General features: G+C 46.1%; 3 protein-coding genes and 4 long non-coding RNA genes across 15 annotated transcripts; 2 read left to right on the top strand and 5 right to left on the bottom strand.

The window, feature by feature from the left end:
- Window positions 1–12,534: 12,534 nt before the first annotated feature.
- LOC309362570 (gametocyte-specific factor 1-like) lies at window positions 12,535–30,537 on the bottom strand. 2 transcript variants are annotated; one of them, XM_081898210.1, is made up of 9 exons: window positions 30,410–30,536; window positions 29,392–29,462; window positions 27,106–27,181; window positions 25,994–26,094; window positions 23,420–23,546; window positions 22,582–22,665; window positions 22,208–22,271; window positions 18,522–18,616; window positions 12,535–12,930 (listed from the first exon to the last, which is right to left on the bottom strand). In XM_081898210.1, the coding sequence occupies exons 2-9, from the start codon at window positions 29,401–29,403 to the stop codon at window positions 12,917–12,919; spliced, it is 573 nt and encodes a 190-aa protein (XP_081754336.1). In that variant the 5' UTR covers window positions 29,404–29,462; window positions 30,410–30,536; the 3' UTR covers window positions 12,535–12,916. The 2 variants fall into 2 exon arrangements, with proteins under 2 accessions (XP_081754336.1, XP_081754337.1); XM_081898211.1 differs by lacking the exon at window positions 12,535–12,930 and adding an exon at window positions 16,076–16,098 and having other exon boundaries at window positions 30,410–30,537.
- A 9,444-nt stretch (window positions 30,538–39,981) lies between these two features.
- On the top strand, window positions 39,982–44,623 carry LOC309362599. Its single transcript, XR_014165026.1, has 4 exons — window positions 39,982–40,111; window positions 41,521–41,570; window positions 43,139–43,659; window positions 44,032–44,623. It is a non-coding gene; the product is annotated as an uncharacterized lncRNA (long non-coding RNA).
- A 744-nt stretch (window positions 44,624–45,367) lies between these two features.
- On the bottom strand, window positions 45,368–78,326 carry LOC309362567 (gametocyte-specific factor 1-like). Of its 5 annotated transcripts, none has more exons than XM_081898198.1 (8): window positions 78,196–78,326; window positions 74,290–74,413; window positions 55,461–55,587; window positions 53,165–53,291; window positions 51,767–51,853; window positions 50,438–50,480; window positions 46,078–46,132; window positions 45,368–45,583 (listed from the first exon to the last, which is right to left on the bottom strand). In XM_081898198.1, the coding sequence occupies exons 1-7, from the start codon at window positions 78,275–78,277 to the stop codon at window positions 46,111–46,113; spliced, it is 612 nt and encodes a 203-aa protein (XP_081754324.1). In that variant the 5' UTR covers window positions 78,278–78,326; the 3' UTR covers window positions 45,368–45,583; window positions 46,078–46,110. The 5 variants fall into 5 exon arrangements, with proteins under 5 accessions (XP_081754324.1, XP_081754325.1, XP_081754328.1 ...); XM_081898199.1 differs by having other exon boundaries at window positions 78,095–78,312; XM_081898202.1 differs by lacking the exon at window positions 46,078–46,132.
- Window positions 58,130–58,902, bottom strand: LOC309362593. Its single transcript, XR_014165018.1, has 2 exons — window positions 58,578–58,902; window positions 58,130–58,516 (listed from the first exon to the last, which is right to left on the bottom strand). It is a non-coding gene; the product is annotated as an uncharacterized lncRNA (long non-coding RNA).
- Window positions 60,271–126,701, top strand: NCKAP1L (NCK associated protein 1 like). 4 transcript variants are annotated; one of them, XM_081898100.1, is made up of 31 exons: window positions 60,271–60,368; window positions 66,925–67,035; window positions 68,394–68,486; window positions 70,913–70,969; window positions 75,142–75,284; window positions 76,259–76,349; window positions 78,308–78,445; window positions 79,482–79,530; window positions 79,936–80,092; window positions 80,859–80,915; window positions 82,065–82,161; window positions 83,560–83,669; window positions 84,746–84,878; window positions 86,292–86,373; window positions 87,412–87,470; window positions 90,555–90,700; window positions 92,628–92,760; window positions 93,576–93,695; window positions 95,857–95,996; window positions 97,662–97,793; window positions 100,252–100,470; window positions 101,289–101,419; window positions 102,294–102,391; window positions 103,317–103,410; window positions 103,827–103,909; window positions 104,127–104,207; window positions 111,990–112,083; window positions 115,365–115,481; window positions 116,168–116,277; window positions 120,912–121,001; window positions 125,358–126,701. In XM_081898100.1, the coding sequence occupies exons 2-31, from the start codon at window positions 66,931–66,933 to the stop codon at window positions 125,481–125,483; spliced, it is 3,285 nt and encodes a 1,094-aa protein (XP_081754226.1). In that variant the 5' UTR covers window positions 60,271–60,368; window positions 66,925–66,930; the 3' UTR covers window positions 125,484–126,701. The 4 variants fall into 4 exon arrangements, with proteins under 4 accessions (XP_081754226.1, XP_081754228.1, XP_081754227.1 ...); XM_081898102.1 differs by lacking the exon at window positions 60,271–60,368 and adding an exon at window positions 61,253–61,273; XM_081898101.1 differs by lacking the exon at window positions 60,271–60,368 and adding an exon at window positions 61,350–61,468.
- Window positions 79,971–82,086, bottom strand: LOC309362596. Its single transcript, XR_014165022.1, has 3 exons — window positions 81,957–82,086; window positions 80,472–80,646; window positions 79,971–80,101 (listed from the first exon to the last, which is right to left on the bottom strand). It is a non-coding gene; the product is annotated as an uncharacterized lncRNA (long non-coding RNA).
- On the bottom strand, window positions 82,823–84,889 carry LOC309362586. The gene is made up of 2 exons (XR_014165008.1): window positions 84,750–84,889; window positions 82,823–83,262 (listed from the first exon to the last, which is right to left on the bottom strand). It is a non-coding gene; the product is annotated as an uncharacterized lncRNA (long non-coding RNA).
- Window positions 126,702–141,827: the final 15,126 nt, after the last annotated feature.

Here is a 141,827-nt window from a genome sequence, read left to right as displayed (position 1 = left end):
TCTACTGCTCCTGAGGGTTTGCAGCTCTCACAGCTTTGATCTCTAGCAGTGGGGATCAGCAGGCTCAAGAATATGCCGGGGGGAGGGGGGGCTACCACTGCTGCCTTCCAGCATCTGCCACCAAGCGGCATTGCCTCACTCTGCCTAATGCTAGAGCCGGCCTTGGCCAAAGCCATTCATCTCCAGAACGTACCTTTCCACTGGCAGGATGCTGCTTTCAAATTTGTACAGTAATTAAGAGTACCTCTGAGCATGCACAAAGTGCCAGTTACACAGCAACCATAGCCCACCCACCTCTCCCTGACATATAGGAGCCAGTCCCTCCCACCCCCTCAACAAAGAGGGTTTTGCTTTTAAAAGCTGCCCTTGTGCTGTGGCAGCTCTCCCTTGAGCTATTGTGCACTGGCCTTATTTAACTTGGATTGGCTTGGAGACTTGGGGAAGGACCCTGTGAGAAAGCTTCAAAGACCCTGGCCTGCTGCAATGGATAGGCCAGCTCTAGGCAGGCACTCCCCATGAATTCTTTCTCCTATGCAGGCCTGCAGAGCCTTCCAACAATAGCGCTCTGGCCGCCTGCTCAAGAGTCCAGCACACAGGGTTACACTGCCACCTCTGGGCAGCCTTGGGTACTTGAACCTTGAGTATCGGACTTTTGGCTTAGGCACAGCCTGCTGCAGCCTGGAACACTTTGTCCCTCCTCCCCAACAAAGCTTCCATGTAGCAGCACAGAAAGCATCTTGGCTGTGAGTCTTGGAAGACCTCCTCCCTCCTTGCAGGCTTTCCCCCACCTGGCCTGGGAGAGCCAGGCCCCAACTGACTTCAGCTACAGCAGCTGAGGCTGCTGAATACACTCTTGGGCTGGGGGATTGCTGGGGGGGGGGGACGTTGTTGGCAGGGGCACCATAATTTTCTTTGTATCTTTTAGATCTTATTCTCATTTATGCGGAAATTACTCAGTTTGGTTGTGTACTTGTTGATGGGTTTTTTTACAACTACTTTCGTTATGTTGAAATTAAGTCTTTTTCATGTTGCAAGCCCCCTTAAGCATGGTTTTAACTATGGAAAGGTGGCATACAAATAAAATTATGTATATACCTGCAGGGGAAGGAGAGGGCTGAAAGGAATGCCCTTGCCCCACAGTAGAAAGGGAGTTGCTAGATGCAAGTCAGCTGCTGTTACGGTAGCTATTTGCTACAAGCCAGAGGGAGCAATGGCCATTTAAATAAGAAACGTTCTAGGAATATTCACACAGAGCAGTTGAGCATCGGGTAAACGAATGCGGCCAAAACAGGCACTAGAAAAGCAGTAGCCAGACATCATTGTGGATGCAGGGGCACAGACCCCGTATGTGTGCAGGTTTCTATACAAATCTCCTTCATGGGGAACCAATGGCTGGCATAATGCACCCCAAACTCTGGAAGAGCCAGTGTGGTGCAGTGGTTAGAGTGTGATCCAAGCGATCCAGAATCAAATCCCCTCCCAGCAACAAAATCCACAGACCTTGTGCCTGCCATCCTTTTCCATCCTAAACTGCTGCGCTGGATTGTTGTGGGAAGAAAATGGGGAAAGGACCACACAGGCTGCCTTGAGCCTTACGGAGGAAACGTGGGAGAAGCACATAATGAATAAAGCATGTGGAAATGTTAGCTCCAAAAATATAAATACCCACCCCATTCCCATGTACTAATAGTGAAATCAGCTCCTAAGTGTGGATCTCTGTATGTAGCCAAAACAGCAACACCCATGCACAAAAGAAAGGTACCACAATAATAATAATAATAATAATAATAATAATAATAATAATAATAATAATAATAATAATAATAATTTATACCCCGCCCTCTCCAGCCAAGGCCGGGCTCAGAGCGGCTTACAAGCAATAATAAAAACAAGATGAATGATTACAACTTAAAAACAAAAATAAAATACAACATTAAAATAATGGAACATTAAAATATTAAAATGTAGCCTCATCGCAGGAGGAGAAGGAAAAGAAAAAAGAGAGGGAGGGAGGGAATCAAATTGGCTCCAAGCCAAAGGCCAGGCGGAACAACTCTGTCTTACAGGCCCTGCGGAAAGAAATCAGATCCTGCAGGGCCCTGGTCTCATGAGGCAGAGTGTTCCACCAGGCCGGAGCCAGAGTTGAAAAGGCCCTGGCTCTGGTTGAAGCCAATCTAACTTCCTTAGGGCCCGGGACCACTAGGGTGTTGCTATTTATGGACCTTGAGGCTCTCCGTGGGGCATACCAGGAAAGGTGGTCCCGTAGGTACGAGGGTCCTTGGCCGTGAAGGGCTTTAAAGGTCAAAAGCAGCACCTTAAATCTGACCCTGTACTCCACCGGGAGCCAGTGCAGCTTGAAAAGCACTGGGTGAATATGCTCCCATGGCAGAGACCCCGCGAGGAGCCTCGCTGCAGCATTCTGTAGCATTCTGTACCCGCTGGAGTTTCTGGGACAGCTTCGAGGGAAGCCCCGTGTAGAGCGAATTACAGTAGTCAAGCCTGGAGATGACCATCACATGGATCACTGTGGCCAGGTCAGGGCGGGAAAGGTAAGGGACCAACTGCTTGATGCGGCGAAGGTGGAAAAATGTCGCCTTGGCTGTTGCTGTAACTTGCGCCTCCATGGAAAGGGAGGCGTCAAGGATTACACCCAAACTCTTAACGGAAGGCAATGGCACTAATTGGGCCCCCGCAAGAGAAGGGAGTTGGTCCCTCATCCCCATGCCATCCCGACCTAGCCATAGGACCTCTGTCTTCGAAGGATTTAGTTTCAATTGGCTCCCACGAAACCATCCAGCCACAGCTTCCAAGAATCTGTTCAGTGTGTTCAGGGCCGAGTCAGTGTGGCCATCCATCAGCAGATAGAGCTGAGTGTCATCAGCATATTGGTGACAGCCCAGCCCAAAGCTCCGGATAATCTGGGCAAGGGGGCGCATAAAGATGTTAAAAAGCATCGGGGAGAGAATTGCACCCTGCGGCACTCCACACACCAAGGAGTGGCGCGACGACATTTCCCTCCCTAGTGCCACCCTCTGTCCCCGACCAGAGATAAAAGAGCACAACCAGTTACGGGCTATGCCCTGTATCCCCAAGTCTGCGAGGCGGTGGTCCAGAAGATCATGATCGACCATGTCAAAGGCTGCTGACAAATCTAAAAGGATCAGCAGTCCTGACCCGCCTCGATCCAGTTGTCTACGGAGATCATCTGTTAGGGCAACCAGAGCCGTCTCCGTCCCAAAACCAGGACGGAAACCGGACTGAAATGGATCTAATGCCGATGTTTCCTCCAGAAACCTACCAAGCTGTTCAGCAACCGCTCTCTCAATTACCTTACCCAGGTATGGAAGATTTGAAACTGGGTGGTAATTGGATAGGTCTAAGGGATCTAATGAAGTTTTATTTAAGAATGGACACACCACTGCTTCCTTCAGTTCCCCTGGGAATGTCCCCGTGTCAAGGGACAAATTGATAATTTCAACCAGGGGGGTCCGCGCAACATCTGGACACTCCCTAATCAGCCAAGACGGGCACGGATCAAGGAGGCAGGTGGTGGGCCTACCAACTTGGAGGAATCTATCCACATCAGTAGGGAGTATGATCCCGTGACATCACTAGGATTGGAGGAACCCCCAGGTTTGCAGACTGTGGTTAAAAAACACCGGGGGGGGGGGAGAACCCTACCGAGGGAAGGATCCCCACCATAACAGTCCAGTGAGGAATGAGAATGTTCAGTGGTCACTGAATGCCAACTGACTGAGGAGGTAGACAGAAAATGGAATGGAATATCCTTGGAAGGGTCTGGCTGGCCTCAAATAGATATAGCAATGTTGCTCCTTCTTCTTTGTTGATCACTGTGAATATTCACATGTCCTTCTACAATGGGGAGATAGGTTTCTAGGTGGGAGTTGATCACAGTGCAGATCTGCCAAAGATGCCTTCCTCTCAACTCCTTTTCCCTTTCGTACCAGGTATTTAATATTATGTATGCATAGTGCAGCTCTTAAGGGAAAACGGAGTGGAGGTGGCTGGGGAAAGATTTATCCCACCGTACCTCCCTAATGCCAACTGACCTCTCTGACTCACTGATGGCAGGAGCAGCAGAAATGCTCCCAGAAGGTAGCTCAATTTCGCGGCCAAACACAAGATGTATCCGTCTGCCAAAGGGAGCAACACATGAAAATGCTCCTTGCAATAGCACCAATTGTTCAAGGGGACTCCAGATGCAGCTCCCAGCACCCACAGTGACAGAAGAGTAGCATCAGCAGAGCAGAGTCACCCCCCCCCACAATGCCAACTGATTATTCTTTGCTGAAATCAAAGCACAATTCTTAAATACTTTGGAGGAGGGGGGCAGTGCCACTACCAAGGAAAAGGCTCTTTGCAAAAACAGGGTGGAATTATTCTACTGCTGAAGCCCTGCTCACCCACCCCAGCCAGTCTTCCTTAGATGCCTGGGTGAAGGAAACAGGGAAGCAGGAAAGGGAATCAAAGACCAGGGGTTATAAACAGATCCAGAAAGCTAGGGTTGCCATATTTTGAAGAGCAAAAAAGAGGGTGCTATGATGACTCTCATAGTGCAATTCAAAGTGTTGGTGCTGACCTTTAAAGCCCTAAATGGCCTCAGCCCAGTAGACCTGAAGGAGCGTCTCCACCACCATCATTCAACCTGGACACTCAGGTGCTCCTCCAAGGGTCTTCTGCTGTTTCCCTCACTGTGAGAAGGGAAGTTACAGGGAACCAGGCAGAGGGCCTTCTTGGTAGTGGTGCTCTCCCTGTGGAATGGCCTCAGAATGGCCTCAGAAGTCAAGGAAATGAACAACTGTCTGACTTTTAGAAGACATCTGAAGGCAGCCCTGTTTAGGGAAGTTTTTAATGTTTGATGTTTTATTGTGTTTTTAATGTTCTGTTGGGAGCTGCCCAGAGTGGCTGGGGAATCCCAGCCAGACGGGTGGGGTATAAATAATATATTATTATTATTATTGTTGTTGTTGTTATTCTTCCCCTACTATACGTAGGCTAAAGAAGCTGTGATATATTACTGAGTGGGGCAGGAGAAGAGAAGAGGAAAGCAAGTCTTCAGCCACCTGTTATGGCTAGGTCTCATCCAGAAAGTATAGCCAAAGACATTTAGGTAAATTTAAATAATTCACCCAGACAGAGATTTTACCCCTGAAAAAGAGAATGTGTCCTGGGAAAAAAGGACACATGACAACCCCACATAGGACTCTGTGGCTGTTCCCATCTTATCATTTATCACACCTCCCTGCAACAACTGAGAGAAAGAGAAGCGCCCAGTGCCGCTGCTGTGCCTCAGGTCTGTTGCAGAATGTTAGCAGTTGGATGTACCACCTCAGAAAGCTACAAGTTAAGTTCCAACCTCTCTCCATGTGCTACATTACTGAAGACTTCAAAGTGAGATTGTGACAAACAGCTGTTTCAGAAACATCCGTATCATTCAGGTATATGGCTGAAAGTCAGAAATGGCTGCCAGCATGATTTGCTATGCAATCCTATTTATGTACACTCAAAAGCAGAAGTCAGTCCCAGGAAGTTCAATGCAATTTACTGATGGGGGACACGGGTGGCACCGTGGTCTAAACCACAGAGCCTAGGGCTTGCCCATCAGAAGGTCGGCTGTTCGAATCCCCGAGATGGGGTGAGCTCCCGTTGTTCGGTCCCTGCTCCTGCCAACCTAGTAGTTTGAAAACACGTCAAAGTGCAAGTAGATGAATAGGTACCAGTCCGGTAGGAAGGTAAACAGCGTTTCCATGCACTGCTCTGGTTCACCAGAAGCAGCTTAGTCATGCTGGCCACATGACCCAGAAGCTGTCTGTGGACAAATGCCAGCTTTCTCAGCCTATAGAGCGAGATGAGCGCGCAACCCCAGAGTTGTCCACGACTGGACTTAATGATCAGGGGTATGTTGTAAACAAAATTGCTCTTTTCCCTTATGGGGTATCCAAGAGCCCATATAGAGTCCTTACATAGGTTCCCTATTGGTAGGAGAAAATAACAGAGGCCAACCAGAGAATATTGAGAAGCAAAGCAGCTAGTAAGCCTGATCTTTATTGATCTTTTGCAACAGGGACTTCACTCACCACAACACAGGAGGGAGGAGGAACCCAGAACAATGGTGCTGAAGGCCTTATATAGACTTTTGAAATTCCCTGCCCTAGAGCTCAAGACCACCCCTCCATACATCATACATACATCACAGAAGGGGTGTAACCTAGGACCACCCCCCAGATACATCATACCTACATCACAGAAAAGGCGATCTAAAGCAGAAATCTGAGTGACTTGTTTATCTCTTCTGACAGGTTACCTGTTTAATGGTCACTAGATTGGATTGCCTGCTTACTTGATTGGATACCCTGGGGAGCCTGGCCAGTCTTTTGTAATGATAAATACTTAGTTCCTGGGCCATGTCACAGGATCACCCTATTCAAACACAGACATACCCTTAAGACGGGATTTGTGAAGGAGAAGACAATGGGGAGGCTTTTCCATTTTCCTTTGACCTTGCAGAGAAAACATTTGGTCAGTTTGGGAATCAAAAATGTTCCAGGTCTGTCTTCCTGTGCTGATCTATGTATGTGCTTGGTTGGTACACTTATGAACATTTAACATATATCTAAGACATCAAATTTCCTACCACAGGTATCTTTACCTTTAAGCAATGCATAGGATTGCAGTCGTGATGCATTATTGTTTGGGGGGGGAATGTTAATTTGTTTTAATATTTTTTCAGTAACACTGATCCATGAGATTGTAAAAATGGGAAAGAAAATCTTGCTAAAGGAGGCAATCAAACAATTTATTATCATCACCACTATTTCCCACTGGATTTAACATTTCCTGAATATCTGATTGGACATTAGTTGTAAGAGGGATTCCAATAGTTAATGTAATTCATCCAACATTTGCTTTTATTTCTCCTTATGCGCCAGACTAAAAATGTCACTGAAGTCTGCAAGCCAATATTCCATAACCTTCTCAGCCAGCTGTCCAAAAATACAGTCCCTTCTTTCTCCATTTAGAAGAGCTTCCCTTCTGGCTATTAATCCAGTTCTAAACTTTGTTTCCAGAAAAACTCAACGCAACTATTGGGAGTTCAAATGGAAGTTGAACTTTCCCCCAATATTTGTTCATTGTGGGATGTGCCTACGATATGTAAGACAATTATCAGCCCTGTTTCTGTGTGATCATGGTTCTCACCTTGACAGGCAACCAGTATTATTGAAGGTTATTTTATAAACCGGGAGAAATTGAGGTGAAGTCATAGCCATACACGCAGGACCACACACGAGGCCAGTAACTCTGCAGACCTGAGATGGAGTCTGGAAGTCTGCCAGGCGACAAGGACAGACATTTCAAGAAAGGAGGTGATGGTTCTTCCTTTGTGTTATTGCTGAACTTTTCTTCATTTAACTGTACACTGGGCTGGGCTCTCATTATTTATCTAGAGGATTTATATCCCATCTTTCAGTCAAATGACTTTCCAATGTTGATTAGAATGGATTATAATAATTCTGGAAACCAAGTCTTATGAAGAATGGGTATGTTTAGCCTGGATAAGAGGTGACCGAGAGGAGACAGGAGAGCCATCTTCAAAGGGCTGCCACATGGGGGCGGGAAGCAAGCTTGTTTTCTGCTGCTCGGAAGGCTAGGAACCAATGGATTTCAGTTACAAGAAAGGAGATTCTGCCTAAACATCAGGAAGAACTTTCTGACAGTAAGAGCTGTTTGACAGTGGAATGCTCTGTCGGGAGGTGGTGGACTCTCCTTCCTTGGAGGTTTTAAAGCAGAGCCTGGATGGCCACCTCAGATTCCTGCATCCCAAGGGGGTGGACTAGATGACCCTTGGGGTCCCTTCCAATTCCACAGTTCTATGAGTCTGTCATAGTGTCTCTGCACTCATTGGCAAGAAAAAACAGCTCCTTTTCCCTTATGGGATATCCAGGAGCCCGTATGTTGTTTTCCTATAGGTAGGAGAAAATAACAGAGGCCCACCAGAGAATATTGAGAAGCAAAGCAGCTAGTAAGCCTGATCTTTATTGATCTTTTGCAACAGGGTTCCCTGCTTACCCCCACACAGGGAGGGAGGGAGAGGAACCCCGAACAACAGTGCACAAGCCCTTATATAGACTTTTGAAACTGCCTACCCTGTAGCTCAAGACCACCCCCCAAAACATCATACATACATCACAGAAGGAGGCGGGCTACAGCAGAAATACATCAAAGGGGGTGGTCTACAACAGAAATCCTGTTTTGTCAGGATACCTGACAATGGTCACTGACTGCTCCACCTGGGTTGCCTGGCCATTCCTTTTGAGATGCTAAATACTTACCGTATTTTCCCCTCTATAACACGCAGATTTCCCCCCCTAAAAAGTAAGGGGAAATGTCTGTGCGTGTTACTGAGCGAATGTGTGGTCCCTGGAGCCGACTGGTGCGAGTGAAGGCAGAAATCAGGCAAATATCAAATCCTCCGGAGAAGGGAAGCCTTGAAAAGAGGAAGCTGCTGCTTTCCTGCATTCTGCCTCAGGGTCTTACTGCCCACCCTTTTCTGTTTCGTTACTGTGTTTGCTCAAACGGAACAAAGAGCAGAGAAAACCCCTCCCCTCCAGGCAAGAAGAAGGGAAAGCAGAGTCCTTCCTTCTAATTCCTAGGGATTCGCAGGCAACATGCAGGTGGGGGGGGGGGGAGAGAGAGAGAGAGAGAGAGAGAGAGAGAGAGAGCGCGCTGGCTGGCTTGGGTGGGTGGGAACTTTTGCCTTCCTTTCCTCCCTCCAGTAAAACCCCTCTCCTGCATTCTTAGCCAGCTGCTTCTCCGCACACCCCCCTCGTGCTCCTTGTCCCTTCTATGTTTTTCCTTCCCTCCCCACTTAAAACGTGGTTACAAAGCACGAATCCACATGGATCCTCAGGATCTTTGCATTGGGTCACCCCAAATTCACCATCAGATCACATAGCAATGATCTGGTGCAAAAACAGGGCTGCAATGGTGCAAAAACGTGGTTACAAAGCACAGATCCACATGGATCCTCAGGATCTTTGCATTGGGTCACCCCAAATTCACCATCAGATCACATAGCATGTCCATGGCTACAGCCTGCACCAAAAAAATCACACACCCACTGTTGCCTGGGGCTGCAATGGTGCAAAAACGTGGTTACAAAGCACAGATCCACATGGATTCTCAGGATTTTTGCATTGGGCTACCCCAAACTCACCGTCAAATCACATGTCTGTGTCACTGGGAGAGTCAAAAGGGCTTCAGGATTGCTCTCTCGTACTATTTCAAACACATGGTTTATATACTTATGTATGCGTTGGCCTTGTACATTTATGAACATTTATTTTATATTTGGGACCTTAGAATTCTTATAACAAGTGGAAAATAAGAGCAAGTTTACCTCATTGCTCAGAAACAGAGCATGTTTTGCACCATTATCCTTCACTGCCAATAAGCAGGCTTTCTAAAAAAATAATAATAATGGAAAATTGGAAAAGGGGCAAAATATTTCAAAGGGTAATTCCCCCCCCCCCATACACACCATGGGTTGGCTGTGGCTGCTCTCTTGGCGCTGCTCCACTTCCAGCAGAATGGCCTTCATTGTATCATACAAACTAAACATCCAAAGACTTACACCCGATCCCACCAGGTGCTTGGGAAGAAGTGTGAATTCCTCCCATGCAATTACCTCATGCTGTTTGGCATGGCAAGGTGTGCGAGAGAGTGTAAGAAACTGTCAGTCACATCCCACAGGTGAGACCTGTAAACATGCAGAACCACCAGTATTAAAGCAGCGTCATCTGGTGAAGTCATGGCCAAAGCATCCGTGCCTGGGGATTCATGGGCCGGAGGGGGGGGGGGGGCACTGCAAATAGGAGGCTGGGACGTTCCAGAAACTGCCAGTAGTCAAGGCCTGGCTACAGTCTGTTTAATGCTTTTTATACCCAACTCCCCTTGGAGGAAAGGCTACAACATTTGGGGGCTTAAATCTAGAGAAAAGGTGATGAGAGGACAACATGATTTAGGTGTATAAAACTATGCAAAATGTGGAGAAAATGGACAGGAATTTTTCTCCCCGTCTCATAACTCAAGGACATCCAACAAAGGTGAACCTGGGAAGGTTCAGGGCAGAGAGAGGCCCTTTTTCATGCACCAAAGTGGTGATGGCTATCATCATAATAATAATACCTTTATTGTCAATGTACAACCTGTGTACAATGAAATTAACCGAGCCTCCCCACCCCCATTGCACTCTGTGTGCTTGTTGCACAACACACCAACCCTGAAAGTCAGTTGCACTATATTATTTTCTGTTCAGCAGCCTAACAGCCCAACTGTTGATGGCTCCAAAAGAGAGTGGGACCAATTGATGGGAGATAAGGCCATCGCTAGCTATGAGCCACAATGGTTGTGTTCTGCCTCCGCTGTCAGAGTGCTGCTGGGCTCAGGTTCCCCTTTTGGCCTTCCCACAGGCAGCTGACTGGCCACGCTGAGAGCAAATGTTAAACATGACCTCCTTTTATGGGCTGCTCATTTCTGGAAGCCGTCAATGAGTTTTGGAGCACGTTATGTTAATCAAACATCCTGTATGTAATATACAAATATGGAAGCCTCATTAAGTGCAATAAACTTTTAGTTAAACCAGAATAACATGTTCCAGTACCACATACCCAAGTCTCCCAATTTTCCAGGGACAGACCCAGAATTACGGAAGACATCCCAGCTTCTGATTTGATCCTGGATTCCGCCCCCCCCCCCCAGTGCAGCCCAGTGCAGCCGAGCTCAGGAAGGAACCTGAGCCAGGGACTGTGCTGAGCAAAGGCGGCTGTGAAGGAGCACCCCGCTGCCTCTCCCTGGTCTCTCAGTGGCTGCCACCAACGGCCTCCTCCCTTGGGCAACTCGCAGCAGCTGCTGGAGAGCAGGCAAGGGGTAGGAAATGCTCTGCAGGGGGATGGCAAAAAATGTGGGGGGATCAAGGAGGGTCAGTGGGGGGGGGAGTGAGAAATTTTCATCTGAGGAATGTTGGAGGAAATGGCAACCAAAACATGTGGACTGTAGGTGACTCTATATTCAAAAATAATAACCAGCAACATTGTATCTGGGGGGCTTATCTTTCTCTGTCTGAAATCATGCATGGTCAGAATCTATAATACTTTGAACAAAAGCAGCCAGACTTACATGGTTCCCCCCCCCCCCTGAACTCCTTAACCAACCAACCAACCAACCACTTCTGCTGCCTGAAGTGACTTTTATCTAGTACAAGGTAAATGCAACAGAAAGTCAATCACATTGTAGGGGCCATGAAAGGGGAGCTAAAGAAAACAAAAAGATTAGCACATCCTACTTTATGCAAACAGGAGAGGGTTTTGCATTGAAAAAGCAGGCCAACTCCCTCAGAAATTGTCACAACATTCCTCTTGAATGCTGCCTGGCAAATTACAAGCATTTCTAAGTGGAATTTCTTAGAGAGGCTTTGAAGGAGGCTCTTGCAATCTGATGTGTCTCACAGCTCAGAAATCACAACCAAACTCCGGACTGGCAGTTACAAAACTGTGGCAAAGAGCAGTGCGGTAAACTGAGGTCACATCTACACCATGCATTTAAAGCACAGTATTTATTTATGAATCTATAAGCCACACTTTCATAAAAATATACCAAGGCAGAGTGCAACATGCAATGATAAGATTAACCAAGAATTCATAAAAGCTGCATTAATACCATCAATGAATACTAACTGGCTCTACTGCTTTAACGGTCAACCCCCCCCCCCCCGAGAATCCTGGAAACTGTAGTTGTAGCTGAACAATAATTGGGGGCTGCTGAACTGTCCCTGTCCACATGCTGCTCTTTTTGTCCCTCCCCCACCTCACAATTTCCCTTTCCCAAACAAACAGCTAAACCTACTACAGTACAGGCTGTCAAGATACAATGGGCTGGAAGCTTGAATGACGACCTATTTAGGTACCAAGCAAACAGAGGGTGCCTGGGCAAGATGCCCTCGGTGGGCTTACCACCTTCACACCTCTGTTGCTCGCTGGTTGGCCCATTTTCTCTGGTCGTTAGTGCTGCTTGCTTCTGTGACTCCCTGCCTGCTCACTCAGGGGAGGGAAGAAGCACTTAAAACAAGGAAGAACATGAGGGTCGGGAGGCACCGTGGGTTGGCAGCCCTCCTCTCTCTGCTAAGGCTCCACAACACCAATTCCCCAAAGTGCCAGTCCTGAAAACATTTGAAAGAGGGCTATAGGATACCCCCCTGTGGGGCAGTCAGAGCAGGACCTTGGGGCAAAGGTCTGTCCAGGGCCCAACTCAGAAGAATAACAAGAGGGTCTTCCCAATGCAGCAGGGCCTGCTTGCCACGTTTTGAATTTAAACGAAGCAATACATGTTAACACTTTAAAATAAAAGTGGGGGCAGTCCAAACTCGTCCTAATAGCAACACTGATCCCACTAGCGCCTTTACCAGTTTTCAGAGTAAGCGGTCGTTCTTGAATTGGAGATCAATGAGGCAACAACATATTATTAACTAGAATTCTTTTAATAATTGCTTTTAAATTATTTACAGCCAATTTCTTTTTGCAGAAACACAGTCAGAAAAAAGGGATAAATTTAACTATTCAACAGAAATCAAAATAACCATTTCCTCAGGATCTAGAATTACCACGCCAACAGAAAAAAATCTACAAAGGTAGCTGGGAAGTATTTGGGGGCTTAAACTTGACAACGCAACTGTTTGGGTTGAATGTTTAAATTCTCCAAATAAACCTCTAATTTTTATTCAGCAACTAAACATGCCCCTTCTATTGAAGTAACCCTGACTGAAGGAACTATCAGTGGCCAAATTGTGTATTTGCCAAAATTCTTGATAAGTCATTGGAAGGGACAGCTTCTGCCACAGTCCTCAATTTGCAGCATCTGCAATTAAATAAAAAGCAAGCAATTTTAGGCCCTAAAATAGAAGCTATGATAATCCACGCACAATGTGTCAGGCAAAATGGCTTTGTGATCCCACTAACATAAAGGCCATTATCTCAAAACAGCACCACCGATCCTTCTCATAGTTTACTTGCTCCCAGAGATATGAAGGGAGGGCAAAAATATCACAACAGGTTAAACACTCAAACTGCAAGCAAACAGAATCTGTACCACTCTTTGTTGATATGCATTACAAGATAACAGAGTTTATACCTTCTTACAGCCATATGAGGAGCTGGGGAAGGGTTTTGCTGTTTACTTGAACAAAATGAGCTGTCACACTATTCCTGTATGTAACTTCAGGCAAAGAATGCATTCTCTGAGTTCTTGCTAAATTGAAATTGCTATAGCAGTTCTGGAGTAATTCAAGAAAAGAGCCATATGATGGTAGCAAGGCTATCAAACTGAGACAGGTACTAAACAACATGTGAGGAGTGAAATCCAGAGGCAAATTCATCTTCTTGGGTCAAAAACAAGCACATCACAATATATTTACCGTATTTTTCGCACCATGGGACGCACCGGACAATAGGACGCACCTTGTTTTAGAGGGGGGAGAACAAGGAAAAAAAATTCTTCTGCTCTCTGCCCAGCGCCCCTTCAGCGAAGCGGCAGGAAGCACTGCGCAGAGAGTGGGAGAATTTTCCCCCTTTTGTTATCCCGCTCTAAAACAAGGTGCCATTTAAGGTGCATTCAGGCGACTACCTTGGAAGCCTGGAGAGCGAGAGGGGTCGGTGCGCACCGACCCTTCTCACTCTCCAGGCTTCAGGTTCCTTTCGACCTGCTCTTTGGGGCTGGCGGGGGAAGCCCACCACCAGCCCCAAAGAGCAGGTCAGGGAGCAGCGGCCATAGGCGCGCGTCACCTCTCCAGCCGGGAGAGGGTCGCGGGGGGCTGCTTTAGCCCCGTACGTGCTCTCCCGGCTGGAGAGGTGACGCGCGCCTATGGAGGCTCCTGCCATAGGCGCGCGTCACCTCTCCAGCCGGGAGAGGGTCGCGGGGGGCTGCTTTGGCCCCGTGCGTGCTCTCCCGGCTGGAGAGGTGACGCGCGCCTATGGAGGCTCCTGCCATAGGCGTGCGTCACTTCTCCAGCCGGGACGGCGCGTGGGGGGCTAAAGCAGCCCCCTGCGACCCTCTCCCAGCTGGAGAGGTGACGCGCGCCTATGGCAGGAGCCTCCATAGGCGCGTGTCACCACTCCAGCTGGGAGAGCGCGCGCGGGGCTAAAGCAGCCCCCCGCGACCGTCTCCCGGCTGGAGACGCGGGGCTGGGGCGGGGGAAGCCCGAGCTTCCCCCTCCCCCAGAACGGGACCCAGAGCCATGCCGAAGCTGCGCGCAGCTTTGGCATCGCTCTGGGAGCTTGCGGGGCTGGGGCAGGAGGAAGCCCTTCGCCAGCCTCCAAACCATGTCGGGAGACAGCGGGAGGGCGCGCTGCGCCTCTCCCGCTGTCTCCCGAGTTTGCAGGGCTGGCGACGGGGAGGAGCAGGCTCCCCCCCCGCCAGCCTTCTAGCCAAGTCGGGGGACAGCGGGAAGGGCGCGCTACGCCTCTCCCGCTGTCTCCCGAGTTTGCGGGGCTGGCGATGGGGAGGAGCAGGCTTCTCCCCCCCGCCAGCCTTCTAGCCAAGTCGGGAGACAGCGGGAACGGCGCGCTGCGCCTCTCCCGCTGTCTCCCGAGTTTGCGGAGCTGGCGACGGGGAGGAGCAGGCTTCTCCCCCCCGCCAGCCTTCTAGCCAAGTCGGGAGACAGCGGGAACGGCGTGCTGCGCCGCTCCCGCTGTCTCCCGAGTTTGCGGAGCTGGCGACGGGGAGGAGCAGGCTTCTCCCCCCGCCAGCCTTCTAACCAAGTCGGGGGACAGCGGGATGGCGGCGTTCCGCCTCCCCGCTGTCCCCCGAGCTTGTGGGGCTAGCGGTGGGGCTCTCCTGAAGCCTGGAGAGCGAGAGGGGTCGGTGCGCACCGACCCCTCTCGCTCTCCAGCTTCAGCGAAAGCCTGCATTCGCACCATAGGACGCACACACATTTCCCCTTCATTTTTGGAGGGGAAAAAGTGCGTCCTATGGTGCGAAAAATACGGTAACTGCTTTATCTCTGAGCACCAATGATTTATCCTGAACAAGGTATTCAGACTACCTAAATGACCATATTTACAAAGTTGGGATTCTGAAAGTTTGATATTGAATTACTGAATTTTCCACTGTGTTTGAGGTATTTTCCTTTCAAAACCATCTATTTTAAGAGATTTAACTCTGCCAATCACTCATCAAGCTTAGATTATCAGCAGGCCAATGGGATTTATCAGTGCAGAGTGGAGGTTTTTGATATTTTCCATCCTCTGAATCTGGGACCAAGTTGACAATCCTCTGAACACATGGAAATCTTTATTATTTCCATCCTTCAAGAAAATGCAGAATTAGTGACAGCCAAAAGTTGACAATAGCTTAGAGGTTTAAAATTTTATATACTGTACTCTACAGTACTGAGTTTTGCTTTCCTAAAGAATGTGGACAAAATGTGTTACAAACACGAGTCCTGCTAGGCAATTCTTTTCTAGATGATTAAATTTTTTGAATTGAAAAAGGGAAAAAGGAGAAAAAGAAGGGATGTTTGAATTGCTGTTCTAAAAACACTGTGCCTAATGGGGCATTTTAAAATGCAGAACTACTCTAAGGTACTTTCAACTGCACCATGACTCAACCCAGCTGCTTATGTTATCTCATTGATTAACTTAAGACTACATTAATGCCTCTCACTTCCTTTCACTTAACTTGGCTCCACACAACCAGAGCAGAAGGTGATTTGTGTGCACACACCACAACACAAGCTAAAGGGCACTTTGCAGAATTTGAAACTAGTTATACAAATGTGGAGAGGTTTTAAGAAGTCTTATGAACCAACAAGTAGGTCAGGCCGGTTCTGATTTCACCTTTACCCAGCTTCAAATTAGAAGTGTCTCCCTCTAGTCTTTCTGTATGTTTTAAAAGCCACTTCTCACCCTCAGGAAGGTGGTCCAAGGAAAATTGTTTCCTGTTTATGCCAAGCTCCTGCTCCTTTCTTTGACCACGCCTGCATATACCTCAAATATTTGCTCATAGCATTTCCCAGTTCTTCCTATAAAGCTATTGTCAAGAAAGATGGGATAATTTCATATTAGAAAGCAGAACTCATGTTCTTCCACCTCTTCATTGCCATAATCCCCTCCAGGTGGACAAGGAAAGAATGTGTCCCTTGAAGTGTGTTCAGAATTAGTCACTGGCCTGGAGCAAATAAAAAATATTTCCAGGCTCCATTGTTGTCAGCTGCTCCAACAGAGTAGAAGGGCAAAGGCAGGGCAGCATTACAGAAGCTGCAACATGGAGTTCCATTTCTCAATAACCTAAAGAGTGACAAATTTAGAGAGGGCACACCTCTAAATTTCAAATTAAAACCTTTGGGCAGCTGCAGATCCTTCCTATCCCCTTAGCCTTAAGGAAAAGCTTAGGTTAAGTACAGCAGGAGTACTTAACTCCCACATTTTTTATTATAAAAAGTGAATGCACCCCCAGAGGTATTTTTAACATGAATGTTGCTGAGCAACTTAAAAAGTAGTAGCCTATTTGTATTTGCCAGCTGGCTGCATTTCCAGCCTGCAAATGTTTGTTTTTGCCAGCCTGTATTATTACTTATGTAAGCTGGATAGATGGGAGTGCTCCGTCCATCCTCTATCAGCCTCCCATGAGCAAACAGCAGGAAAGTAAAACTTCTTAGGGCCAATAACTTTTGACATTAGCAAGACTGGGTTTCAAGTGCAGTACTGCAGATTCTCTTGGGTAGTTCAACACTCCGGATCCTAATGGTAATTAGCACCAGGGGAGCTGCCAACACCTGGAGGGCCACACTTCCCCATCCCTGTCTTCATCAGGCAAAATGGGGCCAGGGAAGGGAGGAGGAACAAAGCATTTTTTCTTTATTTCAGCTGAAGGCAACCATGTTGGGGAAGGCTAGATTGCATGATAATTAAAGGGTGTAAAGGATAATGTATCCATATTAAGTGATAGCCGTTTTTTCAAAGCAGGAAGTCTTGCATAAGGAATTATTATAGATGTACACACACACGAGAATTAATTTCTCTGTTTTTTCTGTCATCTACTCTTAGCACAGAGAGGGCACAGCTGGGGAAAGCTCACTAGTCACTGCAGAAAGCTACAGCGTGTTGCCACCAATTTAGTTACTGCAGCTGTTAGCATAGGAGCTGCCACCATATTTATTAGTCTTGCATGAAAAATAGTAAATTCACACATACCGTATTTTTTGCTCTATAAGACACACTTTTCCCCTACTAAAAAGTAAAGGGGAAGTGTGTGCGTCTTATGGAGCGAATGCAGGCTGCGCGGCTATCCCAGAAGCCAGAACAGCATGAGGCTATCCCAGAAGCCAGATCCCTTTTGCTGTTCTGGCTTCTGGGATTCAGAATATTTTTTTTCTTGTTTTCCTCCTCCAAAAACTAGGTGCGTCTTATGGTCTGGTGGGTCTTATAGAGCGAAAAATACGGTATTCCATGGGAAGAAGCTGAAGTCTGGAAACAGAAGAATGGAAAGACCTTCACACTTCTCCTTGTATCCACAACTCTTAAGAGGGAAGGGGCATTTTGTCACCACAGGGATAGGACAAGGGGTGGGGGAGAGGAATGCTGAGCTGCTCAGCCACTTCACCCGGGAAGGGGACAAAAATAATTCCATGCAAACACATTCCTGGTTGTTACTGCACATGAGATCTGAAGAGGGGGAGACTTTGTAAACCTAATGCAGCTGTTCACCACAAAGCTGCCACTGAATTTAGCAGGAGGGGATACTGAAAACCCCCACAACTGTTTTGGGCTCACTTAAATACCAGATACTATTTATGCTCCCAGACAGGCTTCTTCCAAAGCACTCCTAAACTTGTATTTCAAGGCAGCTGCTCGTCAGGAGGCAGAGGCAAACAGTGCCCTCTCTTGTCCAGTTAGACTAGCAAAACTAAAACTCTTCATTCAACATTCCCATTCATATATACAATCAATGGGCAAAATGCAGCTGAACTAACAGGGGCCAAGCCATGGTGCTGTCTTAGTTATGTGTGAACCTGGCCTCATGGTTTGTCTTACCCAAAACTCACAAGCCTGTGTTCTGTTTCTTCTATGACTTATCACTTGCTGCTTGACTGGGGGAGATAAGCCTGATTTTAGATTTAACACTGAGCCAGGTTGGGAAACCTCAGACTAAAATGTAACCCTCCAGACCACTCTGGCCCTCAGAATTCTTCCCTTCATTGACCCTGCTTTGCACCTGGAGTGATTTTGCCAGGCTAGAATGTGATACTGAGCTGTGATGATGCCTCTTGCTTGTCTGCATGGAAGACAGAGAGGGGTTTGCAAGGGGGTATAGAAAGTAGCTTACTGTACTACGGTCAAATTTACATCTATTGCTCTGGCTCCACCCACCTAGCAAGTCAAGGGGCCACACTAAAGTGACAGGGGACCTCATGGTCCAATGTAGACTATGGATACAGTTCCAGCCTCACTTACTGTTCTTCCATGGTAGTACATGTGGCAGGGACCTTGGAGCTCGCAGTCCTGAAGCTAGCTGGTTCTTAAGTCCCACGGCTGGGCTTGATCCAGAACTGTGGGGCAGGGGAGGGGAAGGAATGCAAAATTAATGTGTTCCTTTTTATTTCACACATGTGAAGTAACTTAGAAACATAATCCATTAAGAAGCAAAGCAAAGCAAAGCAAACCACAACCACCATACAGGCCACTTCTACATTACCTGCTCTAAAATATGTATTTGAAAATAACAGATTTGCCAGTGCCATCTACTACACACATACAGTAATCCTTTGGGCAGTATCATTCCCATATTAGAGATGGAGAATTAAGGCTGAGAGAGTGGCTTGCTGAAGGACACTCAGTAAATACATAGCAGAGAAGTCCATTGGGAGCTTCCAGATCACACCTAATAATTACACTGCAATAGCTCTCTGATATCTCAATAGTGTTAAACAGAAGGGTAACAAATAACCCTGTAGAAAAAATTTCTTCCAGTAGCACCTTGGAGAACAACTAAGTTTGTTATTGGTATGAGCTTTCGTGTGCATGTACAGCTCATACCAATAACAAACTTAGTTGGTCTCCAAGGTGCTACTGGAAGGAATTTTTTTATTTTGTTTCGACTACGGCAGACCAACACGGCTACCTACCTGTAAATAAAACCCTGGTCTTTGACACCTGAAATATATACTTGTAATCTGTTTTTTAACTTTTTAATTTTTTATTCATTTAAGCTGTCCTGGTGAAGGGAAAGGAAGAAGTAAAAAATAATTATGATAAATATGATGGGCTGGGTGAAGGCTAAGAAACTCAGACTAAAAAATGGAAGGCACTGTGGACACGGAGTTCCTTGGTCCATGATTTGGAGAGATATCCTGCTCTAGACAGCATTGCACTTCCCTTGAAAGAACAGATTTGTAGCTTGGGACTTGTCCTGAAGCCACCTATGTCACTGGAAGCTTAGGCAGCTTGAGCTTTGGTTGGTTTGCCAGCTAAGGCCTTCCTTGAACAGCTATAGCTCAGCTAGTTATCCATGCCCTGAGAAATTCCAGGCTGGACTACCACAATTCACTCTACATGGCACTGGCCTTGAAAACAGTCTTGAGGTTCCAAGTGGTGCAAAATGCAGCAGACAGGGTGTTAATGGGTGTGGCTGATGGTCTGCATATGATACCTATTTGAAGCAACTTCTTTGGGTGCCAACTGTCCTCTGGGCCTGATTTAAGGTGCCTATGATGAGAATGAAGGCTCTGAAAGATTTAATTCCAGACATCTGAAAGAATGCCTCCTTTCACATTGACCTGCCTGTGCTTTACGAGTTTTAGGGGGGGGCATTTTTGGTGTCTCCATGCCCAATGAGGTTTGTGGTGTGGGGGCCCATGGGAGAGCTTTCTCTGTGGCAGCTCCACTTCTCTGGAATGACCTCCCCTCTGAGGTCCATCTCACCTCAACACATTTTACAGTCAGGTGAAGAAGCACAGATCACTTTGGACAGGCTTCTAGACAGGGATGAGGTGCACTGAGAGTGCTTTGATTTAACTGCTGCTTTGTAATTTTATTGTTCTGTGATTTTTTGTGTTAATTACCTATATTGTTGCTGCATTTTGTTTTAGCTTCATGTTAATTTAAAGTGTATGCATTTTTTGCCCTGGGGCCTTTGGGTGGTGAAGGGCAGATTATAAATGCTCTTTTCACTCTTCAGGCTAAGATAAAGTGCAGTAAACAAAGTAAAAGCTCTGGTCACTGAAATAACAAGGTTTAAAACAGTGAAAAGCAACTTGTTAACTAGTCTTGAAACACATTCATGCTGAGTGTTTGTTATGTGCTTAAAAGGGACAAAGATAAAAACCACTTGCTGCTTATCCACAGTTAATACAATGGAAGCAGCCAATTTATATGGCTGAGACAGACCAGACATTACTCCTGGTTTTCCACCTTTAAATTGTGATTAAACTTTGCAGGTGACAATATTATTTCCAACTCTGAGCACTAATAGTCTACAGATTCCCAGTTGCTAAAAGGATTATTTGTGATGGGTCATGACAAACTAAACATGTTGCCAGGTTGTTGTTGTTTTTTTTATACAGCTGCCTGGCAGTAGGTCTTTTAGCAGTGCAACTGAAACAATGCTAGGGAGGAGGAGATGCATGGAACCGCCTACCTGCCACAGTCCATTATGACTAGGGACTGTCAGACTCAGAAGATGGAGAGTAATGCCACTATAAGGTACTGGATCTACAACATAATGCAGTTCTCATGCCAAGGAGGAGCATCCCCCAAGGCTCATTGCTAGGAAACAGTAGAAAGTTTTCCCAGGGATCGAAAAATTGTCTGACAGTGGTTATCAACCAAGACTTCTGGTTGTTGTTAGGACTGCTCTCTCAGAAGGTGCAGTGTCTTGTCTCAGAGACTATACTCCCACGGGTCCAAATTGTGGGTGTTGTTCCAGCAATTGTGCTGTGCTTCATCCCTAGTGGGGCTTGTTAGCTGAATCCCACCCTGGATTCCAATCTGTCTCAAGTAGCTGCTTTAGCTAGGAGTGCTTATGTCCAAGCTTAGGTTAGTTCACTAGCTGTGGCTGTTCCTGGGTCAATATAGCATGGCCTCAGCAGTCCATGTTCCAATGCCCTCCCGCTTGGATTACTGCATTGCCCTCTGAGCACCAACTGTGTGATTGGAAGGCAGCTATTGTAACACTAATTGGATTGGAGGGTGAGGATTCCTGGGACTTTATAACTCAACCACTGGGAAGAACCTTGAGGCTAAGTCATGGCTCACTGCAAGTTCCTGGTTGGATTTGGTTCCTGCTATGCAATTGTGCTGCTTGTGAGTGTGCAGGACGTCCAGAAGCTTCCACAGTAATCCAGTTTGCTATACAGTGGTACTTCGGGTTACAAACGCTTCAGGTTACAGACTCCACTAACCCAGAAATAGTACCTCGGGTTAAGAACTTTGCTTCAGGATGAGAACAGAAATTGTGCAGTGGCGGTGCGAGGCCCCATTAGCTAAAGTGGTGCTTCAGGTTAAGAACAGTTTCAGGTTAAGAATGGACCTCTGGAACGAATTAAGTACGTAACCAGAGGTACCACTGTAATCCAGTATTCCCCAATCCAGTATTCCTGGCACCCCCCAGAAACTTTGGACTACAACTCCCATCTGATCCAGGTTGGGGAAGGTTGAACTGTGTGTGTGAGTGTTTGGGGGGCAGGGGCAGACAGCAAGAAAAGCTTACATGAAACAAGCCTCAGTATCATGAGAGCTGTCATCCTGCCAACCCACACAACACAATGGAGGAAAGACAAGCTTGTCCTTCCTGAGTAATGAAAGAAATCACTATCATTTGTGCCTCCAAAAAAGGAGAGAAGCCATCCTGCACAGAGCAAGAGGAGTGCAACTTACTGTTAGGTTGTAATGCACACTGCCATTCTCAATATAGAAAAAGAGACACAACACGCATCAAAACTCTCCCCCACGTGTTAGACCTATGCAAAGATCTGAAGGAGGCATATCCCCCACAAGTGTAAGCAAAAGCTTACATTGTTCATGATAACTCCCAAATAATTTTTTAAAAAAGAATTACTTCTCTGTCCACAACAAACAAGAGCAAAGGAAGGAAAAGATGAAGATAACCTTCATCTTCACAGTGCCGGATAACCCAACTTTACCTGCTTGCCTCACCATGGTGGCTTGTGCCCCAAATGAAGACAGAGTTTGATTGGCCTGCTACGTCTGTCAAGAATAACAAAAATATTACTGAAGCCACATAGGAGAAGCATGGAATAAACACCAGACTTTACTAAGGAGAATACAACTGATGCAGTTCTGCCTGAGCAAACACAGCCATTTAATAAAGTAATTTACCTCAAGTTGTACAACATATCATTTTCTTCCCAGCACAGGTGATGGAAAATAATGGCTCGGGCAGAACAGGTGTTTGAAAAAAGCATTCCTTCTTACTAAGATCATTACAGTTTCAGGAGGGGACAAGCCCTTGGTATTACAGATGTTCTAGCAAAGTATCAGAAACACAGAGTCTCACCTCTGTCCCAGTCTTCTTCGCATGGAGGAGATTGCCAGGAGCTTACCACACTAAACTCTCTTCTGCGGCTATCCCCATGGATTGCTAAATGAAAGAAGTTTATTTGTGAGAAAAAGCATTGTATGAAGTGCCTAACGCACTTTTCTAGAACAGCACAGCCCTTCCTTGGCTACCGGTGTGACAGAAAAATGGACCTAATTTCCCAACGCCCTCATCTTAATCTACCTATTCTTTAATGACCAAGCACAGGTAACATTTTTGTAAACTGAGCAGCAATGCTGTGGTGGGCGGCAGGAGTCTAACAAGAGGTCGGCCAGAATTATGCCTGTGCTGGCCCTGTAAGGACAAGTTTTCTTCATGGCTGTGATTAGGGGTTTGAACCCATCTTTGTGTTCAAAGCTGTCCAAGCTGTATTGGTTATTTTATATCCTGTCCATCTTTGCATAGCCAAACTTACCTGCTGGAGAAGAGACCTCAAACATCTAGTGAACAGGAGGCGTGAGTTACCCACAATTTTTATGACCCTGGCCCTTCTTGTCTTGTATTAACTCAAATGCCAAGTAGGTTTCATCTTAATGTGAGTAATTTTTGATACAATATTCAACAATAAAAGTCACTAGCCTGATGAAGCCAGGTGCTGGAAAAACTTGCAAGCTCAGCAAGAAAAAAAATATTATTCTACGCATACTACTTCAAATCACAATCAAACAGGCATCACAAACATGTGTTATAGATTCAAAAAGGAATTATAGAAGACTGAGAGAAATCCCTTTGAAATGTTAAAAGTCAAGGTAAGAGGCAGCTGCCAGCCATTAATTCATACTGAAAAATTTCTTACCAATGTCTTGCTCAATGCACCTTTTGTCATCACAGCTTGATATGTGTTGACTGATCTCTTCTCTGGGCACCTGATGACGGGCATTAAATGGGCATGTGACCAGTTGCTGCACTTTATCAGGATGGTTCTAGAAACCAAAGATATGGCTATCTTATTTTAAAGCTATGCAATACAGAACTATCAAACTATATACAGTACATATATTTCAGACAACCCTGATTATGTGCATGGCAAAAGTTATTAGCTGTAGAACAAGCTAATACAGCACACCAACAGGCTCACAAACATGGAACTAGGAAATCAGGAGCTCTGTCCTAGCACCTTGAAGTCTTGATTTGTGTATGCATGCTGTGAAAGGTCAGTGGTGTTTTTCTTTCCATGAAGTGTTAATTATTTTATTGTAAAGAGATTAAACAATCAGGCTAGCTGGGTATCAGTTCACCAATGCCTTAACTAACAGCATACAGCGGTACCTCAGGTTAAGTACTTAATTCGTTCCAGAGGTCTGTACTTAATCTGAAATTGTTCTTAACCTGAAGCACCACTTTAGCTAATGGGGCCTCCTGCTGCCGCCGTGCCCGATTTCTGTTCTTATCCTGAAGTGAAGTTCTTAACCTGAAGCACTATTTCTGGGTTAGTGGAGTCTGTAACCTGAAGCATATGTAACCTGGAGCGTATGTAACTCGAGGTACCACTGTATCTGTTACTTAAAGACAGCAGCATGGTCCATTGCAGGTTTTTCTCTTCACAAAGCAGGTGGCTTTGTCTAGCTTGTAAGCAAGGGCTTCCCCTGGAGGAATGGGGTGGGAAAAGAGCCTGCTTTCAGGCAAAGTTAGAAAAAAGGGCTTTTTCAGAAGAAGAGTCAGGAAGAGTTGCTTAGACATGCAAGCACTCTCGTGGTTAGTCTGCTGGGCTGGGTTTGGACATTCAAAGAAAACACTGCTTTGTATTATGCACAAACCAGGCCTTTATGCCTGAGAAACATCTACCTTTCCACTGGGCCTGACCAAAACGTCCTTCACAGAATCACAGAACTGTATAGTTGGAACAGACCCTGAAGATCATCTAATGCAAAACCCCTGCAATGCAGGAATCTTGATTTATGACAGTTGGCCATACAATCTCTGCTTAAAATCCTCCAAGGATGGAGAGTCCACCTTGCAATTGGAAGGTTTATATATCCTAGTACCAAGTATTGTAGGGCTAACATTTCTCTACCCATTATGTAGTTTTGGAGATATATTGAAAAAATGAGCATCAGGTCAGATGGCTGGTGTGCACTTAATTGGAGGGCGGTTTCAGTTTATCTCCACACTGTCTTTTTAAAAAATGTCCTTTAGTTGATAAAATTCATCTCACACAAACTGCAAAGAGTAACAGCATTGACACATCCCAAGCATCAAGAAGCGTATAGACAGAGGTGATCCAGCTGACACAGTATACTTGGACTTCCAAAAAGATTTCCAACAAAGCTTTCAAAGACTCATGAGTCCGCTTAGCTCAATCAGAAACTGGTTAGATAACAGGAAGCAGAGAGGAGGAATAAATGGACATTTCTTCTAAAAGAGGAATGTGGAAAGTAGAAGTGCCCCAAGTAGGGCTGGATGATATCTGGTTTTCCAATGTTGTAAAACCATATTTACTTGAGTCTAATGTGCCATTGAATCTAATGCACGCCTTAATTTTTGCAATGTAATTTGGCCAAAAAAGGTGAGAAGTAGATTTGAGTAAATATGGCGTATCACCAGCTAAGCATTGAAATACAGTGGTACCTCAGGTTACATACGCTTCAGGTTACATACACTTCAGGTTACAGACTCCGCTAACGCAGAAATAGTGCTTCAGGTTAAGAACTATGCTTCAGGATGAGAACAGAAATCGTGCTCCGGCGGCACGGCAGCAGCGGGAGGCCCCATTAGCTAAAGTGGTGCTTCAGGTTAAGAACAGTTTCAGGTCAAGTACGGACCTCCGGAACGAATTAAGTACTTAACCTCATGTACCACTCTACAGTGATGCATCATGATGTCTGAAATAACCCTGAAAAAGGTTGAAAAAGTGGCTGAGCTGTGGAGGGAGGGAGGGACCAGGAAGAAGGGAAGGTGGCTGCCCACTTGCTTGGGCGAAGGAGCTCCTGCCCACTCCCTCCACAGCCCAGCCCTGGCCCTGGCAGAGGGAGCCTGAGAAAGTGCTCTTTCTTCTGCTTGCCTGCTCGTCTGCCTTCATCTGAGCAAGTGGGGTGGGCTGCCTCTTTCCAGGGGTGTAGCAAGCCCTGCTGGCACCTGGGGTGTGTGTGCAGGTGCACGCTAGGGTGCGGGGCACACTGTGGGGCGGGGTGCACACCAGAGCAACTGTGTCCTGAGGGCGTCTGAGAGGAACGGGGCTGACATGCGCAGGCCCAGTACTGCCTGAAAAAGCAGTGTGGGGTTTGCTGCCGGAGCAGCTGTGTCCCTCCCGGACACCCTCCAGCTAGATTGGCTATTGGCCTGATTCAGCAAGCTCTTATGTTCTTAAGTCAACTATAAAGCCACAAGATACAGGCTCCACACAGTCAATAATAGAATCTACATTTCCTACCTTACGACACTTGACAAGGTGGTAGGGGAATCTACATGCCCTGATTTTATGATTCTTGTCATATGGACACTGCATTAGTTTATCAGGATCTGAAGGATCAACTAGAAAAAAACAAAGATGGAAGCATGTTTTGTGGTCTAAAAAATGTATCACAGTTAAAAAGTGGGAACACACTAATATAATGAAATTAATCAGATAACTAAGAAAAGCTATTGGTTCTCAGTATTCCATAACCGCAGAATTACTTCAGGTTTAGTGGCTAAATACACCCACTTGTAAGATTTAGGTGATTAGGGTACTAAACAAAGAAAATGTATTCAGTGGTGCAAGACTGCTGCAGACGTTAATGAGCACATTTATGAAATAAAGCGCAAGTTCCAAGGAACTGAATCCCTGAAGCTACTCAATTAGGCAGTCCAATTAAAAGAGTTCTTCAAGGAAATTGAAGAGGTATGGCTACATTTTCCCCAATGGTCTCATAAGACAAGTGGGTCTTGGTTCGAGTGCCTTTGTATTAAGACTTTGCTACAGAGCATCATATTACAGATTTTGCAGGTTCCTCTGTGCTTTTACTTTAGAAAACATGAAAATCCTATTTCTGGTCTTCACAGTTATGAAAGAAACCCACACGGAGTTTGGCAATAGTCTTACATTTGTCAAAACCAGAAGGGATTGGAGAAGCCTCTTAGTAGGTCTGGAGTTGGTCTTTTAGTCATCAGGTGTAAACTGCTTTCCTTTCCTTCTATATCATTATTACTAGCAATATCCTCTATGAACTAGATCTCACCGGTGGCCGAAGTGCCCCCCTCCAGCCCCCGTGGCACCCAGTGCTGAATCTCCCCAGCTGCACTGAGAAATAACTACCATAACTACCAAATCTAGTAATAAAACATGCTCATAACATATTGTATATTGCTAAGTAAATGTATGCTGTGCTTAAGTATAAATCATTTATCCAACGGCAGAGTTTTGTATGGATCACAATGTTTTATTGCCTCATTTTCTCCTCTAGTGAGCTTCGCAGCTGAATATTTGAAACAGTCTCCCACACAGAGTCAAAACTGTGGAACGGTTATCAGCACAAAAAGAAGAAAAAAAAAATTGATACTTGCCATAGTTGTCTTCCATCTCCAGATTAGAGAAGCTATGGTAACTATGCTGCTGAGTCTCTGAGATATAATATCTGCCCTAAAGACCAGAAACCAGAAGGTAACAAAAACCATTTTGGTTAAAAGCAAACTCAGTCATACAGAGATTAGATGTACATAAACTAGTCTCATATATATGGAGCAGTTATCTTTGCACAAAAGCCGATATTTTTGAGGCAATTATTTTAAACAGTTTTATACTTTTGCCAAAGCTGGCATTACAGGCCACCAGTCTTCCCTAAAATAACGGGATTTTTCAATTTCCTGTCTAATAATAATAATAATTTAAATGCTGCCCACCTGGCTGGGCTACTCCAGGCACTCTGAGCAGCTTCCAAAGAATGACAACACAGTAAGATATAAAAAATTAATTAAAACATTTAAAAATTTCCTTATTCAGGGCTGCCTTCAGATGTCTTCTAAAAGTCAGATAGTTGTTTATTTCCCTAACATCTGATGGGAGGGCATTGCAGAGGGCAGGTGCAACTACTGGGAAGGCTGTGTTAATTTGTGTATATGAGGGCTTGTGTACACACCAGATTTCACCTTGTTTCTCCCCATCACACCACCATCTGTTTTTCAATTCAGTGGGGTTTGCAATGGGGACATGGCAGTGTAGGGCTGTAGCAATGGGAGACACAGAAGACCCACTTCCTAGGAGCTAAACCCCAAAACGGCAGCTTTTGTAAAGCTTCCCTGCCTGGTAGCAAGTCTTACTTGTCATGCAATAATATGATCAACTATTACAAAAGATAGTTTAAATGGGGTGGGTGTTTACACTGAATGCACAGCCAATGTCTGCAGTACACTTACCAAGATTGGGTTGCAAATTCAGTTAGTGCGGAAAACCTCACTTTCATACCACTTTCATGAACAGACACTTCTCACCCACATGGTTTAACAATTAAGCCATATGAACAAGGAGTACAGAAAAGTGCAACTCTTCTGTGTTCTGCAATTTTTCGGGGTGGGGACAGCAAGTGGGAAGCTTATGTAAAGTATAGGTTTTCTAACAACCTCAAAGGTAAACCTTAGGCCTCAGCAAAGAAGGTACCGTAGATGCCGGCGTATTAGGCAACTGGGCGTATAAGACGACCCCCCAGCTTTTGCTGTTAAATTATAGAGTTTGACCGCCCACCAAGCGCTCAGTGACAGAACAACAGGGCTGGTGCTGCCCAGGGCGGGGAGGAGGGGGCGGCAGAGCTCTCTCATCCCCCGCCACCCTGGAGGCGAGCGGAGGGTAAGGACGAGCGGGAGGCGGACCGAGATAGAAGAGGAAGACTGTGGGCACAGCGCAGGGGTCAGGAGCTGGCAGCCACGATCATCCCAGCATGGGCGAGAGGGGGGGGAGAGAAGAGAGAAGGCACAAAGTTAGGGAATGCCCAGGAATGGGCAACAAACAACTCCTGCCTTTAGGCTGCGGGGGTTCAGCACCGTTGCATTTTGTTTCTCCAGGCAGATGGACACATGCACAAAATCGGGGTCCCATAAATAGGTGTGGAAAGAGAGGCAGGCAGACCTATTCCCGCCCCCAGGATCTATCCCATATTGAGATGGCCTCCTTGCACAGCTGTTTCCTGTCCCCAGTGTGCAAGGGTGCCAAGCGCCGCCAGGTGCAGAGCGTGCACCCCTCCGCTGCCTCTGCCGTCGCAGCAGCAGCACCCAAGGCGAGGTGTTTGGTGCGTGGAACTCCCTCCCTCCCCCCAGGAATCCGGCGGTCCCCATGGTGGCAGGGCAGGCGGGCGGGCCCCGGCCGAAGGGGAGGCTGCCCTGGTTGCTGCTGCTTCGGGAGGCGGCTCTTACCATCCTTCTGCCTGTCGCTGTTCCAAGCCAGCCGCCGCCGCCACCTGCCACAACCATACCCGGCGTAAAAGACGACCCCCGACTTTGGAGATTTTCCGGGGTTCAAAAGTCGTCTAATATGCCGGAATCTACGGTAACATCCTACTGGAGAATGTGTGAGTTGTCACACATTGTGCTCAAGTTCCTCAACTCATTAAGCCCAATACCACTAGCACTGTGGAAAGTCTGGACATCTAAATATAAGTGGCATTGGAATGTGCACAATTTTAATGATCATCAAAACCAAGATGCTAGTACCAAAGATTTTTAAGTTACCTCAGTTATGTAAACTCAACATACGCGTTAGAGAAAGCTCAAAATTTTATCAAAGAGGAACTAAGCTGCCAAAGTCCTGCTCTGCCCTGGCAGCATAATCACCAATATTCTTTAAAACTGTTTAAAATATACCTTGTGACTCATTGTTGGTCTCTGTTTTCTTCTCAGTCTGAATTCAGAGTATTATTCTATTCCTAGCACGGCTGGGACGATCAGGAACAGCAAGAAAAGAACAGACAAGAAAACCAAACATGTATGTTCATCTATTAACTTTTTAAAAACTGACAATGAACAGAGGGAGAACCCAGTTTGAGGCACACAATTTCTTTTTCTATTCAAGACTAATTATTACAGGTGTGTTGCTGAATTACAACTCCTAACAGCCTGATCAAGTATGGGCAATGGCCAGGGTAATAGGAAGGCCTAAGAGCCCATTTCTAGGGTAGGGGCTGAGATCCCTTTGCACCAATAAAATCTTTGAGGGGGCTGGGACCCACTAAGTTGAAGAAAATTCCTATTCAAATGGGGTGTGTATGTGTGTGCGCGCGCGCACACACGCCATGTCATGTGATTGTTTATGAAGAGTCCCAATATTTTATTCATCCCAGTCTGGAGGACCCAATGTTATGCAGGTTTTTTTTTTTTTTACTTTATCATGTCCTGACAAGAATCCTGTGTGATCTATATAGCAACGGGGGCAGCAACTTAAAACATTAAGATACTTGCTGGATTCGCCCCTGCCTGGAAAAGGCTTGCACATTACAGGACAGCAGTTCACTTCGATTTCTTTTGAAACGTTTGAGGTACCACCATAGCTTATTCTAGAGTTAGCAACTACAGTGGTACCTCAGGCTGAGTACTTAATTCGTTCTGGAGGTCCGTTCTTAACCTGAAACACTTCTTAGCCTGAGGTACCACTTTAGCTAATGGGGCCTCCCGCTGCCGGAGCACGATTTCTGTTCTCATCCTGAGGCAAAGTTCGTAACCTGAGGTAATATTTCTGAGTCCGTAACCTGAAGCGTCTGTAACCTGAGGTACCACTGGACAGAAATTCTACCCGGCCCTTTTAGCGCCCTCGCACCTCTTTACAGGGTCTCCCTGCCAAGGCCCCCCCCCCCCCGGCCTGCAGGCCTCGAAAGAGGCGCCTTACCCGCCGGCCTCGCCAGGGAAATGGCGCTCTCCGCCCAAGGCGCGCGCCTCCTCTCCCGCTCCTCGCCCGCCCCCGCCGCGCGTGCGCACTCGCTTCTCTGCCTTCCGCCGCTGCTTTCGAACGCGCGGCTCGCGGCGCCACTTGGGCTCCGCCCCCCCCCCCCGCCTCAGGCGCCTGCGCGCAGCCCCGGCGGGAGGGGGCGGCGGAGGCGAAGGGAGCCCTTGAGCCGCCTGCTCCCGCCGATGCCCAGAAGGGATATTAGTGAGAAGCGGCCCTTCGCGGGCATCCAAGTGCCGCTCCCTCGTGGGGGGTCTTCCTTGCCTAGCTCGCTGGAGGGACATCAAAGGCGTGGATGCTCTGAGGGGGGGGGGCGGGAAGCGGGGGGGGGGGTCCCATAGGCAGAGCGCAGCCTGCGCCGGAGGATACAAATCTCCCTCGGGATCTGCTGCTTGGGCGGATCCCACCATCGCCTGAGGGGAGCCCTGGGCGGGCGGGGGGGGGGGCTGTGCAGGGCCGGATTTAGATGGAGAGCGGCCCTCCGCCCATCCCCCACCCTCACGACTAGAAGAACGTGGAAGTGTTATAAAGAGAAGGATGAAGATGGGTATTTCAAATTCTGAAATTCTCAATTTCTCCTCTAAAGGACATAAGATCTTATTCTTAACTTAAATACCATGGTGATTTTCAAGAATGCATAGAATTAACACTGAAAAACTTTTGCAATTACTGAACTTTGTAAACCTGCTGTGGAATAAGCATACATTTTTAGGCAAACGAAGTTGTAATGTCATCCTTCAAAAAAAAACCTTGAGTTTACAAATTATATTGCCTGGGAAGTGTAAATAATATGATCACGATTACCTGACAGTGTGGCACTTTTAGAATCTACTTTATGCTGTCATTAAAAAGTCAGTTTTAAAATGGACGTAAACTACAACCATCAAACACAGTAAGGCTGAAATGTTTTTTTCAATGTACAGAATGCTCAGTGAGACATTGTGGCCCTTAATTCATTTTTAATTCTTTTGAGTCTTGAAAAACTCCTCTCTCCTGAGCAGTTAGTGACCATAAGGCTAAGAAATAGCCGCAAGATTGCTTCCACATTAGGAAAGGCCATCTGAGTTTTTTCTTTGTGTATAATTTGATAAAGGTCTGTATGAGACAGAGAGTGCTCTGCTGTAAGCCTATGGCTTTGTGTCACATAGAGGTGAAAGTGCAAAAGTTCATCAGTAAGTTTCAGGTCAATATCTTCTGGGTATGCTTCCATCAACAGTTCATAGAATCATAGAGTTGGAAGAGACCACCAGGGCCATCGAGTCCAACCCCCTGCCAAGCAGGAAACACCATCAGAGCACTCCTGACATATGGTTGTCAAGCCTCTGCTTAAAGACCTCCAAAGAAGGAGACTCCACCACACTCCTGGGCAGCAAATTCCACTGTCAAACAGCTCTTACTGTCAGGAAGTTCTTCCTAATGTTGAGGTGGAATCTTCTTTCTTGTAGTTTGGATCCATTGCTTCATGTCCGCTTCTCTGGAGCAGCAGAAAACAACCTTTCTCCCTCCTCTATGTGACATCCTTTTATATATTAGAACATGGCTATCATACCACCCCTTAACCTCCTCTTCTCCAGGCTAAACATGCCCAGCTCCCTTAGCCGTTCCTCATAAGGCATCGTTTCCAGGCCTTTGACCATTTTGGTTGCCCTCCTCTGGACACGTTCCAGTTTGTCAGTGTCCTTCTTGAACTGTGGTGCCCGGAACTGGACACAGTACTCCAGGTGAGGTCTGACCAGAGCAGAAGACAGTGGCACTATGACTTCCCTTGATCTAGATGCTATACTCCTATTGATGCAGCCCAGAATTGCATTGGCTTTTTTAGCTGCCGCATCACACTGTTGGCTCATGTCAAGTTTGTGGTCAACCAAGACACCTAGATCCTTTTCACATGTACTGCTCTCAAGCCAGGTGTCACCCATCTTGTATTTGTGCCTCTCATTTTTTTTGCCCAAGTGCAATACTTTACATTTCTCCCTGTTAAAATTCATCTTGTTTGTTTTGGCCCAGCCATGCTTTCTCCTGAGTCGTCTTTTAGCTCAAGGAAAGTTAAAAATCTCTCAGTTGGCAAACCTTCTTCAGGTGATACATATCTGATAATTAAAGTCAGCTGATCAGTATGTGAAATGTGGAATCTACTGAAAAGCTGAAATATCCAGCCTTTCTCACATCAGCCAGAATTGCATCCTTAACTTTTTTTGCCATGAGCTGAACAATTTCCTCACATACAGTTTTTGACAAATAAGAGGGAATGCCTGATCCAGAATGTCCATACCGATTGATATGAGCATGTAAAAATGGATCAAATTTTGCCACTGGTTCTAAAAGACCAAGATAATTGCCGTTCTTTGGCGATCCAAAGCGTTCATCATCTCCCCTGAATGGTAAGCCTCGTTCTACAAGAGTGCATTATTACAGTAAGAATTCTCTCCATGACATGCCGCCAGTACTGCTGTTCTGTTTTTATTTGTTCCTCTAGCTTGGAAGTAAACATTTGCCTTCCTTGTCATGTAGGCCAACATGGCATTCCTATGCTTCTCTGAGTTTTCATGACTTTGGATAAGATGGCGGTTGTGCCAGTCATCAAACCCTTCGTTAGCTAAAGCTGTGGAAGAAGATGCAAGGTCTGGAAAGTGTTTACAAACAAAGCAAAAAAAATCTGCCCTTTTGAGGGAGAATATGCAAGCCACTCTCGGCTATATGTTTCCCCATTTGCTTTTGTTGAATAAAAAAGAGCTTTTGTGCAAAACCTGGACTACTTTTTGTACACTTGTTTGGAATTTAAAAATGGTCCACAATGATGCAGAACTTGAGAGGAACCCCTCTCTACCCAGTAGGATACTTCCTCATGTGATAATTCTGACCACAAACCAACATCTGGTACAGTAGATATATGTTTGGCATCATCTTTATCTGCATCCGGAACACCTTGGACTTGGCCTGCTATCTTAGCAGGTGTGAACTGCAAAATCTGACTATCCACATTCTTGTGGCTCTTTAGCCTCTCCCTGCCCAGTAAGTGACTCTTGAATTAGTTCTATTTTTTCAGTTTGAGCTAGTGTCATGGGTGCTTCCCCATAATTAGCTTGCTCAGGGGGTCAGCAAACGTTTTCAGCAGGGGGCCAGTCCACTGTCCCTCAGACATTGTGGGGGGCCAGACTATATTTTTTGGGGGGGGGGAATGAACAAATTTCTATGCCCCACAAACAACCCAGAGATGCATTTTAAATAAAAGGACACATTCTACTCATGTAAAAACACGCTGATTCCCGGACCATCTGTGGGCTGGATTTAGAAGGCGATTGGGCTGGATGCGGCCCCCGGGCCTTAGTTTGCCTACCCATGAGCTTGCTGTTCCACATCCTGCTTCACTGTTTCTCTTTCAGGGAGGTTTTTGTCTGGTTGAATGCTTGTAGCTGGTTCAGACTGAATAGCTTCATTGCTGACTCTTGTTGCTTCAATGATTGGTTGATGCACAAAAGCAGTGATTGGTCTTAACTTCATTATCATAGCATTTCCGAGTCTCTGTCTCTTGCGCTTGCTAGCGCCACTTTTAAACCTTTAACTCATGCTTAGATTAGAATCTAAAAATAAGAATAAAAATTAATCTTCAACTGGGTAAACTCTGTCTTCTGTCACTCTTCAGTAGCTGCCACCACTCACTGACTTCCCTATGCCTTTCTTGAGGGGCAGTGAGACCCCTCTGGCTGACTCCTGGGGTTTGGAGATGAAAACCCCTAATTTTGTGTTTCTCCTGGAGGCTTGGCACTTGCACATTTTTGGGCTTTGCTCCTCCCAGAACCTTTCTTAAGGCACTGGTAGAGGGCAGAGCGGGTGAGACTGTAGGCACAGCACTAGACTGGGCTTTTAAACAAAGAACAAATATTTTCTTGACTGTCTACAAGTAACAGGATTTTAAACACAAAAGGCACTTTAAATTAAACACAGAAAAGGAAAACACCACTGGGCACAAATAAAATAAGACAAAGCGCAGTTCCTCTGACTCTGAACTGATCCCTATACTTCTGTCCGCCCTCAGGATGAGGTCCAGTTACCAACCTGCAGCCAGGCCTCCTGCCTTCTACAAGAGGACTGGAAGAAGTTCAAAGTTTATCTACAAAAACATTGTAAAATTTATGAATGTTAAGGGCATTGTAAATGAAATGAAGGGGTTCCAGTGATTAAGATAAATAAATAAAGGGAAGGATAAAGGATGAATTTGAATAATATGATAATTGCTGAACTAATTTTAAAATGGAATACATGAAAGGAAAGCGGGTGGAAGCAAGGAAAATAAGATTTGGAAGGTTATTAATTTGAAACAGAGTTTTTTAATCCTGAATTTTCTTTTTTATGTTTTTTATTTTTGTTTTTTGTCTTTTTGTTGGTATTCTTTGTTGTATGTGTTTGTTGTTTTTTTTGGTGATTTGAGTTAATTTTATTGTTAATTTTTGTGAAATTTAATAAAATATCATTTTTTAAAAAAAATACAGGTAGTTCTGGATCCCTTCCCACTGCTGCCTTCCCGGATCCCCAAGGCCTCTCTCTACCTGTGGGCAATCTGCAGTGCATGCTGCAGGTACCAACAGGGCTCTGTGAAGTGTGAAAGATAGACTTCTCTGCCTGGGAGGGGTGAGGCCAGTGCCAGTCACATGTGCTTGCCTTGCTCTGTTCAAGCCAAGAAGGAGGGAAGGAATGGAAGAGACTTGGGACAGCTTGCTTGCGTAGTCTTATCTGCTCCATGCGGCCTCCCACTCACACGCTCCCACTGATTAAAGTGTCGCACGTACCACTACTGACCTGACCCATGAGCTGAGGAAGGCTGTACAGCTGGTTGTTGACTCTCTGGGCCTGGTGGTTCTGGATTCTGAGATGGTGTGAGGATACTCGTCAGATTTCTGCGGTTAGCAGAAGAAGGAAGTTCCAACCAAATACGGGAGCAAAAAAACGGTCAGTAGACCACAGTCTTTATTGTTGCATAACAGGTCTCCACACAGAGTAAGAACATAGGCGGAAACATCATTGATACATCATCATTATGTCACAAGGAGGGAGAGGAGTCGTGAGGATACCCAAGTTTATCAACTTGCCCTGGGTATCAGATCAAGGTCCCAACACCTTAAGTACCCGCCATCAATGGATGTTGATTGTTTCCCTCAAGGGAGGGGTGCTGTGCACTTGACTGTATATTCCAAGGATCATGGGGGACGGTGGTAGCCAAGCTGAGTACGTGACCTCTCCCTTACAGGATTATGGAGGAAGACGATGTCCGAGTCCGCCTTTCCTTTTGAAGCAAAATGTCATTGAAATGGGGGAGAAATTTTGGGAGAGGGGAGACTGCAGTGCTGGGGAGCGGGCAGGCTGGCGAGGCCCCCTAGATTTAGAGGCTCGAGTTCCCCTGCCCTCGCATGAAGTCTTTGGTTTACAATTTTGGGAGAGGGAAGACTGTCTGCGGCGCTGGGGAGCGGGCAGGCTGGCAAGGCCCCCTTGATCTAGAGGCCCTAGGCTTCAGCCTACTTAGCCTATACATAAATCCGGCCCTGGGGCTGTGTCTCATTTTGGGCACCGTGAAAGGATAGCAGGCATAGGGCTAGTTGTTCAGTTAGCTGTTGGGCTTAAATCCTTTCTGCTGAGGCAATTTTACAAATTTAAAATACTTAAATGATACAAAGTTAGCCCAGGGGTGGGGAAGGAAAGGAGACCACCAGATTAGCATTTTTCAAATATTTTGGTTAGGGAGGCAACCTATGATTTGTCTCGGGTATAACTTGACCAGCCTTGGGTGCAAAATGTGCCTGGCTGGCCTTTATTTGCACTCGAGACTGCATAGCAGGGGTATGGCCAAAGGTGTGGGTGAAGAGGAGCATTTTAGGAACATGGTCAAGGGATCCAGAAAACAGAAGTAATGCAGTAAGTTGGCTCAGTCTGGGAATACAGGCAAAAGGTTTAAAAAATGGAGCATAATGGAGACTGAAAAGGAGGTAAGGTCACTCCTAGGAGTCCAAGTGGGGTGATCTGAATGTGTCATGTGAGGGATAAAGACATTTTTCTGAAGATACGGACAAGGGTGTCAAGGGTTTGTTGGAACAGCCTTACACATGTTTATCAGGAATAAATTGCATTGAAGACATAGAATTCTGGGGAAACGGGCATAGAATTGTTCTGTAAGTGGAGAAAAGCCTTGGCCATAAGTAAAATGTAAGACAGCCACACATATATAGAAGAGTTCTTTTGTACAGTTCTCTTCTTGGAACAGCTGCATCTATCTTCTCACCTGCACCTTTTTTTCTTTAAACTTCTGTGTGTGTGAAGCTGTCCTTTTAGTTTACTGCATGCCCATTCTCTGATTGCTTTGTATAAGAGTATCCCTGCCTCCCATTTGTTTCAGACACGTCAAAATGCCTGATCCATTTTAAAGCTGTAATAATCACAGTAAAATTGCTTGCAGTGTTACTCAATGGCCCGTAAATATCATTAACTCACATCTCAGATAGATAGAATTTTCAATCAAAGGCTCGATAGAGCTTTTCAAGAGAACAGCTCTAACTCAGCCTTCATTCATTACTTTCATTTATTGTGAGGAGGGGCTGTTGGTGTGTAAACTGTTCTGTTTGGTCCTTTGAAAACCTGCCAGTTGAAGGTGAAACTAGCTCAGACACAGTTCACAAGTCTTTGCCTCCATTAAAATAAGTGGCTTATTTCCTGCTCCTTTTTAGGCTAGTCTCCATCAGTAGAAACTAGCTACAATGATGTAACCACACATTCTATTCAGAATTCTAGCTGTCAGGTCCCACGATTATTATTATTGTAGTGGAGTATTGTGTGTTTGACAGCTTCATTGCACAACAGACATTCAATGGGTGAATGTTTTACAGGTCCCTTCATCTCAGTATTGGCAAAACAGCTGCTCTTGAATTTTTGCCTGCTTTGCTGCTGTTGAACAACCTTTCTAGAGGAAAGAGTAGTAACCATAGTGCCAACATTAGATGATTTGGTAAAATACTATTTTTAAAAATAATAATAATATTTTTATTCATTTTCCACAAAAGAAAAAAAAACACAATTTTTTATACAATCAATTCACATTTTATCACACATTCATCACTTTTTTTGACTTCCCTCAGCTCCTCTGCCGATCTTTCGTTTGCATCAATATTATTAACGCATTTCTTCACTTAGTATTTCCTTTAGATATCTCCTTCCCTCCTCTTATTTTCTTTTTAACAATATTCCTCTGTTTTTCACAGAGTCTCTTGAAAGCCAACAAACGTTATCTGTTCATCACATATGCCTTTCAGATAATCTGTAAATCTTCCCCAGTCCTCGATGAACTTTTGGTCTTGTTGAAAACGAATCTACCCTGTTAGTTTGTCCAATTCTGCATAATCAGTCAATTTCAGTCTCCATTCTTCCACCGTCGGTAATTCTTCCTGTTTCCATTTTTGGGCCAGAAGTATTCTCGCTGCTGTAACTGCATATTGAAAAAGTTTACAGTCTTTCTTACTTATCTCATTTCCTACCAATCCAAATAAGAAGGCCTCCGGTTTCTTAATAAACGTATATTTCAACATCTTTTTCAATTCATTATATATCATTTCCCAGAAGCCTCTCACCTTTTTACACTCCCACCACATATGATAGAATGTCCCTTCTTTTTCTTTACATTTCCAACACTTATTACATGTTTTGTACATTTTAGCTAGTTTTACTGGCGTTATATACCATCTACCGTATTTTTCGCCCTATAGGACACACCGGCCCATAGGACGCACTTATTTTTTTGGGGGGGGGGAAATAAAGAAAAAAAATTATTCCCCCCCCCCCCGAGCCCCAAAGAGCAAAGAAGCCATAACAGCGAGCAGGATGGATCCCGCTCGCTGTCCTGGCTTCGTTTTTAGCCTTGGGGCTGGGGGTCCAGGAGCGAAGGCAAGGTTGCGCAACCTCGCCATCGCTCCCGGAGCTTGCTTGTGGGGCGGGGGGTGGGGGAAGCCCGAGCTTCCCCCAGCCCCCAGAACGGGTCCGGGAGCGATGGCAAGGTTGTGCAACCTCGCCATCGCTCCCGGAGCTTGATTGCGGGGCTGGGGGCGGGAGAAGCCCGAGCTTCCTCCATCCCCAGCCCCCAGAATGGGTCCGGGAGCGATGGTGAGGTTTTGCAACCTCGCCATTGCTCCCGGAGCTTGCTTGCGTCGCTGGGAGCTGGGGGCGGGGGAAGCAGGCTGTTGCGCAAGGCGTCCTCTGGAGGGCGCCCCGTGCTTCTCCCTCCTCTATGTGACATCCTTTTATATATTTGAACATGGCTATCATATCACCCCTTAACCTCCTCTTCTCCAGGCTAAACATGCCCAGCTCCCTTAGCCGTTCCTCATAAGGCATCGTTTCCAGGCCTTTGACCATTTTGGTTGCCCTCCTCTGGACACGTTCCAGTTTGTCAGTGTCCTTCTTGAACTGTGGTGCCCAGAACTGGACACAGTACTCCAGGTGAGGTCTGACCAGAGCAGAATACAGTGGCACTATTATACAGTGGCTTTGCTGGAAGTTGAAGCTTGCCTTCTTTAGGCAAAAATGATTGGGGAAATAATTTTGCTGAAAAGGCAATAGACTACCCAGCTGCAAAAGAGGAAGACTCTTTCACCTTTTATAATTTGTATGACAGAAGTAGCACCTACTGAAATCCCCTTTGACACAACTATAGCAAAGGTGTAAGAGCCTCCTCTCTTACATCTGGCTACCCTTGCTGGTTGTTTACAACCACACAAGCGGTACAATTTGTTGTTTAGTCATGTCTGACTCTTCGTGACCCCATGGACCAGAGCACGCCAGGCACTTCTGTCTTCCACTGCCTTCCGCAGTTTGGTCAAACTCATGCTGGTAGCTTCGAGAACACTGTCCCACCATCTCATCCTCTGTCGTCCCCTTCTCCTTGTGCCCTCCATCTTTCCCAACATCAGGGTCTTTTCCAGGGAGTCTTCTCTTCTCATGAGGTGGCCAGTCTTGGAGCCTCAGCTTCAGGATCTGTCCTTCCTGTGAGCTCTCAGGGCTGATTTCCTTCAGAGTTGATAGGTTTGATCTTCTTGCAGTCCGTGGGACTTTCAAGAGTCTCCTCCAGCACCATAATTCAAAAGCATCAATTCTTCGGCGATCAGCCTTCTTTATGGTCCAGCTCTCACTTCCACACACCACTACTGGGAAAACCAGAACTTTTAGTATGCGGACCTTTGTTGGCAAGGTGATGTCTCTACTTTTTAAGATGCTGTCTAGGTTTGTCATTGCTTTTCTCCCAATACAATACAAGCGGTACAATAGCCACCCCTATAAACATTATGAGCGGAATTCAACTAATGAGTGTCCTGTTAGTAGAAGCCCTGTGCAAGGGCTTTTGCTGGCACATTGAGGCTTCCCTCCACGCCTCCCGAAAGTGGCTCTGAGGGGGTCAGGAGAGTCCCCAGAGCAGCAGGCAAGGGAAGGATGTTTCCATCTGGTAAGCTGAAATGGTTGTCCGGAGAGAGAAATTGCCTTAGGGTGGTGTTGAGTTCCTTTCTATGTTTCAGGTTTCTTAAGGTGCTGTTACCAATGAAGGAGCATGTGAGAGATGTTTAATCTGAGCAGAAGTACAGCCATGAGATTTGGTCATTGGGCAAAGGAGGGTAGGTAAGAAAATGAGATAGTTCAGCAGCCCTACAAAAAGTGAAAATGCTTTTGCTGTTCTTGAGCTGTTGTTTTGACCTTCTCAAGGTTACAGATAAATCCCCTGAGCAAATGAAAAGATCGGCCGTGGAGAGTGAATTGCTCTCTTGCTGTGGTGCACTTTCTCTCAGGCTTGTGTTGCAATTCAATAAAATCTGAAATGGGGAAAGAACCTTGACAGGCGTATGTCAAAGTAAAATTACAGGGGGGTTGCTGTCTGCGTTCAGTAATTTTCCTCTTTTCCACTTCACTGGTTTTAAGAATGCTCACTCTCTCTTGCAGAGAGCCTGCTGGTGGTGCAATTTAAAAATGCAAATGCCTCATAGACAGGAGGACTTTGTAAGAAGAATTACATTTAAACAAAAGTCTTTTAGTTTAGAGAGTTGTTGAATTAGATTGACCACTCACATTTGATTAATCAATGACAAACAGTTTCCTCTGGCCACATGGTGGGAGTGTTGTCTAGAGGTTTGGCAGATTCTCACCCAGTTTCTAAATTCTCAGATAGCCAAGAACTGGATGCAAGACCTAACACAATTTTGGATGGGAAGTACTTGGGACTTGCAGCTAAAAAGGCAACATGGAACAAGCTGCTGGGATTTTTGTTGTGCTTTTGAGTCTAAAAAAGAGTATGTTCATGTTAGCGGCTTAGATGCATCAAAGTCACATAGTGCATTTCATGCTGTCTTTGCATGGTGGGGAATGTCTTCATCTAACACAAATGACCTTTTTGATCCTTCCCCCTGCAACCACCCCAACTTCTATTGTTACCTGCACATGTGAGTTCACCTGGGCATGTGCTGCAACTGTCTCAAACATTTGTGAAGTGAATGCAGTTTAATGTTAAATTGAGGCTGGTTTGAGAAATGGCAGTATTGGTCAAACTATAGGATCAATATTGATAACGGCTAAAGTTGTTTGAATGCAGCTTCCAAAACTAGCACTGGGCGCAGAGTAGGTGGTACAGTAATGTGAACATATCTGAAGTCTGAAGTCCTACTGAATACAGTCCATACAATCTCTCCTAAACATCTTCATTTCAACACGAATACTTCGAATGAGTTAAAAGCTAAATAATTCTAAGCACTCGTCCTCAATACAGTTTAATGTGGATTTGAAGCTGCTAGTCTTTTTGCAGCACCCATATGACACCCTCATCCGATTGACAGTCTGCACTTCCCTCATTAAATTCAGGTTTTTCTGATCCACAAATAATCATGTAAGGGAAGAAAACCCAATATAAAATTGCATGTTGCATGACTGTGGATGCACTGAAGCAAATTGTGTGGGTGACTCCCCCCCCCCCATGTGGTGACATTTTACTGGGTGCCTTCTGAGTGTCATATCCCCTACTTCTGTTTTGTTTGCATCAGCCCAAAAGAAAGGCTGCAGCCTGCCCTTTTCTCACCTGCTGTTGCTGAGGGTACATTCTTACTATTTTTATTCGTAAAGCAGCTGTTTTGTGCAGAACTTCTTTTTCACAAAACAGTTGTATTGAAAATTAAAATTTGCCCTTGCAAGTGCAGCAGGCAGGAATGGAAGCAGCAGGTTTTTAACTGCCTTAAGGCCCAAATACACGCCCACAATGGACCTCAGGTTTCCTGGTTTGGAGGTATAAAGGTAAAAGGTAAAGGTACCCCTGCCCGTACGGGCCAGTCTTGACAGACTCTGGGGTTGTGCGCCCATCTCACTCAAGAGGCCAGGGGCCAGCGCTGTCCGAAGACACTTCCGGGTCACGTGGCCAGCGTGACATCGCTGCTCTGGCGAGCCAGAGCTGCACACGGAAACGCTGTTTACCTTCCCGCTAGAAAGCGGTCCCTATTTATCTACTTGCACCCGGAGGTGCTTTCGAACTGCTAGGTTGGCAGGCGCTGGGACCGAGCAGCGGGAGCGCACCCCGCAGCAGGGATTCGAACCGCCGACCTTTCGATCAGCAAGTCCTAGGCGCTGAGGCTTTAACCCACAGCGCCACCTGTGTCCCTGGTTTGGAGGTATACATAGCTTTAAAGGTTTTTTACTGTGCAAATCTGGTATATGAACAGGTAAAGAAATGCCTATGCACATAATGGACTTTGGGTTTCTGGAACGTATGTTGAGCAGGAAAGTACTCTTACAAAAGCCTGCCCCTTTCTCCCCCAAGCAGTGGCCAGATTTCATGAGGCCACAGGTACACACACAGAGTTTGTGTCCTTTGGAGAACAGAAGACATGTCTGAGACTGGCGTGCTTTAAGAAATAGGGTTTAGTCACCTATTTACAGTCTGCATGGATCATGGATGGAGTCCAGATCTTACAGCATGGCTCACAGAAGCGCAGGGAACTTTCCTCCAAAATGGATCTCCCCCTTACTTACTTACTTCCTCCTTCTTCTGTCCAGAAACCCTTGTTGCAAATCTCCCTTTTCCTGTCCCTCAAACATAGTTACCCCAGCAACCTTTGTGACATCTGACTCCCCAGGCCAAAGAATCCTTCTATGGCCCATCAACACCTTTTTGTAATGCTAACAGGTCTGCTCTTCCCCTAACCAGCCAGGCTGGTTTGCATACAGCAGCCCAGGAATATCCTGAATTCCCTGTCTGACACAGTTTTGTACCTTAATCCATATAACAATCAACAAAATCCTAGTATTTTTTCGGTCTTAGTGTTTAGGTGGATCCCCCCTATTTCTATAACACCATTCATTGAGGGGTGAAGAACAAATGGATCCCATAATGCACTGCGGTGGGATATTGGGAAACATATTTTGGTGGCGCACAGTTGAAGGCACTCGTGTGTGAAGGTGCACAAGCATGCACACTGAAACAGTGACCCATGCACACATTGTCTCAGTGTGGACACAGCTTCAGTTGCAAAGCACTTCATCACTACCAGGATCCAGTGGTCCTTTCTCTTACATTATCTTGGGATGGAGATTGGGGATGAGCATTGTGTGTGCTATTTAGGTTTTCAGGGTGAAGAAATTTCATACACTTGTTTCCTCTGTTTTTCTAAGGGACAGCACAAATTGGTGCCCTTACAAGTTCCACTTGTCTCAATCAGATACCACCTCCCAACTTCATTACACCTTCATCATCAGCTAAATTATCCAGACAGATGTCTTCCTTATCCTCTTGTGGTTAGCACCTCAGTGTTTCTGTGTTATGAAAAAGGTTAGTTATACAGACCCAAGCTTTTCCTCTGCAATCACCCATCATGGCTGGATTAACAGAAACATATTGGGAGGAATTCAGTGTTGCACTAACACAAATTTTCCATTAGCACAAGCATTTTTGCTTGCCTGACAAAATGATCCCCCCCTTTCCCCTTATCCGCACCCCCAGAAGTGATTTGGAAAGCAAGTCTCATTAAGCTAGCAGGTTCGGTGCTGGTTCCAGCTAGTGCAACTACTTAGCTGAATCTGATCCATTGAATATTCCAGGGCTGCTTGCCCCATGTATGTCTTTCCTTTGGTCCATACCCAGCTTGTCATGACAGTCTGACTCTTTCTAGATACCAAGTACTTAAAGGTACTAGGTTACTGTGGGTCACTAAGGGACGCGGGTGGCGCTGTGGGTAAAACCTCAGTGCCTAGGACTTGCCGATCACATGGTCGGCAGTTCGAATCCCCGCGGCGGGGTGAGCTCCCGTCTTTCGGTCCCAGCTCTTGCCCACCTAGCAGTTCGAAAGCACCCCTAAGTGCAAGTAGATAAATAGGTACCGCTTTTTAGCGGGAAGGTAAACGGCGTTTCCGTGTGCTGCACTGGTGCTGGCTTGCCAGAGCAGCTTCGTCACGCTGGCCACGTGACCCGGAAGTGTCTCCGGACAGCGCTGGCTCCCGGCCTCTTAAGCGAGATGGGCACGCAACCTCAGAGTCGGACATGACTGGCAGGGGTACCTTTACCTTAGGTCACTGCAAACTATCACAGATCTCTAAAATGTGTCTTGGCTTACTCTTGATGGCACTTAATGAAAGAGGCAGGAGTTCTCTAGCCTGCCTCAAGCAATTCTTGCAAATCTTTTAGGTAAGACATGTCCAACCCGTGGATCCTGATTGATCAGTCGATCAGGGAGTTGATCTTGGTCGATGGCGGGCCCAAGGCACCCCGAGCACAGCACGCTCCTCAATAAGCAGAAAGACAGCAGCTCCAAAGCACGAAGAGAGCTCTGCAGCCCAGCTGGTTTGAGGAGAGAGGCAGGATCGGCATCACCCTGCCCACCCATCCCTGCCCCTTCGGGGGAAGCAGCCAGCACCCACCTGCCCACCCTGTACCCATCCCTGCACCCATTGGGAGCAGCTGGTGGTGTGCACCCGCCCACCCTACACCCATCCCTGGGTGATAGATCACTGCCAGTTTTTATATTGGATCGTAGATCACACCCTACTTGTTGGACATGCCTGTTTTAGGTCATTCTCATACTGCTTCCTGCTGTTGGGGATTACCACTTTGAGAATTCATTCCACTTTGTGAAATACATAGACCTCTATTGGAAAGTGAGTGATCAGAAGGTCACGGTTCGAATCCCCACGACGGGGTGAGCTCCCGTTGCTCGGTCCCTGCTCCTGCCAACCTAGCAGTTCGAAAGCACATCAAAGTGCAAGTAGATAAATAGGTACCACTCCGGCGGGAAGGTAACCAGTGTTTCCGTGTGGTGCTCTGGTTCGCCGGAAGCGGCTTAGTCATGCTGGCCACATGACCAGCTGTACGCCGGCTCCCTTGGCCAGTAAAGCAAGATGAGCGTGGCAACCCCAGAGTTGGTCACGACTGGACCTAATGGTCAGGGGTCCCAGAATAATGTGGTATATTGGTTAGAGTATGGGCAGGCAAACTAAGGCCCTGGGGGCCTGATCCAGCCCAATCACCTTGTAAATTCGGCCCGTGGGCGGTCTGGGAATCAGCGTGTTTTTACATGAATAGAAGGTGTGCTTTTATTTAAAATGCATCTCTGGGTTGTTTGTGGGGCATAGGAATTCGTTCATCCCCCCCCCCATTTAGTCCGCCCCCCCCCCACGGTCTGAGGGACAGTGGACCGGCCCCCTGCTGAAAAAGTTTGCTGACCCCTGGGTTAGAGTGTTGAACTTAGGACCAGTGAGAAAAGTTCAAATCTCATGCATATATGAAGCTCACTAGATGGCCTTGGGCCATTCACTCCAAATACCATGGAGCCATTGAGAGGATAAAAGAACCATGCTTGCATGCTTAGCCACTTGGAGGAAGAGAATAAGGGGGAAACTGTAGGCAACTGGATTTATAGAAATTTTATTGGAAAAGTATTTTTAAAAGCATTTCTGCGTTTTAAAAAGGTATGTATTCTGCTGCTCCTTCTGGAGAATCCCTGTGGTGATCTTGCAGTGACATTTTGAGTATTTTTTCGCCATTGGTACCCTGACAGAGTAGATTAGGATGGTCCCCAAACCTTTGCAGTAGATTTCCAGAGCTGATAAAATACAGGAGAGCCTCTGGAGAGAAGGCAAAAAAAATTATTTCATAAAATGTAATTGTAAGCACCTCAAAATGGTTCACAACAAGAATAAAGTCACATCATTAAAAGCAGTTAACAGCTATTTTAAACATTCAAATAATAATTAAAATCAGTGATAAGCTAAAAACAGATCAAAGCACCTTGCAAACATTCCACCCAGCTGGGTAGGCTTATCTAAACAAAAAACTGCAGATCAAAGCAGTTGATGAGGCACATATGGGATAAGAGGATCTCACAAGGACCCGAATCCATTCTCGAATCCATGCGGCATCAGTTGTGCCAAGTTTGATGATGAAGTTGGAAGGGAGAAGGGTCCCATAAGAGCAAGATATTAATACAAGGATTTCTCATCCGGGCACAGCAAGGGCTAATCAACTGTTCTCTCTCGCCAAACTGAACAGGTTTAACACGCCAAAAGATGAGTTCCTCAAAGTTTTACTTGTTTTCTACTGTACTTAAAAAAATACTTACCGTTCAAAAAAGGAAAAAGGAAGATGTAAATTTCTAGCTCCTCTCACCAGAGTAGCTATATTAAAGAAAAAGAAAATGAAAGGACAAGCCCATTATAAACAAATCCTGCAGCTTTCAAAGAGGACTTTTCTTTATTTAGCTGACCAAACAGGTGTACTTAGCTCAAGGCAAGGGTGGCTAACACTTGGTCTGGATACCAGATCAGCCGCTGCCCCTGCAACTATTTCTGCAGTGGCAGCAAGAAAAAAGGTTGACACAGCTCTGTTGGGAATGCTAATTGGTTCCTCCCTGGTAATCAGATTTTCCTATTTGATGGTCATGGAGGGACAGTAAACTCCATCCTGATCTGTCATGGACTGGTTGGACTCAGAGGAATGGTGTGAGGCACCAGCTGGGAAACCCCCTAAGGGAGGAAGGGTCAGAGCCCAGGGTTTTGGTGGTGGGACAATGAGTGGTCAGGTGGAGAAGACTGGGAGGTGGTGGTGTCGGAGGCTGAAGAGGTAGCAGGCTTTAGTGAGCAGGGAGAGTCTGTGGCAGAGAGAAGTCCAGAAGCAGGAGAGGAGCGAGGCCAAGAGGCAGAGATGAGTCAGGCTGGTGAAGAAGCCAGGGTGTCTCCACCTCCTGCTGCAACAAGCCCCCCCCCCCCCGGTTTCCCAGATCAGTTCTCTTCCACCACCACTTCCTCCCCCCCCCGCCCCATAGCTGCCATGACCACCCGGGTTTAGGGTGGCTTGGGGGAAGACCAATCAATAAACCCCAATTATCAGGAGATTCCAGGGTTGGAGCCAAGAATTCATTCTTCACCACCAGGATCCTCTGTTAATCCCCATATGACATGGTATTCCAAGTGTCTCAGGCACTACATTCAGATCAAGGCAAATCCCGCCAAATACCCACCCCATAATGCAGGCATCATAAAAGAATAAATCTGCCTTACCTAATCTTAATACTTTACCATCCCCCCCCCCCAAGAAACAGCTAAGGAGTCCAACTCCAAATATCAGACAAGCAAACGAAAGCAGGAAGCCAGGTAGGAGTTAGCAAGGGGGCTTGATGGATTGAGGCAAATGGGTTTTTTATCCTTCTGAGGCCTGGCAGCACCGTTGTCTCAGGCCAGCCACTCCTTAGCTGTAACCAGTGCTTTTTTCTTCTAAAAAAAGATGTTTATGAGTACTCTCATTTTGACTCAAGAAAATCACCATTTTATAGTTCAAATCGGGAAAAATAAATACAGTAAATGAACAAAAGTACAAAGATTATTAAAATGTTTAGGGGTATGCGTCCCCCTAGAAAAAAAATTCTGGTTGGGTGATGGTAAGAGGGGGTGGAGAGTAGGGCTGTGTGATAAATCGCTATACTGGCATTGACATAACATTGTGATAAGCGTTTCAACAAGGCAATATGCAGGGAACAAAAGTTCTGTTTGAGGATAAACCCTCACACAAAGCAGTGAACACTTTCGTTTTCAGGGTATCTTTCCATTTAGGGCTCAGCTAATTATGCAGAGCCTGCTGACAATCCAGGAGGGACCTCCCACAGAACTAAACCAAGAAAAGAAAAGAAAAGGAAAGCACTTCTTTCTTTCCTCACACTCACCCCCACCAGTGGAAAAAAGAGGGGGAAGAGTTTTCTGGTGCTGTTTATGTTGTTGGTTCCCCTTAAATGAAGAAGAGTTTGGATTTTATATCCTGCTTTATCACTACCCGAAGGAGTCTCAAAGCGGCTAACATTCTGCTTTTCCTTCCTCCCTCTGTGAGGTGAGTGGGGCTGAGAGACGTCAGAGAAGTGGGACTGGCCCAAGGTCACCCAGCAGCTGCAGGTGGAGGAGCGGAGACGCGAACCCGGTTACCCAGATTAGGAGTCTACCGCTCTTAACCACAACACCACACTGGCTCTCTTTCCTCCATATTAAAAGGGAAGGCTTTTTTATTATTTAAATGAAACTATCCTTTTGCTTGCTTGCCCTCCCTCCCTTTGATAAAAAGGGAGAGATTGGTGGGATGGGGCCCTTCTGGGCGGGGGGAGAAGATTTAGCAGGCTGCTTTATGTTGAAATGGGAGGTTGGGTGCTATGGGAGAGGATGTTTTTCAGTAAGCAGTGCAAGCAAATGTGTTTCTACTCACAAGCAAGCCCTACTGAATTCAATGAGGCTTCCTCCCAGGAAAGTAGAAGTAAGTTTAGTTGAACTCAGTGGGGCTTTTAGATTAGTTGAAAATATTAATTTTATTATATGGAAGTTTATTTAATATTTATTAAATCTACTACTTCCTTCCATTTTAAGGCCCTCCACCACTGCAGGGAGCCTCGGCAAGACCCTCGGCTGCTGTGAGGAGGTACGGCAGGACCCTCTGCCGCCGCGGGGAGGCACAGCAAGGCCCTCTGTCGCCGCAAATATATATTGTGAGATATTGGGATATTTAGCTGGTGATATATTGTGATGTTGAAAACCAGATATCACCCAGCCCTAGTGGAGAGTCTTATGAAGGCACAGCTGAACAATGTTACTTTAACTGCTGGAGTTTTAGACTGACCTTGGACAATGGTGTGAACTAGATAAGCAGGTGCTGTAAATTTGCCAGCTCATTGGGAGGGGGAGAGGTTAGGAGTCTCAGCATTCTCATAAATCCAAGTCTCTCAAAATAGATCCAAAGTTCTATTTCTGCAATCACCCCCAGGGTTAGTGGCACACAATTCCTAGATTCTGACACCTCCTGCAAGCAGGGGGTTAGAATTGGGGTGAGCAGGGTAAGAGTTGGGGCATTATTTATTTCTCTTGAATAAAAAAGTCTTACACTCCTCCTGCATAAACAGGAATTGACATTTGGGGTACTGGAAAACATTCTACCTGTAATCCTCCAGGCTGTGGGAGGAGGAAGCAATGAAACGGCCAGAACTTACAAAGCAGCAGCTTTCCGATAAAGGCACTGTGGACTGGGAAAGCCTTAATAGAACTTTACCCGTCCACATTGCAACACTAGCTAATCCAACTACCACAAAAAGTGACCACAAATCAGGTTTGAGAGATGGAGGAACCATGCAGGGGACAACAAAAGAACACTGGAATGCAACTACTGTCATGCCTTGGGTTGAATGTGCTTCGGGATGAGCGCGTTCGAGTTGCGCTCCTTGGCAACCCGGAAGTAACAGAGCTCATTACCTCCAGGTTTCGCTGCTTGTGCATGTGCAGACGCTCAAAATGATGTCACGTGCATGTGCAGAAGCACCGAAATGTGACATGTGCAAACGCGGGTTAAGTTTGCTTCTAGATGCAAACGGGGCTCTGGAATGGATCCCGTTCGCATCTAGATGTACCGCTGTACAATTGGTGAAGTGTATCCTCTGTTCAAAAAAGTAAACAAAAGGCAGCAGTTCCATAGACAGGGATTACTATGGAAGCACCTCTAGTTGCGGAGCTGGAAAGGGGTAAAAACATACTGATTGTTGCTGTTCTCTGTAGGTGAAATTCTATGTTTATGTGTCTAAAGTTGCACATCTGTTTACGAGTCTGTGTTCAGTAACTAACGCTGTCAAAGTTCCCCAGCTAACCATTTAAACCTTTCCATGGCTTATGTGTATAGTGTCCTTAGTCATTTATTTTATAAGAACGAGTCCTCTTCATCTTAAAATAACAAGTCCTCTTCAGTGTATGGAGAGGCAAGATAAGTGTTAAATATAGTCACAAAAGCCAGTTCTGTCAGAGAGCAAAGCCACTGATGAAATATATTTGAGAGCTGAACTGATAAATTTCCAATAAATGTTTTTTAGGTTTGTACTACAGCCTGACAGTGTGTAAAAAGTAACACCAGCCCACCTATGTGTTAAAGCAGATGTAGCCAATGTGGTGTCCTCCAAATTGTTGTAGTACTAGAACTCACATCACCCCTGACCTTTGGTTATGTTAGCTGGGACCAAAGGGAGTTGAAGTCTAACAGGCTTCCTCAACCTCAACTCTCCAGATGTTCTTGGCCTACAACTCCCATGATCCCTAGCTAGCAGGACCAGTGGTCAGGGATGATAGGAATTGTAGTCTCAAAACATCTGGAGGGCCAAGGATGAGGAAGCCTGTTTAAGAACATACGATGGTTACTACATTGACTTTCCCTATGCTGCCAAGTAGGGAAATAGGCACAACAGCAAAGTTACTTGAGTAGATTCCTATTTTATTAATAGCAAAAGTGATTGGTGATTATTTACTCTTGGAAGTGAATGCGTCTTAAGAAGTGCCTCCAGAGGTTAGAGGGGGATACCCTCTTTGTTGGCATTTTTGCTCCATTGGCATTTGTATCCATGGTGCTTGCTAGCCAGGCTCTGAATACAATTAGATTTTCATGAGGCTACAAAGGAACCTATGTAGTCTTACCTGGTGCCAAAAACGAAAGGAGGAGCAGGATATTCAGCAGCATCTTAGGAGAGAGTAACAAAATCATTAGGCAGAGTTCTGATAACGGGGCACTTCATCTCCCTTGCCATAGTCACTTGCATATTACAGGAGTACTCAGACTCCAGATTGGATGGGCTTTCAGGAGAGTCTAAATTGGATCAAGTGACACTTCAGAGCAGTGGGGTTTTCCTGATGTTCTTTGGAATACCTGTATGAATTGTTTCCTTGAAGAAAAGTTACAGATTTGCTCTGGGACTGCAAATGGTTGTAACACCCTCATTTGCCCTCACTACAGCATTATTCTATTTATAAATCAGCTACATTTTTTGCAGGTACTATACTGCGATTAACAAGGTAATGGGGAGGACAGAAGAAAACAAAATTAGAGTTCAGTTCTTAGGCTGTACCAGAGCAGACACTGGAAACAGGGCTACTCCTATTAAGCTCTTTGGGGAGACCAGCCCTGTTGAGGCCCTCTTTCTAATAACCATTTTGATTCCAGTTCGTCATTTAATAATTACAATGTGTTTCCGTGCGCTGCTCTAGTTCACCAGAAGCGGTTTAGTCATGCTGGCCACATGACCCGGAAGCTTTACGCCGGCTCCCTCGGCCAGTAAAGTGAGATGAGCGCCGCAACCCCAGAGTCGTCCGTGACTGGACCTAACGGTCAGGGGTCCCTTTACCTTTATGCTATACGGTAAAAATTTAAGCCTGAGATTATATTATTTGTTTTCCTCTGGAGTCCACATGTATTTCCTTATAACTTGTGTCATTTTGATTGCAAGCCCATGGACCAGGGGCCGTCCTGTTATGGTATTGCCCTTATGTAATAAACTGCTCCGATGCTTTAATAAAAGTTACAAGAAGTTATGCATTCTGCCTCCTCAGCAGCAGGTCACTAGAATAATTCAGAACAATCTGACCAGGTCAATGAACTTTGCAATTTCTTCCTCTGGTAAACGTTCATGTTCTGAGGCAGAACATATGGGACAGACACTGGATGAGGTGCCATTGTCATCATTTCCGGCAGCATCTAGCAGGCCGCTGTTTGAAATAGGATGCTAGACACTTTGTCCGATTCAGCAGGGCTTCTTCATGCATGATAATTCTGCCAAAGAGGCCCAGTTCCTTACAAAAGTGCCAAGCTGGTGACTCCAGGTTAAGCATGTTAGAAGGTTGGGGAGGGGAGGGGATATTCTAAATGCAGCTTTCTTTTAGTAAGCCAAACTCACTGAAATTAAGCCAGGGTGTGGTGAAACCCGGAAAGTGTGTTTTTGCACAAGTGGAAGAAAAACAACAACAACTCACCAGCCTCCCAGTCTTCTTCTGGAGGGGGGCACTGCCAGGCTGTCACCTCTTTGATTCTGTTCTTTGGATCACCTCTGCTTGAAGTGACTGTCAAAGTATTAAGAAAAGAAAAAAGTTAAGGCATCTTGGTTTTGGAAGTTAGTTCTAGTTTCAGAGATGGCTGCTCCATGCTTTGATATTGTGTTTGTGTGTTCACATCAGGCGCATCTTTTCAGACACTCCTGCTTAAACATGGGGAGGCCAGGGGTAGAGTGAGCATACCTGGGGTCAGGGTTGCCAACTATAGGGGGCTCTGGGTGCCTGAGCACCCACAAAATTTTTGTTGTGGGTGCTTAGCACCCATACTTCAGGGCCGCTGACGCAACTTACAAGGTCATGCAAGGCCTCAAGCAGCATCTCAGAGGCTTCGTAACCTGACTTCCAGTGCCACTGGAAGTCAGGTTCCCAGGCCGGGGCGTGTGCATGTAACGTCATGACATCACGCTGCACGTGATGTCATGAGGTCTTGCACACTGGGCACCCATAACAGAGGGCCCAAGGCTAGGGTAAAGACGCCTGGTGCCCCTCCCCAAGTTAAACCCTCACCGGCTCTTTTGAATGCATGAACAGGGCTACAGTGAGTTATGGCTATACCAGTGGTTTGTGTGTATAGCTATCACCACCAAAATATCCCAGTTTTCATATATGAAGTTTTATTTTAGGCTATCAAGTATAACCAAGCATTTTTAGTGGAAGGTATACATTGTATACTAGAATTTTAAGCGGGAGCATTACCTGTTCCCCACATTCATAAAGGCTCCTCCTTCCGGCTAGGGAACGGTGATAAATTCAATTCAGTTTGAATTTCAAGGCAAATCTACCCAATTTGCACTTTCAAAAATGCTACATGAACTGAAACACAGACATCCTTCAATATTCATTCTTTTTCAATTTTGTAATGTAGTTCTACAGGCCTGCCTTTACTTATAGTTTGCAGCCTCCTGTTTTATAGTTTGTGACATAATGCCTAGATCCTTACCTTACAGCACTTCTCCCTTTACTTGTTTGACCAGTAAGTACTTCAATCAAGTTAGTTTTTAATTTTAATCCCATCTTCCATTACATCACACACTTCAGGAAAATGGACTGGCACTCAGCCAAGTCACTCCCCCCACCTGAAAGCTGCTTGTTACACCCACCCTGCTCAGTATAATCCATTCATTACTTCCTTCAGCCCAGCTTTTACAACCAGTTGAATGCTCAGTATGCAGTGCAATCAGAGCATGTATCTCCAGCCTAGAGTGCCCAGAGCTTTGCTACAGACAGCAAGTTATTAAGTTTTCTTACACCAGCAGCATCTATATTATACACACAGCATGCTCTACTGGGTTTTGGAGCAGACAGAAGCAATTCTCTTACCCTCCAAGACCTCTGGAGAAACTTTGTTCTCACAAGTTGCAATGTGCAATTTTAACTCCTGCTTTGGAACTCTGTGACGGGCGTTGTAGGGGCATGTTGCGAGCTCTCTGGCGATCTTCTGGTTGTTCTGGAAAAAAGACGTTAACAGTGCAGAGCTAGGCCTCCATCAAACCCACCCAGCACTCAAGAATGAAAGGGGATGTTCTCTACTATGATAACATGCCCACCTAATCCATGTTGGCTTCATATGGGATGATCATAGATTCTATTCCTCTCTAGAGAAGAGTAGTAGAATGATTGAACCCAGCATTCTTCACTGGATCCACCATGGCTTTCCTAGAAGACCTCGCTACCTGGTCAGTCCTATTCACAGAGAGGGGACAGAGGGGTAAAGAACCTGTGGCTGTCCAGATGTGGCAGGACTTCAACTCCCATCAACCCCAGCCACTGGTCACTGAGCAGGAATGGCGGGAGTTGGAGTACAGCAACATCTAGAGGGTCACAGGTTCCCCACTCCTGGATTAAACAAAGGGTGTATATTTGAAAAACAACAACAACAGTTAAGTTAATGATTCTTTACTCTACATCCCACTTGGACAAGTCATAGAATCATAGAGTTGGAAGAGACCACAAGGGCCATCGTGTCCAACCCCCTGCCAAGCAGGAAACACCATCACAGCACTCCTGACATATGGTTGTCAAGCCTCTGCTTAAAGACCTCCAAAGAAGGAGACTCCACCACACTCCTTGGCAGCAAATTCCACTGTCAAACAGCTCTTACTGTCAGGAAGTTCTTCCTAATGTTTAGGTGGAATCTTCTTTCTTGTAGTTTGGAACCATTGCTCCCTGTCCGCTTCTCTGGAGCAGCAGAAAACAACCTTTCTCCCTCCTCTATGTGACATCCTTTAATATATTTGAACATGGCTATCATACTACCCCTTAACCTCCTCTTCTCCAGGCTAAACATGCCCAGCTCCCTTAGCCGTTCCTCATAAGGCATCGTTTCCAGGCCTTTGACCATTTTGGTTGCCCTCCTCTGGACACGTTCCAGTTTGTCAGTGTCCTTCTTGAACTGTGGTGCCCAGAACAGGACACAGTACTCCAGGTGAGATCTGACCAGAGCAGAATACAGTGGAATACAGAATACAGTCCTTTCACTATGAACAGATGTGCCAGTTGGTAAGCCCCCACCCCAGAAAAACCATTGTGGACTTTGTGAAGAATAGTTCCTTTTTTATTTTTAGGACTGCTTTTCTCTAGAGGGCTAGAATATCTAAATCTGTATTGACTTTACTTATAAGAGGATTAATGGAGTGCTGGTGTAATTTGCAAATATGTGAGAATTGCACTAACTGCTTGGTTTGCGTCTTCCCCCATGTCTGATTTCTGTTCAGAGTTAGGATGCCAGCTGTGGTGGGCCTCTGGAAACAGTTCAAGGCCACAGGGCTTTGGCAGGACTCCTCCATCTCCCTTTCTCCAAAGAATGTGTGTCTGTGCATTGCCAGCTATAAAGCCAAGGCTGCATTCAGCAGCAAAAGGCAGTGGTGCATCTCTCCTCAAATGTGGACCTCTTTGTATATTTGAAGCTCTTCAGTTTAATTTCTAAGACCAACTTACTATAGCATAGTTTATGATGCACGAGCATCTCTTAACTTTATGTATATAGTGTGTTTGAATTGTCTTGTGTCTTGAAGCAATAAAACACTTTACGCTGAACTGTGTTGTGGTCAAGGAGTTTCCTTCACTGTTGACTCTGGAAAGGCTGACCGCTTGAAAGGGAGAAGACTCTGAAGCTTTGCTAGACTACTCTGCTGGTGCTGTGCAACTCTGGTGGTCACACTGATATAGGTATGATACGAAGATGCTATCACGGGGCATGTTAACAGAATTAAAAACCACACAATATCTCACTGCAAGGTCACAAAAACAAAATTGTTAAAATTAAGAGTCCTTCCAATAGAAGAACATGTGTACCAAACAGGAGACTCTAGACTCGCTCAAATGGCTTCATTGTGCAATTTTGTTTGAACTTGTTTACATCTGTTTGGATGTTCAACATGTCACTTAACCTCAGATCAGAGCTAACCTTCTCTGCTTTTGAAAAGGGAGCCAATGCACGAAGTAGTAATTAGATTTCTGCTTGCTTTCACCCATAGGAGCCAGGGTAGCTCATTCTTCTGTGGGGAATTAACACACTTCAACCATTTCCTACAAATCCAAGATGGGCAAGACCATTTTAAGAAGAGAAGTTATTTGTGGTACCCTACCAATGCCCTTCTTTTCCCCCTCCTCTTACCTTTCTGCATTTCACCAAGTGGTAAGGTAACCTGCAGGCTCTGATCTGGTGGTTCTTATCATAAGGGCATTGGACAAGCCGTTCAGGATCCATGGAATTAATATAGGACTGGCTGCGTACTGTACTCCTAGCAGTGTTTAAGAATGAGATGTTACAAAGCATCAGGGCAAAACCATACAAGAGAGACACATGGTCTGAAGCCTAAGAATCTGACCCTCTGCTGAGATAGCTTATTTGCTCAGAAGTGCTGCTTCTGAACTTATTTCAGACATTAGTTTAGAGCACAAGAGCCCTGGTTATCAAACAACATGTCAACCTAGTCTAGCCCATTTATACCAGATGGATGGGGTATAAATAAATTTATTATTATTATTATTAGCAGCATCCTATTTCTAGCAGTTGATGGCCAGATTCAAAATCAACCGCCAGGATATGAAGGCAAACAGCCCTCCATGTTAGCTGCCCCTTCCCCTCAAAGTTTTCAGAGGAATCGTTTCAAAGATTTGGAGATTACATTTATATTGATGCCAGTGCTGTTGACCACTAGTCCTCTGTAAGAGTGTACAGAGGTGTACCTAGTGGGTGGATAAACTGGCTTCTGCTGGGGGCACCACAAAATTCATCTATTACTATGGAGTGTATGACATATATGGCAACATGCCACTGCTATCATGGGGAGATCAAATGCAGAAGCAGCTTCCCATCCTTGCACCACAGCACAAAGGCATACATACAGTAAGTTTATTTTTTTGGGGGGGGTATTGATACAGCTCTTTACCAAGGGCACAAGGGACCCTAGGTACACTTCTGTTTGTCTTGTCCCATTTATAAAACCATCACATCACCACATCTGGCAATGATATCCCTGTTCATTATGTGTTGTGAAAAACACCTTCGTCACTCCTATATTTATGCCAGTTTAATTGGGCAACTTCTAGTATTATGCAAGGGAATATGTTTGCCAACCATTCTGCTACCATTCATAACTCAAGCCTCCACTATATGTCCCATTTTCTAAAGAAAGAATCTTCAAACAATATAGCTTTTCCTCATAAGCATCTGCACTATCATTTTGATTGGCCCCTTTCTTGCATTTTTTCCAGCTGTATTGTGCCCTTTTGGGAATGCACCAACCTCGCAGTACAGAGCAATACAATAATAATTATCATATTTTAGCACAGTAGGCATTGCAGTCCCGTCAGATTTATTTTCAATACTTTCCCCAATATTCCCGCTTACAAAGCATGGATTTTGCTTTTGCCATTGCAGAACACACTCTTGATAGCTCAATGTTGACCCCTTGTTCTAAGGTCTGTGTCATTGCTGTTACAAGGAAATTTGGGGTTGCCTTTTAAAGAGTAAAGTGACATCGTGGTAAGTGACACGCAACATCCTCCTCTGCCATTTTATTTCCCATTCACCTAGCTGGAAGAAATTACTTTGGAGCTGCTCACAGTCTGCTTTGGCTTTCACCATCCTGGTGATATGGGCTTCCTCTTTATGCTTTTCAGCAAGGAGGTAGACAGGCTATGGGAGGGAGTTGCACCCAAGAGCCCCCCCCAAACCTGGCACCAACACAACCTAGTCTCACAGGATTGCTGCAGGGGGTTGTGGGGGGGAGAAGAATGTGTGCTGCCTCACTGTCTATGGAGGGGTGTCAGGACTACAATGCAGTAGATTAAAAATAAAGTGTGTGTGTGTGTGTGTGTGTGTGTATGTGTGTGTGTGTGTGTGAGAGAGAGAGAGAGAGAGAGAGAGAGAGAGAGAGAGAGAGAGAGAGACAGAGACAGAGACAGAGACAGAGAGAGAGAGAGAGAGAGAGAGAATGAGAATGAATGAGAATGACTATATAAGGCCTGTTGGAGTTATACTAATATGACAGGAGGACCCAGCATTACTTTCAGTAGCAAAAGTCAGCTATCATTGCTGTGTGTAGAGACCACACAGTTAGGGCAGCAATCTCCAGATAACAAAGCATTTGCTAATTACTTGTCCTTTGGACAAGGAGGATTTATAAGTTACTCTGAAAACACAGTCTGGGCATCCCACTGGGCAGGACAATTCTGCTCAGCAGGAAACATTCTCAAGTGGCAGAGAAATCCTGAGTAGAATTCCCCTCCCAGACTACTAGAAAGCCTACTTCAGAAGGCAGCCAAGATCTTTTGAAGACACTGAGGCAAGGACTGCCAGGAGTACCCTTCCGTCTCTTACAGCAAAACACAACAAAACAAAATAAGGAGTTCTGTGGCACCTTAAAGACTAACAAATTTATTACGGCGTAACGTCCATGGACTACAGCCTACTTCCTCAGATGCATCAAGGCAAGAACCACATCAAATATTCAGAGCCTATAGCCCAATGAGCTTTTGTGGGATGTTTCTTCAGTAAATATTAATCCTGGCTTTCCAGCACTAGTGCCCCAAAGTGGCTTAATAAATGCTACAAAATATTTCAGGGTTCTGCAAACTGCAATCCTATTGACACAACCTGGGAGTACAGTCTGCTGAATGCAATGTGATTTCTGAGTAAACATACATTAATTGTAATGTTCCTGCTGTTGTAAATAAAAATATGCCCTTTTCCCTTATGGGGTATCCAAGAGCCCATATAGAGTCCTTACATAGGTTCCCTATTGGTAGGAGAAAATAACAGAGGCCAACCAGAGAATATTGAGAAGCAAAGCAGCTAGTAAGCTTGATCTTTATTGATCTGTTGCAACAGGGCGCTCCCCTCACACGCAGGAGAGGAGGAGGACCCAGAAAAATGGTGTGCAAAGGCTTATAAAGACTTTTGAAATTCCCATCCTCTAGATTAAGACCACCCCCAGAAACATTATGCATACATCACAGAAGGGGTGTAACCTAAGACCACCCCTCAGATACCACCTACATCACAGAAATTTAAATGTTGTTTTTCTCTTGTCCTTGTTTATCTCCTGTCTGGCAGGTTACTTGATTGGATTTCCTGGGGAGCCTGGCCATTCTTTTGTAGTGGTAAAATACTTATTTCCTGGGCCAGGTCACAGGCTCACACCTTATTCATATCTTAAATGTGTCCTTAAGACAGGATTTGTGAGGAAAGAGACAATGGGGAGACTTTTCCAGTTTGACCTTGCACAGAAAACATTTGCTCAGTTTAGGAATCAAAATGGTTCCAGGTTGGCCTTCCTGTGTTGATCTATGTATGTGCGGTTATGAACATTGCCATATATCTAAGACCATAAAATTCCTATCACACTGTGCAATAGTCACATTAATTATTCAGCTTTTTAATTTGTTCAACCAAGCAGCTAAAAACACGCTGGCCCCATGGCTTAACCACAAACTGAAGATTTTACAGATTAGTTCAGATTTTTTTGAGTGGTAGTTGTGTGCTCCTGAATCCCAGCTTTGACCTACCACATATTATATCTTTGGCAGATTGATCACTTCAAGATTAACAATGCTCTTTTTTCTTTTGTAAAATGTTCACAGATGTGAGTGACACCCACCCCTAACCAGCCCTGCTTGTGGCCTCCTTTAGTGCTTGTTCCTGGCTGGAATGCGCCCTTGGAACTCTGATAATGCTTCTTGCTTGCTGGAGGGAGGGAGGGAGGGTGGAGAGAGGTGTGCAAGTGTGAATAAACTAGCTTACTAGACAGAGAGAAAAGTGGCCTTTGATGCTCTACCTGCTTTTGCCTTTGGCCGGCCACCCACCCCTGGAATGCAGCCTAGAGGAATCTGGCCTGGGGGCTAAAAAAAAGTTCTCACTCCCAGGGGGTAGGATTAACTTCTGTATTTCAGATTAGAGGCTTATAAACTCTTGGTTCCTTGTTAAATTTTCTGATTGTGCTCCATTTTGAACTTGTACAAATAAGGAACTGCTAACCAGTTTCAAAATTACACTTTGGGCCCCTGAACTCACCTAGAAACTTGCCTGGCTCCTTCAGCATTGGAATCCCCCAACTCAGCAGCAGGAATAATAATGCAAACATCCTGCCATCATCTCTGGTTTTAAACACTAACCATAGCAATGAATTACTTTTCTTCTCTATATGAAGATTTTAAACTCATGGGGTTGTCTCCAAATTAAGGTTAGACTCACTGAAGGCCCATGTCCTTGAATCTCAATGCATTTCCACAGGCTGGAATTAACCCTCGATTCACCCCATCAGGTCCCCTCACAGTCCCAGGATAATCTCCCACAATTAAAATTATACAAAATTAAACACAACCAGAAAGCCTTACCACATACAGTGTCCCAAGATGCCGTTTGAAAGCAACTCCTTGCTAAAGCTAAGCAATGCTGCGTCAAGTCATTCCCTAGGTAAGAGAGGGTATACCATAGGAACCACATGCACAGCACTTTGGGTTCCAGGATAGAAGATAAAGGGAAGACAACAATAATACCAAGGCTTTACCTCCACAAACACAAATTAAGAGCACCTTACTTTCGACTCAGATTCGTTGATAGCCTTTTCTACACCCCAATCCCATTACCTGATAATACATGGAAGCACTTGCCTTGTCTGCAGCTGGCTGGCTTTGAGATAAGGGGCTGGCCAAATCCAAGAGGCTGGCTGGCTTCAACAGCTGCTGAATCCAAAGTGACTCAGGTTTTAACTTACCCTGCTGTTTAACTGTAAATCCAGCCAATGGGATGGTGGCTTTCTGAAGAACTTTGTGACATCATTGTAACTAAGGCACCTATTAAAGCCATAGATACCTGATAGATTTCACTCTTTCTCTAATGGCAAGTCTTGTCGGGATGGAAGGGAATTTGCATGGCCTTGGCCCTCTCCTCTCATTAAGAGAGAGCAGTAGTTTGCATACTTGCCAATTCCAAGCTACAACCTTGGGCAGCCGTGCCTTGCCAGTTGCTGGGAACTGGCACATTGGTCAGATAGAAGACTTCTGTACTTTTCCATGTGTAAGACTATTCTTTTAATTCAAAAATCATGTTCAAAATTTGGGGTCATCATATATGGGTAGTGCATTGTGGGAACATGGGATTGGTAGCTGCTGTGAGGCGGAGATTGTCACTGGTAGCTGTGGCAGCGGCTGGTGTTGATTTGCTGTCCTTGCGGCAGTTGAGTGGGCGATTTGCTGCTTTTGTCGGGGAGGGGACAGAGGATAGTTTGCTTTGTTGATGTGTGGCATTGTTGGTCTGTCATGGGAGCGATTTTTGGCATTTCTCCCCTAAAAAATAAAAAAAGCTCAACAACTTTGGAGGACCCCCCCTTTCTTAAATTTATACATGGAAAAATATGGTATACATGTTATACATGGAAAAATATGGTATATTTCCTCAGAAAATAAACCACCATGCTTGATAGCAGAAATATGAGTTCTTTCCGCCTTCCCCAACAGTTACCATGTTATTTGCCGTTTGAAACGGTGGATTTGATTTAAATAAAATCTATTTAAATCACTAGTCAGTAAGACTTGATGTAATTTTTTTTTTTAACAGAAAGACTTATTCTTGCTGGTATAAGGTTTCATTTTTGGAATAATAAATTTCAGAGTAGTTTTTACAGTTATATCAAAAATTACTGATTTGGTTTTACCATTAGAAATACATTCTTGCAAGGCTTAAGAAGTTAACTGTTTACAGTTGTACCTTGTTTTGCAGCAGGATCTGTTCCGGAGCCCCAGCCGCTCGCCAAAAAGGACGCAGGGCAAAGCGCTGTGTCTGTGCACGTGCATGGAGCGGTTTGCGCGTCTGCACATGCGCAAAGCGCAATTTAGCGTGTTTGTGCATGTGTGAGCTGCAAACCCGGAAGTAACCTGGACATTTGCTGGAATGGACGCTAGACAAGGTGGACGTTTGCAGAGGTATTACTGTATATTTGGACAGCTGTTCTGCTGTACTTTTTCTGGAGAGGCGGGGGGGGGGGGGAGAGATACAGTTGGTAGGCCTGGGCTGGAAGAGGCTTGCAGAAAGAGCAGGCTGAGGAGAAACAGGCTGGTGGAAAGCTGGAAAAGGGGAAGCAAGGACTGGAGCAGAGAACGTCAGGACTGAAGTTCCAGGTAGAGACTTTCTTGTTTGGACAACCTCAGGCGAGCTCTGGGAAGAAGGGCCTCTTACTAGTTGACTGGCAGGCACTTCAAGGTCTCGCCAAGGTCTTACAGATCCCTGTTACTAATTCCTCCTCCTCCACCACCCTTTGGATTTGCTTCTACATTCAGGTGCCTGTTCTGTACAGTTAAGGGTGAGTGCAGATGCTGAGACCCGGTGGGATTGGGAAGAGGCTTGCAGCCCTGAAGTGCCTTCAGCACTTGCCTCAAGTCCGAGTTGCACAGACATGCAACTGACTTGCACAATCATTACACAAAGATCCCAAGACTTGTGGAGTATTCTGCTCACAAGGTTTGCACTTTCATTTTTACTGCTTCACACTTACTAGTAACTTAAATAGAAAACTATCTTTAGAAAGATTTCCCCCCCAAAAGCATTTTATTTTTAAAAAATCCAATTTAAATAATATATATATATATTAAAATTATTTTTAAAATATCATTGATTTTTATTCACCCTGGTTTGAAATGCCAGATGGAACCCGTTAGCTAATGTTTGTGACCTGGTGATAAAAGGCAATCTTTTCTTGTTTCCTGTTTGACTAGTGTGTGTGGTGTAACGGAATTTATTAATTTATTTTTACATTTATATACCACCTTTTCCTCCAAGGAGCTCAAGGTGGTGTACATGGTTCTCCTAGCTAGTTCATCCTCAAAACAACCCTGTGAGGTAGGTGAGGCTGATATGGTGACTGGCCCAAGGTTGCTCTGTGAGCTTTGTGGATGAGTGGGGAGTTGGACCCTGGTCTCCCAGGTCATAGGCTAATAGTCTAACGCTACACTAGCAAGATACTGTATTCGGAAGTATCTCTTCCGAAGTGCAGTGGGACCTACTTGCACCATGTAGGTTTGTGTTGGCTTGCAGTCTTGGGCTGAGGGAGACCTAAAGTCAAATCCCAGTTTAGCCATGATGCGGGCTGGCAGCTTTTGTACCAATTACTGCCTCTCAGCCTAAACCACTTAGCAGGCTTGTTGTGGAGTGTTGCATAGCAGTTAAGAGTGTTGGACCAGGACCTTGGAAGACCAGGGTTCAAATCCTCACTTGGCCGTGAAATTTCCTGAACGACCTTGGGTCTGTCACTCTTTCTTAGCCTAACCTGCCTCAGTATTGTTGTGAGGATAAACCAGAGAGAGGAGAAGCTTTTATCAATGAATCATTCTTTTTATTTTCATGCTGTCTTTCCAAAGCTAAAACCATGCTCAAGGCAGCTTACAACATGTAAAAAATCACATAATTACAGACTTAACAAAAGTAGCCTTCAACAATAAATAAAACATCAAAAAGTACACATTGGACAATTTCAACACAAATCCTGAGATCTAAAAAAAGATACAAAAATAATATACCGTAATGGTCTGAATATAAGCCTCACTCCCCCCCCCCCTCAAATTCTGACCGTGAAAAGTTAAAGCACGGCTTAAATTCGCGACCTTACAAAAATGGGCTTTTACGATATCGCTGCTGAACCAGACATATGGTAAAATGAAACGGGTGTGAGTGCCTGCAGAATTTTAAGAGAGCAGCTTATATTCGGGTGTTGTATTTTTTCTTCCCCCCCCCCCCTTGAATTTTAAAGCTGTGGCTTATATTTGGGTGTGGCTTATATTCAGGCCAATACGGTAAATAATAGCAACAACTGCCCACCCTTGAGTGCCTTGGAGGAAAGGTGGAATAGGAATCTAGTTTGTACAAACTCGACACACACACACACACCTGACATACGCAATGTTTCTGTTATAAATTCATAGAAAGTCAACCCTACATCGGATCTACACCGTTCCACTTTTATTTTGCTCCGTGAAGGAAGGTTTGATCCAGGACAGGCTGTACCAACCCTTGCTTGAGCTTACCAATATGTATGCAGGAGCCCTGCCAACTTTGATGGTCCTAGACAGAAGACCATCAAGGACACAAAGAACTTGCATATGGGAGTGGATTCAGCAAACAAACAAACAAAGGACAATGATCAGCTCTTCCCTCTGGGGCAGGAAACTGCAAACTCCCCTTTGTCCTCTGGAAAGTACTCATGGGGAGGGGGAAAAGGAGGAACCAGCCAGGTGACAAGATACTCAGGTTACCTCCACAAACTCCTCCCGCAACCCCTCCTTTTTGTGATGTATCAGTGATGTAGTTGTGTAGTTTTAGGGGTGTAGTTTGGGAGGTTTGCAACTAATAAAAGTTTGGGTTCTCTTTTGTTCGGGGTTTCCATCTTGTTCCACTTTGTGGCAGGTGGGAGTCCTGTCGCGACAGTCTTCAATAAAGACCAAGCCTACTGGCTGCTGTTTTGCTCTGGTATTCCTGGCTGGTGTCCTTGTTTTTTGTCCAAGGGAGCCATCAGATTTCTCCATTAACAAGCTTCACCTCCATAATTTCTATCCGCTGTCCAGCTTGAAAAAGGCACCAGGAGAAAACAGGGTAGTTCTAATTTTACAATAGGTGTGGTTTGGCAGAAGCAGCAGAGTTAACTGTCTAGCAGGAAGAGATTTGCTTCCACAGAACAAAACTAGCATGATCTGCAGATCTGCTTTGCAACAGAGCTGCTGTGCTTCTTAAGCGCTCCAGCCACAGGAAGTCTCAGCCCCCAAGGGGAAGCAGCGTTCAATCGCTTCTCAAGGGGGAAGTGTCAGGAGACAAGCTTGGGTGCAGCTGCCGGCCCCAGTGCGAAAGCAGCAACGCAGGCCCTCTGCAGCTTGTGTTGCTGGGTGTGGCCACTGCATGGCACCCAGATCTCTTGCCCCCCTTTTAAATTTTCCCCTTGAAGAGATCACGGCACTCTATTGCGCCTCTAGTTTTGAGGTCTTGCTTCAAGTGAAGACTGAGAGGGCACTGAGAATTCAACAGGGAGATGTCTCTGCCCTCCGTGTATCAGCACAAGTTTGCGGAGAAGCTGACCATCCTCAATGAGAGGGGCAAGGGGGTCCTTGTTCGCATGTACAACATCAAGAAGGTAGGAACTGATGTGACCAGGGGCAGGTCTTCGTGTTCTCTGCAGGGAAACGGATCTGTGGCCAACTTTGAGAAGGAAGTCATAGGGTCTAGTGGTTTGGAAAGGGGGTGGTGAGGTCCTCTGCCGTGCTCTGTTCTTGGCTTGGTGCAAGAGGAGAGAATGGCTTTTACAGCCATGGGTGCAGTTAGCTAGAGATCAGGGCTGCTAGTTATTTTATTGGGTTGAGGAAGTCCTAGAAGCGGCAAGACGCAGCTCCTATTTTGATCCCAGTTGTGAAAGCATGATGCTCACCCCCCAACGAATATGAACTGGGAAAGGTCCAAGGAAGAGTTCATGGCTCCTCACTCAACTGCTGATGCCTTCTTAGAAGCAGCTGGCAGTGGATCTAGTGGGTTAATGGAGGAAACTAGGGATTCTTGCATACTGCTGCTCTGAAAGAAAATACTTTTTTTCTGGATCTGCAATCGGTCTCAATTTTCTCCAGCTGCCACTCCTACTTCCTTGCTTTCATCGGTGCTAATCAAGCCGTTTCTTCAACTTCCAGCAGAAAGAGTTTTCTTTATTTGTCCAGCCAATTCCTTCCTCTCTTCAAGACTCATTTTTGACCAGCACAAACCTTTCCTGAGCCACCTTAGTGTTCACATATCGACTGCAACCTTGGGTGCTCCTGACTATCCCCCTTTGTCCATCTCCTGTCTGCCCATCTTAGTTTTGTCCATCGAATACATATCACCAGCGGTTGGAGTGGCAACTGCTCCGTATCTGTGATCTTGATCACTGTTGCATTAATGCTGTAGAAAGGTTCAGCAGGCAGAGGAAGATGTGGTAGCGGATATAAATTGCATATGCCTGCCCTCCTCCCTTCTGGGGAGCTCAGGGAAGCTTACATTTTATCATCGCAACAAGAGGTAGGTTAGACCTGGGTGTGTGAGAAACTGGCCCAAAGTCATGCAGTGATCTTCATGGGGCTTTGAACCCAAGTGTGCTAATCTAACTTTTTGAACTGAGCCATTTGTTTGGCTCCTCTTTAACATGTCTCAGTAGAAGGCCTGAAAAGACGTAAACAGATCTTCCACTAGCTGAAACCTTGGAGCTATTCTAAGCATTTTAGCAGACAAGGATATACCACACGCATGTGGTTCCTCTTCCTGTTGCATGTGAGTGTTGGCTGAGGTCTCTCTGAAGCTTCCTCTTTCTGTAGGGGCAACAGCAGATCCGATCACAGCTTACAACGGAATTGTCTTGTAAGCGGCACCTCCTTTCCCCTTCCGGTTTTGATCATGATCTCTACTGCAAACTGTCGCAGGTTCCACCACATGTACATCACTTGCATTTTACCTTAGTGAGTGATTTGAGCTTGCTATCTGATTACTGTGGATGGGCCTGTGGTTTTTTCTTTAAAGTGCCTCTTGAATTGGATTTGACAAAACAACATTATTTTCTTAAATGGCTGTGAATGGTCCTTTGAATGGGTTGGGATGGTATGATCTGAGAGGTGAATGCTTGACCTTGGCAGATTCAGTATGACAGTGACTAGCTAAGCTGCTATTACTATTACTACTACAGAGAGAGTTGAGAGTTGACTGTATGGCTGTATGCTCTGTACGGTTTGTATGGGATTTGGAGTCTCTGTGGGGATCTGATGTGTGGTTATGGATCTGCTGATTTGTAGGAGTGCCTGTTGTTTACCTCCACTTATTAATAAAGTGACTGTTGCTATTGGTTATGATCTTGCCATATTAAATATCTGGTCTTATTAGAGGAAAGGGAAGTGGGTACAGCTTTTAACGCAGCTGCTCATAGGATAATAATCCGTAATTGGAAAAAATGTGTCAACTGGAGGATTGGACACGAATGCCGACCCTTCTTACATGCAAAGAGATAGGAATCCCAAACCAACATCATGAAATCAATGATCAACCAGTCAGATTGAATCAAATTGAATTCTTTTCCTACAACTATGTTTCCTAAAGTGGTTTAACAATCTCTTCCCAGGGAACCCAGGGGATTATAGCTATGTAAGGAGAACAGGGGTCTCCCAACAACTCCAAGCTTCTTAACAAACTGCTTTCCAGGATTCTTTGCAGGAAGCCATGACTGCTTCAAGTGGCATGATGCTGCTTTAACTGTGCTGTGCAGATGGGGCCTTGCTTAAGTTTAGTGAGGTCAGAAATTAGATATTCTGGGAGACTGCAGTGTTCACGGATGACATCCAACTTTTGTAACATCCCCCTTGCTCTGCTGTTATGCTTATAGGCAGGTCCTATTGCCACCAAAAGGCAGTCTGTGTGTGTGTGTGTGTGTGGCAGCTGCAGTAGGGTAAAGGGTTAAACTTTCTTCTCCCTGGATGCTGTATTCCTGATGAACAGTGCTACCCGCTTCCCCTAGAAATTAAATAGAGCAGCACAATTGGCATTGCATGTTGTTCAGTTCTGAGTGCAGCTTTCTTGACTTTTGCAGACATGTATGGATTCCCGGACCAAGCCAGGCTTCTTCACCGAGAAGACCATGGAATCCTCTATCAAATACATCAACAAGAAGTTTCCCAACTTGGACACACGGAGCGGCACGGTGAGACCCCATGCCAGTGGGGAGTTGGAGGGATTGTACTCTCTGGGAACAGAAAGTGGCCATTGCTCTTCTCCTGGCTTAAACAAGAGTAACTTCTGCATGAGAAGAACTGCTGCCATCCTGGGTGTATTCTAGGGGTTGAGTCAGGAGGCATTTTCTTGATGGCCCAAATTCCAATTACATTATATTAACTAGGATAGAGCATAGGTAGAAATATGTTCTATCCCTGAGTAGTAGGAAGCTGACTTTTACTGAGCCACACCACCAACCCATTTATTTAGCCTAGTATTGTCCATGCGGACTGGCAGCAGCTGTGCAGGATTTCAGGTAGTGGCTTTTAACAATCCTATCTTGAAATGCAGAGAATTGAAACTGGGACCTTCTGCATACAAAGTATGTGTTTGACCATGGAGCTCCAGCCCTTCATAATCCACATGAACGTATGAATCTAGTCAAGGGCTCTTTTCCAATTGCTCTCCAAGGAGACCTTTCCTTTTCTAGCCCTGATGCCTCCTGAGGTCCTTTCAGCTGGAGCTGGCAAGGGCTGAACATAAGACTTTTTCCTTGTAAACATGTGTGCTATCACTATATCTCCCTGTATATATTGGGGAAGGCCTAGATGATATTAATTGCTCTTCAGGAACGAAACGTTTGTAAAACTGGATGAGTTCATCAGTCTCTTTAAAAAAATAGATAAATGGTAAGTGTCAAGCAGGGGAGGAAGGACTTGGGCCACTCCTCCCAGTGATATGGAGATGTTAGGTAGCCACTGTGCATTTGTTCCAGTCTGGAAAGACTTGGCGCTGTTGCCCTGTGGCCTGGAAGCAAGTAAGGCCTAAAACCATGCAAGCTTATTCTGAATTCATTCTTCCTGTGTTCAGTGGAGCTTATTGCTAGTAATTGTGTTCAGGATTATGGTGTCAAACATACAAAAGATAATAATTAGGGTGACACTAAAAAAATGAACAGAAGGAGTAAGCCTAAATGTAGCCAGAGTGTGATTAAAAGGAATCCAGTATTTTACCTGAATTCTTGGTGTTTCATTTTTGTTTTTTGCTCAATTGCTTTTGTCACTTGAGTTACACCTGTATATCTGGACATGGAGCCTTAATAAAACTCAATAAATATAATTTGTTTTTGCAAAAATCCTGCTGAAATTAAAAGAAATACAAGCTCATTTCTTTAAAATGATGGTAGGGGAAAAACCCACCAAGATCAGGGGCCAGATGGATAGCTTTAGGGAGTCCATTCCCTAGCAAGGGAGCCTCTGCTGAAAAAGCTCTGCTCTGTTTCCCAGAGGAATGAGGTTGCTGGTGGTCAGTAATACTTGTCCATGCTTTGCTTGCTTTTCTTTACAGCAACATTTGGGACCAGTATACAAGGAGAAAGCAGATATTTTCCGGGCACTCACTTCCTATTATCAAACCTTTGTGGATGTAATGGAATTCCGGGTGAGTGTTAGTAGGGATTTGAGATGTTTCTTTTGGGGCTGCTGTTGGTTTGCCTGCTGTTGGTTTGCCCTGGTCTGACTTGAAAAGCCTTCTACCTTTTTGAAAGAGGAGAGCAGTTGTTCTGTAGTTTTTCTTGACCTCTTTGTGTGAATGACAGGGATGACTGCAACTGTTGAGTGCTAAGCCTTTGTGGAGTCTTTACTAGGCCAGAAGTCTTCTCCTTGCATATAATAACTTTGGCTGGCCAGATGAAAAAGAAGACTCCTACACTTTTAATAGCTGTGCAAAAGTGGTCATTTCAGCTGAATGGTAAGTTATAATAAAGTGAAATAATAGTCATAATGCCAAAAAGGTCATCAGAGCATTTCCCACTTTGGCATTGCAGAATTTGGGACATGGCTGTTGTCAGAGCGAGTGGTTTCTGCATTATTACATTCTTATTATTATTATCATCATCACATTTGTATCTTACTACATTTATATCTCACCTTTCCTCCAAGGAGATCAAGGTGGGGTACCTTGTTCTCCTCCTCCCCATTTTATCCTTACAACCTACCCTGTGGGGTAGGTTAGGCTGAGAGACAGTGGCTGGCGAAGGTTACTCAGTGAGCTTCACAACTGAATCCTGGTCTCATGTCTCAGCCCAGCCCTCTAACTGCTATGCCACACTATCTCTAGGTGGATTTTAACTTGGACACTTTATTTATTTTTATATTAGCAGTCTCATACTTGCTATTGCTTGGGAATTCTAAGAAACCAAAAAACCATGCAGATTTTAAATCAGTGGCTAAAATCAGTGCAGTTTTGAAAGGTTCAGTTGCCATCTTGATTTGAAATGGCATCCATTTGCCTCCAAACATAAATGAAAATCTGTTCCTTGATCCCAAGAACCATCGTGCAAAATTTTGTTATGATATCTTAAATGTATGGTGAACAAACAACTTTCCAAAATATATAGTAGATACAGTATTTTATCCAGTTCTCCTTCCAAATACATTTTATTCCCCAGTCCTTCCTCACAATAACACTGAAATGTAGGCTAGGCATCATTACCCAGTTAGACCAATCAAGGGGTGGGTGGGGTGGAGGCACAGCAACACCCCCTGGCAATGTAAAACCTGCTCAGATTAAACCAGAAAACAGATTCTACTGTACAAAAATAGAATTAAAATGAAAAAGCAGTCACATCTGTGGACAGAGGACATTTGCTAAATAAGCAAAGATAGCAGCCAAATAAATAATCCTGACACATTTATGCTTAATAAGAAAGCCAGCCTCTCAAGAATGGAGCAACAGTTTTATAAAAAAGAAAGATGAAGTGTTCATGTCTGTTTTAAGGCTACACAGAGTTTACAGTTGAATTCATAATCAGGTAGATCTTTAATGTCCAAGGACAGAAACACAAACATCTGTCAGTGTCAGCAGCAGCAGTCTCGAGCAAAATCTGAGATGATTCATACAGCTTTGCGGGGGCATGGAATGGGGAAAGGTAAATGGTTTCATGCTGGGTTGATCTTTGCAACCAGACTGTTTTAAATTGTGTGGGTGACTGTTGTAGAAAATTGGAGGTTGGCTTTTGCTGTCCAACTCCCCAAAGGACTCTGAGTCCCCTATATCAGTTAGAGAAGAATGGATGGAAACAGGATCCAGTGAAAGCAAGGCAGATCTTTATTTTTCTGTTGCAACAGAGTCCCACCCCTCTCCTTCCAAGGAGGTGAGAGAGCCCAAGAACAAAGTGTGCAGAAACCTTTAAAGACTTCAGACATTTCCCAACCCCTTAGCCAAAGAAGACCCTAAAAGCACCATACATACATCACAGAAATTTGAGTGTGTGGGTTCTCCTGTGTGCCAAGATACCTGATAATGTTTTACTGATTGTATTACCTGGGCAGTCTGGCCTTTCTGCCTTAGTTCTTGAATCCTGGTCATAAGCCCACCCTATCTAATATGCCCTTAAGACAGGATCTGTAAGTGAAAGAACTACTGGGAAAGGTGTCACCAAGTTATTTCCTTCCGTAGAGGAAATTATTTATAGTCATTAGGAGAACCAAGATGGCCTTTTTGATTGTTCTGTGTGCTAAAATAATGTGTACTTTTCTCAGGGAATATTTCCTACATTTTGAAGAGTAAAGATAGGTTTTATGTGAAGTGTGTGTGTCTGCTATGTGTGTGTCCCCTAAAATTTTATAATGGCGACCTTGGGCCAGTCAGTCTCTCCCTCTCTCTCCTCTCACCCTCTCTCTGAGTTTAATTCACCTCACTGAGTTGCTGTAGTAATGTGGGGAGGGGAAGAACCAAATACAGGCCCTTGCAGGAAAGGTGGGCTATAAATGCAATAATAAAAATGAATGATATGCAGCAATGGAGTGTGTGGAGTCCAGTTCTCTACCCCAACAGCTTCATTAATGCTAATATTTCTTCTTTAGGACCATGTCTATGAGCTGCTGAACACTATGGACGCCAGCCTGTGCCATTTTGACATTGTGAGTATCTTTTGAATAAAGTATGGATTGTAAAGTGTTGGCTTCTGAGAATTAAAGGCAGATGGGCATTAGTTTTAGTTTAATGCAACTGTGGACATTATGCCTTATATTTTTATCTTGATGCTGGGCCATTGGCAGCTTAGAAAGTCAGTTGGGGCTTCCAGCTCCTGTCTGCCTTAATGGAGTTACCTCCCACAACAATGGGAGATCGTTGGCAAAGGTTAATCAAGGATGACTGAGGATAATTATCCCTGGAAATTGCCCCCAAGGATGGTGGGAACGGGCTACACTCACAGATCATCTCGGTACCTGGCTCCCGCTCTGGCATAGAATGCGGGAGGCAGGGAGGCACTGAGTGCAAAAGCACTTCGCCTCTTGGTAACCCTCCAACGACGCCATTAAAAGCAGAGGTGCTTCTGTTCTTTAAAGATTATTTGGGATTAATGTACAGACGCGTGCTGGAAATGATGGGACAAGATCAAAAACTGCTGAATTGAAACAGCTACAAGGTTGTAAAAATTTGAATCGGAAAGAAGACTTCATTCAATCTAAAAAACAGTATGTGGGGTGAGGAGCCAATGGCTTCATTATAAATGCTTTGTTACATAAATGACTTGGCAAACCCCCTGAGAATGCAAAAAATAAATAAATTCATATAGCAGGTGAAGATGAAGGGAGACGGGAGTATAGATATGGATTACAATAACAAACTGAACTGTGTGAGGAAAACATAATAGTATGGAATAATTTTTAAAAGACTTGGAATCTCTATGAAGTTAATTTTTATTTTTCCCCTGGCTGAGGGGAGGATGGATTGGACTTTGAGGACTTGCCAGGGCTTTGGTGGGGCACTAGATCGCTCTACTACAAGAAATTATAGCTAATTTCTTCAGCTGGACGGAGAAGAGAGAACTTGGAGGCTTGCCAGGGATGTGGCAGGGTGCCAGGTGACTCCCCTCCTGGGACTGGAAGTAATGGCAATGGAATTTTGCAGCTGCAATCAGAGGGAGATCTATCTAGAGTGACACCAGTCAACAGCTCCACAAGACAAGACAGAGGTCGGGAATAATCAAGATGGACATAATATTTGACAAAGACATAAAGGAACAATGGATTAAGATTAATACCTCACACGGGAAGAAGAAAGGAGAATTTGACTAGCGAACTTATAAATTACCGTAAATTTCGCTCCATAACACGCAGTTTTTTTCTCCTAGAAAGTAAGGGGAAATGTCTGTGCGTGTTATGGAGCGAATGCCTACAGATGGCGGGGGAATTTGCTGCAGTCATGAGCAGTCCGTGGCTCGCTTTGAAACAGCAAAGCGGGTGTAAGCGGCTCCTGTCAGCTAGCGGAGCCGGGGAGGAGGGAGAGAAGCAGAGCGGGGTTGGCTGCTTTAAAACAACCCCGTGCTCTCTGTCCCTGCCTGCAGTTTTTTGCTGTCCGATTTTGGATTAGCCAGTGTAGGGGCTGTGTGTGTGTGTGTGATCCTCCTCCTGCTTCCCCTTCACTCTCCCAGCCCCCTGCGCTCTCCCTCCGACTTTAGGATTGACACTGTGTGTGTCTGTGTGTGTGTGAGGGCTCCTCCTCCTGCTTCCCCTTCACTCTCCCAGCCCCCTGCGCTCTCCCTCCGACTTTAGGATTGACACTATGTGTCTGTGTGTGTGTGAGGGCTCCTTCTCTTGCTTCCCGTTCACTCTCCCAGCGCCCCTGCACTCTCCCTCCGACTTTAGGATTGACACTGTGTGTCTGTGTGTGTGTGAGGGCTCCTTCTCCTTCTCTTGCTTCCCCTTCACTCTCCCAGCGCCCCTGTGCGCCCCTGCGACTTTAGGATTGACACTGTGTGTCTGTGTGTGTGTGAGGGCTCCTTCTCCTTCTCTTGCTTCCATTCACTCTCCCTGCGCCCCTGCACTCTCCCAGCGCCCTGCGACTTTAGGGCCAGTTCTCTCTCTCTCTCTCTCTCTCTCTCTCTGTGTGTGTGTGTGTGTTTTGACCTCACTGCGCTTGTTGGGGAGGAGTGTTGGTCGCAATTTTTCTTGATTTGTCTCAGAATGGTTACTATCATGGTTTCCTTGCCAGGGAGGAGGGATAGAAGCAGAGCCTGCTTGTTCTAAAGGAGCAAAGCCGGAGAGGAGCCTCTCCTGCATTATCAGCAGCATCCTTCTCCACACACCCCCCACGTGTGCTCCTTGTCCCTTGAGTGTTTTTCCTTCCCTCCCCACTTAAAACGTGGTTACAAAGCACGGATCCACATGGATCCTCAGGATTTTTGTATTGGGCTACCCCAAACTCACTGTCAGATCACATGTCTGTGGCCACAGCATGAACCACAAAAATCATACATCCACTGTTTCGTTTAGAATATTTCTTTCTTGTTTTCCTCCTCTAAAAACTGTGTGCGTGTTATGGTCAGGTGCGTGTTATAGAGCGAAAAATACGGTACTAAATGTGTTAATATGAATTGAAGTTAAAACATTGTAGCTGTGGTGTAAGGGATATTATCAGGACTGGATTGTAATTGGATTGAGCAATAGTGTGTAAGCAGAATTAAAGGGAACTAGTAGACCTTGAAGTCCAGCAGGCAGGGAGCCACCTAAATTTTATAATTGGCCATGTGATTGATTTGTATTTGAATTGTAATTGTATTTTGGTATTGATAGTATAAGGCTTATATTGGATTTTTGTAATTCAAAATTAATAAAAATTATTTAAAAAAAGAAAAAAAAGGGAATAAGGAGGCAGCAAGGCAGCAAGGAGTTGAGCAGATAGGAAGCAGCTATAGCAGAAATCGTCACTGCTCCTGCTGCCCAAGCAAAGCTCAAGCCTGACCTGAAACCTTTTATAGATCCCTATCAGGTGAGGATAAATCAGTGGGCTGCCTGGCTGGGCAAAGTCTTACCAGAGCCTAGAAGGAAGTTAGAGCCCTTTTCCTGAGTGACTTACCACAAGGGGCAGCCAAGCATGGATCCTTAAATTCCTGGCTCTAGCTCTGGACAGGAAGTGAATGTCCTCAGTATGTGGAGAGGAAAATGGAACCTTTCTTCCCATTCCTTTTTCTGTTGAAAACCCCACTTCCTGAAAGCTGCTGTTGGACTTCGTAGGGAAGCTGCTATAGGTGCAAATGGACCACAATTTAAACTTTTGGCTATTGGCAGTTTGCTAACTGAACTGTCAGTATGATTCATCTAACCCATGAATGCTTGAGGAACTGTGTCTTTTTTCCATGAATCATAGGTTTGGAAGGGCTGGGCAAGGAGATGAATAAATGTTCTCTAGTACATTTTTTTTTAATGTCCAAGTAAGGAGATTTTCATTTCATTACCTCTCAAGTCTGTTGCTGAACTGATCTTGCAGCATAGAAGTTTCCCCTCTAGACTTAGCTGAGCTCCACCTTCCCCTTTCATCTAGTCTTGCACTCATTGGGAGGGATTGATCTCCTCTTCCTTCTGCCATAAAAGAAAAGTATTTTGAATTTTGAATTGCCAGTTCTTCACAACTAACTAACTTTTGTAGCCCTCAAAGCAGCACTTAATTCGTCAGCCGGAAGCAGGACTCCACCTAGTGCCTGTTTAGTGCTAACCATAGTTTGCCCCAGTGTCTGAACTGGCAAATTTATGGCTTAGTGTTTTTCCTCCGGAACAGAATTGGAAACTAGAATTTAAATGCATTCTTGATTCTGGCAGTGGAAGGCAAATACTAATTGTGATTGACACTTGGTCCATTGTGGCAAACGATGGCTACTGCTAAAAAAGGAAAGTAAGGGAGAAGCTGTGTGTCAGAGAGGAGGGGGGTTCATGCAGCCTTTAGGCTCATTGACAATCCTCCAACAGGGCTTGGAGACGCACACAAAATGAGCCATTGTCTAAGACAGGGAATGAGGAACGCCTTGCAATCCCATCACAACCTGCTTAGATAAGGGATGGGGAGCCTGTGAACTTCCAGGTGTTGTTGAGACTATAACTCCATATCGCCAGTAGCTGGGAATGATGGGAATTATAGTCCCGATAACATCTTGAGAGCCACAGGTCCACCATTCCTTATCTGAGCAGATTGTGCTGAGATTCTAAGAAAAGTGCTGCTGCCAGGAGTCAGAATCTGCCCAGAGTTGATTAAAATGTCAATACATTTCCCTTTTTATTAGATAAATAAAACTGATTTTTCTTTCCTTCTGCAGCATCTAAACTATGACTTCACCAAGAATTACCTTGACCTGATTGTCACCTATGCATCTGCCATCTTACTCCTTTCTCGTATTGATGACCGCAAAGCCCTGATTGGCCTGTACCAGTGTACCCATGAGATGATCCATGGATCAGGGTCAGGATCCATATATTCCACTCCCTTGGCCCAATAGTGCATTCCTAATGCCAATAGCAATCCCTAACAGGTGGATGTCTGGCCTTCTCTTGACAAGTATTGAGGAGGAGGTAACATTCCTCCCACCCCAACAGCTATTTTGCTATTGTATGCTATTATAGTTAAAAGACCATTCCTAACTTTTAACCTAAATATGCCATCTGTAGCTGAAACCTACCATTTTCTCAAACAAATCACTCCCCCCCCCCACTCCTATGCCCCCCAAGCTAGCCCATCTATTGAAAGGTAAGTTCATTAAACACCAGTATGTTGATATGGAAAACACAGTTCCTCCCTCTGCTTTCCTCCTTAGCAAGAGGATTGCATGGAATGTCCTTGTGCAAATGTCACAGATACCTGTGACACCACTGTTGGTGGTGACCCACACATTTCATTCTGCCATGCCTTCACCCTTTTGAGAAATTTACAAAACAATGCTTTTGATTTGTTTCTGCAAATTTTCTAGAAATAGGGCACTCCATGATGCCCCTTTCCACCAGCAGCACTCAAGTCGTCTCTTATCCTGGAGGAGAAACACCAGCCAGGCTTCCACCTCCTCCTCAGCAATCCCCTTGCTTTTCTTTATTCCCCTCACCCCACCACCAGTATGGGAGCACACATCTTCTTCAAGAAGGAAAGAAAGAAAAAAGCCGTGAAATAGGCCAACCCCACCCCATAATCCTGTAATCACCACAGCATGAGAATCCCTTCTCCTGCAAGGCCACCCTCCCACACTTTTGGAGACCAGGTGTTGCATTCTCCTGTATTTTGTGTTGTTGCCTGGATTGGCCCAATAAGGTTCTCTGGAGCCCGGGGCTTCTGTCATTGGAGCACTCTTGTCATGTTTTGCAGTGAAATGGGTGGGCAGTGTCAGTGATGGAGGAGGGCTTCTGTTGCTGGCAAACACCTCTGACTCATTCCTTATCTGGCTATAGTGATGCTAGTTTCCCTCGGTTGGGTCAGATGATACTGGAGTATGAGAATCCCTTGCGCAAGCTGATGGAAGAGTTTGGGCCCCATACCAAGGTGAGATTAAAATAAAGAATGAAGTGGGAGGCTTGGGAGGCACCAAAGGAAAGTGTATGAGGACAGTGTGGTGCCCACAGGCCTGACGTTTGGGTCTCAGCATTAGACTCTATCTCCATTAACTTCTTAGCACATCCAGATTCACATTATGATTTTGTAACATGCATTCTTCCTGCGTGTGTTGCTGTGTTCTCAAGAATGGGAGTGTTGGTTTCTATGCAGTATCTTTAAGCTGCTTTGTCCTGAATCAGACCAGTGGCTCATCTAGTCTTGTCAAATTGTAGAGTCTGACTGGCAGTGGCTCTCCAACATCTTGGAGATCTTTCCCAGTGATTGGTCCTGTGAGATCCCTTTTGTTAGAGATGTGAGGAATTGAACATACAAGGTGTGACTGGAAAGTTCAAAGAGTGGTCATAGAAATTGGAGAGCAAGAAATATTCGAACATGCAGTCGGCATCGGAAACCCATGAAACGCTCACAATTGTGTACGGAGATGAAGCTGTAACTCAAAAGCCAGTGTATGAGTGGTTTAAGTGTTTCCATGAAGGGAGGCAACCATTGAAGATGACCCTTGGTCTGGCACATGGTTGATGAGCAGAATGACGGCAAATGTTGACAGAGTTCGTGAGTTATTGAAGTGGGATCAGCGTTTGTCCATCCGAATGATGATGGAAGAATTGCATATTCCATGTGAAATGGTTACTGAGTTGTCCCACCGTCCATATTATCCCCATCTGGCCCTATCATATCTCTTTCTTTTTCCAAAACTGAAATCTGCTATGAAAGGGCACAGATTTTCCAACATTTCACATGTCCAAGCTGCTGTGACGAGGGAACTGAAAGCCATACGAAAAGAGGACTCCTCCAGAAGTTTCTAGCAGTTCTACGAATGTTGTCAATGGTAGAGGGGGCCTACTTTGAAGGCCTGTAACATATGTATGTTCAAATATTTCTCGCTGCCTGATTTCTGTGATCATTCATCAAACTTTCCGGTCACACCTTGTTGAATCATAGATAGAATGGTAGAGTTGGAAGGGATCTATTCCAAACCCCTGCAATGCAGGATCTCAACTAAAGCACCCATAACAAACGACCATCCAACCTCTGCTTAAAAATCCCCAAGGAAGGAGAGTCCACCACCTCAGAACCTGGGAAGTGATGTGTGCAAAGCATGTGCTGTACCTCTGAATTGTGGTTCCTTGGAGGTGAATGCGGTTCTGTAGTTGGAGAGAATGAACATTCTTTGCTCCAATTTCTCATGGTGTTGGCTGAAGGTAGCCCAATTACAATTCTTATTGTGTTCTTCTTCCCTTTTCTTTTGCTGCTTCACAAGTATATACAAATAACATTTTGAGAAATGTGTGGGGAGTTTTGGTGGCAGCCGTGACTGGAACAGGAAGTAAAAAAGAGGGAAGTAGGTAAACTGCAAAACCAGAAAAGCTAATAATCAAGTCATCCACATGCTGGAGGGGGCGGGGTGGGGTAGAGAAGGGATAGGGGAGGAAGGAGGACAAATTTATTCAGCTTTTGAACAAACACTGGATGATCCCAAAGCAAGCAGGAGCTAGGTGAATGTGTCTGGGTTTCAGAATTGGTCAATCCAGTTTAAAATTTCGGTTAATATTTGGATGATAGTTTGCCATCTGTGGGTAGAGTACAAGTTGAGGAAAACACATAAGTGTGGGGCACTTGTAGGGGAGAAGTAGTGGGTGATCAGTGGATACTTAACTTTCCCTTGTAAATACCTGTAAATCTGGCTGAAGCTGAGGTGTGGGGGAAATTCCTCCAGGGGAGCATTTGCATGAGAGAAAAAGCAAGTATGGGAAGATTTAAGTGCTCCTCCCACCTGCTTGATGCTTCTTCATGTCATGTGTGCCAAGGGTAACATGTAGTTCTGCTTTTTTCTCTGTCTCTCTGTATTTTGTCATTTCCTGCTGCTAACAGAGTTCTCTTTCCAGGCTGTGAGCAATGCACTTCTTTCGTTGCACTTCCTCTTCGCCCGTAGAAACCACTCAGCTGATCAGTGGCGAAGTGACCAACTCTTCAGTCTGATCAGCAACCCCGCGAACATGCTAGCTCCTGCCAGTTCAGACACGGTGAGCGTGTCCGTGTATAGAGACAGTGACACTTTTGCTACCTCTCCAGCACAGCCCAAACTCAGGCTTTCTGGAGCATCTTAAAATCAGAGGCCTGCATTTTAGATCAGCAGTGCTCATATATGCAGGCTCTGCCCTCTTGTAGATGTTTCTTGAGTTTCAACGGACTTCAGTGAGACAAGTCACTGTTTCTCAGCATGCAGTGCAAGCTGATTGTGATGTCATTGAAGCTATAATGCTGACAAGTTCTGTTACTATTGGCAGTTGAGCTAGAACAGGGATGCGGAACCAGTTTGATGGCAGCACTTTGTGGGCAGCCTGCGGGGTGAGGGTGAGCACATGCCACCCAGGCGCACCAAGGGATTTTCAGTGAAGGGGCTGGGCCCCTCAAAGTTCTGCAGCAGCCGTGCACACACACTGTGGGGTGTGCTCATGTCACAGGAGTAAGCCGCGGGGTGTCCCCACGACACATCATCACTTGTGCAGGCTGCAGGAGGGCACTGGCGTCATGTGTGTATGTTGTAGGGTGCGCTGATGTTGCATGGCCCTGGCCCTCTCAATCACGGCCCCGGTCCCCTCAATCATGATGCCACCAGAGGGTGAGGCCACAGAGACAGAAAAGAGAGCAGGGTAATGGATGTGAATCTTCAGTTTGTACAGTGGGCTCCTTTCCACCTATAGACAAGTGGTTCCGGGCACTTGAAAAAGGCCTGAAGCAGGGCCAGTGAAGGGGGTGACCCAGAGAGAAGGGGTTTGGCCTTGGGAAGAGATATGGCTTGGGGAGAGTCCCTGAGGCTGCAAAAAGGGAGCGCTGCAGGCCTGAGTTCCCCCCACCTCTAAGCAAGAGAGTGAACTGCTGGCTGTTCTACCAAATGGTTCCCATGTGCACCCAGTGAGGCCTTGCTACTCCAGACCTCGTAGAAAATTATGCTGCACACGTTAAAAAACCTTAGTAGAGGCACTGAGTATTTAGGAAGGAAGATGATGATACCAGATTTCTGTAGGCAGAAAACTCATATTTCTTTCCTGTTCCCAGATGGCCTGTGAATACCTTTCTCTGGAGATTCTTGAGCGATGGATTGTGAGTAAGTCGTCACATTGTTCTTTGCTGATCTGGTAGGCTGGGGAGAATCCAGGCTGGATGGTCAACCTGGAACCTTGACTCAGTATAGCAAGAAATCTTATCCAGTACTGGATAATCATAGCCAAAAGGTGCAGAAATTGTCCAAGATCATCTTCATTGGCCACAGTGGGCATAGGCAGACATATGCTTGCGCTCTGGGTTCCCCACCCCCTGCCTCACAAACTTAGCACCCAGGTAAATTCTAGGGCAAGAAACGCTATGGTTTGTAATGCATTTGCTTGATTTGCACAATTCATTTTGCTCCTGGAAGTGGGTGGCAGGGAGGGGCTAGCTGCTGTACAGAGCAGGGAGGGTCGGTGTCCATTGCTTCCTTATCCTTGCCTTTGACCATCTTCTACCCCTGCAGTTGGGTTCTTGCTGTGCCACAGCTGCCTGGGCTCTACCCAAAGCTGTCTGGATCTGTGGCGGGCAGCTCTCCGTGGCTCTCTCTACATTGCTCTAGTACGGGATGAAGTGCTTTCTATTCACAAAGTGGCGGAGGAGGCCTTCAGCAGCATCAAAGGGTAAGAGACCTGTAGAGGTGAGATAGACCCACAGGCACATTTTGGCAGGTTTGAATCCCCTCTTTTGCACTAATCTTAGAAGCACAGGAGTGGTACAGTTGTGAAGACTATGACTGGGAAGACCTGGATCCAAATTCCCACTTGACCATGAAGCTCACTTGGGTGAGGCTTGGGTAAATTGCCAACTCTTAGACTAACCTACCTGACAGGGTTGTTGTGAGGATAAAATGGGGGTGAGGGTTGATGAAGGGCTGTGCATACCACCTTGAGCTCCTTGGAGGAAAGGCAAGTTATAAATGTGCTTATGAGTGGGAGCGTCCTCCTCTTTTGTATTTGCTCACCCTCTGTATGCATGAAACTGCCACCCACTGAGTCACACCTTCTGTCCTTCACGGCCAGTACTGCTGATTGTGACTGGCAGTTGCTGTCCAGAGAGTCAAATGCAGGCCTTTCCCATACTTTCTTCCTGACATCTTTATCTGCAAATGCCCTGGATTGAACTTGTGACCTTCTGCATGTACAGTATGTTCTCTGCTCCTGAGCTGTAGCTTGCCCTGGAAAACATCACAAGAGACAGACAAGGAAGCTTTGGGGTAGCCATTTTAAAGTGAAGGGTTTGCTACTGGATTTTAAAAATCATTCAGTTTTTTAGAAAACTTGTCCTTGCACAAAGTTGGCTCTGCTTGGATGGACGAAGCAACAGAACACAACATAATGTTTTGGAGGGGTTTGGCTGTGATCTCAGTGTCTCTCTCTCTCTGCACAGTTATGGAAAACGCATAGCTGATATCAAAGAATGCAAAGAGCACGCGGGAGCAAACAGGTGGGAGTGACCCTTGCTTTCTTGCTCATTGCTTTGTCTGCCGTGTTACTGCCTAAGTCTGCACTTTGTCTGCTCCAGGGTTTTCCTAGTAGATAACCAGGTCTTTTCTGCTTAATACTTTGCCTCACTAGCTTTACCTTTCCCCTCATGTCTGAAATTTGCTTCCCAGCCCCATTTGACCGATGTTCCCATCATCCCTATTTCTTCATTGCATTCCAGCAGCTGCCCTTTGTTACTGAACTTGCCACCTTTTGCCTTATAAACTAGATGTCCTCCGTTAAGACTGTGGTCCTGTACATCAGGGGTGACTAACCTTTTTTGGCATCTCGCTGCTTTCAGCCATGGCCAACCTTCTGGGTGGGGGGCAGGCCAGGGGTGGCTAAAACTTGGTGTATCCATCCCACACGCTCAGGTACACACAGACACTTGCCCACATCAGCTATCTGTGCAAAGAAGCTGTTAAGACACAAGCTCCCTCTCTGCTCACCTCATCCAGTCATGGGTCTAGTGGCCAGGAAGGGGACAGTTTGATTCCCCATTGGAAAAACTGAACTCTGCCCACCCTCTAGCTGTGTCTGCTTTGTTTATATACTGTATGTTTCTGCCACCACTACCAAAATCAATCGGTTCTTGGAGGGCTTGTAAGGGAGGAGGACTGGATCAGACTTCCAAAACAGGGGTTAGCCACCACTGTCGTATGCACTTGCTCCCACTTTGAAGCCCCACTGAAGTTAGTAGGACTAATTCCTGAATAGACATGTAAAGGATTGCACCATAAATCTCCTTTGGAGAAGGGGGAAAGGTAGCCCCACTTTTCTGCAGCTCCTCCTGCATGTTCCCTCTGAGGTCCAGCCATCCACCTGCTCCCCCATCTATTGCACAGCACATCTAGGAGTCTGCCCAGCCTGAGCATTTGGTGGGCAATTCTAGGCATCATGCGAGGGCATCCAGTTGTTCGTCATTTAATAGATGATGGTGCTTTTATTGCAATTTTCTGCCTCTAGTTCCAAAATAACTTGACCAGCTTTGGGTACTATGCACCTTGACTGAGTAGCTGGGCATTGTCATTTGCTGCTGCTTGTGGTGTGTCAGATGGGCATGGGGCAGCTGTCATCTTCATGTGTGAACCCTCCAGCGGTGTCTTGACAGTGGGCAGCTGCATCGAGGTCGGCGCCATTTCCTGAGGAATGCTGTACGGGAGATGGAGACCATTCTGGCCAACGAGCCAGGGCTTTTGGGGCCAAAGGCAAGTAGACAAGAGCTGGGAATGTGGGAGAAGACAGTCTTGCATGCATGATGTGTTTGAGTTGGGCAAGTGGGCAAACACGTGTGTGTGTGCGCACGCGCGCCTCTATGCATTTGCCTGTGTAAGTGTGCCTGGGAAGAGGAAGCCAAATGTAAGGGTGTGTATACATATTTATTACCTGTTAATTGAAAACAAGCAATTATAGAACGATTTTCAAATTAAAATAATGAAATGTTAACATAAAACCACAGCATAAAAACAGTGCAGAACCAGAAGAAGGTGAATTTCAATCTGAATAATCACAACCATGCACCTGACGTTAAACTCCAGCAAAGCCTGGGGAACAGCCAAGTCTTCAGCTGACGCTGATAACTCATCAATCTTGACCCCTGTCATAGCAAGGAAACTGTCCCAAAGCTGGGGCACCAGCACTGAGGACCCTTTATCCCATGTTGCTGCCAAATGCTGTGTTCGAGTCTGACTTGATACGAATGTGGTCCTTACCTATAGTGGCTTAATTTTTGATCCAAACCACAATAGAAAGGGGTAGGGCAGGAAGGGTTGTCCAAAAAGCAGTGCCTGTTTTTATCCTGAAATTCATGTAGTTTCTGCCTCTTGAGAATCAAAGCTTTTACTAAAAACAAACCATCTTATTTCTAGCTTTCCTGGTTGCTTTATCTTTATAATGTATCTGAGCAGTCCTGAGGGCATCTGCAGCAGTCACTACAAGCCAAACTGTATGCAGCGGGTTGCATCTTTTAACCACCGGCTGCTCCAGTCATGAGTAAAATGAAAAGTGTGATTTAAATGGCAAAGGCAGCTCCCCTCCTCACTGCTTCTCTTCCTTCCAGCAGGTTTTCTTCCAGTCAGGCAGAGCTTGAGGGAAAATGGCACCGAGAGTTTCCAGGAGGGTGTGTGTGTGTTGCGTGTGTGAGGAAAGAAATCCTATATAGGAACATTTATGTATTTATAGATCTATGTAGATCTATTCCATGCATTAGTATTTATGTTTCCAGCTTTCACCCTTCTGCTTTTCTCATCTTTGCATATTGATGGTCCTCTCAGGTCTCTCCTATTCCATGTTCCCTTTCTCCTTCATCACTATAGTAGCAAAAGGAAAATTTGAAGCACAGGAAAACATAAGCCAGAACAAGCTGCAATCAACAAATGTCATTAATTTGCATGATGGATCTCTCCCCCCCCCCCCCCGTTTTAGGCTTCTCATTATGCAATACACAATTCAAGGACATCGGCTAAGTAGAATAGAATAGCTTTTTTAAAAGTTAATGTGCAGTGTCATGCCACATTGAACGTCCCTTTCTTGAGCTGGCCTTGCTGATTTGAAGGGAGGGAATATTTTTCTCACAAAGTCCCTTCTCCCTCTTTCCGCCACAACAGGCTGTTTATGTCTTCATGGCCTTGTCCTTCTGCCGTGATGAGGTAACCTGGCTTTGCCGACACAGTGAACATGTTAGCAAGAGCAAGAACCCAGAGGAATTCACTGACAGGTACTGATTTGGGTGTTTTTTTGCTTAAACTATTTATGAATAATCATCATATATACACGTGACCCTGAAACACAAAACCAATACACAAATCATAATTTCATTCCGATATTAAAAAGTTCTATGTCTGCATCTGTTCTAGAATTAGAGTCCAATTTTCCTGCCCCTGAAATATCTCTTTGTGTGACGTTTTTTCTTTCCCACGAATCTTTTTATGACATGTACTGATCGGGTGGGTTCCAAGAATGGGGGGGGGGGGTGTGGCTTGAAGATGGGGTGGAGAAGATGGATCCCAGCATGTTGAGCACAGATGGATCTTGCCCCCCTCCAGTTCTTGACCATGTAGCGCAGAGTGAACCCGTGAAAAGGAGGATGCAGCTTCTGTACCCCTAAGAGCTGGCTAGAAGGAGGGATTACAACCGTTCTCCTTGGTCTCACATTTTGGGGTAGTGCCATGTGAGAATGGAGGGAAGGGAAGAAGCTAATGCTTGTTGGAATTAGGTAAAATTCCTCTGGCATGAACTTGGGGAGTATTGTATCCAGGCTGGCAGGTCAGAGGTGTGTCTTTGTGGGTGTTAACAGCCCAGGGAACCTCACACATACAGCATGCTAGGACACCTAGTTCATAGAATCACAAAATTGTTGAGTTGAAAGGGGCCTTGGGGATCATTGAGTCCAACCCCCTGCAATGCAGGATTATTTGCAGCTGCCCATATGGAGATCAAACCTGCAACACTGGCGTTACCAGCACCACACTCTTAACCAACCGAGCTATCCTCTCCCTATAGTTCATCCAAAGTCTCATCTATGAGACTTCAATGGCATTCTGAAAGTTAGTCTTAATCTCCTTTTTTAAGAAGGCATTTGGGTTGTAGTTAACTGCTTTATTTATTGTATTGGTTTATTAATCTGCTGAAATGATTCTGTAGGTGTACTGTGGGACTGTGTATTCTTCCTTACCCCACTATTTTTTGTGTTCATTTTTTAAAAATTCGTCAGCTGCCTTTTTATAAGGAAAGGTGGGGTTCCAAATGTTTTAAATAAGCAAACAAATGTTCTGTCCTGCCTCTCACCAATAGCTACCTGGCTGAGCTGCTGTTTCTGATGGAAAAGCTCCGTCGCCTCGTCCGACGGCACCAAAATATCCTCCAGCGCTACCATGTACAGTACTTGTCACACTTTGATGCCCAGGTGCTCAGCAACATTATCCAGGTATGGGAGCTGCAAGGAAGGAGGAAGATGTGTGGTTGGTGGGATTATGTGTGGTAGTCTCTAGGAGCTCCCAATTCCAGTGAGATTCCTTAGTACCAAACAGATGTGAGAAAGGAGAGAATGGACAGAGAATGATAAAAATGCTGCAGATTAGGCATATATCAGTGTTAGGGGTGCATGCTTTGCATGCAAATAAAGGTAAAGGTACCCCTGCCCATAGGGGCCAGTCGTGTCCATCTCACTTAAGAGGCCGGGGGCCGCGCTGTCCGGAGACACTTCCGGGTCACATGGCCAGCGTGACGAAGCTGCTCTGGCGAGCCAGCACCAGCGCAGCACACGGAAACGCCGTTTACCTTCCCGCTATAAAGCGGTACCTATTTATCTACTTGCACTTAAGAGTGCTTTCAAACTGCTAGGTGGGCAGGAGCTGGGACTGAACGCCGGGAGCTCACCCCGCCGCGGGGATTCGAACCGCCAACCATATGATCGGCAAGTCCTAGGCACTGAGGTTTTACCCACAGCGCCACCCGCGTCCCCTCATGCAAATAGTCCCTGTCAATCTCCAGATTCCCAGATCGCAGATACTAGAGCAGACTGCTAGTGAGAGTCGACTAATCTAAGAGTTGTAGAGTTGGAAGGGTCCAAAAGCCTCATCTAGTCGAACCTTCACAATGCAAAAAGAGCAGCTTTTCTCAACCCCGTCCCCTACAGATATTTTGAATTGCAGCTCCCTTCAGCGATGATGGGTGTTAGTCCAAGAACATCTATTCTGGGGGGCATCAGGCTGGGCAAGGCTGAAATGGACCAACAGGCTGGCATGGTATAAAGCAGCTTGACACAGTCTGCTGTGATGCTGTAGAACAGAATCCTGTTCACAAGGCGGGTGCTTGCATGAAGTAGGCTGAAGCAATTTGCCCTGGGTGGACAGTGCAACCCCTGCCTCTGCTGTTGCACCGCTAACAGCCGCGCCACAGCTTCACCTGTGCCACTGTGGCTGCCACCACAGTGCCCTTGCCCTCAGCGCTAACATGCCCTCACCCCTGCCATTGTGTCACGGTGGCAGTGTGGACACAACGGTGGTGCAGGGAGAGGTGCCAGATCCGCTGGGAGTGGGGGCAACATGTTTTGCCTACGGAGACAAAAATCCCAGGCCTCCCCATAATTCACAAGCCAGAAATTATACAAGAGAACAAAGGGGGCACTCTGGGATTATATCCTTGTCCTGAGGCCATCATTTCTTGAGTTTATGAGTAGCCTCACTGCCCAAAGACACTCAAGAGATGTGCAGGTTTAAAACTGGCACATCAATTCATTACATAATCACATTCACTGAAATCCATTGCAAACAAGCTACTGTATATAAATGCAAATGAAGCACTGGCCCCCGTCTCTGAGCCCTATTGCCTCTTGCAGGACCTGACTGTGTGCCCTGAAGAGGAGTCTGTGATTATGTCATCCTTTGTGAACTCACTCTCATCCCTAACCATCAAGCAAGGTAATTATTGTGTCAGCTGGAGGTTGCTATGGATGGATGTGGGCATTTTAACCCTTCCTGTACAAGAGTAACTCAAATTGAGTGCCAAGGGAGGGCTAGGCTTTGTGATTGGAATATATTTGGCAAGTTGTGCATAATTTGTGTGGTTTTGTTTGAATCCTGCTTGTGTTAGCAGTGGGGTGGGGAAAATCTTTCTGACTGAAGGAAGCTCTGCCGGCTTTGGCTTCTGAGAGTTGAACCCGGAGGCTGACCCACATTCAAGGCTATGTGTGGATTTGACAGGGTTCCTGGTGAGTCATAAAGGTCAATGGTCTCCCCATTGGGGAATGAACCCTGGTCTCCCGGGTGACAAGCAGGGATACTTATCACTGTACTAACGAGGAGTTGACAGGGTCCTGATGCCTAGAGGAAAGCTGTTGGCGTTTGGTGTAAGGACAAGTTGTAAAAGGTAAAGGGGACCCCTGACCGTGAGGTCCAGTCATGGATGACTCTGGGGTTGCGGCGCTCATCTCGCTCTATAGGCCGGGGGAGCTGGCATTGTCTGCAGACAGCTTCCGGGTCATGTGGCCAGCATGACTAAGCCGCTTCTGGAGAACCAGAGCAGCGCACGGAAACGCCGTTTACCTTCCCGCCGGACCGGTACCTATTTATCTACTTGCACTTTGATGTGCTTTCGAACTGCTAAGTTGGCAGGAGCAGGGACCGAGCAACGGGAGCTCACCCCGTCGCGGGGATTTGAACCACCGACCTTCCGATTGGCAAGCCCAAGAGGCTCAGTGGTTTAGACCACAGCACCACCTGTGTCCCATAAGGACAGGTTGTAGGTGCAAGTAAAAACAGAACCCACTTCATTCAGGAACAAAGGGATGGTACTTAAACTCCTCTAGAAAGGGCTGTCGGAAGGCAAATCATTTTTCTAGGAGGAGGCCTGTCTTCCCACTGCAATTTTCTCACCTGTAAGGCCTTTGAATGGCGGGAGAGACCCCTGTGGCTCTTTCTAGCGGCTTTGCCTCTGTTAAATACTTTTCTTCTTTGCAGTTGAGGAGAAGAAGAAATTTGAATTTTCTGGGCTGCGGCTGGACTGGTTCAGGCTGCAGGTAAGATTCCTTGCCAGGATTTGCTCCTCTTCCTCTTCTGCCCCAACAACACGCCGGCGGAGACGGTGCCCTGTGCAGTGGGAGTCCTTGCTGCCTCTTAGGACTTTGCCTGCTGCCTGCCTGGCCGAGGGGCTGGGGCATCTGGAGGGGATCACAGTCAAACACATAGGGGAGTGCTGGCTGGTCTTGTTTATCCCCACTTGAAATCTATTTTTTCCTAGAAGTTGGGAGGAGGAGAAGCAGGGGAAATTAGCTGCTTAAGGAGAGAGGCATGAAGAGGTAAACAACAGGCAAAACAAGCTGCCCAAGTCTCCTCCTTCCCCGTGTATTTAAACCTTTTCCTGCTTTCTCTGTTGTTGGTGCTGGGAGACTGCAGATAGCCCATGGAGCCAGGCTGCTTTCATGTGGGAGGGCTCTGAGTGAGGTATCACTCTGTGAATCACTCTGACATGACAAACCCTGTGTTGCAGTTCACACACTGAGGAAGTAGGGGCTAAAGAGTCTTTTGCCTGTGCTGCTAGCCTGGGAATACAGAATTATTTATTTATTTGATTGATTGATTGATTGATTTATATACCACCCTTTATCTAAAGAAGCCAGGGCGGTGTAGAGCATTAAGAACATAATTTACAGAGCATTTTAAAAAAAGTACTGGTAATACAGAGCATAATAATAGATAGCATAATAATAACAATCCAAATAACAGCCCCCCCCCCCGCATCTAACAGGCCATAGATTATTTAATGACCAAAGGCCTGTGTAAAGAGGAAGGCTTTTACCTGGGGCTAAAGACATGGGACGCAGGTGGCACTTTGGGACGCAGGTGGCGCTGTGGGTTAAAGCCTCAGCGCCTAGGACTTGCCGATTGAAAGGTCGGCGGTTCGAATCCCTGCGGCGGGGTGCGCTCCCGCTGCTCGGTCCCAGCGCCTGCCAACCTAGCAGTTCGAAAGCACCTCTGGGTGCAAGTAGATAAATAGGGACCGCTTACCAGCGGGAAGGTAAACGGCGTTTCCGTGTGCGGCTCTGGCTCGCCAGAGCAGCGATGTCACGCTGGCCACGTGACCCGGAAGTGTCTCCGGACAGCGCTGGCCCCTGGCCTCTTAAGTGAGATGGGCGCACAACCCCAGAGTCTGTCAAGACTGGCCCGTACGGGCAGGGGTACCTTTACCTTTACCTTTAAAGAAATGTAACCATGCAAAGTCTAAGTTGTTGGCCTTTCAGCCTTTGCCAGCTTCAATATACATCCCTCTTAGGTGCATCAAGGCTGCCCAGCCTTTGTTTGAAGACCTCAGATGGCCTTTCTATTGACAAATGCTGTTCCTGTCATCAAGAAGCATTTCTTGATGCTTTAGCTAAAGTTCTGTCTGTCAGTCTGTTTCTCTCTCTGTTTGTGTATTCTGATTTATCTGGTACATCTATGGTAGCGGATTGGCTTTCTGACTTCTGCCATTGTCTGAACAGTGGCAACAATTAAAAAAACCTCCAGTCTTTCCTAAATTCAGTTGCCAAAAAAGAATGCCTTGGGGAATATCGAAAGAAGTGGTACACTACACCTCAGGTGCCCGTCAACTTACGTGCAGTCAAAGGAATGTGCGGCATCGGGAAATAAATAAATAATTCAATTCAAACCCGGAAATGGTGGGAAGAAGCTGGAGAGTCCTCATAACTTATGAGGAGACCCACCCGAGGCCCAAAGAGGATGTCAGTGAGGCTGGAGGAAGCCCTGAAGAGACTGGGGGCGCAGCGGGGCTTTGCTCAGGCTGCCCAGCCTCCCTGCCTGACAACTGATGTGTAGGGTTGCGCAGCCGCCACCGCTTTCCTGCATGTCCCCCAGCCTCCTGCCGGCCCCAGAGCTTCAGTTCTAGTTGTGGATATTTTTGGATGCAGTATTTTTGGTATGTATTGGAGAAAGAGCGGCAGAGAGGGTGTGTAGATGGTGCTCCCCACTTCACATGATTCCACTTATGTATGCAGAAGCCTCCATGTAAGTGGGGAGTCCCCTGCATAGCACTTGTGAGCTTGGTTGGGGAACTGATCACAAATTCCTGGGATGAGCATGTGCTCAGAGGCATCCTGTTCTTTAACACTTAACATGTGTTTGCCTGGCTAAGTCGCTGTTTTGGACCTGCCTCTTGTTGGTGGATCTCAAGGCTCTAGTAAATAACAAAAGTAGATTCCACATTCCTGAGGTCTGAACCTGCATATTCCATAATGACTGAGTCTAGCATTAGCGTGTGTGTGTAAATGAGCCATCACAGATTAATTACTGCACGTGCAATTTTACTGTTTTTTGATTAACACTCAAAATGTAATATTGCTCATTTGAGATAGTCACATGTTCGGTTGAGAAGAGTCAAGTGTGTGATCAAATGATGTACATGTGTATGTGAATTGGCCCTGTCACTCTGCAATTTAGAGCAATCTTGCTGTTGGGGCTTGTCAACCTGGGAAGGTAGCCCATCCAGGAGAAGAAAAACTCTGATCCTAAACCTCTGCTGCCCAGCGGCTATACTCATTCATGAGAAAGGCTTCGGGAGTAAACCCCAAGGAAAAATCCTGGAAGAAGATTCCCCAAGGAAAAATCTGTACCCACTGCCTTGTGGGACATGTTTGGGAGAAGCAAAGACTAAGGAGTAAACTCTACACAAATCTTGACTCCCTAAGATGTTTGGTTGGCCTTTTGTATGCCTCCGTCCGGCAACTCCTACAGTCCAGCTGGTACCAAATGTGTTACTCTGCTTTCCTTTGGACTGTATCAGTGAGGCCAAGAGGTCTTGTTGTCTGGGCAGTCCAGGACCTCTACACAAGCTGTCCAGGCTCGCACCCTGGAAAGGTCACTTACTTCAGTGTTTCTAACGCAGCAAAAGTAATGTGGAAGGCAGCAATTACAGGTTGCTGGTCTCTACAGCCACAGCAGGTGCTGTGATTCTCCAGCAGTTTGGCTTCGCTCCTGGAAAAACACCCCGTTGTCTCGAGACAGAGGGATGCCAACAACAGCAACGTACTACTCTCAGTGTTTAGGGTGAAGTGTCAGAGAGCATGGGTTCTTTCTCCCAAGGAATATCTTTTCCCCCCTTCCACTAGGCATACACCAGCGTCAGTAAGGCTCCCTTGCAACTGCGGGAGAATCATGACATTGCCAAGGTGATGAATCTCATCGTCTTTCACACTAAGATGCTGGACTCTGTGGAGGACTTGATGGTCGAGACATCGGACCTCTCTATATTCTGGTGTGTATGTATATGGCATGGAGGAAGGGAATAGTGACAGCAGAGCAGATTTGGGGCACACAGGGTGGAGTATGTCGGCTACCAGAACACATGCATCCTGGCATAAATGCAGTCAATGTATTTAATTTGCATAGTTGTCTGGTTTGGTTTTACGTGGCAAATGTTGGGGGGTTTTTTTGAAGGGAAAGTTAGAAAATAAAGGCCCCAACATAGGCAGGTTCTTTGGGTATAAAGAATGAAGAAAAGAGGGTGCCAATTCACACAACCATCCTGGCTGCAGTGTGGTACTGTTTGTTGCCGGCTCAGATTGTGCTAAGGAGGTGATGAGCAAGTGTGTGAAATGGGTGTGTGAGTTGAGAAAAATAAGGAGGAGGGACTAAGAAAAAGGAGATAAAGATGAAAATGGTGGTGCAAAGGGGTTTGCAAAAAAGGGAGTAGGAGGCCTGGGAATGGTATTGGGGATGAAAGCAGGGATATGAAAGGGTCTGCAGAATTGGAGAGAATGGTGGCTTCATCATTGGGCAGAAGGGGAAAAGGGTGCTTCATAGTTGCAGCACAAAGTTGTAGGTGTGTGTGGAAGAGGGGTTGCACAAAAGGAGTGGGAGGAGGAGGCATGGACATGGGGATGAAGGTGAAAACTGGTGCATATAGAAGCACCTATTCTTCTGTGGGGAACAACCATAGCTCAGTGGTAGACCATCCACCTTGCTTGTAGAAGGTCTCCGGTTCAGTCTCTGGCATCTCCAGGTATGGCTGGGAATGAGCTATGAAATTCTGTTGACCTGCTCTAGTCAAGGCTTATCCACACTTCCTCTTCTCCTGCTGCTTTTCCATGGGAAAACCCACTCTATGGCACTCAGTTGGAGCAAAGGGCAATTCGAGTGATCTCTGGATTAACATTAAAGGGCGGATTTTCCCTGGGAAAGGAGCAGGGCCTGGGAAAACCACTCAAGCAGAAACTGCCCAGACCCTTGCTTTCTAGGCATGGGAGAAGTGGAAGTGTGAATGAGCCAAGATATTTCACATCTGGCAACCAATGTGCCCCTTTGGATTCAGATAGTACTTGGGTAGACGAGTCTAAAAAGCCCAGGTCACAAATTTTCACAGCCCTCTAGCGACTATGGTAGTTTATTTACCAGAAGTAATGTGTTTAGGGAAAAGCCTCCTAGAAGGTTTAGTTTGGTCAGAATTGAGTACAGTGGTACCTCGGGTTAAGTACTTAATTCGTTCTGGAGGTCGTTTCTTAACCTGAAACTGTTCTTAACCTGAAGCACCACTTAACCTGAAGGGCCTCCCGCTGCTGCCATGCTGCCGGAGCACGATTTCTATTCTCATCCTGAAGCAAAGTTCTTAACCCGAGGTACTATTTCTGGGTTATCAGAGTCTGTAACCTGAAGCATATGTAACCTGAAGCGTATGTAACCTGAGGTACCACTGTATACACTACCAGAGTTAAATACCTTACCTCTGGTAAATGAGCCACGTATCTGCTAGAGAGCTGTGAAAATTTGTGTCTTGGGCTTTTTACACTCATCTATCCATGTGCTATCTGAAACCAAAGGGGTGCATTGGTTTTCACACATGAATTTTCCTCCCAGCTCTCCTACCCCCCTAGCATGGTTTCTCAACTTTTAAAAACCCATGACCCCCTTTAGCTAACTTTGACATTCCATACACACACTTTGAACCTGGCTTCCTTAATTATTTTATTTGAGTTTTCTGATGGATTGAAATTTTGTGACTTTTAATTATTTACAGTACTTACTTTGTACATAATTTTTGGAAACACTCCTTCCCCACCCCAAAATATTTATATGCAGTGCTGAGCTCGATGGACTTACAGTCTTACTCTGCGTAAGGCAACTTCATGTGTGCCCTTGATTGCTCCCACTTGCCCTGGTTCATGACGTCTCACTTCCTTTAACAGTTTCTATGTGCGCCTCTTGGAGAAACTCTTTGCATCCACCATGGAGGAGCCATCAATGTTGCGCTATTCCATTGCTTTCCCACTTCTGTGTGCCGACTTCAGCCATGCCTCCCATCCATTGTGCCCCGAGGAGGTGCGTATGCCTGGGATGGGGAGGGCAAGGAGAAGCAGCTGGAGCTGAAAGAGCAAAGACGCCAAGTGTCAAACCATTGAGAGTGCCCTTACTGGGCTTATATGAGTTTGGCTTTCATGCCCCTGCCTTGTCGTCAGAGCCGGGTCCACTTTGAGATACAAATGTCAAATCCTGCACCAAGATAACCAGAAAAGCAGAACTTTGTCCACTGTATTCATTTATGTAAATGAAGCTTATTATTTGAATAATTTATTCTGTGTGGGTTTGAAAATACAGGGCCAGATTCAAGTAACCTGGTGTACTAGTACAAGGACTCCCAGGAAAGCAATGGGACTCTCACATTTCCTCCAGAGGGTCAGGAGAACCCCCAAATAGCATGGGGAGGGGAGGGGAAATTGTTCCATCTGGCAAGCTGAAATGCTTTTGCAGACGGAAGGATCATAATTGTGTGACGCTGAATTCCACCCTTACATTTGTTTAAGCTGCAACTTTCTAGGAAGTAAGCCTTACTGAACACGGCAGACCTTTCTTTGGATTAAAAAATGCATAGGATTAAGCTGGTAGGCCTGCAGATTTATACTCCCTTTACTCAAGAATAAATCCCACTGTTGGTGGACAGAGAGCTTTGCTCTCCTGGAGGCTACCGTGACAGCAGGCCTTTGGAGCCCCATTCTTTTAACCCTGTCTTGTGACAATGAACAAGGAAAGTGCCCACTTACGGCCTCTGAGAGGGGCAGCCAGCAGAGACTTGCAGCAAGCATGGCACCTAAGGCTGCCTTGCGGATCTCAGGCGCTTCTTTCTTTTCCTGGTTCAGTATCCTCATCTGCAGAGCTGTGCCTTGGCGCTGTGCAACAATTTCCTGGAAGAGATGGCTAAACAGGCTTGCACTTGTATCCTGGATGCCTCTGCTGAACAGCGCAACCTGAGGGAGCAGGTAGGAAGCCAACTCCTTTATGGGCGCTGGGCAATGGGCATCGGAGGCAGATCTGGGACTGGCATGAAGAGTGTGGGGAAAGTGGCAGTATCCTAGTGGAGTTCTGTGCAGCATAGGATAGCGCAATCACTATTCTGTGATTGGAGCATATGGGGCAGGGGACAGGGGAAGATCGGGCAGAATGTATGACTAATTCAGCTTGCCAGACATTTCCTGGGCATGTTGAACTCAGAAATGATGGTTGGCCAAAATGGAATGCAAGAGGGAAACCCAGGTAGATAAAATCTGATTTGGAAACTTGAAGATAGCTTGCACTTTGAATGACAAGTTTGAATCCTCCTGTTTTATTATTGTGTTACATTTATTTCCCACCCAATGCAGCTCACAGTAAAATCCAACGTCTCATAAAGAGGCAAAACTACAATAAAATGGTATAAAAATCATATGACAGCAGATAAAAACTAAAAAACTGCACGGATTGTTGGCTTGATGAATCTGGTTTGTTCTTCCTCTCTGCATGAGGCCTGTGTTGTGTACTCGTTCTTGGCTGATCTGCAGAATGAGCATTGATGTGCAAAGGATCTTACTGGCATAACAGGTTGATAATCCAATGTCTTCTAGAATACATTCAAATAAGCATCAAAAGCTGAGTTAAATCTTACAATCGTGGTTGCAGTCTCTTGGGCAGGACAAAGGAATGATAGGATATGATTTGATATTCCACTTTTCCAATAACAAATGTTGAGCTCAGAGTGGCTCACAATAATCATCATAACATTGCAATCACTGTATTATCAAACACAGTTGCATATGAACGAAGCAAACAACAACAGCAACAAATTCATCAAAACAATTAATACAATTCAATACTGTCAGGGTACAGTGGTACCTCTGGTTACGTTCTTAATTCGTTCCAGAGGTCCGTTCTTAACCTGAAACTGTTCTTAACCTGAAGCATCACTTTAGCTAATGGGGCCTCCTGCTGCCGTGATTTCTGTTCTCACCCTGAAGCAAAGTTCTTAACCCGAGGTACTATTTCTGGGTTAGCGGAGTCTGTAACCTGAAACGTATGTAACCCGAGGTACCACTGTAAATCAAAATATTGGAAAGAGCTGCTGAGCACAAGCCCTGTGACAGATGACATCTTCTCACTGGGAAAGTGCTTCCATCTTCTGTCAGTGGAGCAGGCAGCACTCTCCCAGGCAATGAGATCCTCCACACTTTTAATGGAATGGAACACAGGGTGAAGTTATGCCAATGAGGCTGTGTAGCTATGATGAAAGAGGTTCACTCACTTCTCAGTGGCTCCTGTTAAGTCTTGGATAGTTTGGGAAGGAGCAAAAACTGCACATTTCCCTGGCACTGAGAGAACACTCCCACATGCAAGAGGAGTTCACTGTGGCTGTAGGGACAATGCAAAAAAGGGGGCAGCTGGAGTGAGGAGTCCGCAAAGGATTTATCAGAATAACTGCCTTGTACAGATTCCTGGTGACCAGAGACCATGCCTGGCTGTTGCAGCAAGGATTGCCCAGGGAATAATTTTTCTCCACCCCCATCTCACCCCTGCTACCCTTGTGTTCTGAACCACAGACCCCAAGGAGAGCTTGTGCAAGTGATTTGGTGCAGGGTCACAAAAAATGGATGCCTAGAATGCCAGAATAGCCAGTTCTAGCACTTTATTAAGGAAAGATGTAAACTTATAACACAGCGTGCAGGGCCTCACTGGCTTTACACACACGAGAGGGGCACCACAACAGTGAGAGGTCCTCATGACATGTCTGCGCCCAAGCAAAGCAGCATATGTCAGTTTCCCCAGAGCCTCCCATCACACCTGGCTGGTGAGGCCATAGATGACAGCTATCCAAAGCTTCTCCCCTCTCGCGGCTTAGAGCCCAGCATCCCAAACAAGGCCAAAGATAAGCACAACATCAAAGCAAGCCAACCAGCTTATATCAAAGCAAGGAAACGTAAATATAGACAAGCTCATTATTTCAACAACTACCAATTATTTTGGGGGGTCATCTTGACTACCAAGATGGTGCTTGCAGACCTTCCAGAACATTTCCCCTTTGGTTCAACACACCTTGTGATTTGCAGCGGACCCTTTCTTAATACACCCACCCACACATAACCCCCTCCTCGCCTCTTTTATGTCTCCCAGCTCTTACCCAAGCACTGTGCTGCCACCATCAGCAAGGCTCGGAACAAGAGGACCCAAAAAGCATCGTCCAAGAAGGGAGAGCCAGAGAGGGACAAGCCTGGTGCAGAGAGCCACCGGAAAGACCGCAGCCTGGTCACCAAGTAAGGCCACAATGAACCCATGCAGCACATCATGGGCAACGTTAATGCTTAGACTTCTTCATACCAGCACGATTGAAGCCTTACGGCAGTGTTTCTCAAACTTGGGTCGCCAACTGTTGTTGGACTACAACTTCCACCACCCCTACCACTGGTCCTGCTAGCTAGGGATGATGGGAGTTGTAGTCCAACAACAGCTAGAGACCCAAGTTTGAGAAACACTGCCATACGGTTAAAACAGGACCAAGGGTGCACTTAAAATGATACCAACCCACCAGTCAAGCATGCAAAGATCTGTCTGGTGGTTAGCATGGAAAATGCCATTAATCCTAGGTGTTTTGCAAGGTGTTTCTATGGCTCCAACTAGGGGGCGGGTCAAAACAAATGTTGTGTGCATGCTCTCACATCTCCTTACGTTCTGGAGTTTTAACTTAAAAAGCAGTCATGGCAGTTCCATTTTTTTATTGAAGCAATGGCTGCAAGAAAGGGGATGTTTAAACTTCCCACCATTTTCCCCTGGCTGAAATTGCTCGCTGACCTGAAGCTATTCATAATTTCAGATATAAAAGACAGACATAATATAGTATATGTATTTCCTGCCCAGCAGGGCTAATAGCAGCTTTGGAGAGGGGAAGCTTGGTCAGGAAAACAGTACAGGGGGAAGTGATATTTTTCGGCAGTGGAGGAGGGATCCTAAAATGGGTTGTTGCAGGACTCTGCAAATCAGGCTACTGTTTCCACCCAGGGTGAGAGGATGACATCCCTAGTTACTTCCTGCCCACCTTCCTATGCAGGGCATGTGGGAGGGTCCTCCAAAACTGCTGCTCCAATCAAAATTGGAGCATTCCTGGCCCCCACCCCAGCTTCTTTTTGAAGTTTGTTTTAAAGTCAGAAGACCAATCACGTCTTATTTTAGTTGTAGTGGTAAATAAGGCTAAAGCAGCCAGAGGTGGACAAAGTTTCCCATGCACATGGCAGAAAGCTTGCCTATAGCTATCCTGCCCCCCACCCAAAAATGTGGAATATTCTCCCACAAAACACGGCACGGTGGTGCCACTGCAGGGTCTCTCGAACAAGAGACTTGACAGTCAGAGGTGGAATGAATGAGCTCCAATTTCCCCAGCAGTGAGGTGCAAGTCTGACACTGGGAACATCCATAGTTCCTAATGTGTATTTGTGGGGTGGGGTGCTTCCCTGAAGGGAGAACTAGAATGGCAGCAGCACAATGAGATTTTGGTGTCCTTAGGGAACCAGAGGACGGAATGAATGGGAGGACCCAAACCAGCTACACTCTGTGTTTTTGAGGTGGAGTGCAGGCTTGGGAGAGTGGGTGATCAATAAACTAATGACATTTTATGCTTTAAATGACTTGCTACATGTTGAATATTCAATATAATTGGGCCTGTATTATTGGTTATAATAGGTTGCATTTTCATATACATATTGTGTGTGTGTAAACAGACATAATCAGAAGAGCAGGGAATGGGAAGACAGCATATCCTACTGCTCCTCCTCCTGTCCTTGGCTCTTACATCTGACCTGCGAAGTGCTTCTGGAGTTGGAGTGATGAGGTTCTCGCCTGGCCAGTACTTCTCTGCCTCTGCAAACCAGGCAGTCGGTATCAATTGCTCTAACCCACTATCATCTTCTCCCCACCCCCACTTCCAGTCTGGACAAGCTGCACCTGACGCTGACTGAGATCTGCTGGAGCCTGAACAACGTAACCAGTTTTGCTGTCTTTGAGCACACCGTGACTCCAGCAGAGTACCTCAGCAGCCAGCTGGAGACACGCCTTAGCAGGTACAGGACGTGAGGGGCGCAGCAGGAAGTGATGTGGCACTATTCATAATGGGTCTGTTCTCAAGAGAAGCCATAGAAGTACACAGCTATGGCGCATGTGCTACAGCTTTTGCTCAGTAGTGCTGACTATGTGGGATAGGCAGGAAGGTGACAGTGGGGTGGATTTGTTAGATATGAACACCTGAGTTTTGCTTAATTACACTGAAGTGTAATGTTGGCTGCCCCCAAAGTGCTGCTGCTGTCCTCTGTCCCATTCACATGCTTCTGTTGGCTTAGTGCTTCAGTCCTGGTGACTGCATCTCCTGAACATGTGCTGGTAAGATTTCACAATTTGAGCTAGCTGACCTCGTATTTAGCAAAACTTAACTTAATCGGTTCCTCTGCCTCTTCCATGGAGTTTTCTTAGCAGGGATACTGGAGTGGCTTGCCGGTTCCTCCTCTAGGTGGATCACGTTTGGTCCAAACTCTCCACTATGACCTGTTCATCTTGGGTGCCCTGCTTGGCATAGTTCATAGCTTCTCCGAGTTCTTCAAGCCCCTTCGCCACGGCAAGGCAGTGATCCATGAAGGGGTAAAATCGAGAAAGGAGTACAACAAGGCTGTATGTTGTCTTCCTGCTTATTTAACTTATATGCAGAATTCATCATGCGAAAGGCTGGGCTGGATGAATCCCTAGCCGGAATTAAGATTGCCGGAAGAAATATCAACAACCTCAGATATGCAGATGACACAACCTTGATGGCAGAAAGTGAGGAGGAATTAAAGAACCTTTTATTGAGGGTGAAAGAGAAGAGCGCAAAATATGGTCTGAAGCTCAACATCAAAAAAACGGAGATCATGGCCACTGGTCCCATCACCTCCTGGCAAATAGAAGGGGAAGAAATGGAGGCAGTGAGAGATTTTACTTTCTTGGGCTCCATGATCACTGCAGATGGTGACAGCAGCCACAAAATTAAGAGACTCCTGCTTCTTGGTAGAAAAGCAATGACAAACCTAGACAGCATCTTAAAAAGGAGAGACATCACCTTGCCAACAAAGGTCCGTATACTAAAAGCCATGGTTTTCCCAGTAGTGATGTATGGAAGTGAGAGCTGGACCATAAAGAAGGCTGATCGCCGAAGAATTGATGCTTTTGAATTATGGTGCTGGAGGAGACTCTTGAGAGTCCCATGGACTGCAAGAAGATAAAACCTATCAATTCTTAAGGAAATCAGCCCTGAGAGCTCACAGGAAGGACAGATCCTGAAGCTGAGGCTCCAAGACTGGCCACCTCATGAGAAGAGAAGACTTCCTGGAAAAGACCCTGATGTTGGGAAAGATGGAGGGCACAAGGAGAAGGGGACGACAGAGGATGAGATGGTGGGACAGTGTTCTCGAAGCTACAAACATGAGTCTGACCTAACTGCGGGAGACAGTGGAAGACAGGAGTGCCTGGTGTGCTCTGGTCCAGGGGGTCACGAACAGTCGGACACGACTAACTGACTAAACAACAAACAAAACTTAATCAGCAAAGCTGTTGAGGTTAGGTTTTGCGGCAGGTTCTGACAGCAGGCTTTGACTGCCATGCCAGAGGTGAGGATTTTTGCCATTTACCATCTAAGCCAAAGGGTGTTTCCTCTGGAGACTGCCTTCTGCTCTTTTAAAATGCCCATTCAGTTACCAACACCTACTAGGGTGCTCTCTTCCCCTTAGTAATGACATAGTTATTTTGATACTGAGTGCTTTTTTAAAGAAGCATGTATCTGTTGTGAAACTGATTTGTCTTTGTGGAAGTATTATGGGTAACAATGTATTGTAGGTGTTTTCATATTTTAATTTTTGTTTCGTCATTCTTTGTGGCAAAGTGCTTATGACTAACTGTATGGAGAAAGTCAGCAAATCAAGTGATTGCTGCAAAGATTAAAGTCCCAGAACAGAGCTGGCAGGATCACAGCGAAGCACTTGATATTCTCATCACCCTGACAGGAGCTGGGCTGGGCTCAGTGCTGGCTAATTAGTTGAGCAATGGGGAGCAGATGCTCAAACTTCGCTAATTTTCAAAGGACCACTATTTCCCCCAAAGCAACAGCATTCAGTCCTTGCAGTTCTCCCCATGGCTTCTTCTTGGCAGCCAGTTGGAAAACTCAGGCTTGTGTGTCCTTCACTGGCTACATTTATGTTTTTCTCATACTGCCATCTACCTCCCCCCCCCCCCCGCCACTGCCAGTAGAGCACAGATTTCAGTCCCAAACATCCAAGTAGATATCACCTGTCTTCCTTGCCTGGAACATCACCTGATCCTCAGTGCTCATTAAGAAAACAAGCTATTCAACATAGCACTACATATTGGGAAACTTTAGCTTGAGAGGTAGGCAGAGTGATGACATCAAGCTCTCAACTGTGTAGGGGCTGTGGTGTTGGGGTGCTTTTTTCTTTTGGCCAATGTACATCCAATAACCATTCACATCCCCACCCCCAGGTCTTTGGTGCGGCTGGCAAAGCCAAACCCAAGCTCCCCAGAACTGGCACGTCCCTCAGAAGCGTTGGCAGGTGTGCAGGCCTATACCACTTTCCTGGTTTCACTGATGCATCGCATAGGTCTGGATACTGGGCGCCTCCTCCGCAACGTGCTTCTGCAGCAGACCCAGCCCCTGGATGCAAGTGGGGAACAGACCCTCACCACACTCTATACCAACTGGTATGTGGCTGGGGAAATGGAGGGGCTGGTTGGGGCATTGTACTGTCATAGGGACGCGGGTGGTGCTGTGGGTAAAACCTCAGCGCCTAGGACTTGCCGATCGTATGGTCGGCGGTTCGAATCCCCGTGGCGGGCTGAGCTCCCGTCGTTCGGTCCCAGCTCCTGCCCACCTAGCAGTTCGAAAGCACCCTTAAGTGCAAGTAGATAAATAGGTACCGCTTTATAGCGGGAAGGTAAACGGCGTTTCCGTGTGCTGCGCTGGTACAGGCTCACCAGAGCAGCTTCGTCACGCTGGCCATGTGACCCAGAAGTGTCTTCGGACAGCGCTGGCCCCCGGCCTCTTAAGCGAGATGGACGCGCAACCCCAGAGTCGGTCACGACTGGCCGGTACAGGCAGGGGTACCTTTACCTTTACTGTCATAGTAGGCAGGACATAATTTGTTTCAAGACCCCCCAGGACGAGCCCCTGAATCTGCTTTAAATGCCAATATTTCAGATATTAATGAAGAGAGTTCTCCTAAGTATATGCAGGGAGCTTTCCCTAAGCACTGAGCAGCCTCACTCATGCATATGGAAACAAAGGACCAGCAGATATGGCTCAACTCTGTCATCTCTGTCTCTCTCCTTTAAAAAGAGGTCAGTAGCAGTAGTAAGAGAGGCAGGTAGGTGTCAGGTAGTTGTTACTCTGGGCCAAAGTCCTGTTCACGAAGGTTTTCCCATAGGCATGGCTCCCCTCCCCCACCTGCTAATCAGCTGACTCCTCCAGCAGCATTTTGTTGAGCTAAATTATATCATGTTTCCTTTGCTGTCACTCCCAGGTACCTGGAGTCACTCTTGCGCCAAGCCAGCATGGGCTCCATTGTCCTTTCCCCATCAATGCAGACCTTTGTCAGTATACCCAAAGAAGGGGAACAGACCTTCAGTGCTGAAGAGTTTTCTGATGTTTCAGGTAGGTGCTCACACACACAGTCTGGAGCACCCAAGGCTTAGTTGCAGTAGTGGTTCTTGAGCTGAATTTGGCAACAAGACTGACCACCGTGATGCCACGATGAGTGGTTATTCGTCCAGGAATGGAGAGGGGTGGGGTCAGGATCTCACTCTTCAAATACCCAAGTGCCTGTCACATAGCAAAGACTTGTTCTTTTCCGCCCTAGCCATCAGGACTAATGTTACTTTAGGAAAAACCTTAATGGTAAGAGCTGTTTGACAGTGAAACCATTGGTGATAGGCTCTCCCTTGCTCCTTTGGACAGGCATCTGTTTATGATGCTCTTGCATTGTGCATTCCTGCATTGTGACAGTGGTTGGACTGAACTGTCTATGAGTGCCCCTCCAATTGTATGGCTCTGTGACTTTGCTACTCAGTAGAAGTCACAAAATCCATTAGCAAGCCCATTTTTTTATCTTGGGCAAACAGTCATGGGGATTATAGTGGATGTTTAAAATTGAAGAAGCAATCCATAGTAAGGTGTGGAGAAGCAAGTATAGAAGCTGGAGCTCAGGAAGTTGGAGGAAGCAGAGAGTAATCCTTATCTGGCTGCCAAAATATTCATGGTTAGGATTTGACCTGTCCTGAAAGGAGAGGAGGAAAGGACCTGTCCTGAGAGGAGCCAATGAGAGCTTGAGATGTCCTGCACAATGCAGAGAAAGGTGGGCAAGGCCTCTCAGTTTGTCTAGCTGGCGTAGGCCTCTGTTGCTGCCTACATCATCAAGAGAGGAACCAGCACTTGGCAGACATCCACAGGGAACAGCAATAAAGAATTGGCCACACTGTGCCTGCTGCTGGTCTGCAAAGGATGCTGTTGCCTTTTCCTCCCTCTGCAGAGATGCGAGCCCTGGCAGAACTCCTTGGGCCCTACGGAATGAAGTTCCTAAGTGATAACCTCATGTGGCACATCACCTCGCAAATGGTGGAGCTGAAGGTAGGAAGCCAGGAGGAGAAGGGAGCTTGCTGCAATTTGCTGTCCTGCAACTCAGCTCTGCCATATCGTGTGAACAGTGGTTCAGGGGCACTGATTAAAACAGAACATCTGAGTGTTATAAATGTCCTTTTGCTTTGTGGGAAGGAATGGGCAGGTTGGAGCTGGACTGCTTTTGTCAAAAGGAGCTTCCGTATGTCTGTGCTTCTGTTGATTCACACGCATCAGTGGAACCAAGTGATTTGCTGTTTGCTGTGCTCCCGCTGGGTTCTCCTGTGCGACTGATCCACAGGGTTGAGGGAGTTAGTCACCACTGATGAGAGTACAATCCTGGTGTGCAGGGTGGTGCATCAGGCACCACTCAGTTGAACACTCAAGGCTATCCTTTGTTGTCAACCAATTGCTCAAGGCCTCAGAAGGAAGAAAAGAGAGTTGTCTATCAACCATGTGCCTTCTCATCCTAGTTTCTGACTCTGAAACAAGCTCTGGAGATCCTTCTTCCTCAGCATGGCATTCTCTTGTATAGCCACACCCATTTCCTGTTTCCTGTGAGTGGGCCTTTACAGCCAAGCAGACCATAGTTCCGTCTCTTGGCTGGGGAGTGTTTGGGGCCACAAAGGTGGCAGCATCAAGCTCCTTCCCTCTGGGCTGACAGCCAGGGAAGAGACAGGTGTCCATCACCTCTCTGACTGGGCTGCTGTTCCTTCATGGTTGGCCCCTTGGGCTCAGCCCCTTTCTCCTTCCCCTTCCACCCTCTTTCAGCATCTTGCCACCTCTCACCACCACCTTAGTGTGGGGTGGTGGGGTATTTCTTGAACTCATGCACAACATCAGGACCATGGTTGGTGCTGAGCTGCCCTGTCAGGACATCATCTGTATGGCCAGTTTTCAAAGTCTGTGTGATAGAACGTTATTTTCTTCTTTTTAGAAACTAGTGACAGAGAATATGGATGTACTGGTTCAGATCCGATCTAACTTCTACCAGCCAGAGCAGATGGCCGCACTGCTACCCCGCCTAACTGGTAGGTGACAGGCAAAGGTTACGCACAGCCTCAGTTCTTCTGTTCTCTGCTCCAGAAGCCACCAAGCAGCCACCTGAATGGCTAAATTTGGAGTGAAGCAACAGCTGAAATAGTCCTTTGCTGCTTGTGAGCAGCGATTTTTAAAAAGCCATTGCAAATAGGCAAAGGAATTCTCATGAATGTAGGTTTGTATAACTCAGTAAAGTTCAGAAAACACTCCAGAAGATGTAGCGCTGTAAGAATGCCTGCTCAAAGATCCAAATAATGAAACCAGATTACACATCCCTACTGGGGTTTCTGTCCTAAAGTGGGTTGGACTGTACTGTTTTCCATAGAATTAACCAAGCAAGTTATGCACATCCAGGAATTCTGTGGCTGCTAGAAAATTGGGACCAATAACCATGTGTTCTCCACAGCCGCCGAAAATGTTCTGAAGAGGATGACCATAATTGGGGAGATTCTGTGGTTCAGGTCCCTGGCGCAAGAGGGCCTTCAAGAGGTGAGTGATCGCAAATCTGTGTATGTATTCCCAGCCACACCCAGAGCAAAAGCATTCATTCCTGCTCCTTGATTTCCTTTTGATCTTGCTGGATGATAAAGTATAATGGTTTTATGCAGCAGGACTTATGGGGAGGGCAGACAATACAGCATTATAGGAAGCAAGAAGAATCAGCACTTCTCTGTTGCATCACTTCTTGCATTCTGACTCTTGGCAGGTGTTCACCAATCACTGCCCTTTTCTGATGGGCCCCATCGAGTGCCTGAAGGAATTTGTCGATCCTGACATGGACATAAAGGTGAATTTAACTCTATTTGGTATTAAAAATGCCTGGGAAGAGTCTGTTATATAACTTCTGCCAGGTGAGTCAGTTCCCCTGCGTGCTTCCCGAATGCTACTGTGACAGTAGCCTTGGTTCTTTGAATCCCACATTCCTGGGCTTAGCATGTCTGTTTCTCTTCAGCCTCTACCTGGCCCCAAACGGTGTTCAGATGGTGGGTTCACATGTGGCATTATCTTGGGTGGAGCTAGGGAACCATTATCACCCCTCGGGCTGCATTCCTTTTTGGTGAGCCTTCTGGGGCCCACATGGCAGTGGAACAATAAACATATTTTTTTACCGCTTTTGGGGAGGCTTGTGTCTATGCACACTCGCCCATTCCTCTCTATCCTCCTCCCAGGCAAGCAAGAAGCATGATCAGAGTTCGAGGACACATTCTAGCCAGGCATAAACACCCAAGGAAGATGCAGAAGAGGGCTGATAAGGGGTGTGGCCTCAGGAGTGTCCCGAGAGCCAGATAAAGAGGCTTCGGGAGCCACAGTTGGGGTCTGAAGCTCCCCCTTCCCAATCTAAGAAGGGGCAGCGGAAATTAATGTGTGGATTGAAAGGCTAAATGAAGTAAAGTCATTGCTGAGTACGATGGGAAAAGCTGCTTGCTGCCAAAACAGACTTGATAAAGAGACAGACGTAGCATTCTATTTTCCTGCCTGGCACATGTGCTAAAGCACACAACTAAGGTAGAGCTGGACTGCTCTGCATGCTCTCCAGCTGCATCCCTCTTCCCTTACAAACTTAAATGTGCTCTAGTTACAAAATGATGCAAGTTCCTAAATTATGCTGAGTCCCCAGACTTTCTTCCTTGGTCTGTGACACCTCCCTCCTCCTCCTCAATAAAAAGGGGTAGAATGTGAATTGTAATTTGTTTAAAAAGTGGCACAGCGTTACAGGCCTCCTAATCAAAATGTAATAATGAAGTGAATGGCACTGGGAAGCGCTATGGTGTGGAGCTTGCCAATTAAGCTTGGGTGACCTAATATGATTCCATTGGAGGCCCTGCACAGGAGTCCGGTGGATCCATCGCCTTAGGTAATTTCAACCCAGTTCTGAAGGCTCAAGGTTTAGGATTCATGCTGTGCCATCATTCCGGTTCCATGTACTCTGCATGGCTGAATAGTTTACATTGAAAGCCATTGCTGCAAATAGTAGGGAGGGGTCGGGGAGCAGAGGACATAAGCATTAGTCAAACTGTTTGAGTCCTCCTCTGCCTCCATTTGAGGCAAGGGTGTATCTCTGTTCCATTTCATTTATCTATATGCCACTGTGGGGACTGGTTGTCCTCCCCTCCTAGAAGCTCTGATCTGCCATGGGGCGGAGTATCCGTTGACATGTCCTGACTTAAGCATCTCATTCATTGTTGATTGCATCATGGCATTGAGGTTGCAATCTTGAGAGGCTCCCGCAGAGAGTGTCATCTTGGTGTGTGATACGTCAGTTGAAGACCCCTCCACCCCACTGCAGAGCAGGGGTACTTGTGGAGGTCTTTGGGTGTCGGATGAGCAAATTGGTCTGTTTGCAGCTCAGCTGCAGGGTTGGGGCTGCAAGAATAGCCAGTATCCTCCCTTCTGGCTGGTTCTGCTGTTACTATGCTTCTAGCAGTTGCAAGGTGCAAGTGGAACAAAGGAACATAGGTGAGTGCCATATGCCAATGCTTGTCAATGCTAGTCCAGGATTGTCTTCTCTGACTCCTGAAGGCCACAGGCAGAGGTCTCTCTCTGCCTGTTACCTGCTATAATTTGATGACAGTGGTGTTGTCTATGAGCCAGTTTACAACAATAGGAGCTGTGTAAGGCAGCCTTCACAAACCGGGTGCCTTCAGGATGCTTTGGACTGCAGCTCTCATTGTTGAGCTCGCCCTGTTTCTCCAAGGGGTGGGAAGGTCAAGGGGCACAACATTTACCAAGGTTGGATTTCCTTTGTTCAATGCAAACTGTGCTTGAGTAAACCAACTGAAATGAAGGGGCATGACTAACAGGTGGGTCTACTCAGAGTATAAGTTGGTTGGATACAGCTCCAGGAAAACAAGAACTGTGTAAAAGGCCTAGGTTTAGGGCAATCCAGGTTGCAAAACTGCAGTTCCTTTCATGGGTGACAATTTCATGGGTAGCTTTATCTGGGCTGCTTCATGAAATTCTAGAGGTAATTGGAGCCTCTGGAAATCGCAAGGAGCATTGAAGTATGTACTAAAGCTGGAGTGGGGAGCCTCACCTGTGCTCCTCTAGATGTTGTTGGACAGCATTTCCCATCAACCCTGGCCGTTGGTCATGTGGGTTCAGGAGGATGAGATTTGGACTCTAGCATGCATGCTCCTGCTAAAGGCCACGCAGCTCATGTTTTAGGGAGGTGCTGGATGCAGAAAAGCAACGGTATGGTTGAAAACTACTTCTTAATCATTTGCTTATGAACTTTCTACCCAGATTTCTCTTGCTGCCTTGTGTCTCGGTGTACAGGTGACCACGCCAGGAGTTCTGGCAGTTTGAATTCCCCTACTGTGGAATTGCTGAACTTAATGAATTCCACAAACACGCCTGCCTGCATTGAATATGACATTTGCTCTGGGTCCTGCCACTAGGGGCATCTGTTCACCAGAGTATTTGGCTCCTGTGCCATCCCTGTCCCTAAGGTCCATGAATAATCATAGTTTAGAGGTCTCTCTTTGCAAGATCTGCAGTGTGCTGTGTTTAGATTAAAAAACATGGCTTCTAATGCCAGGACTCAATCCGGGGCTGTGCAAAGGAATTTAAAATAAGATATTACCTCTTTCCTTACCCCTAAGTAACTGACCTGTAGGAACCATACATGTGCCCACACGTGTATGCATGCATGCAAGGGCTTCCATGCCAAAGGGGTGTTACTTCAGGTGGGCTTGACCTTGAGGGCTACCTTCTCAGAGATCAGGCATCCCAGTGTTGTATCTAGCCTAGGGGACTTTTGGGGTATCCTGCTTTTGTCGCCCCCCTGCCCAGTTTTTAACTTCCCTTATTCCTACTGTCCTATACATAGCTCTTTCCTCCTTTACAAATTCTTCTCACAAGAGCCTGCACAAAGTTCCATTACCCAAATACAGCACCACATGCATGAGGGTGTCTGATTTCTATTGCATGTTTTGTGTTTGTGCTGGAACCGAAAGAGGTTTTTTTGGAACTTGCAGTTCTGCACACCTGCTGACTTTGGGCAGCCTGCAACTGCCTAAATTTAGAATGTACTACTTGGTAACGGCTCTGCTGCTTTAACTTAGAGGTGTGTGTGTTTTGCTGTTACTGACAAGGACCAGCTCCATAGTGATGTTGCCACATCAGCATCATCTGAGGCTTCCGGGAGGCTGTATCCTTGCTGCTGTTGCAGCCTCAGGTGTCCCCAAGGGGGGCTTCGCTGGCTGAGTGCAGGAATCCAGCTGAAAGGAACTGCTGCCCTTGTTGCATAGCTACATGGAGCCCTGCTTAGCTTCCCTGCAGTTCTGCTGCCACCGTCCTCTTTTCAACTGCTTCGAGACACCAGCTCTTCTCTGGGTTTCTTTCAAAGCAGCGTTTCTCCAGGGGAGGTGGGCAGAGCTGGCACTGTAGGGTTCTCTTTCCCTTTGAAGAATAAGCTTTTTCTAATGTTCCTTCCCTCCTCCACCTTTTTTGATAAAGAAAACGCAATGGCAGCAGAGTCTCAACTGTTGCACTAATGAAAAAGGCCACGTCCCACAGAGCTTTTTAAAAGCCGTTTGTGTGCATCTGAAAGGAGTATTTCCTGGCTTATCCTGGTGTCACTAGGTGGTGCTGTTTCACACACCTCTCTTAATTCCTCATTACCATCCACACAAGCAAATGCCTTTGGGAGCAAAGACATGGGTGCTCTCACCATTTTTTCCTTGCCAGGCCTTAAGAAGAAGTAGGAACAGGCAAATTCCCTCAAATGGGCTCTGGATCAAATTGGAAGGGAGCCTAAGCTACTTTTTGGTGGGAGGAGCTGGGGGTTGGGGAATGATCAGTGGGAGATCTGCCCATGTAATGCCTCCTGGTTGCTTACGTGTGTGTGTGTGTGTGTGTGTGTGTTGTTTGTATACAAATAGCATTGAGATGGACCAGCAGCGAGGGTAATGGCACTGACACTATGCAGGTTGTTGTTGCTGTTGTTAATTTGCCATGTCCTCAGACACATTTGCTGCCACACATAGGTGAAAAGTGACATTTCAGGCCAAGCCATGCGGCATGTGCTTTGGGGAATGGGGATGACTGTTGCATATGCATGAGATCGGAACCCTGGGGCCAATGCAGGTAATCGGCCACTGAGCATCTATATGGAACTGGGGCTTGCAAAGGTCTGATTTACAATGCCCAGCAGGAAGGAGACAAGTGTCTCTCCTTTCTCAGTCCCCATTTTGTTTGGCTGATTCCAAAACCAAACCATGGCTAGAAGGACTTGGCCATTCGCACATTTTGTAACCCTGCTGTGTAGGGCTAGCTTTGCTCCCCAGAAATTTGTCTTCCAGGAAGATGGAGGGACACCCAGATAGACTTATTTTCAAGCCTCGGCAGTGAGTTTCCTTTTCACTCGGCAGAGTTCTCTGATCTTTCACTAGCTGGAGAAGACAGAATGTGAAGCAACAGCCAGGAATTAAGAGTTAGAAAAATATTTAGAAATAAGTTGCAGTGTTTAACCACAAGGGTGATTAATTGGCACAGGCTGCCCAAGGAGGGGGGTGGATGCTCTGTCATTCACAGCCTCTTGAATCAAGATGAGAAGTGTGTTTCACAGAGATGCTTCAGATAGCGCACAAGAGTGGGCTCGAGGCAGCTGTAGCTGGTCGCTTCTGCTTTTAACAACTATAAATGTTTTAAAACTTTTTCCAACCCCCAACTGCCTACTGTGCCAACTTACATGAAATCTGCAGAAGCCTTTCACGTTTAGTTAATTTCTCTTCTCTCTCTCCCCACAACTCCCTCTCTTCTGGAAGCAGCTAGAAATGCAATTCCATTTCACAAGTTTACAGGGCTAGTACTGCGGCCCAATTTATGTGATACAGGAGCAGTCATGGGCCCCACCTCCCCTGTCTCCACACATGAAGTGTGCCTGCCATGCATCAACCGATACACACGGAGGACTGATTCACATGGTTCTTCCTCCTTATAGAAAGGAGGTCATGCAACTTGGGTTTACACACTTGAGGGCTTCTGCATGAAGCACGTTGCATTGCATGTTAGATTATGTCAGTGTGCCTGCTGTAAAACATGCAGAGACTCACCAGCCAAATAATTCAGCAGTACAGTGGTGCCCCGCAAGACGAACGCCTTGCAAGACGAAAAACCCGCTAGACGAAAGGGTTTTTCGTTTTGGAGGCGCTTCACAAAACGAATTCCCCTATGGGGTTGCTTCGCAAGACGAAAAAAATCTTGCATCCCCCCGCAGGTTTTTTCCGCTTTTTCCCGCCCTTTTCTTAAGCCGCTAAGCCGCTTATCAGCTGTTCCGCTGAGAAGCCGCTTAACAGCTGATCGCTGGAAGCCGCTTGACAGCTGTAGCGCTAATCCGCTAAGCTGTCAATGGGCTTGCTTCACAAGACGAAAAAACCGCTATACGAAGAGCCTCACGGAACGGATTAATTTCGTCTTGCGAGGCACCACTGTATAGTATTCACATCTGCAAAAGTTTTGGGGCCGTCATACTGCTTAATTTCTAACTAGAGCATATCCTGTAACTTCCTGCTGAAATCGTGTAACTTTTCATACCACAGACATTCTTTCCCCCCTCTTGGTGTGCTGCTATAGCTCCTGAAGACAGCCATGATGTGGTAGCATTGGGGAAGCACCGTAGAACAGCGAATAAAGCAAAACAAATCCACCACTGGTGCACTATTATTGTTTGAAGAGCATATTGCAGGATACACTTGCCTAGAAACACCAGTCTAGCAGTTCCCTTCGTGCCAGTGGTGCAGTAGGTGTTGTTGATGCATCCCACCTCCATGCCCAGAGGACTTATAAGCTATACAAAATGATTCACAGGAAAGGAGAGAGAGCAAGGTTTTTCAGTGAACAGTAGAGATGTGCTAGAGAGAGTGATGATGGCAAAGGGAGTAAAGGTTGTTTCAGGAAGGTGAATAAAAATTCCTGAAAGGGGGATTCGGAGATTGTAGTAAAATTAAGGACCTAAGCCTTCGGTTGTCTCGTTTCATGTCTCTTGCGATTTGAGCGTCAGTTCCTCAGCTTTCATATCGATCGTATTCTTTGCTGCTGCTGCCAGGGAGAGGGAGCACGAGGGAGATTTCTCTGACTGCTCAGATCCAGGGAAGCATGATAGGGGTGAAGAGCTGTCAAAAAGATCCTAGTGTGGGAGGAAGGGAGTGTCATCATGCCCGCTTCCCTAGCATTTTTCTCAGCTAGATTTTTATGTCAGCACATTTGCCTAGTGCAAAGAATTGGAGGATCCTAAATTAAGTGCCTTCTGGACACCTGGCAGCCTTCTCTGACCACTGTTCGAGGCCTCTACATCTACTTATTCTTTTTACTCTTGTCCCTGGTACTTGCAGTGACTGCTGGATCCCAGCCGCCATATGCATACATAGGCACACTTCAAAAGAAAAGTCCCAAATGGCCCAGGCCCAGAATAACACAAGGAGCATCTCCTCTCTTATGAACCACTCCATAATACAGACGCTCTAGGTCTCTTCTCTTTCAGAGGTTATTCTATCTGCGACTCAGAGTGTAGCATTCTCAGTGGTGACACCCCAACTTTGTAAGGAGTCCTCTAAGAAGGCTTGCCTGTGCCTGACCCTGGGGAGTTTCTCAGCCCTTAAATGGATACTTACTTAGCTTTTGAACTCTCGGGACAGCTTTTCAGCTGCCAGTGCTATTCATATTGGGTATGGTTTTTCTTAAGATGATCCTTTATGGTCATATTGGACTATTGTTTTATTGTGGATCTGTGTTCTGCCTTGAACAGCTTTATGGTTGGAAAAGCAGCTGACCATTGTAGAATCATAGAATCATAGAGTTGGAAGAGACCACAAGGGCCACCGAGTCCAACCCCCTGCCAAGCAGGAAACACCATCAGAGCACTCCTGACATATGGTTGTCAAGCCTCTGCTTAAAGACCTCCAAAGAAGGAGACTCCACCACACTCCTTGGCAGCAAATTCCACTGTCGAACAGCTCTTACTGTCAGGAAGTTCTTCCTAATGTTTAGGTGGAATCTTCTTTCTTGTAGTTTGGATCCATTGCTCTGTGTCCGCTTCTCTGGAGCAGCAGAAAACAACCTTTCTCCCTCCTCTATGTGACATCCTTTTATATATTTGAACATGGCTATCATATCACCCCTTAACCTCCTCTTCTCCAGGCTAAACATGCCCAGCTCCCTTAGCCGTTCCTCATAAGGCACCGTTTCCTGAGACACCACTTTAACTAATGGGGCCTCCCGTTGCTGCACAATTTCTCTTCTCATCCTGAAGCAAAGTTCTTAACCCGAAGTACTATTTCTGGTTAGCGGAGTCTGTAACCTGAAGCATCTGTAACCCGAGGTACCACGGTACTACCCTTTCTCCATGATGTGTGCTGCCTCCTTTTTTTAAGTGCACAGTTTTGTTTTATAAAACATGGAGAGCAGCAAAATATTATATTCCCCGCCTGCAGTTTTACGTTCCAGAATCCTACCACCTTATTTTTGTGCATGTGCCAACCAGGCCTGATATGTTGCAGTGAGACCAAGAGACCAAGGCCCAGCAGCAGCATTACTAACACCTGGTTCTGCCCTTCATCTTTCTCTTTAGGTGACCTTGAGCATCTTTGAACTAGCCACAGCTGCCGGGGTCCCTTGCGACATTGACCCAGCCTTAGTATCCGCCCTTTCCAGCCTCAAGAAAGGTAAGAGCCAAGGCTTGCCCATGTTTCCATGTACCGTTGTGATAAGACTGAGCTGTAGGGCTGTAAAATGTCTTCCCTTTATCTACTAGGCAAGAGATCCCAGAAGGCAGGCATTCCTAGTATCAGGAAAGCTCCGCTTTCAAAGGAGCTGCACAGGGAATCTTGCCAGGTGGTACATCATCTCAGCACTGATAAATATTTAACTCTGTCTCTAGGAGGCTGTCACTGCTTGGATGCTGTGACGGGTTTGTTTGCGTTTTAAAAGGCCCCCTCCCAGGCTTCAGCCAAGAATCTCAGCTTTCCTGAATTTTGCTTTGTGCCTTTCCCCGTTGGCAGTGGCAAGCTTTTGATCTTCCAGCACATGCACAGCCATTTGCACACCTGCATCTCACCAGTGGGCTGAATGCTATCCCCCTGCCTGGAAAACACTCATGTATTTAATAGCCTCAGGCCACAGACACAATTGATGCAATTTGTCTTCCTCCAGAGCTTTGCTTCTCTGTGCTGCTGCTTCCTTTTCTTCACATTGGACCCAAAATCCAGATAGTTTAGGCCTAGGGTGGACTGTGGCCCTCCGCATTTGGCCTGCCAGGCCATTTCCCCCAAACCACGCCAACCTGCCCAACACCTAATATCATATGTGATGTCTAGTATGCAGCAGGTAGAGATGCAGTTGGGCAAAGCAGGATTGAACTCACTGTGTGTCACCTGATGCACAGGAAGCTCAATCTTGCTTAGCCGCTCTCTCCCCAGTGACCTCGTGCCTGGGATTACTCAAGGCCTGCACAAGGATAACGTCACGCTGGTACCATCTGCCAAAACCCAGGGGTGGGGAATCTGGTTGTCCTATTGGGTAATTGGCAAGTGGCCCTGCCCATCTATCAAAATTGGCCTGTGAGGTGAAGGTGGGAGAATCTGGCTCACTGGGCCAAATAAGTGTCTCAGCCCGGGTTTTGGCAGATGGCATCTGTGTGTGACATTGTCCTCCTAATGGCATTGAGGCCTTGAATAATCCCAAGTGAATGTAGTAGCTAAAGCTCCTCTTCTGGAACCGAGAAGTCCGTCCTTCTCTTAAAATAGCAGACCAGAATCAGAGGAAGCCGTCTTATACTGAGTCAGACCATTAGCCTGTCTAGCTCAGTGCTGTCTGCAGTCATTGTGCAGGGGTCTCCGGGTTTCAGACCAAAGTCTTTGCCAGACTTACTTAGAGATGCCAGGTATTGAACTCAAGACCTTCTGCAGGTGAAGTGTGGCCCTTTCCTGAGCTTCTCTGATGAGATAGCCTGTGCTCCATTGCCTTCAGGGCAACCGTCTCTTCTTCTTCACCACAACATGGACAAGAGACATAGAAACCCAGAGTGGAGCTCAGACAAGGACTTGGGAGACCAGTGTTCAAATACCTACTTGGCCATGAAGCTCATTGGGTAACCTTGGACCTGTTCCCAGCTTGTAAGCGGGTTGTTGTGAGGATAGAATGGAGAGGGAGAGAGCCATCTAAGACACCTTGAGCTCCTTGGAGAAAAGGTGGGAATATGAATGCAGGAATAAACAAACAAGCTTGCCACCTCACCACCTTCACCGGTGCAGATTGCAAGAGCCCTAGGAGCACTAGAGCACAGCTAGCCAGCCATAGCTTTGCTGGGCTTATATTGGCAGCAGCAATAATAGTGGCCCATGCGCCCCAGTCTAGCCCTTCCCTCTCTACCCTTTTGAGACTCTTGTTGGTACCTGAGTCTCTTAAAAAAATTCTCCAGCCCCTGCCCCATAACTTTCTTGTCTAAATCAGTGCCATTTTTCATGCATCAGAATGCAGCTGTGTTTCTTCCCAGCATGGTGGCAAAGCAAAGAACAGCAGTAGCTTAATCTCCCTGTTTTAACTGACACAGGGACTTGAGATCATGGGGGTTTGAGGCTTCCATTCTTTAGTTCACTCTCAACTCCAGTCTTTGGTTGCTTGTAGTTTCTGCTTTCACTCCTCTTCTCTTCCCAGCTTTGCATCTACAATCACTAAGGATCATAGAATTGTAGAGTTGGAAGGGACCCTGAGATCATCTAGTTCAACCCCCTGCGATGCAGGAATCTCAACTAGATCATCCCTGACAGATGGCCATTCAACCCCTGCTTAAAAACCTTCAAGGAAAGAGAGTCCCCACCTCTCATGGGAGTCTGTTCCAGAGTTTTGTTTTTAGCTGGGGCAAAACCAACCAAGCAATTGCCTCCCTGCACTGCTGGCCTCAAACTGAGCCTGTGCTATTCCCTAACATGCTCTAGGACCAGCTTGGGGTGTGTGTCTGAATCCTTTTGAGAGCTGCAGGCATGCTATGAGTGGGGCTACAATCAAAAGTGGGATTAGTAATGGATATGACCTGTAACTTTTTGCAGCCAGGGAAAAGGCCACAAATAGGAACATCTCTCTATCCAGGCAAGTGAGAAGCATTTTCACAGCTCAAGGAGCCATTCCAAGAAGGCAAAATGCTCAAGGAGGACTGGTGGGAGGGGCGGGGCTGGGGGAGAGTCTGGAGGGCTGAATAGAGATGCCAAGAGGGGGCGTATTTCTAACTTTGGCTTGAGTCTCCCTTCTGTAGAACCTGTCTTGGTAAAAGAGGTTTTTCACAAGGCTGGCCAGCCTCTCAAAAATCTTGCTTACTATTTTTCTTGCTGCCTTGGGAGGCCATAGTTCTGTGGCTGCAGCTAGTCTACCTCTTAGTCACTGGCTACATTTCCAGGGCAATTGTTGTACAATAGCTCCCCCCGCCCCTCCTGCCCCACCAGCCCCAGGCTTCTCTCCATGCGAGAGGGCTGCTGTCAAAGAGGAGTGCTGTCCTGATCCTCCCTGGCTGGAAGAGGGGTGGGCTGGCGTTTCTTAGGCTCTGAATCCAAGCAAGGCAGACGCAGACGCTCAATGGTCCATGCTGCTGGGAGCGCCTGGCTGTCTAAGGTGCAGTACTCCAGTCCCTGCACACACCCACACACCACTGCCAGTGCTGAACTTTTTCTCTTAGTTTCTTCTTCCATGTCTCACCGACACACACGTGTCGATTCAAGCGGAGCCAAGCCGTGTCAGTTCTGTTCAGCTCACCAGCTCCATCCATCAGATAATTTATTGGCCTGTCACAGCTGCTACAATTCTAAAAAACCACCACCCTTTTTTCTGCTAGGGTTTTTTTGTCAAGTCTGTTGAGCAGCCGAGCTGGGGGGGGGGGGGAGAGGAACCAACAGTGTAAATCAGGCTTATTACTGAAATCTCTTCCTATACATCATTCCTTTTGCCTCCCTGATAGACAGCTCTTCCACAGAGGAGGACTACAAGGCTGCCTGCTTGCTGCTGGTCTTCGTAGCCGTGTCTCTGCCGCTGCTGGCCACGGACCCTTCCTCAGTCTACACCACCGAGATAGACGGTAAGAAGCAAGGTGCAGGCTTACAGCTCCCTCCCCAAACCTCCTGTATTGATCCACTCACTCATGGAAAATCTTCAAGGCAGAGATGCCTGCCAAGTATTAGTCACAGTGACTGCAGGCGGTGATAGCTTCCTCCTCAGCACCTCCTTTTGCTCAGTGATTTGCGATATAATGCTATCATTGTCTGTATCTGTATGGAGGCCGGCATTTCATCACAAAGAGGAACTCAGGATGAGGCTATGCAAGATAAAAGGACAGGGCAGGAAGTAGGTGTGTCCCTCATCCTACTGCAGGGGTAGCCCATGAGTGAACTTCAGACAGCTTTGGGCCACAGCTCCAATCAGCCAGCAGGGCTGCATTTTGCACCACTTTACGTTTCTGGACCATCTTTAAAGATAGCTCCACACACTACTGATGTTTCAAAAGCATAGGTACCAGGAACATTTAATAGGAGCCACACAGGAAAGTGGGAGAGGTGGAGACCTGAATGTAACAGGGAGAAAAGAGATCTGGTTTGCATCAGTCCATTCTGTTGTGTGTCCACCTTCAAGGCAGTGCTTAACTGAGAGGGGCAAGGCTTGCACTTACCTCCATAGACAAGTGCCAGTCTCCAGGTCCATTTAGCTGCTCAAAAAGTTTGGAATTGGTGTAAGTTTCTCTCCCCCCCCCCCCGTGTGTGCGCATAGGCTTCATCAACAACATCCACTGCCTAGCCAAAGCCATCATCCAAGTATCGGCTGCCCTCTTTACAATCTACAACAAGAACATTGAGACTCATCTCAAGGAATTCCTGATGGTAAGTGAAGCTCTTGATTTTCTCTGGGCGATAACATGCATTGAACACCACCATGTAGAGCTTTGGGGGCCCAGCATAGCTGGGATTATCTATCCACAGACAAACCCTTCAACCTTGATCAGTATAATACTGCTTGTAATTATGAGACGTGCTGTATAAACAAAGACAAAAGTAGTAAGCCTGGAGAGAAGCTTGTGCAGTATAAGAGTTAAAAGAATGGACTATGTTAGAAGCTTCTGATTCGAGTCTCAGCTTAATTGCAGACTCCTTTGCAGTACCATCCTATAACATGTCTACACAGAAGTAAGGCCCATTGTGCTCAATGGCACACACTCCCAGGGAAGTGGATATGAGATTTCAGTCTTAAACAAGCCTCAGCATTCTCATCTGCAGTATTAAAGGGGCAATACTGGCATGCGGGTGGTGCTGTGGGTTAAACCACAGAGCCTAGGACTTGCCGATCAGAAGGTCAGTGGTTCGAATCCCTGTGACGGGGTGAGCTCCAGTTGCTCGGTCCCTGCTCCTGCCAACCTAGCAATTCGAAAGCACGTCAAAGTGCAAGTAGATAAATAGGTACCACTCTGGTGGGAAGGTAAACAGCGTTTCCGTGCGCTGCTCTGGTTCGACAGAAGCGGCTTAGTCATGCTGGTCACATGAGGGACCAACTCCCTTCTCTTGCGGGGGCCCAATTAGTGCCATTGCCTTCCGTTAAGAGTTTGGGTGTAATCCTTGATGCCTCCCTTTCCATGGAGGCGCAAGTTACAGCAACAGCCAAGGCGACATTTTCCCACCTTTGCCGCATCAAGCAGTTGGTCCCTTACCTTTCCCGCCCCGACCTGGCCACTGTGATCCATGCGACGGTCATCTCCAGGCTTGACTACTGTAATTTGCTCTATGCGGGGCTGCCCTTGAAGCTGTCCCAGAAACTCCAGCGGGTACAGAATGCTGCAGCGAGGCTCCTCACGGGGTCTCTGCCATGGGAGCATATTCACCCAGTGCTTTTCAAGCTGCACTGGCTCTCGGTGGAGTACAGGGTCAGATTTAAGGTGCTGCTTTTGACCTTTAAAGCCCTTCACGGCCTAGGACCCTCGTACCTACGGGACCGCCTCTCCCGGTATGCCCCACGGAGAGCCTCAAGGTCCATAAATAACAACACCCTAGTGGTCCCAGGCCCTAAAGAAGTTAGATTGGCTTCAAGCAGAGCCAGGGCCTTTTCAACACTGGCTCCGGTCTGGTGGAACGCTCTGCCTCATGAGACCAGGGCCCTGCAGGATCTGATTTCTTTCCACAGGGCCTGTAAGACAGAGTTGTTCCGTCTGGCCTTTGGCTTGGAGCCAATTTGATTCCCTTCCTCTCTTTTTTTCCTTTCTTTTCCTTCTCCTCCTGCGATGAGGCTACATTTTAATATTTTAATGTTCCATTATTTTAATGTTGTATTTTATTTTTGTTTTTAAGTTGTAATCATTCATCTTGTTTTTATTATTGCTTGTAAGCCGCTCTGAGCCCGGCCTTGGCTGGGGAGGGCGGGGTATAAATAAATAAAAAATTATTATTATTATTCTGACCCGGAAGCTGTTGCTCCCTCGGCCAATAAAGCGAGATGAGTGCCGCAACCCCAGAGTCGGTTACGACTGGACCTAATGGTCAGGGGTCCCTTTACCTCTACCTTTATTCATACTGGACTACCTCACAGCGCTGTTGTAAGGATTAATATGGTAATACAGGTGAAATGCTTTGAACACTGAACATCTGAATGTGTTATATCATTGCCTGTTTGTTGTTATTAACAAAAGCTGCCGTCTTCCTCTCCAGCGGCATGCTCCTGTGCAAGCTGGAACTCTGTGTCATGTGAACTAAACTTAAAAATCAAATGCAAGGATTTCTTTCATACTGTAAGATCTGTCTCTTTTTTATCAGGCTTTGAAAATCACTCACCCTGGGACTGCATGATAAAAATGTTGCTTGCCTGGTTTTTGAGAGTCCTGATAAGGGGAGCATTTGCAACAGATGCCTTCTGCTGTTCTGAACAAATGCTCAGGAATGTGCCATTCAGCTAAATATGCTGCATTTGTGGTACAGGTGGTATACTAGATGATCCCCCCACCTGTCTTTTTCAATGCCCTAATAATAAGACAAAAATATTTCCTTGCTTTTGCTGTTCAGCCTACTGAAAACTGAAATTTTGCTTGCTAGTGAGGAGTTGTTGATTCCTGAGAAGCAGTTTCTTTTTAATTTCATTTTCATTTGCTGAAAAAACACTGAGACTATGTGGACTTATACATGGTGGGCAGATCTGAAGTCTCCTGGTTGATTTTAATTATACAGTATTCTTCCAGTGTGGTCACCATGGAAATGTTACATATGGGTCTGAGTGTAGTGTGTGTGTCTGAAAATCCATTGCCACTCACCTGTCACATCTGCTGGGGTCTTGACAGACCATTCTTCGCTTCCCCTTTGGCCTGCTGGAAACCCCACTTGGGCATTGCCACAGCCAGACACAAAGCTTGTTGCCTTCTCAAGCCTCTTGCCTCCTATTGACCAGAAACAGAGAATGCCCATAATCTGGGCTGCCACTTGGTGCAAAAGGAAAAAGGGAAAAAGCAGTCTGCGAATTCACAGGTGTGACCAAATTATCTACTTAGGATTTTTCCAGAGTTGGCAGACAACACATACATTGCTCCCAGGAGCACTGAGACGCCAGATTGAATATGATTGCAATTTACTGCTGGCTCCTCCATGGACTTTAACTGCCTGTGTGCTCAATTGGGGTTGGATCCCAAGGCCTTGCAGATGCCAACAGATAGCTTTCTTCCTGCTAACATTTAAGGCTGCTCGTGTATCACGCAACTGTATTATCCCATGGCTGGCAGTATGAGAAGAGTCAATCCCGCTGGCTGTGGGTGATGGATAGAGGGACTGCTAAGCATGATCACTTTCTTATTTCTGGCCTGTAGGAGTTGGTATGATTTATTTGTTGATTAGCTGCAATGGCAGGTCATGTTTCCGGCACCATCACACCAGGTGACACGTTTCCTTTCAGCTCATTTCAGCAGAAATCCCATAGTAGGCAGTCTGGTGCATTGGAAGTTAGTGGACTGGCACCTGGATAATGTCACCTCCCCCAGCAAGCAGAAATTCAACAAGGATAGCTTTTCCCATGGCCTGGAGGTGAAAAGATGGAGAAGCATTTCACTGTTTGAATTTCTGCCTGTTGTGTAGGAGATCTATCAGAACAGGAATGGCAAAAAAATACCTGGAAGATATGTTCTTTTTGCAACTAGCTCTGGCATATAGAATTAGATGTGCTCCTGCTGAGATTGTGAACCAATTAAAGATACCCTAGCTTTTAACTTGAGCTGATTAAATTTACATATTGCACAAAAGAAAGGTGCTTTTATGAAGATTCTGAAGAAAAACGACAGTTTCTGTTTGGCATGTAATACAGTGGGGTTTTTTTAAGGGTTCTTTGTTTTAAAGAAAGAAAAGCCATTTTCATTATTTTAATCACATCTGGCGGGATGGGGAGGCATATGCACCTTGACCCTCTTTGGTTGCTGCATTTGAGGGCTGTTTGTTTTAAATCTGCCCTGTATTTAACAACTCATCTGGTAGTCATAGGTGATCCAGAATTGCACGCAGGCAAGAGAGAGGGCTGGCAGAAGACAGGTCCACTCCATTTCAGCTCTGCCAGACTGTTTGGTTTCCATCTTAGCTGTGGAGGAAGAAAAGTCTCTTCCACCACCACAAGCATGGAAAGCCCAATGTGCTATCAGAGGCAGAAGGGAGTGATCCATTCCTCACCCACCAACCCCCTTGGCTAGGAGTAAGCACCCACTCTTTTTACTTGCTTAGAAGGCTAGCGGCCTGTGTTTTCATGCTGGCTGTAGAGGAGGGAGGGGCCTTTGCAAAGCTAAGCATGCTACTAGCAGCTGCCCCCCATCAAGTAAAACAATAGAAACACATAACTAATTGACCAGTTACGTGGGTTCTGCCCCCCCCCCCGAAAAGTCCTGCTCCCACCCTAACAAAAATTCTGGCTTTGCCCATGCTCTCTGCCAAGTTGCTTTACCACGCATGGAATTAATTTTTTTCCTAGTGGGGAGAAAAACAGATTGAGGAAGGCAATTTTGAGCAGAAAAAAATGGCTCCAGGGGTTAAGCATCTAATCTCAATACCTTTGGTCTTTCTCTTTTTTGAATGCAGCCACTGCTTTTCATTAAAATAATAAAAAAAATTAAAGTGGATGCCTGCAACTGTGCTAGCTTATGTTAGAGAACACAAACATTTCTTCCTTTGGGCCCTATATTCCTTTGTTTAAGCAAGGGTTGTTGGAAGGGCACAAAGCCTGGAGACTTCCCCAATTTCACCAGTATGCTTCTTCAACCTACAAGTAAAGCTCTGATTAATTGTACCCGTTAAATTTATTATGTATTATTTATGTATTATATGTATTATATTGCACTCTTCCTCCCAAAGGAGCCCAGGGCAGCAAACATCAGTGATAAAACAGTAATTTGCAGTGATAAAACAGTGATTGCAGTGCAGATGCAAACTGGAAAGATTTTCCATCTCTAGCTGCTGTTGACCACAGGCGGTTTGACTTGGCTTTTATTGTCTTTTTCCTGTCTTCCTAGCTGGCCTCTGTTAGCCTCTTACAGCTGGGACAAGAAGCTGACCGGCTGAAAACCAAGAACAGGGAATCCATTTCACTCCTCATGCACTTGGTCAGTATCCTATAGGGGAAGGAGTTTGAACAGGAGGGGGGCTTCCTCTGAACACTGGCGGAGGAAGGCAGGTGCGGGGGGTGCGGTGTGCACTGGGTGTCAGCCGTGAGGGCGGGTGACATCGCCGCATTACCCCCCCACTCGCTGTGCAGGTGGCGGGCCACTAGGGACGATGCAGCCATGGGTGGCTAGTGGCGCCCCACCCCGTGCGGGCAGCAGGCGACTAGGGAAACTCACCACACGGGCGACTAGCCCTGCTCCCACACCGCTCCGCCCCTGCCTCTGAATTGCACTCATATGAGAAAAAAGAGGGCCTCCTATGAGAATACTCATATATAATTTTTCAGCTCCTTTAGAGTTCAAAGTAAGGCAGGTGTGTGTCCAGCAACAGAAGCTTCAAAGAGCACAGACTTGTTGGACAAGCAAGCAAAGCCTGATGATGATCTAGAAACTATTATAAGGATCAGGGAGCATCAGCTGGCCCACTCTGTCCTATTTTCCCTCTCCCTCCTTCCTTTTCCCTTCTGAATTGTGTCCCTTACATTGTGAGCCAATGGGTACTAACAGCCTTGGTTTTTAATTTCTGCACAACACTTCAAGCTCTTTAGAAATGGCCCCAGAGTTCCCTCCTTTGGCTGGAGGTGGGTAGGAGCAAACCACCTGAATGCCCACCTGGCAATCCTTGAGTCCTGGACTGAAGGGCCTGCAGCAGCTTCAAATCCTTGCATCTTTCCATATAGGAATCAACATGCAAATCTTTTTTGGTGTGTGTGTGTTCTTGCTCATTCTGCTTCATAGTCCCGCCCTGACAACACCTCAGTCCTCTCCTTCTCTACCTTTAAAATGGAATTAATTCTCAGTGAATGTTGCAAAAAACAATAATAGCTTTATTTTTAAACACTTCATGCTTAAAAAATGCTTTATGGACATTGGTGCCTGTGCTTTTTTTCTGGTGGTACACAACAGTACACAGTACAGCACCCTTTTCTAGGAAGAAACTCTCTCTCCATATATATATTTGTGTGTGTTTGTCTCTTTGCCAGCTCTCAGGTTGGCTATTGGGCCTTCAGCTGCCACCGCCTCTCCTGTCCAGGTTTACTGCCTGCCCTCACATCCTTCCATCTTGCTGCTCACCTCCCTCCCCCCCCCCGTCTGCCCGTCTGTCTGCCTGTCTCCCTTCCTCTCCGCTCCCCCCCCCCGATCTGTTGCTCACTTGTGTCTTAAGGTGTTGGCCAATGTGGGATTGATGTTTCAATATTGGAAGGGCTTTGATTTACAGTAGCTGCAGGGGGTTTCCTGGGGGGGGGTTCCTGTCCATACCCCCCACCCTCGCCCCCCACTTGCCCTCTCCTTCTGTCCCCTTTATTTTCCTGCTTTCCCCTGAGGTGTATGTCTGTGTGTCCCCTTTCCCCCTCACACCCTTCGCCTTAAAAAACAACTGCCACCCTGCTTTAAAAATAAAATAATAAGGGTCTGGCAGAAACAGCGGCTTCTCCACCTCTCCCTTGCTCCTGGCTCCCCTTCTTTTTCTGCCCCCCTCAGGCTGGCTGGCTCTTCGGTAGCAAAGCGACAGCCAAGGGCTGCCTAGGCTGAGCTCTCTTTTTGCCTTGCATCTCTGTCATCACTGTGCTTTGCTGCTTTGAGGGGTGGAAGATAGGTATTTTCTTGATTGAAGCTTATTTTATCAGTCTGCAGGAAGTCGTCTGGATGCATAAATGGGGCCCCAGAAGCAGGAAAGTCAGACTGTCCTCTAGGCTCCCTTCTCCAGCCTGTGCGGAGGAGCTGCTTCGCAAAGAGGCAGCAGATCAGGGCTGGCCATGCTTCCAAGGCTGGCTAGGAACAGAGCTGTTTTGATAAAAGGACAAAATTAAACTGCGTTATAAGTAGGGTTTTAAAACATATTAAATGACACATAAATGAGGAGGATGACACACAAAAGATTTTAACATGCACAAGCAGAAATCATGATGCCTACTCTGGATTTAGCCTCAATGTTTGAAATATGCTTCTTTCTCTCATTATGGAGCCCCATGCTTTCCCCCTCTCTTGCTTATGTGCATGTGCAAAGTGTCTTCTGAGCCAGCCTTGCCTCCATAATGCTCACAACACATCCTGTTATAACCATCTAGTGGGAACATTAAGCCTCCTTGGTGCACTTTCTGTTCCTTTTTCTTCTATATTTCCTTCTCTTTTGCCCAACGCTCCAAACTACATTTTAAAGAAATAGATAGACAAGTCTGCTGCTCAGGAGGGGCGATGGAAAGGTGAAGGCCCTGGTTATATAGCGGAGACTGCGGAGAAGGACTATGCTGTAGGTAACCTCTCTGGCGTGCTCAGGTGCAGGTGAGGCAATGTATGCCTGGTAATATTCTCTTGGACACTGGAAGCCAGACTCCTCCAAGCAGAGGGGGCAAGCTGAGGCTACAGCTGGATGAGGACCGTGGTGGAGGTGAAGGAGCAGGTCCAATATATGCCTTGCTAGTTTGCCCACTGCCATGGCTCAAGCAAGGGAGCCAAGCCACGTGGCATGGGTGGGGTGCAGTTTTGAAAGTGGCTGATAGATGTAGGACCCTCAAGATTTTGCGGAGAACAGGTGGGCCCGTTCATTTTGCGAAGGCCAGTGGTGTTGGCTTTTTGTTGCAAACTGGCAGCACAGATGTAGTCCTTTGAAGGGGAGCCTCCAGTGAGGAGAGAGCCTAGTGGTTTCAGGCCAGGTGAAGAGATCCAATCTGTAGAAGCAAGAGGACACACTGGTACCTGAAGCAGCGCAGGTGATGCATCTCCATTAGGAGCTCCCGTGGCAGCAGGAGATGGTTATTGATTCTTCTACTGATGGTAGGAGACGTCTCAGCTAGGGAGTGCCTGGATTCCCCGGAGGGATTGATATTCGCCAGGCGAACTGCTTTTGCGGCAAAGCAATTTAAATGCAAATGTTTCAATCTGGAGCTTGCGAAGGAGCTGGCCAGCATGGCGTTCACTCTCTGTCCCAATTGGAGGGCTGGGATGGCTGCTCCTCCGACACTGGCTTAGGCAGAACCTCGCTGCCTTTTGGCTTGCTAGCAGGATGGGGGGGGGGGGATGCGGCTCTTGGCTGATAGCTGGGATGTGTTGGAAATGCAGGTCACTGGTGTCCCAGCTTCTGACCTGTTCAAAGTGGGGGAAGTGATTCCACAGAGCACAGACCTGCTTGGCCTTTTTGTGAAAAGCTCCAGGGAAAACAGATTCCCCAACCTCCCATTGCAGGCAGATAGCTATTGCAATACGAATCTGCCTGCCATGGAAGGTTTGGGCATCTGTTTCCCTGGAGCTTTTCACAAAAAGGCCAGACAGGCCTCGATCAGGATGCCTTGAGGTGTGGAGTTAGATGATCTGACCTGCATGAGCACTTCTAGTTATCTGATACCTTCATTGCTTTATTCCCACATGCAAAGGGCTCTCTCCGTGCCCTGATTTTCTGTTCTCTACCTATCACAAGGAGTTGAGAGGTTGCAACTTACCACTCCAGATTCTCAAAGCAGCCAGACCTGAGGTTTGACATTCTGTCCAAACTAAGAGACCTTTTTTTGTAATATCAGTGAGAGGTGGGAATGTAAACATTGTGTTATTTATTTGGAATTCAGAACCTGAACATCCTGGGCTAAAGGCAGATCATATTATGGTGGTTTCCCCTCTCTCCAGAGTTGAAGGCAGGTTTGAAAGAGGACTTTCTGCTTGTGGTGTATATACACTCTTACCTCTTTTTCCTCTGATAAACCAGTAGTGTAATCTGTACAAGGAGAGAAGAAAGTGCGTCAGAAGAAACGTGTGTGCACATCATGGGACGTGATGTCTCTCCCCACTCACTTTGCCTCTCTCAGAAACCTGCCTCCTTGGTGTCAAGCTGCAGTATGTCAGCCGGCCAGCCCCCAGCCAAGTCTCAGGGGTTTTTCCATTGGACCTGTGGAATTGGCATAGAAACAGATATCATAACACAGCAAGACTGCAGAGTTTACCATAGTTTTTAGGACTGTTGAAAGTGGTTTGACACAGGTTTCATTTCCCTTTTGCTACATTTTTTGCCCTGCTGTGTCAACTCTGAGGTGAAACAGGTTTTGATACCATGTTTATAAAAACTGCCAAAACCTGTTCAGCAGACGTGAAAGCAGGAAGAGTGTGCATATCACAAGCCCTCCTTTAAACTGCCTTCTGCTCTCTCGGGTGGGGTGGTATCATTGGTGTCATTAGGCAACATCCAAAATATATTTGGGGTTACAGAATCTGGATATTTTCTGCACCCAGTATGCATCATGCCGTGGCCCTTAAGCGAGCTGGCAGTACGAGGTAACCACGTACACATTTTCCCTGCCTCTTTTTCAGCTCGTGGAGGAGTCGTCCTTCTTGACCACTGATATGCTGGAGACCTGCTTCCCTTACGTGCTGCTGCGCAATGCGTACCGAGAGATCTCCAGGAGCTCAGCCTTGAGCCGGCTTCCTACACATTGACAACCTTTTCCCTTCACCGATAACTCAGAAGGTCACAAGCTGCAGCTGCCCAACACCACATAAATGCAGAACTACCTTAGAAAAGATAAACCAGGTAGCAGATGATAGTTAGAATTGGTGCTTCTCTTACGTGCCTTAAGTTACGATCTAATGGCAAGAGTGTCGAACTTCTAGATGTTTCTGCAAAAGAGCTGCTGGTGAGCTTGCTTTGGCTTAGATAATTGCTTGTTCACAAAGCTGAGCAGTGGGCAGCAACATGCTAATTTTGTATGCCACTTCCATGACAGTTGCCAGCCCCTGTCAGGCTGCTTATTAGCGCCAGAGATGCCACAGGCTCTGCCATTTGCGGCTTTCATGGTTTTATTAAAAATATGCCACATTTCATTTGCCAGTGTTGAGATCCCATTTAACCCAGGACTGCCCATGCCATCACTTTTGGCTTAGTAGTTGCCCCTGCAACAAAGCCTAAGTAAAGAGATCTGCTCACATTCTTCCCATCTTCCTCTTGCTTCTGTCTTCCTCCTGTCAAAATTTAGATTGTAAGCTCCTTAGCAGCAGAAAAGCAACTTTAAAACATAAATTAAAGCTTAGATTCTGCAAAGTGTCACAAACTTCAGTAGCTCTATGTCAATAAACAATAACAACAACTCCTCAAAAATGTCTAAGACATACACATGCCAGAAATTTAAGCTGGCTTTCCAGTCACGCCTTCCTTATGAAAAATCCTGGGAATTGCAACTTTGTGCAAGCTGGAAAATACTCTTCTTCTGCTGTGCACTTGCTTTTCATGGGGACCGTTCAGTGGCAATGAGGTGAGATGGAGCCAAATAAACAAGCCCACCAGGGGAAGCATGGCTGACAGGTAAGGCCTGCGTTTTTGTGAGTAGCAGGGCTTACTCAGGTGCTGTGCTGAGCCCTGCAGGGTGAGGCAAAAAGTGGCTCCACTCTCCTTATCGCCAGGCCAGGGGGCAGCGGTGTGAGAGAGTTGTGTAACTTTGAATCCTCGAGCCTTTGAGTTGGAAGGGTCCTTGCTCATCAAGTCCAGCCGGATTCTTTTGGGCAACAATAAACTAATGGTCCTTGTCTAAACCCTTTTGTATCTTTTTTCTGAAATACCTTTATCATATACGACTTTATTTTTTGCTTTGGACATTTTCAAATACAAAAATGCATTTAAAGTCACTTGGTTTTAAGAAATAATAAATACTTTTAATGGAACCAATTTATCTCACTTGCTCTGTTTTCTCGGTGCTTCATTGTGCTTTACATGTAAACAGTTTATGACAAATCCCTTTTTAATGTTTTATTTGCACATTTAACAAGAAAAAGGGGGAAGCTAACAAAGGGGGGAAGTGAAGGGTGGGATTCGACTGAGCTTGTGTGCACAGAATGAGGTTTGCTTGTGCAATGGCACTCACTCTCACCTTGAGAACACACAGGTGCTGTTATTGTTAACAGCTTTTTTAAAACAAAGAAACAAGTACTTTTTTTACAGAATGCATGATGAACTATGCAACTCATTTTGCCAGCTATTTGTAACAACTACTAGCATATAATTTTTAAAACTTAGTATGTATGACTTACACAATGGCTGGGTTAGCTCAGTTGGTAGAGAATGAGACTCTTATTCTCAGAGTTGTGGGTTTGAACCCCACGTTTGGCAAAGGATTCCTGCATTGCAGGGGGTTGGACTAGATGACCCTGGTGGTCCCTTCCAACTCTACAGTTTTATGATTCTACATCCTCAGTGTTCGAATGTCACATGTGTTTGACGACCAGATGCTGAGTTAGGTGTGAACATCCCCGTTGTGTCTTTCTTGTGAACCTGCCTCCAGCATCTGCCTGGCCTTTGGGGGAAGAGGAGGCCCAAGCAGACCGTTGGTCCAACTCCAGATGTGCTTATGTTCAGACTGCTTCTTCTGAGTCCTGAATCCCCAGAAGAGCAGTTGGAGCAGGATATTACTGCAAGTATGAACTAGAGCAGGAGCCCTTGACTGAAGAAGCAAAGAGGACATTTCTCAGTTCTTTCGGTCCATCTTAAGGAGTCCAGATCTGCCCTGGGTGGCTTCTCTTCCTTCCACAGGCATAGCAACCATATTGTTGTGCTTCAGAGGGGACAGACAAGCTGTAAAACGTGAGTTGTAAACCTGTCTATTCCTGATCTGACTCATTCCTGAGAAACTGCAGGCAGCCAAGCAGAGACGGACCTGGCACACGCAAAAGTGTCAGCAAGACCCTTCTTCGTGCAGAGTTGACTGGAGTCGGGGGGGGGGGGGTTCATCAGGAATCATCAGATGTAGAGGTGTGTGTCCACAGGAGTGCACCATCCTCAGGATCCATGTCCAGCCTGGTGACTGCTCCTCTCTGCATACTACATAGAACTAAGGGCTTAAGGCTGCAGTCCTTTGCCCTCTTTTCTAGCCCCTTTGGCCAGACCTTCCACTTTGAGCAGGCAGATGTAGGATTGTACCACAATCTCTTCAAAAAGAGGGTAGTTCCCCAGGGGCAAAACTACTTGCCCATCAATAAGGTTTGCAGCAACACAATAAATAGCATCGTCTTCTAGGAGCAAATTAATGAGATGATATACCTGCCACAATTTGTGAGCTACAGTAGCAGAACGAGGGGTGGGGGAAGGGACGGATGCAAGCAAAGTGCCTCTGATGATGAGCATTACACGCAGAGCCTTTTCTTGTACGTATTCATTTCCAGGCACTCAAGCAGAGCTTCCTATATTCTTTTGAAAGATGGCAAGCGGCACTTCCTGGCTGCCAGATACACCAAGATACCTTTATATTAGAAATGTTTTAGAAAGGAAATTGACAGTGAAGTCTCTGCTTGCGCTTGGACTTCCATGTTGCTTTTCACTTTGCTTCGATGCGGCCTGGTTTTGTTAAGAATCCTGCCCCCTGGCCAGAAAATAAAGGAATGGAACACAGTGAGAATAGAACATTGCACCTGCTTGCCGAGAGGGGAGTTCTGGTGGTTTTCTGGGAATGGGGCTGAATCCAGGCAATGAGCCTCTAGGCAGGGGTGCATTCACTCCTGCTAGCGCCCTGCAGGGGTAAAGCACTCTGGGGTCACTTTAACTGCCATGGCTTCCCTTAAGGCTTCCTGAGAACCATAGTTTGTTAACGGTGTTGGGAACCATAGCTTGGGCAGGTGGGTCACCTGATGAGGGTGCTGAAAGTTAACAAACTACAGTTCCCAGGATTCTTTGGAGGAAGCTTAAAGTGCCTTGAATGCATGGTGTGAATGTGGTCTGTATTAGCTCACGGCCCTTGGTACATGTTAGGCTAGGATGTGACTGAGCTACTAGATTATTTTACAAGACAGGCTTTTTAATGGACTAAACTGGCAGCTGCCTCAGGTGTTGAAAAACTAGGTTAGGATGGTACAAATTAAGCAAATGGCAAACTGGCAACCCCAGGGCCTGTGCAAATGAGCCGTTTCTTTCAAGGATTGGGTGCTTTGGATTCAGCTTGCATGAGAACCATGACCTCTGAACTCTTAAGTGCTTTCTTTCCTCAGTTGCAGGGATATGGACAGGCATTACTCAGGCAGCATGCAGGTTGTTCAGTCGATTAGTAGTGTCTGACTCTTTGTGACCCCATGGACCAGAGCACGCCAGGCCTCCTGGAGTTTCATCAAATTCATGTTGGTCACTTCTGTAACACTGTCCCACCATCTCGTCCTCTGTCGTCCCCTTCTCCTTGTGCCCTCCATCTGTCCCAACATCAGGGTCTTTTCCAGGGAGTCTTCTCTTCTCATGAGGTGGCCAAAGTCTTGGAGCCTCAGCTTCAGGATCTGTCCTTCCAGTGAGCACTCAGGGCTGATTTCCTTCAGAATGGATAGGTTTGATCTTCTTGCAGTCCATGGGACTCTCAAGAGTCTCTCCTGGAAACATAATTCAAAAGCATCAGTTCTTTGGTGATCGGCCTTTAAGGTCCAGCTCTCACTTCCATACATCACTACTGGGGAGACCATAACTTTAACTATACGGATCTTTGTTGACAAGGCAGCATGCATACCATACATTTAAACACATTTTCCCTCCTACACCCCAAATCCCAAGAACTGTAGTGCTTAGAATTGCTGCTTTGTGTGAGTGAACTATAGTTCCCAGGATTCTTTGGAAGGTATGTGCTTTAAATGTGTGTTGTGTATGTAGCCTCAGGAAAGGCCTTCTCCACATGCACAGAGCCACTCTGTAAGACAGATGAGAAAATGTTTGGTGGGTTCTCAGACTTTTGTTGACTCTGTAATGCTTTTTGTTGGAGCCAAATACAGCTGGAGCCAAATAAAGCTACAATGAGGAGCACCGTCTCACTCTCCTGTTTCCCAACCGGAGGCAAGAGAGATGTGTGAATGGAGAGGCGGCTGTGACAACAATATGGACAGTCCACTTTATGAGGCCTGGTCAACCACCCACAGTGCCTCTCCTCAAAGGCGACCCTCTTGTCAAAAAAAAACAGATCAAAACCAGTTACTGTCTCCTTGGCTCTGTTACTGCCTTGATGGTCTCTTCTGTTGCAACGGAAGCCATCCTCTCAACAAACATCACTCTCCCTGTCATATATATATAAGACAAGAGACATTTCCCAACTGAAGCCATGAGCCTGAGCACACCTGATGGGATCGTTGGGGCAGGGACAAGGCCCACGGGAGAAGCATGAAGGAAGGGCGTTCAAGAGGCTTGCATTGAGGGATCCATGGGGTCATCCACTAGCTATCCTAACCCTACCCGTGTAACCCTACTACGGAGGGCTTGTCCACACTTCTGCTTGTCTTGGGCCTGGAAAGGCTGGGGCTGAGCAGTTTTCCGCTTGTCCTGTGCTTTCCAGGCACAGGTCTGAATGGCTTTGCCATGCCCCACTACTTTCCCCAGGAAAACCCAATTGCCATTTTTTTCGATTGAGCACAGAAGAGCAGGTTTTCCTGGGTGAAAACTGCAGGGCAAAGTAGGTGTGGACAAACTCTAAGCCAGAGAGTGGCTTAGGACTGTTCTTGTTTAGTTTTGGGGATGTTTCAGCCAGTTTCCAAAGAACCATGCGTTTGCCATGTGCCAAATTAAATATTCAAAAGAGACACCTACAAAACCAGAGTGTTTGGCTTGACGATGATCCACAGCCCCCAGCCCGTCATGCTCTGACTGGAAACTGCTGTGATCCAGACACAGGCAACCGATGCCAGGAACGATTGATGGCTTTAATTACTTGTGTGTGTTTGTTTATCAGCCACCATCTGAGCTCAGAGGGGGTTGCATTCTGTCTTAGTATACATACACATATAAATATCAGGGCTGTCTTTCGCATCCCGATTTCCAGAGAAGTGCTTTGTGAGAAACACACTTTTTCAAAACAGGCAGAGACCACAAAGCCCTCTGTGGCTAGTATTGAAAGATCTTTGCCTGTTACGGTAAATGTCAGAAATCTGGGGAATGTGAACTTTTACCAATAATATTTAACATTTTAGGAGGCCACTGATACTGTTGGAAAATTCTGACATTTACAATTCAGTCTCAAGGACAACCATCATCTCTAGGCTAATAACTGAAAAGCAGCTTTGTGACACACAATGATTTCTGACATTCAAAAACAATGATATTTAAGCTACAGTCCTATCCCCGAGTTCCTGGGAGTAAGTCCCATTGAACTCAGTGCGATATTTTTACAAGGCAAAAGTCAGCACAGCAATGAATGTAATTTTTACCTTTAGTCAGTAGACCAGTTCCTGCGCTCACTTCTCATCTTTATCCAGCCAAGCAAGAGGCATTTCCCGACACAGTCCAGCCAGGTGGAAACACTCCAGGAAGGTGTATCTGAGAAGGTTCCAAGGGCCAGAGAAAGAGGTATGGAGGGCCACAATTGACCCTGCACCTCAGCTTCCCTGTCCCCGCTAATGGCCAACTCTCAAGGGGTACAGCTTGGGGCTGGGGCTGAGGAGGGGCTGTGGTGTGGAGAAGGTTCTGGAAAACTTGGAGGGCCACATAGAGCCTCTGGGCCTGAGGTTCCCAACCCCTGCTCTAAACCAGTGCATTGCCTCACTCCCTCTTTGTTCCTTGCTCTGCCACAAAGCAGAGAGCATCATGGGCTTGCCCAGCACACTCAGTGCAGTCATTGGTAAGCAAAAGGCGTGGCTCCTCCTGGATAGACACGCCTTGAAAAGTTGCCAAATGCCTGCCAAGAAATACGTTCCCCAGTCCTGCAGGGCTGGCTTTAGCTGTGTCCCCAACAACAGCACCTTGAACAATGCCTCAGCTTTCCCTAGCTGTGACGAAGACAACAAGAAGACTGAGCAAGCGTTTGCAAAAGGAGAGCCCATGTTGCCTTACAAGGGCTGTAGCAGGGGCAAAACTAGTCATTTTCACCAGGGTCAAAGACCCTGTTTGGTACCCCCATTGCGCATTTGCCTACACACACGCCAGGAGCCTCAATGGTGCCCCTCTGGAGGCTTCACTTGGGACAATAAAACTGGCTAGCGCCCCCCCCCCCGGACTCTGGCTTAAGGCACATCAAAGAGGCTGATAAAATCCAGGTTGTCCACTGACTTCAACCCATGGATGGAAGGAAAGGGAGGGCAACCAAGAAAAGCCAGCTTTATTGACTGCCATGGCCCCCATTCTGCTCTCCAGGGCATTCCTGGCCTTCGCAAGGAACAGCGTGTTGTTGTCACAAGCGTCGAAACACGTGCCAATGTTTCCTGGCCAAGGACCCTGTAAATCACAGCCCCACAGACAGGTTGCAACACAGAGACTGTGACCTTATTTCTCTCCTTGAAAAGTGAATGAGTCATTGTGGATAATGTGTCAGCTGAGCCGTGACAAGGTGGCTTCAGTGCTCCAGCTCCTCTCGTGAGGGATTGCTGCTATGCGACTCTGGAGAACGGCTGTCATCTGTGCCATTTGCCCCAGAACAGTCCACTCCTTGTGTCCTGGTCAAGAGTGGGGAACGTTTTTCTGCACATGTCCTCCTTGGCAACTTCTGGAGGGGGAGGGGGTCAGAGGCAAAAGTGGGTGGGGCAGCAGGTGTGACTTTATACCACAGGCTACGCTCCAGCCATGCAAAAGGCAGAGGCATACATTGGAACATAGGAAGCTGCCTTATGCTGAATCAGATCTCTTGGTCCATCTATCGAAGCAGATCTACAGTGACTGGCAGTGACCCTCCAGGGTTTCAGACAGGTAGTTTTCTGGAGATGTGTGTGTGTGTGTGTGTGTGTGTGTGTGTGTGTGCATGATGTGTGTGCCCGGGTGAAATGAAGCCTAGTTTCCTCGGAAGAAAGCGGTCAAGCTGGTGTAGAGTCAAGGGCTCTCCTGCTCCACCGTCTCCCAGGACCAGAAGAGGATTGAGTGGGCAGGTGTAGCCTCTGCCTACTTTGGTGCAGCTCAGGTGCAGGAGATACATAAGCTGAGCTCGGGGGTGGGCCCTCTCTGCTGTGGCAACTGCCTCATCAGGTGTGCACCTAGGAGTAGCTGAGTGATGTAGGGATGATAGACTTGTTTTTTCCTAACACTTCCTGTAAGTGCTCCTTTGACAATAAAGTGTTAATTCCTCTTGCTGGACATTCCTTCCCTGGCAGCGCCATGAGAAAAGGTAAGTGTGGATAAGCTCTTAGATATGCCCTGTGTCCTCCAGTGCCATCCAATGTATCTTAATGCTTCCTAGTGGAAGAACCATTAAGGCTGGGATTCTGCACACCGAATTTACCTGGGATAAGTCCCATTGAATGCAGAGGGACCCTACTTCCAGGTAAACATGCCATGGATCAGGGCAAACAGAAGAGATAAGAGATTCCACCCCTCACTGATATTACCAAAAAAGGTGCTCTTAGTTTGGATGGATCATGTCAAACCTCAGGTCTGGTTGCTTTGAGAATCGGGAATGGTGAGTTGCAGCTTCTCAATTCCTTGCGATAGTAGGAAACAGAAAACCTTTGCACTTGTGGATAAAGCTCATGCTTAAGAAACTGATTCCTCAATGATGGCTGACAGCAGCACATAGACAGGTAAAAGGTAAGGTGTATATTCAGTGACAAGGGCACTGGAGACAAAAAGGAAGACACAACACATGGTGTGAAGTAGACAGGATACAGTGGGATATAAAGTACAGGGGTAACCTGTAATTCACAAAGAGGATAAGCAGGAGACAAGCCCCTGCCCTCCATCAAAATAGAGATGAGACACAGGAGGGAGAAACACGGTCTGATTAAGCTTCTGTAAATTTACAGGAGGGAGCTAACACCCCAGAGGACAGGATCACACTTCAAAACGACCTTGACAGATTAGAGAACTGGGCCAAAACAAACAAGATGAATTTTAACAGGGAGAAATGTAAAGTATTGCACTTGGGCAAAAAAAAACGAGAGGCACAAATACAAGATGGGTGACACCTGGCTTGAGAGCAGTACATGTGAAAAGGATCTAGGAGTCTTGGTTGACCACAAACTTGACATGAGCCAACAGTGTGACGCGGCAGCTAAAAAAGCCAATGCAATTCTGGGCTGCATAAATAGGAGTATAGCATCTAGCTCAAGGGAAGTAATAGTGCCACTGTATTCTGCTCTGGTCAGACCTCACCTGGAGTACTGTGTCCAGTTCTGGGCACCACAGTTCAAGAAGGACACTGACAAACTGGAACGTGTCCAGAGGAGGGCAACCAAAATGGTCAAAGGCCTGGAAACGATACCTTATGAGGAACGCCTAAGGGAGCTGGGCATGTTTAGCCTAGAGAAGAGGAGGTTAAGGGGTGATATGATAGCCATGTTCAAATATATAAAAGGATGTCACATAGAGGAGGGAGAAAGGTTGTTTTCTGCTGCTCCAGAGAAGCGGACAGGGAGCAATGGATCCAAACTACAAGAAAGAAGATTCCACCTGAACATTAGGAAGAACTTCCTGACAGTAAGAGCTGTTTGACAGTGGAATTTGCTGCCAAGGAGTGTGGTGGAGTCTCCTTCTTTGGAGGTCTTTAAGCAGAGGCTTGACAACCATATGTCAGGAGTGCTCTGATGGTGTTTCCTGCTTGGCAGGGGGTTGGACTCGATGGCCCTTGTGGTCTCTTCCAACTCTATGATTCTATGATTCTATGGTTAATAAGGGATGGATGTGAATGGGTGCAGTTACTCTAGGAAGGGTTAACCTCTCGTCAAGGAGCAGACACAGCTACATTTGTGAAGTTTGCTATATAAAAACAAATAGGGTCCAACTGTGTGCTGTTATGGTCACACCCACGCACCCTACATCTAAAGTTCATGGCTTCACCCCAACATGCTACCTCTGCCCATTTCTGAGGCCACCTGCAAATGCTGGGATGAAGAAGTACTACGACTGATTCCTCGCTCGTCGCTTCTTTCTAAGTCCCATACAAACAGGGATTATCCGGGGCATTGTTGGCTGCTAGAGGATGGAGCTCATTCCATCACACACCCTGGCATTTGTGTGCCAATTTACAGAAGCTTAATCAGACACAAAGCAGCCTTGGAAGCAGCTGGTAAGCAGCTGGAAGGTTGGGCTCCTGCATTGTCCTGAGCCAGATGGGATTTTCTGACATGCAAATGGCACTTTTTATGCTACCAGGCTCCCTCAGGAACATGGCCGTGGCAGCATCTGTGCCTCCGTTGGCAAAACACAAGCAGCAGAGCGAAAACACCTGGAATGGGATGTGGGTAGAAGTGCTCCAGTATCAACATGATGAATGTGCGCCAACTCAAGCCAAGGGAACTCAGAAGCTGGTGAAAATGCATAGGGCTACTGCTTTGGAACTCTTAATTGGCAAGAATGATTTCAAGCCCCCTTCCTGAAAATTCCTCTCTTGATTTCACAGGGTGGGGCAGAAGAGAGGAAAAGGGCAAATCTCACAAAGGCCAAGGGCAGCGGTGCAAGAAGAGAGGAATGGGGAATTGGCAACAATTTCATCTGCCCCAGCTTCATTTGCAGACATCCATGACTGATAATGCTTGTCTCCACATCATGGAAGGCATCACCTGCAGAGCAAGCTTCCACTGAAGGCAGCAGAGCAAGCCAGCTTGCTTTTTTGTCTTGGTCAGTTGGCAACCTCACATGTTGGCAATATCAGTGCTGAGCCTGTAACTCCACTCCTTGCAACTTACCCATTTTGTATCATCCTTCTGTGGCCACACAGAAAGAGAACCATTAACCCCAATAGAACACACTGTTATTCTTCTTCCATATTTTTTGCATTGCAGAGTCTACCTAGTAGTAAGCTGTACTGCAAGGTTAGGGAACCGCTTTGAGTCTAAGGGCCACATTACCTTCTGGGCAACCTTCTGGGAGTCACCTGTAAGTGGCATGTGAAGCCAGAGGCAAAAGGAGGCACAAGAATGGCAGCATATGTTGCATTTGCACACTAGACTAGTTCCCAGAAATACTCAAATGTGTTTCCCATCCACATCTTGCCTGTTTGCCCTACACAGGGGAGGGAGAGGACCTGTTGCTGGACAACACTGCAGGTAATCCCTGGCCCTGGTAGTTGGCCAAACTGGCTGGGGAAGATGGGCGCTGGAGTTCAGCAACATCTGGAGAACTACAGGTTCCACACTCCTGCCCTTGAGAGCATTTGGCTCTTGACCTAAAATGTTTCCCCATTGGGGCAAATAGCATCACCTGGTATCAGGCAGCTTGCTAAATCCCAACGTTCCTTGGAGATGAGCTGGGTGCTTCTGACACTGAGCCATGGAGCCTTTCACCCACGTTTGAATCCAAGGGACCTCAGAGACCCTCTTTATTGGGAATGACTGCACAGAGAAATTGACCCAACTCCCCAAACTGATTCTTCACCAATTGGGATGCCATTTTATTGCATGACAAGGTGGTCTGACAATATAAATTATATATTTCAACACACAAACAGGAGGCAGGATTAGTTTGTGCAGAAGTGATGTGCATAAATTTCTCATCTTGCAGCATGGCTGTCAAATACTGTTTTTGGGGACAAAATCACAGTGATGGGGGGGGGGAGGTGTAGTTTAAAACCCACCAACTAGACCTGACTTTTGGTAGCCCAGCCATCATTGCCAAGGATCCAGCAGGGGGCGCACTCTGTCCCTACATGCAACGCCCATGGGATGCGCGGCACCCGCCAGGTGTCCTTGCATTAGACAAGCTGTCCTTCTGCACATGCAATACCACCTGTCACAATGACAGGCGTTTGGCAACAGATGTCCTTCCTTTCCTGCTGTCCACCCTCCTCGCTCATGTGTTTAAAAGGAAAAGATGGGCTGTGCTGAAAGATTTACAGCCAGTCATGGTCTACTGATTCATCGCTTCCCTACTGGGTCTTCTGGTGGGCGTTCTGTCCCCATGACAGAAGGAGTGCAGGGCATGAAGAACCATTGCTTTTGGAATGGCAATTTGTTGCGATTTGAAGAACGTTCACACCGTGGATGTGTCTGCAATGGAAGAAAAGCTGACCCTCCCCCACCAAGCCCCTGTATGTGGGCAGAATTTAAGCTGCAGGGGTGTTGGGAAATGTGTCTTGCTCAGAGGAATCTGCAATGGAATGTTGACAGTGCCGTGTGAGCGAGGGAAGTGAGAGGCCATTTTGGATGGGAGGGTAGGAAAAAGCAACCCTGGGAGCAGGAAGAAGTGCTCTTGACAGAACGTAGGGGGCAGAAGTAGAGTTGGGAAGACAGGCAAGGAAGCTGAGAAGGCCAAGGAATAAGAGCTGAGGGACAGGAAACTCATTGGCAGGAAGAGCTAAAGGGTGGAAGACAGAATAAGCAGAGGCCTGAGAAGCAGGGACCTGAGCCAAGTGCAGGCAGAGAAGGAAGAGGGCTGAAGGGGATTGACAAATGAAGGAACCTTTTTTTTTTCATGCATAATTTTTATTGGTTTACATAAATTAAAGTACAAATCAAAATACAAAACAAACTATATCAGTACTCTTATTATTCCACCAAAAATATAAAAGAAAAAGACTTCCTTCGGTCTTTCCACGAATCGTCCATACTGTTATAAACAATAAGTCCGCATTTCTTTGTTTGTAATACCATAAGTCGTTCTCATTCATTCCTTTTCTTTTGGCATTACCCTTTACTTCTTACAAAGCACCTTTGAAACCCGCTAGTGTTATCTGTTCTTCGGTTAAGCTTTCCAGATATTTCGTAAGACTTTCCCAATTTTCAACAAACCTCTGATCTTTTATATATCTAATTTTTCCTGTCAACCTATCCATCTCCACATAGTCAAGTAATTTGGATCTCCATTCCTCCATTGTCGGTAGAGTCTCTTGTTTCCAGTTTTTAGCTATTAGGACCCTTGCTGCCGTTGTTGCATATTGGAACAATTTGTGATCTTTTTTCTTTATCTCCATTCCTACCAAGCCTAGCAGGAACGCCTCGGGTCTTTTAACAAAGGTGTATCTTAACATTTTCTTCATTTCATTATATACACTCTCCCAGAACCCTTTGACCTTTTGGCATTCCCACCACACATGGTAGAAAGTCCCCTCTCTTTCCTTACACTTCCAACATTTGTTGCAGGATCCGTACATTCTGGCTAGTTTGACCGGGGTCAGGTACCAGTGATAGAACATTTTCATTAAGTTCTCTTTGAGTGACACACAGGCCGTAAAATTAATGTGTTGTTTCCAGAGTTTTTCCCATTCTTCGAAATATATATTACGGCCTAGGTCTCTAGCCCAGTGTATCATTACCGCCTTAACCTCCTCGTCAACTAAGTGCCAATCTAGTAGATGCTTATACATTTTTGATAAGATTTTTGTATTATTCTCCAGAATCTCAGTTTGAAATCTAGATTTTGTATCAGCATATCCTTTGTCCTTGACATCTTTTCTGAACAAATCGTTTAACTGGTGGTAGTGCAGCCAATCATATACTTGAGATTTAACCTGATCGTACGGCCTCAATTTCCACTTTCCTTCCTCCTTCATTAACAGTTGTTCGTAAGTTGCCCAATTGGCTCTCATATTGATTTTTTTGACGGATATAGCCTCTAATGGAGACAGCCATTGTGGTGTTCTGGGTTCTAACACATCCTTATACCTTTCCCATATCTCCATCAGAGGCCCCCTGAATATGTGGTTCCCGAATCCTTTGTGCCCTTTCTTCCGCCCATGCCATAAATAGGCATGCCACCCGAATCGAATATCGTGACCTTCCAAGTCTAGCACTTCCCTATCTTCCAGTTTTATCCATGTTTTAACCCAGCATAAACATGATGCCTCGTAATATAGCTTCAAATCTGGCAGGGCGAAGCCTCCCCTTTCTTTCGAGTCCGTCAATAATTTGAATTTAACTCTCGGCTTCCTTCCCTGCCAGATATACCTGGAGATCTCTCTGTGCCAGGCTTTGAATATCTTTGTGCCTTTAATAATCGGGATGTTTTGAAAGAGAAATAGGATTCTTGGGAGTACCGACATTTTAATCGTGGCTATCCTACCCCAAAATGACAATCTAAGCCGACCCCACGTTTCTAAATCCTTCTTGACTCCTTTCCATACTGTTTCATAGTTATTTTTAAATAGATCTATATTTTTTGGCGTTACCCATACCCCTAGGTATTTCACCTTCTTTGTCACTTCTATTTCTATTTCTCTTTGTAATTCCCCAATTTCATCTGCCTGCATGTTCTTAGCTATTATTTTTGTTTTCCTTTTGTTTAGTTTGAAGCCCGCTACTTCCCCAAATTGGTCAAATTCTCCGAGTACCTCTTTTATTGAATTCAGTGGGTCTTCCATTGTTACAACCAGATCGTCTGCAAAAGCCTTAGTTTTATGTTCGTGCTGGCCGACCCTGATTCCTTTGATTCCTTTGTTGGCTCTAATGGAGTTTAGTAGGACCTCTAACATCACTATGAATAGCAGTGGGGATAGTGGGCATCCCTGTCTTGTTCCCTTGGATACTAATATTTCTGCCGTCTCCACATTATTTATTATCAATCTCGCTCTTTGTTCCGTGTAAATTGCTTTTATCCCATTGTAAAATTCAGTACCTACTTCCATATGTTCCATTTGCTTCAGCAGGAATTCCCAGTTTACGTTATCGAACGCTTTCTCAGCGTCCACGAATAGCAGTAAGCCTTGTTTGTCACACCTTTCTGTTAGGTATTCTATAATATTTATAATGTTTCTTATATTATCTTTTATTTGCCTACCCGGCAGAAAGCCGGCTTGGTCTCTATGAATACTTTTTGCCAGAATGGCTTTAAATCTTCTTGCCAGGACTCCCGCGAAAATCTTATAATCTGTATTTAGCAAGGAAATCGGTCTAAAATTTTTAATTTGCTCTAAGTCTGAATCTTGCTTTGGGATTAGTGTAATCAGTGCCTCCTTCCACGTCTCCGGGATTTCTCTTTCCTTAAGAATGTTGTTCATTACTTCTTGTAGTGGCTTCAGCAGAACCGGTTCCATCTCTTTATAGTATCTACTGGTAAACCCATCTGGGCCTGGGGCTTTCCCATTTTTTAGATCTGTTATTATTACTTTAATTTCCTCTGTCTCGATTGGGGCATTTAGCTTCTCTTTGTCTGTTGTGGAAATCTTATTGATGTTCTTAGATGTTAAGTATCGCTCTATTTTCCTCATCTTATTCTTTTCTGTATTTTTAAAGAGTCCTCCGTAGAAATCCAAGAAGGCTCTCCTTATTTCTTTAGGTTTATTTATCTCTTCTCCTTCCACCACTATCCTATTTATCATATTCTGTTCCTTTCTTTTTTTCAATTGCCAAGCGAGTAGCTTCCCGGTTTTATTGGCATGTTTGAAATTCCTCTGTCTCAGTCTTTTAATTTTCCATTCTATCTCTCTGTTTATCAGCATTGTGTATTGGGATTGTAAAACTTTTAAGTTCTCTTTTATTTTTTTATTTTTTGGGTTTTTAATTAGTTTCTGTTCATTCTCTACTATTTGCTGCATGATTTCTCTTTTCCCTTTTTCCCTTTTTTTATTCTTAATTGCGCTCTGTTGGATAAAAAAACCCCTCATCACCGCCTTGCCTGCATCCCACACCACCTTTAACTTTGTGTTATTACCTAAATTATCTTCAAAATATTCTTTTAGTCTGTTTTTAGCCTTTTCTACTACCTCTTGGTCATCCAGCAGATAATCCTTAAGTTTCCATCTATTGGATCTGCTTTCCTGCCCTTTCAGTTCCATTTTTATTGGGTTATGATCCGAGATTGTTCTAGCCTGGATCTCCACCCGTACAGATCTTAGGACTAATTCTTTCGAAATCCACATCTGATCTAATCTTGATGATGAATCATTAGGTTCTGAATGGAAGGTGTACTGTTTTTCTAGGGGGTGTTTAAATCTCCAGATATCCACTAAACTACAATTTTGCACCAGGGAGAAGAAAGTTCTGGGTAACTTCCCTTCTTTGCCCTTTGTATCCCTCAATCTATCCAATTCCAACGACGCCACGCCGTTCATATCTCCCAATAATATAATTTTCTGATCGGCGTAGTCAAGTAGCTTTTCTTCCAACTTCCCATAAAACTCTGACTTATTGTCGTTGGGTGCATATATTCCCACTATTATTATCTTTTCTCCCTGCCAGTTTACTTGTACTGCTGATATCCTTCCTTCTTCATCTTTGAATAGATGTTTCGCTTCAATTTGTTTGTTAATATAGATAACCACCCCTCTCTTTTTGCTCCGGTCAGAGGATATAAATTCGTTCCCCAGTCTCTGATTAATCAAAATTCTTTTATGTTTTCTCGCTATATGCGTCTCCTGGAGACAAATAACGTCCAAGCCTTCCTTCTTCAGGATATGCTCGATTCGGTTCCTCTTACCCTTATCATTCATCCCATTAACATTCCAACTATAGACCTTTAACACCATTGTGATTTAATTAGGGGAAAAGAAAAATAAACAACTGTTGTTTCCTTTTGTTGTTTCCTTCTTAAACTTCCTCCTCTGTCCCTCCCTCCTCCCCCCCCGAACCCCCCACCCCTCCCCCCAGGTCCTCCTCTGATCCCTCTTCCTCGCCTTTGCCCTTTTCTTTTTGTGGTTTTAGTTCTTTGTATTTCCTTAAAAACTTATCTGTTTCTCCTGGGTTTGTCAGCTTTTGTCTCTTGCTCCTATATGTAAAGGAGATACCTTCAGGAAACTCCCATTTGAACTCGATGTTATTCCTTTTAAGTATCTGTACCAATTCTTTATAGGAGTCTCTACGTTTTAGAAGCCTAACTGGGATGTCTTTAAAAATTATTATGTTGTTGCCACCAATATTAAACCTTTTCTCTCTATTTTTGTGGAGAATCCTGTTTCTTATTTCCCTATCTTTGAATATAATTAGGCAATCTCCTACAAATTTTTTGTTCCTTGGGGGTTTAGCTTTCAGTCTGAAAGCCGATTGCATTGC

The sequence above is a fragment of the Podarcis melisellensis genome, assembly GCF_964234715.1.
Source record: "Podarcis melisellensis genome assembly, chromosome: 2".
Taxonomy (NCBI): Eukaryota; Metazoa; Chordata; class Lepidosauria; order Squamata; family Lacertidae; genus Podarcis; species Podarcis melisellensis.
The sequence above is the reverse complement of the archived record's forward strand: the minus strand, read 5'-3'. Positions and strand labels throughout refer to the sequence as shown.

Coding starts and splice junctions, on each gene's coding strand:
- LOC309362570 (XM_081898210.1), bottom strand. Junction 26,095..27,105: donor GGAGATGGAAGACAACTATG/GCAAGTATCAAT, acceptor GTTTTTTTCTAG/TTGATCCTTCAGATCCTGAT. Junction 22,666..23,419: donor GTGCATTGAGCAAGACATTG/GTAAGAAATTTT, acceptor TCTTTCATTTAG/CAATCCATGGGGATAGCCGC.
- NCKAP1L (XM_081898099.1), top strand. CDS start 64,363: ATGTCTCTGCCCTCCGTGTATCAGCACAAGTTTGCGGAGAAGCTGACC. Junction 80,916..82,064: donor GAGCACGCGGGAGCAAACAG/GTGGGAGTGACC, acceptor GTGTCTTGACAG/TGGGCAGCTGCATCGAGGTC. Junction 93,696..95,856: donor AGCGCAACCTGAGGGAGCAG/GTAGGAAGCCAA, acceptor TATGTCTCCCAG/CTCTTACCCAAGCACTGTGC.
- LOC309362567 (XM_081898202.1), bottom strand. CDS start 78,277: ATGACAAAATACAGAGAGACAGAGAAAAAAGCAGAACTACATGTTACC. Junction 51,854..53,164: donor TTCTCCAGAGGTCTTGGAGG/GTAAGAGAATTG, acceptor ATACTTTGACAG/TCACTTCAAGCAGAGGTGAT. Junction 45,584..50,437: donor CCTTTCGTTTTTGGCACCAG/GTAAGACTACAT, acceptor CCTTCTCTCCAG/AGGCTCTCCTGTATTTTATC.